The sequence below is a fragment of the Cydia pomonella genome, chromosome 1 (assembly GCF_033807575.1).
Source record: "Cydia pomonella isolate Wapato2018A chromosome 1, ilCydPomo1, whole genome shotgun sequence".
NCBI lineage: Eukaryota > Metazoa > Arthropoda > Insecta > Lepidoptera > Tortricidae > Cydia > Cydia pomonella.
In genome coordinates this window covers 36,472,232-36,575,066 of record NC_084703.1, presented here as the reverse complement: position 1 = coordinate 36,575,066, position 102,835 = coordinate 36,472,232, and the positions used below count along the sequence as shown (strand labels likewise).

Sequence of the window (102,835 nt, the reverse complement as noted above, 5' to 3'; positions counted from 1 at the left end):
TATAGCCAGCATTAGCTCCGATGTCGTTACTATTTTTAGCCAGAGCTCCGTGTCAACACTTGCGCGGCGGCACAGCGACGAGCGCACTGCCTCTCGTCCTCCTAATCCGACTACGTTGGATCCGATGATCCGGTCCACATATGTTCTTCTCAAAGAATTGTAAAAGCACTGGTTAGGACCCACCATAAATGAGGTGCCATTTTTTGACATATTTAATTTAATACCGAGAGTATCATATAATTTGGTAATACTACTTAAGTCATAAACTATAAATGTTACGAAAACTGTATGAAAACTGGGCCGTCTATCCCAGTGGGGAGAGTTGGAACACCATACGGCTTACCAGTTTTATTCTAAGGCTTATTACAGAGTCGAGGAACAGAAATATTAACGAAATTGATAAGAATTTAAATTATTGCACTATGTCTAGGAGACAGAGTAGTAGTATATGTAAAATAATTTATGTATTTCATATCAAGTTAGATTTAAATATGACTAAACTTTTACTTTTACTTTTGTTAATATTTTGCTTATTTAGTTAGTACCTATTGATTTGTTTTATTTATTCATATAATGTTTGATATGCTGTCTAGAAGAACTACGTGCTACCACGTCTCTTTAAAATTGTAAGTATTATTATTTGAAAAAATGAGACTCGGCGAATTTCTTACATCGGATTTTTTTCGGAGCTGTGTTGCAAGGTTAGAACGTGAAAATAAATAATCACAAATAACCAACCGTAGCTGGAATGGCGTAGAAGAGGCCTGATATGTCCGCCAATTATCCCAACACACCGCCCGCGTCGGAACCGATAACCGATTCGAAAACCAACTCGATAGGTGCTGCTTTAGGTTGAACAGTATTACATGCACGAAGAAAAACACATATACCCCGCACCTGCACCATGTAAGGAAAAACGGCATTTTAGTAGACCGGGAGAGATTAAACACCTACTTCTCGAATGCTACCGCAAAATCGAAACCGCGCATACTCTGGGTAGATTCACAGAACTATATCGAAATAGAAGGAAAGAGTGTATGTCCCTTGCGTGCAAAAAAGTCGCCGCCCGGCTCCTATGCTCGCCGCGAACATCAATCGGCTCCCGACCGTTTTCCGCGTGAAACGTCAGATTTCAAAATCAAAATGACGGTTTGTTCAATAATTAATTGTTCAAATACCACAAATAAAGTTGGAGCTGTTAATCCTCGTATTTCCTTTCATCGGCAAGTACTCTTTGTCCTAAAATAACTGTTATTATTTAATTAAAAACAGTTTATATTGTTTCCGTGAATTATTTTCATCATGGCAATTGCGTGTTTTCATTGCGGCTTGAATTTGCCCAGGCAGACTTACTGTGCGTTCAAAACCAGCGATGTATTTTTTTTTGTTTTTTTTTTTATACCACGACGGTGGCAAACAAGCATACGGCCCGCCTGATGGTAAGCAGTCACCGTAGCCTATGGACGCCTGCAACTCCAGAGGTGTTACATGCGCGTTGCCGACCCTTTAAAAACCTGTACACTCCTTTTTTGAAGAACCCCATACTGTAGACCCTCGGGAAAACCTCGGAAGTATAATAGTACATTACGATACAAGTGCGAAAAATAGGAAATTCGAAACGAGTGGCGATAAATTAAAACACGACCGAAGGGAGTGTTTTAAATCGACACGAGTTGCGAATTACCTATTCGCACATGTATCGTACAACGTTTTACAGTACATATGGCCCTTTAAATGTTCGACACAGTAACGTAATATGCTACTTCTCGCACTAGTGCTATAAAGTAGCCCCATATGTACTGTAAAGTCCATTTGTAATCTTTTTCTTTCATAAGTACGAATAGTGATGTACGCTGCAATTTTCTCACTGGATTTGGTATAATCGATTTTGAAATGAAAGGAAATAATAATATATTAGTTGATAAATAGTATTATTACATAAGTACCTACATCTTATACCTTTAAACGAGCAATTATTGTATATATATATATTTCTGTGAACTCGGAAACGGCTCTAACGATTTCGCTGAAATTTGGTATATGGGGGTTTTTGGGGGTATACAATCGATCTAGATTAGTCTAATGTTTGGGAAAACGCGTGTTTACGAGTTTTCATGCGTTTTTCTTTCGACGCAGAATATGGTCGCTAATTTCGTGATGTCGGCCACTGTCCGTCTAGTCCAGCGGGTTAAGACGCGGACGGCTAGAAACGAGTGTTACGGGTTCGAATCTCGCCCGGTGACTAACTTTTGTTTTTTTTTTTATATGTGTTCAAGTTTATATATAATATTTTAATTTTTATCGTTTTAGACAAGTTTAACTTAGTAAAAAAATGTAATTAAGATTATCACCTATACACCACCATATCACAATAAATAGTTAAGCAAAGCTCGGTCGCCCAGGTACTAATAATATACGCAGTGAAAAGCAATAGTATGTACATTGTATTAATAATTCTATAATTAATGGCGGTAAATAAGTTTTACGAACGGGTGGGAATTGAACAAACTAACAAACTTAATAGTCGCTTTTCGGTGAAGGAAAACATCGTGAGGAATCCAGAATAATCCCAATAAGTCCTAGTTTACCCTCTGGGTTGGAAGGTCAGATAGCAGTCGCTTTCGTAAAAACTAGTGCCTACGCCATTTCTTGGGATTAGTTGCCAAGCGGACCCCAGGCTCCCATGAACCGTGGCAAAAATGGCGGGACAACGCGAGGAAGAAGATAGAGTACATTTTGTTTACTCGAATCCCAAAATAAACATGGGCCTTGAACAAATCTGCGTCCTTATTAAATAAATAAAAAAGCGGCCAAGTGCGAGTCGGACTCGCCCATGAAGGGTTCCTTGCCATTTATGACGTATTAAAAAGAACTACTTACTAGATCTCGTTCAAACCAATTTTCGGTGGAAGTTTGCATGGTAATGTATATCATATATTTTTTTTAGATTTTTCATTCTGTTATTTTAGAAGTTATAGGGGGAGGGGGGGACACATTTTTTTCACTTTGGAAGTGTCTCTCGCGCAAACTATTCAGTTTAGAAAAAAATGATATTAGGAACCTAAATATCATTTTTGAAGACCTATCCAATATACCCCACACGTATGGGTTTGATGATAAAAATTTTTTTTTTAATTTTATGACGTATTAAAAAAAACTACTTACTAGATCTCGTTCAAACCAATTTTCGGTGGAAGTTTGCATGGTAATGTATATTATATATATTTTTTAGATTTTTCATTCTGTTATTTTAGAAGTTACGGGGGGGGGGGGACATATTTTACCACTTTGGAAGTGTCTCTCGCGCAAACTATTCAGTTTAGAAAAAAATGATATTAGAAACCTCAATATCATTTAAAGACCTATCCATAAATCTTAATGCGGTTCATAGAATACATCTACTTACCAAGTTTGAACAGTATAGCTCTTATAGTTTCGGAAAAAAGTGGCTGTGACATAATCGGACAGACAGACGGACATGACGAATCTATAATGGTTCCGTTTTTTGCCATTTGGCTACGGAACCCTAAAAATAATAATTATGATCGCGACATAATACAAAGACCAAAATAAATCCAAGAATCAATGATACTCGTAAAAAAAAATCTCAATCTTTAAAATAATCTTCGACCAGACAATTGTTAGCGGGGCCGAGAGGCTCATGACGTAAGTAAGGGTCATGACGTCCGCTGCTAAAGCTTGAGACGCTGGTTCAATTTAGGTGAAATCAAGCACAGGAGGGTACGAGGGCTGATCCGAAAGTTGTTAGTTGCTTCGGCTCTACTCATGCGATTAAAATTTTATTTATACTAGTGTGAGGGATTTTTCAGTACTTATTAAACTGGTGTAAATACATTTTTAGAAAACGCTTATTTTTGTTTTTATTTTATTTCTACTTCGACGCGTCAAAGCCTAACCATCAGTCATGAAAATCAGTAATTGAGACTCCATATGTGCTGTCATTTTATAGATAGTTTTTGTGAAAAAAAACAAAGGTGTTACTATTGACGAATCTCGGCCGTTCTTTTTCGTATAAATCGTTTTGATTGAGTAAATATTTTTATGATTTAATCGGTGTCAACAATGAGTCATTTCATTAAAAGTAAAAATTTCTGAAATTAAAAAAATATATATATGCATATAAGATTATTTATTGATTTATACATTGGAAATAGCGGAAGGATGATAATAATTAGTTCCGGGTAAATTTAAGTTCGATTTTCACAGATTTCAATACGAAATTCATTTAATTGGGCCCAAAATTGCCGTTTTTTCTAAGTAACTCGTAAATACATAAAAAACAGCTTTCAGTTAAAAATATATAATAAAAAAACTAATTGCATTAATTAAAAAAAAATTCTGGTCATAAGTAGCATAGAAATATCCCTCACAATCAAATATCCCTCATAAATGATTTTTTTATCGCATGAGTAGAGCCGAAGCAACTAACAACTTTCGGATCAGCCCTCGTATCTGGCCTCCCTTTTTTAGTATGTGTAATCTATTTTAAATATAATAAGCACACTCCAACTTAAATAAGACTTGTGGGGAGAAGAGGCCATTCCCCTTACTGATTGCATTAGCATGAAAACTAGGCAATCATTTTAATTTAATTTTCAATTTTATATTAAACTAGCATATGCCCGCAACATCGTCTGCGTGGAATTAGTAATTTTTATAGTCAAGTCAACTTATTTAGGAATACCTGATTCTTCAAAATAATAGACACCCGTACCGTATACAGGCTGGATATTTCTGAAGGGATTAGAAAATTATTTAATAAAATATACTGAAACATATCCAATAACCAGAATAAGGCGCAAAATTCAAATCCCCCTCACCTCACCTCACCTCGACCTCACCTCGTCGCGCCTTTTTTTTTAAATTTTGCGCCTTTTTTCACTAAGGAGGTAGCTGTGCCAAAGTATAGTAAATAAATTTCATTTGTCCTTCTGTTATACTACAGTATTCTCAAGCTTAATGCCAAATCCAATATGTATTTTGTATAAAAAAAATAAGCTTATTGAATCAAAAAGACTTTCATTTTTAAATTAATAAATAAAATAATAAATAATACCTTTTTTCCCTTGATCAAGTCAAAACGTAATGAATTAATTTATAACTTAGTTATGATATTGTCTCTAGTTACCGCGAGAGTCACACATATATTAAAATATGGAAATTGATTATATCGCGTATAATGAATTTAGAATACATCCCGACACGAGATAACGGGTAACTGTAGAGAAAGTATATATTTACCTCATTCAAAATTACAATGAGCAAAACTACCCACATGTAATGATTATACGCAGATAGAGTTAGACCAAGACAAGTCTGCAACGATTTTGATGGCACACACAGTGCAAGTGTTATTTTAAACGTCAAACCTCTATGAAATTATGACGTGTAAATATCACTTCCAATGCATGTACTGGCAAAATCGTTGCACTTATCTTGGTCTAATCCATTTTCATAGTTTTATTTCTAAAATTACTCATAACTTATATATTTCAGTCTGCTTATGTTCTTTAAAAACTTTATTAACAGGACTTCTATTCTTTCTTCGTCTTTATTTCATTACAAAGAATATTATAAAAATGCGAGTGTGTCGTGAAACACTCGACTTAAACGGAGTATATTATTATTGATAAAAGTAGTATATTATTAATTAACAAATACAAATTATCAAATCTGCTCACAAAATTTCACAAGTCAATTCAGAAATAGGACTTACAGGCAATGAGAATCACTAAACATATGAAAACATTTTTATACAAGCTGAAACTGATACGCTTAGCTCAAGCTTCACATTTGATGATAGTCAATCAAAAATATTAAATTCAAGTACAAAAAAATATAAAAAAAGTGATATCTGCATATACGTCCGGGGATCGAACCCGGATCGTCGTTGTTAACATCTGTTTTATAGCGGCTGTTTGCTAACTGCGCTGTATATGATATACGTAAGTCGGTGACATTAGGCTACTTATTCTCGAGAAATAATTTAAACAAAAGAGAGCCCCCACCAGCCAACCGTCCGATGAGGCACTTTGATCCAGAAACTTGAAACGAAGTATATAAAATTGTAGCAGCTGTACATAATAACAACTCTATAAATGTGGTTCGGAACTCAAAACAAAACTGAATCAAAATAAGAAATATCTACGAGTATGTTTAATTCAAATCGTAGCACTGTGTATTACCTACCTTACCTTATAATATATAGAAGCTAAAAAGCAAGCAAACAATCACCATAACATTTAAGCTCTGACGGACCTCTGAACGCCACGAGTCATTGCATGACTTGGGCTTGGCCAAATTTTTATTGTGTCTTATCATGTAAGTACTGAATACAATAAAATAAGTACCACATATAGTTATATGCCTACTGTGTAAAGTGTGCAAACACCCAATTGTTCTGTGTTTCATGTTACCCTTACGCAGTCAGACTAAAGATTAACAGATATAACAGATTGCATTGTAATGATAAAGCCACTTGTCATTACCTTGTTTTTATGTTGGGTAGTTTTCCTGTATTCGTTTAACTTTAAGTAACCTGGACAATAATAAAATAATTGTTACTTAGTTATACGGACCTCGAGCTTCACCGTGAACCACGAGGTCCGTTTGCAGTTTACCATAATTATCTATCAATAACAATATCATGAATAGCAAATACGTACGCAGCGCCTAGCCGTGTGTGGTGCTAGCTAAGACATACCTTGAAAACCTGGATTAGATTTTATTCCATTTTACACATGTTAAAAACCTACTAGGCCAAAACCACAAATTTCTAACATCGAGCTATTTAATTTAATTCTTCTTAACTAGGTAGGTATATAAAGAGGGAAGTATATAGCACATGATCATCCATACAAAAAGACAAGATGTTTTTCCACGTTTCAATATTTTCCATTCTCTATGATTTCCTCCTCTATGACAGAAAAATCAAAGTGATTTGTTAAGGTTTAGTTAGTGGAAACCGTTTTCTCCCGAAATGGAATTTCACAGATAAAGTGCCGTTATTTCGTTAGGATGGCAAAGTTATTCTTCCTTCTTAATGAGTTTGTCTTACGTCAGTCCAAAGAGTATTTATAATATTTAACACACGTATAGTAACTTCAGTCACAGAACAAGTATAGAATTTCAAACGGAATGTCCACGCCAAATGGGTTGGTATACAAACATGTCGTACCCACATAGCTACTAAAACGATATCCTTACTATATATACTGTTCTGTGAGGGAATAAGCGATGGAAACATATAGTTGTAGTTGAAATCGAACTCACGGAGCTTCAGGATACTTTTCAATTTGGAATAAATAATCCCTAGCGTTTTTCCTTAAGTATTAGCGGTTTCTTTAACAACAGCCGTCTTAGAAGCTAGGAAGCGGCTTTTTTTTTTTTTTTTTTATAACGATAGGCAAGCGTTTGACCACGATCTCACCTGACGGTAAGTGATGATGCAGTCTACGGTGGAGCACGCTTACCTATGAGATACCTATTTACCCTAGCCTTGAAGAGACCCAGATTGTACTCATGCGGAAACACAGACTCGGGCAGGGCATTCCACTCCTTGGCAGTTCGCATAAAAAATGTTGAAGCAAAACGCTTCGTGCGTATTTGTGGAATACCTACCATGAAGCGGTGCCGGAGTGCCGATTGTCTGGTAGTCCGATGGTGAAATGGGGACGGAGGAATAAGGTTGTGCAGTTCCTCGGCACACTCTCCGAAATGTATCCTGTAAAAGATCGTTAAGCTGGCAACCTTGCGACGATGCTCCAGACTTTGGAGTCGAGTATTCGTCAGATCGTCATCATTAATGATTCTCTTGGCTCTCCTCTCAACTGACTCGAGTGCCTCAAGCTGGTATTTTGCTGAACCATCCCACAGATGCGAACAGTATTCCACACACGATCGCACTTGTGCTAGGTAAAGGTCGAGCAGTTGCCTAGGTGTAAAATACTGCCTCACCTTGTTGAGGATGCCCAGCTTTTTTGCTGCTAACTGTGCTTTCGACTCGATGTGCGGGCCGAAGTTGAGTTTCGAAGTCAGCGAGATTCCGAGAAGCTCAAGATGGTCGGTTATCGGAAGGGATACATTTCGGAAAGTAGGAGTCAGATGGAATGGACTCCGTTTGGCGGAGATAAGACACGCCTGGGTCTTACTAGCATTGAACGAGACCAAATTGGCTTCACCCCAATCAGAGACTGCCTTTAGTGACACGTTCATGCGTTCGACCATTGCCTCCCTGAGCGACTGTATTTGGACTCCACTAGCTCGTGAATTGGGTATGTAGCTTTCAACAACCGTAGTGTCATCTGCATATCCGAACGTACCTGGTTTCAGCAGGTCGTTTATGTGGAGCAGGAAAAGGGTCGCTGAAAGCACGGACCCCTGAGGGACTCCGGCATTGATTGCCAATTGATCGGACAAGTAGCCATTAATGACCACACGAATCGATCGATCCCTCAGAAAGTCTGATACCCAGTCACAAAAACTAGGGGGAAAACCGAAGGACAGTAGCTTGCTAATAAGGCCCTCGTGCCAGACCCTGTCAAAAGCCTTCGATATATCTAGAGAGACGGCTAAAGCCTCTCCATTCTTTTCGATGGCCTCACTCCAGATGTGGGTGGCATACGCTAGAAGATCTCCAGTAGACCGGCCTCGGCGGAACCCGTACTGCCGGTCACTGAGCAGGTCGTTCGCTTCTAGGTATGCCAGGAGTCGGTTATTCAGTACACGTTCCATACTCTTACAGAGTATGGAAGTGACCGAAATCGGTCTATAGTTGGCAGGGTCAGCCCGGCTACCTTTTTTCGGTACTGGTTGCACATTAGCAAGCTTCCAAGATTTCGGAACCTGACCAGTAGTCATAGAGAGGCGGAAGAGGCGCGTCAATATGGGACATAGCTCAGGAGCACAGGTTTTAAGAACTATGGCTGAAATACCGTCAGGACCACTTGCTTTGTTCACGTCTAGGTTTTGCAGCACTTTGCGGACCTCCGTCTGACGTAATATCTTCTAATATTGATTTTAATATTTTCTGTTAAAGTTTAATGCTATTTTCTGTTAATCTTTAACAGAGTCACACAATGTTTTTCATCACACTTGCGAAGAAAAAACTAAATTTTAAGCGAAATAATTCTTAAATACGGTGACATATCAAACATTCGTCCGCCATTTTGTAATTTCTTGGCAGATGAAGCATCGAAGGCACAGACCCATTTATCATTCAGTAAAAATATTTTAATCGGCTGTTAAATTAATCAAATTAAATAATTTTAACTATAAACAAAAATATTTAATTATATTAATTATTAAATAATTTATAAACAAGAACACTGTTAATAATAAAATTATTAGAGTATGTTTAATTTTGTAGTCTAAACAGAAAAAATCAAAAACGCTCTCCTTCTTGATGCGTCTAGCAAATCATATTACTTTTCGGAAACCGGGTTCTTTAACCTAATTTGACCTCGCTGAATCCGAATTTGCCGGTTGCCCGATCGAGATCTTGACCGGAAGTGAGATATTCAAGATGGCGGCCAATATTACACTACATAGCGACCTTCATAAGTTCCTTGTATTTTTTTGATATGTTTTATTACAATAATTATTACAAGAAATAACAGTAATAATAACACGTATTTTTCTGAATGTTTGGAGTACCTACCTGGTTCAAAATATACATCCCTTTAAAGATATAAAAAATCGTCGTCTAAGTCGCACCGAAATACGAAATCCCAGTAATAAGGCATCGTTACAACACAAAATGCACTCGAAGAGCTTTAAGTAGTCTTTAATTTTTTAATATATATACTCATTTAATTATTTATTCAATATTTTAATCATTAAATACGCGTTTGGGACATTTAACCCATGTATGTACGCATACTTAGACTCTTTTTGTATAATAATGCGTCTAGTATGAGAACTATGAGAATTATATAATTAATGAATCAATCGTTACTTAATCAATTGATTGGAAGTGCAAGGTGTCAATGTCACTAAAAAATATTACATATTGTGAAATAAGCCCCAATTATAGTTCGTTAGATAGCTCTTATTATGCTGAATCCCCGCAATTGACACATAAAACCAAAATATATTCTTTATGTTACGGACGTTAAAGTGAGCATGATATTATTTTGAAGAACGATTATTTATTATGAAACTTAGCTGATAGATTGTAAGGAAAAATTTGGGGCTTTTGTAGGGTTCCGTATCTCAAAGGAAAAAACGTAACCTTTATAGGATCACTGGTGCGTCTGTCTATTTGCTCCGTAACTACTGAATCAATTAGTTTGAAATTTGGTACACATAATCTAAATCAGTGAAAAAAAAACCCATGTTTAAAATTCATTTATGTAGAACGGTCATAAATGAATTTTAAAATTTTTTTTTGGGGTAAATGAAAAAAAAATTGTTTTGCAATTTATATCGCGTTATATCAAATGAACGGGCATTGTGCGAATCTGATATAAATAATCACAATTGAAAGAGAATAGTTTAGAAGTTATTTAAGTAAATATTCAAAAAAATACACAGTTGGCTATTTAAATCGTGGTGTGACTGGTGTGGAGAGTTATTGCAAAGACCGAGTTCCGTGTAGGGCCGAAGACCCAAATAGAATGGGAGAGGCGTGCCTACACTTGAGACCCAAGGTCGAGCTTCGAGAGATTAGTGCTCAATCACGTCGGCCAAACAAGGTCGAAGACTAAGCTCCGCGTAGGGCCGAAGGACTCGAGCCTCCGACAGGTGCGTGCTTCCTACAAGTTCCACAAATATCTTAATTGCGAAAACCCATAGCCGAATCCTGCGTAATAAGGCCGAAGGTGCCAATACGAGCGGAAGCCAAGTTGCGGCAGGTTAGTATTTAAACATATTAGAGCATCAAGCGAGACCGAAGGCTTCCAACTAAGGACGTAAGCACTGTAACACGGAACAATGTAGGTAGGTACGCTTCCACAAGTAGATTGTGTAAGCCGAAGGCCGAGCTCCTCATAGTGCCGAACTCTGAAGGCCTAATTTGTCTAAGAAAGGCTCGCCTTTTTTGTTTAATCATAGAAGAATAGTATAAGTATCTCAATGCGAAGGCTGATCGTATGTGGTGTAATGTCGGTGCGACGCTGACGACGATTATTTTTTATCTTTAAGGGATGTATATTTTGAACCATTTTTATCTTTATCTTTTATCTTTATTTAAAAAATGTGAATATCCATACAAGGAACTCATTATAGTCATTATGTAGGGTAATAATGGCCGCCATCTTGAATATCTCACTTCCGGTCACGATTTCGATCGGGCAACCGGCAAATTCTAATTCAACGGAGTCAAATTAGGTAAAACACCCCGGTTGCTAAAACATGGATTGTTTCATAAATATGACATAACTATTTGTTGTCGATTATTGGAAAAAACTGTTGTTAGAATTTTCTTTTTTTTTATCTTTTGTTCTAATTAAAAAATATAAGCGTTAGAGCATTCCTGAGAACTAGCCCTACGTGGGATTTCATTGGCTAAAGACACACTGTATATGCAGAGTTAGCTTGGTCCGACTACTAGTAGTTATTCCAGAAAACTAATGATTTGCGTAAGCTATCGATCTCCTTTAGAATATTAAAATGTATAAAACGTAAAGATAAGCTCGACGCTTATTACATGCCTGATAATAGTATATTATATTATAGGATATAGGATATTATTACACAAATTGACTAAGTCCCACAGTAAGCTCAATAAGGCTTGTGTTGAGGGTACTTAGACAACGATATATATAATATATAAATAATTATAAATACTTAAATACATAGAAAACACCCATGACTCAGGAACAAATATCCATGCTCATCACACGAATAAATGCCCTTACCAGGATTTGAACCTGGGACCATCGGCTTCATAGGCAGGGTCACTACCCACTAGGCCAGACCGGTCGTCAAGTATATTATTGCAGAGGCCGGGAAAGGACAATTAAGCGGAGTCCGACAAAGAAGACGAATCCACGAATTGCTGTTCCTGCCGAGGCATATATAGTGCTTTTCTCCAAACATGCCAGGAAATCAGGTAAAATAATCATAATTTAAACATGAATCAGCACTCAAATCGACCCTTCACATCAAAAACGTCAAAAACAATTTCCCCCTTTATAGGTAATTATTTTTAAAAAGTTAAAGGCACAACTATTCTGCCATTCAGTACCATTCAATATTCGCTCATTCAATATAATTGTGCAATATAAGCTGTATTTGCAAACATGGGATCCTTAAAAAAATATAAAAGTTATAGTCTTTGATTTTATTAAGCAGTATTCGCACGATCATACTTCATCATAGATCATACACGTCGTTCTTACACGACTCTATCCTATAGCTTGAAACGATGCTGACCGGGTCGTGTAGACTGTTGTTGGCTGTTTGTGTTTTTCTTAGTGGATACATGTTTTTAAAAAGTAAAAAACAATACAGTAATAACTTTCCCGTCCGCTAAAACACGACAATAATGGTTTGAATTTTTTTAATTTGAGTTTGACCATAACGATGAACTTCCCGTACTATTTTTGCTACAATAAGGTGAACATTTCCGAGCATATTGGAGAAAATAAACCTTCCGGTATTGGTTTTTCCCAGAGTTCCAAGAGCTCTATAAAAATACGTACTTATCGTGCTAGATCGTACTATTATAGTTAAGATTCCAACAATAAATTATGCGTAACTGTGAGTACATACAATATTTATGAACTTAACTAGTATCTAACATAACAGGTTGAATTAATTATTGTTCCGAGGAAATACGTATATTTATTTAGTTATACATTGGTAATACTCATACTGATACTCATATTGACGTAAAATTATAAATTATTTGATTTTTAAATTTACCACCACTTTCTCCCACTATTTAAATACGAGGATGTGGTTGGATAGATATTGCAAGATTAGATATTAACTAAAGAAAAAAAAACTAATCTAACCAAAGTAAAATAAAGATGCTCTTATATAAAATCAGCGCATCAGCGGGTGTCTATGGGCGGCGGTAATCGCTTACCATCAGGTGATCCGTCTGCTCGTTTTCATAAAATAAAATATTGAAGCAAACTACTCAATCTGTCCAACTATTCACAGCCTAATTTACAATCCTTGAATAATTATTTGTGTGTACATCGAGTTCTAATTTGAAATCCCGATGAAGCTAAAGATTCTACAACAAATAACTAAAATTTAGTAACTTGAGCTCAAGGGAATCCAAAATAAAGGATTAAAATTTTTAAAACCCGTGAAACGTACACCAAAAATCCTGTAAAATAAGTATTCAACATCAGTTCTTAAACACTAGCAACATTTTATCACAAAAAAACCGGTCAAGTGCGAGACGAGCTCGCGCACGAAGGGTTCCGTACCATTACGCAAAAACGGCAAAAAATCACGTTTGTTGTATGGAAGCCCCATACATATTTATTTTATTCTATTGTTTAGTATTTGTTGTTATAGCGGCAACAGAAATATATCATGTGTGAAAATTTCAACTGTCTAACTATCACAGCTCATGAGATACAGCCTGGTGACAGACGGACGGACGGACGGACAGCAGAGTCTTAGTAATAGGATCCCGTTTTACCCTTTGGGTACGAAACCCTAACAAGTGCGAGTCGGACTCGCACAGGAAGGATTCCGTACCATTATCTATAAAAACGGTCACCCATCCAAGTACTGACCCCGCCCGACATTGCTTAACTTTGGTGATTGGATGAGAGAACCTCGAGATTGGCAAGAAATATTTATTTTATTCTGTTTTTAGTATTTGTAGTTATAGCGGCAACAGAAATACATAATTAACATAATCTGTAGAAATTTCCACTGGCTATCATCTATCACGGTTCATGAGATACAGCCTGGTGACAGACGGACGGACGGACAGCGGAGTCTCAGTAATAGGGTCCCTTTTGACCCTTTGGGTACGGAACCCTAAAATGGCTCCATACTGTTTCTACTTGAGAAAGGAAACAGTTTTAATTATTTTGGATTCAATTGCAGTACCTTCCATTAAAGACGTTTCATTAAATAAATGACAAATAGGACATTCAACAAACAGCAAGCAAAGCGGCAGAATTTTTACAAGTAAAGGGTGTGTATACATATTTTGGCATATTTTTTGTACCGATATTTTCAGACGTGACTGTACCTGAGGAAGTATCAAACGTACTATAAATATAAATGTTTCATTATTAGTATATATGTAGTACATAAGTTTTGCAATAGACAAATATGAAACAAAGAGGTGGCCTATCACTTTTTAAAACTAAATTTTACATATCCAATGTTAGGCGGGAAAATGTGTATTGTGTAATTTTTACATTTATTTTATATCAATACTTTTATTATTTTATTATTATAATTACTTATATTAACAAATGTGATATTTCATTCCTAGTCAGAAATATATCTTTTTACAAGGAAAGTAAATATTTTCCCGACAAACAATGTCTATGGAAATACAGTTTTAGAAGGTATATGTGATAAGTCACCCCCTTGTTTCATATTTGCCTATTGCAAAACTTATCTAGTGAACTTTATACACCGTGGGCTGATAAAACACGACAAATTTTAAAGGTGTATTCTTGACCACATTTAGAGACTAAAATGTGATACAAAGTTTCCTGAAATCGATCTTGTTTTAGAGATAATGTCAATTTTTGTAAAACTTAGTGAAAAACGCATTTTTGGCAGCGACACTGCCACTATGTGACTTGGTTTAGATATACCTGTTGGCAGACATAAAAGTTTTATAAGAAACTCGCAATTTTTAGTGTAAATAAAAAAAACTTTAGTTATTCGTTGTAACTGATTAGTTTTTTTTTTCGACAAGATGTAAGAAGAAATAACATGTTGTATGAAGAAAAAGCAAAAAAATATTTTTTTTGTCTGATAAAAAATTTTTTTTGCCGAATTTTCCCAAAACTTGTATAAATTTTTTTGCTCCTTATGACCTCAGGAATGCGTGGTTAAAATCTGTCGGGTTTTACCAGCCCACGGTGTATAGTACATACAACGCACTATGAACGCAGCACATCTGTATTAGAGGCAAAAATACAACCTGAAATATAAAAAAATTCACCTCTACAGCTCGAAAAAGGGAACTTTGCTGCGTTAGAACAGTGAGCAAACTGCGATTTTGTCACTCGTAATAATGACTTCATAAAAAAATTACACATACTTACTATATTTTACCTATTTTATTGTAAAAATAAAATCAATATATACTCTGGTAAACCCATTTTGCCAGTAGAATAAGGCGCGAAATTCAAATTTTCTATGGAAGAGGACAATCCTTCGCGCCTATCTTATACCTTTAAACGAGCAATTCTTGTATATATATATATATATATATATATATATATATTATCTTGTATATATATTAGTTGATAAATAGTATTATTACATAAGTACCTACATCTTATACCTTTAAACGAGCAATTCTTGTATATATATATATATATATATATTTCTGTGATCTCGGAAACGGCTCTAACGATTTCAATGAAATTTGGTATATGGGGGTTTTTGGGGGTATACAACCTATCTAGATTAGTCTTATGTTTGGGAAAACGCGTGTTTTCGAGTTTTTATGCGTTTTTCTTTCGACGCAGAATATGGTCGCTAATTTCGTGTTGCCGGCCACTGTCCGTCTGGTCCAGCGGGTTATGACGCGGACTGCTAAACGGGTGTTACGGGTTCGAATCTCGCCCGGTGATTAACTTTTGTTTTTTTTTATATGTTCAAGTTTATATATAATTGTTTTAAGTTTTATTGTTTTAGACAAGTTTAATTTAGTAAAAAAATAACCTATTTAATAAGAGAAATTGACAATAGATGGCGTTACTCTGTGACAAGTGCTGTAAGGTTAAAATCGATTGTTAATAATAATAATTGTCAGTTCACATTTTACTTTTTAAGTTTATGTAGATTATCACCTATACACCACCATATTACAATAAATAGTTATAACCGAGCAAAGCTCGGTCGCCCAGGTACTTTTTTTTTAATTTGTCACCTTTTTCTACTGATGGAAATGGCTTGCCAAACTGTGACTTTAAAATACAAAGAAATAATTCTACTTTTTACGATCAGTACCCCTAGTGTAAATTTAGTCGATAGCGAAACGTGACGTACGCGTTTGCGTTAAGTCTCATTTTGTATGGGTTTTTGAACAGCGCGCCAAGCGGGACGTTTTGGAAAGTCAAAAATCTCATACAAAATTACACTTAACGCAAACGCGTACGTCACGTTTCGCTGTCGAAAATATTTACACTAGGGGTACATTAGTGTAAATTTGATCGACATCATAACGTAACGAACGCGTTTGCGTTAAGTCTCATTTTGTATAGGATTTTGAGTTTCCAAAACGTCCCGCTTGGCGCGCTCTTTCTAAATCCAATACAAAATGAGACTAAACGCAAACGCGTACGTCACGTTTCGAAATCGAATTTATTTACACTAGGGGTACAGTAAGTAGTATCAGCAATACCGAACGCACACTAAAAAGTTTTTTTTTAAATCGCGATAGTGCAGTCAATTGATGTTCGTTTTTTTTATATTATATTATACAGTGTGTAAATCTAATACGGGCGAATCTCTTACCGGTGGTTAGGATAGGACATAAGAAATGTAATTAGATAAATTTTACTTAGAATTGCAATTAAAATTTTATCCATACAAATTAATTCGGCCCGCAATGTAATGCAAACACACTCGCGTTAAACGCTCGTTGACAGTTACTTTCAAAAGCTCATATTTGGTATGTAATGTCATTATTGTCATTAACTGCCATGAGTGGGTAAACAAAAACCAAATATGATGCTTTTTATCTGATAAACGTAATACCTAGTTTCAAAAATAAAGTTAGATACTCGTACACGTAAAAAAACTACAGACTTAAAACAGCAAATTAATAAAAGCACAGTTTAGTTTCGCCGGTTTCGCCACAGATATCTATTCTCCACGTGTCTTCCTTGTATTTCATAACAGATTTCGCAACGTCGTTTGACTAGCTCACTAACGTGGCGAAGATTGATGGTATCTCAGTTTCTGAAAATCTTCAGTTATCTTGTTTCTCAGTTCTTCTTCTACCTCCTTCCTCTACTGCTCCCAGGGTCAAGTGCAAAATGGCGGAGGATTCGGTCTTGTAATGGAACTGGTACTTCATGGTGAATAGCTGCTCCCTCCATCCTTTCAGTCACAGGCAAACCTTCGCGAACTCACTGTATCGCGTTTACAATTACTTGAGCGTTTTTTGGTACAATTCGATCAGGGAATCGCTCTCTGTACAGAGCTAACACTCGATTACCGTTTTGTAATGCTTCGCCGTAAATCAAAATCATGTCCATTAATTCAGGAGCAGTAAAAGTTGTTAAACGAGGCTTTTTTATAACTTACGATTACTTCTGTGTTGAATGACTCAAGAATGACTGACATTGTCAAATCAAAGTTGAAATAAAATAAAATAAAATAAACATTTAACTTTACAGTTTGTCAAACGTTTGAAACAATGTACCAAACTTTGTGGTGTTTAGACTGTTTAGTTAATTCTCGAAATAAATTTTGGTACTAATACAATTATCAGGCGGGCCGTATGCTTATTTCCCACCATGTGGTATAACAAATTCAGACAAATGTACTGATAAGAAATGCATTTTCAGAAAAGGTGCTATCAAAATATGTTATGCTCAGTATTAGGAAACATCACGTCAAGTACTGTTATCGTGACTGATTAAAATGACATTAAGTAGATGAAGTCAGTTCTTTGTTGATAAAAATGATCAATAAATAACATTTTATATCTTTAACATGCCTAGTAGCAGTCTGTCTACCAAAATAACCACAAAACAAAAACAAAGTGTAATAGTAACATGTGATTGTTCCTGGAGATATTAGGTAAGTTTTTAAATGCGTAGTAATCGTTTCGAATAGATATTCTGGTAACGCAACCATGTTTACAGTACATTGCTGCTGATAAAAAATTTAAAAATTAATTATGGGGTTACAGTTAAGTGTAACTTAAAAAAACATCTTACTTAATGATTACACTAATGAGATCTTTGTGTGGTTTAATTTATCGCCCGTATTACATTTACACACTGTATTTTTTTTTTCTTATAGGACATTATTACACAAATTGACCAAGTCCCACAGTAAGCTCAATAAGGCTTGTGTTGAGGGTACTTAGACAACGATAAATATAATATATAAATATTTTATAAATACTTAAATACAAAGAAAACACCCATGACTCAGGAACAAATATCCATGCTCATCACACGAATAAATGCCCTTACCAGGATTTGAACCCGGGACCATAGGCTTCCGGGGCTTCATAGGCAGGGTCACTACCTGCTAGGCCAGACCGGTCGTATTATAAGCCTATACGATGTCCCACTGCTGGGCAAAGGCTTCCCCCTTCAATTTCCACTCGTGTAGGTTTTGAGCAATCTCCGGCCATATTCCATATTATCTCACTGAAATTTTATTCGTTTTGTTTTTGTGGTTTATTGCGATAGTTAAATTTTACCTTTAGAATATTATAAGAAACAATTGGTAAAAAATGATCATATAAAAAAAAACAGGTTGTAATATGTTCTCATTATTGTGGTGAAAGGTCGTGTAAAGGTACGAGTACTCCACGAGATCAAAATAATTTAAATCTCGTGCGCTTTTGAGACCCTAACTACGCTATGCTAATATAGAATGTTTCACTTGCACGGAACTCAAAATAAGTACTCAAAGAAATCAACTTTGCTCTTGTTGTACAAATAACTATTTCTTCATTACTTTAAAATCAATTTCACAATAAAACACAAAAGTGAAAGAGATTTTAGCGAAATAATAATAGGTATATATATATGTTACTGTGAAAGCCCGAGGTACGGTAGATCCTAGGGTTTACCAACTGGTATCGGTAATAGATTCTCAGGGAGAAGGGATTTTCGGCTGCTTTTTTATTTCGTTACTACATGTTTTCGGCGTTCACAAGTAGTTTTTTCCAGCGATCGCTTTATCAATGGTGTGAAATAGCGGACAGCTGTAATGGGCGGATTTAGATTTCTCAGTGACGGATAACACGGCGGCAATGGGATACGCAGCACAAGGAGCTGCCGTTCTTCAACCATATTCGGGCTCATGAGTCGCAGGTGCAGTCAGGATTGGTTCGGGTCGCAAATTGTTTATCGGGTAAGTGGCGGGATGCCCAGCAGCAGATAGGGTGGTAACAGGTCGAATTCGAGTACGACGTCGTGTGCTCCTTCTCCTTCTTCCTTTATTCGGTATCCGCTTTTTCCTGTGGGCCAGATTTTATCGTATACAATCTTTAGTATTCAACATTTAGCGGTCGCTGCATTAAGACTATAAAATATCCGAGTCAACGTCCGTAAAAGTCCGAAATCCGAGGTTTTACCAATACAGGTTGGTGTATCGCAGGTTTTATCAGAAAAACCTAGCCTTTACCATCCTTCCAGCTTTTATAGTACATTATACAACATAAATCTATAAACGAAATATTTAATTGATTTTCAACTCAATAACGCAACCTACAGGCCTTTTTCACGTGGACGTTTCAGTAGACGTAAACAAACACATGCTCGGATTAAATAGTTGCGTCAGTACACGGCATAAAAAGGTCAAATACGGATTCCTCTGAACCAAAGGTTTTCTTTTGCGAAATGAGTCTTTTTGTTCCTAAGATGTAGTTAAGAAGTGGAGCCACCCAAATTTTTCATGAATGTGGGGATTTTCAGCCTCGGCGACGTCTGAGGTAATAATTATTACTAAGTCAAGTTTTTTATCATTTTCAACTAAATCAAAGATGTAGACCATAAAGGATTATTTCTAGGATAAAACTGTCCTATGTACTTTCCCAGAACTCAAATATGACTACTAAATTGGTTCTGCGGTTTAAGCATGATGCATTTTTTTTATCTCGGAACGGTGGCAATATTATACCATAAATGAATTCGTCATCCCCGATTTATACTAAATCGATACCAAACTTGGTCTAGGGTGACTGCTATAGTAATTGGCCACTTCTAACAAATCTGAAAGAAACAAGCCAATAGAAGCCATAATGTTAAGAGTGGCCAATTACTATGAAGTGGCCAATAATGATAGCAGGCACCCTAGTAGCTTAATTGATGTAGATATAAAGATGAAATTGATAAAAATTCACATCAAATATTTTGGTGGCTTCACTTTATAAATCCATCCTTGGGTCCTAAAGACTAATCCTGCTAAAGGAAATCTTTGGTTCACGAAACGCCATATTTCATATGGTACACCCGCCAATAAATTTTCGTGGACGAAAACTAGAAAAAACACTGCTTTTTTTAACTATCTATTTTTTATTAGCAAAAGACGTAAATATGATTTACATGTATGGTTACGTAATATTAACCAGTAACAGTATTTTAAGATATCCTTTTCACAGTGTTTTCACATTACATAGTTGGCAACTTCTATGTTTGAACGACACAACCAGCACAATGACGGACGCCACTTAAGTTTTTTATTACTTCTTTACGTTAGATGAAAAAGCATCACCTTTAACCTACCTATTTCATATATCAAAATATGGCCTACTTTCAAAAGTAATGAAAAATGCCTCTTTAACCTCACCTGTTTTTATTATCCATACTAAGTCGCGGACCCCCAAGTAGCAAATATTGTGTTAGTCAATTGATCACAGTTATCCATGTCACGAACAAATAAGCCTGCTTATTGGGGACAGTATTAAAATCCGTTATGAGAGGCAGTAAGAGTATGCTTGGAGCACTTGGTTTTTTCCAAACGCATTGAATAAACCTCACACACAAACATACCTATAAATGGTCGTCATGAACAGTAGGTATGATACTGCGCAACACTTGGCAGCGCGAAATGTACTCAAAAGTGTACACTTGAACTAACAAAATAAATTATGAAGGTCGCACGATAATGTGACATACGCTTACTTTTTTTATCATTCACATCGCGAATCGATGAAACAGAAAGCATACGAAACACGCCTAAAAATCAATGTGTCACGGTCGGGATGACTTCCTTTGTGGAACCGGAAAGTCTGCTCGGCCATCAAAGCTTTTTGGCAAACTTACTATGTAAAGCGAATAACCTATATTTTTGGCGACCAATAATAATGCCCCGCCTAATAAACTGATGGTCCCGTGTCCAAATCCAGGCAAGGGCGGCTATGCGCGATGAACACAAAGTATGCCTATTTGTTAATGAGTGAGTCATAAATATTCTGAAGTATTAAAGTGTTTGTCAAAGAAGTGGCTATGACCAACTAGTGTTTTTATTTGAATTCCGTTAACTTCGGGGCTAAGTACATTTAAGGAATCTAAATGGCATAGTTAACAGGAAAGAAGAAGACGTCCTAATTTTCCTCTCTGAATATCAACACTATAGAAAATTCTTATTCATATATGCATTTTTATGTACAGTCGCCATCAGATCTATCGGAGCGGATGAGGGTCTCAAAAATATTTGAACACGCACTCCAACAGCGCCTTGACAATAGAGAGTTGTTCAGCTATTTGTGAGCAACTTGGCCGCTCCGATATATCTGAAGGCGACTGTATATTGACCACAGCTAAGCTCCTTCGTTTGATTAGAATTGTATGGAATTTGACAGATATACTGATTTCTATTAAAGGTTTACAGAGGTACATATACTGAAGGTATAATTATAACAACTGCATAGTTTTAGTGCGGTACAATGAAAGATTTCATAGGTCCATCCGCCATCTTGACGTCAGGATGGCAGGTGGACTATAGGTGGACTTTTTTTGTTAAATATCTCGTGTTCGGGAGATGTACACTGGTTTATATTAAAGGTACACTGAGGTACACAGAAGGTACAATATATTTATAAATATTTCGTTGAAATTCGCTGTAGTCCACCCACCCTATCCTGACGCTCACAAATGTCATGCGTTGTAACATTATTGACAAATTATAAACCCTCTTGCTATCTTTTGCTACACAATGCTCTATACTCATGTAGACTATGTAGAGTATATGACAACCAATATACAAATTCTCGAGTACAAAGTCGTGGGCAATAACTAGTTATACATAAAGCAAGTAGATGAGATAGGTATGATGTGATATGATGGTTATTACACTGATACCGTCTCCGCAGGCTCCGCTGTCCCGTACTCCTATGATGAAACCGTTCATTCGCTTCGGTGTGACAACAGGCTAAAGGCCAACACACATACCCACAATACGAAGTCGTATCGTAGGTGTGTGTTGGCCCCGTAATACAACGCCGTAACGTTGCACGACGCCGCAACGTGAGACAACGTCGTATCGTGGGTATGTGTGTTGGCCCTAAGAGCTCTTTTATACTGCACAAAAAATAATATACAAACCAAAATATCAAAAACGTATAAAAAACTTCCAGTTAATATTCCAATAAGCTATGAGCATTCTCATAATATACATATCATATATGCTCTGACATACTTTGCCAGTCGTTTGCCATACGCAAAATTAAAATTGTCTATGGGAAGACAACAATTGAGCTTTTTTTTATTTGCTATTTTCTCTACTGATGGAAATGGCTTGCCAAACTTTACTATTAGCTGGTGCCCATGGCTTCGTGTGCGTGAATTTTTATATTGGTTGTTGTAATTCTACGTGACCTTTGTGCGTATAAATAAGCAGTTAAAAATCCGTGACAGTTTCAGCTCTCACAAATCTCTCTTCAATCTTCTGGATTGGACGATCAACCCTCTTACATGAGGAATTTCCCAAAAGTCACTCATAAAAATTTTCATTCTCGATACAACATCTCAACCCTTTAGTAGGGGATGAATTTTAAAAACTACTTTTAAATTTTAAAATTACTTTTCTTGCTTATAATATTGTGTCTTTCTACGAATTTCAAGTTCTTACCTAATACCTATAATTGTTTCCTAACTTTCAACTCCCTTAGAGGAAGACAGCTTTTAAAACATCTAAAATTAATTTTCTTATAATATTTTGTCTTCCTAAAACAATTAAGTCTTACGGCCCGATTCGAAGAATTAGATACAATAACGATAAGTCCTTGTTTAGATAAGTTCTCATTTAGATATCGTTTGTATGTCGCATAATTGACAGAAGCAGCTCTATTCGGGCAACCAATGTCACTTTGACGTTAGAAATATCGTAGATAGATCTTATTCTTACAGCGGAATCGAAATAAACATCAATTTTGCCATGTCGTTTAGTTATCGATTTTTTAAAGATCTTTTCATGATCTTAAACGTGTCTTAATCATTCTTCGAATCGGGCCGCTACACTCACAAAAAATCGTGCTTGGTACAAGCTTTCAACCCCATTTTCACAATTTGCCACCAGCTATGTGAACATAGTACCTACCTTATACAATAATATTATGTATCTCTGCATCTAGATATATTACGGAACTATGTTTCTGCGGGTTTACGTCCTAAAAGTTGTCAACATTTAAAAAACGGCGGTTAATTATTAAAGCTAAGGTTAATATTGCAATAAAGAGTGTTCTGGGACAATTTAAGGCGGTTCACAAATCACACACATACACCGCTGACACGGTTAACGGAGCGACATACCGATTATCCCGCGCGCCGTCGCGACGTCAGGTTTATTAACAGATTGTTGCACCTACTTGCATACATACATCGTTAATTTTTATGAGAATGATTTGTATGATCCAAACATCAAATTTACAAAAGCTATGGCTAAAAGGAAAGTAACCTCAAAATTTGCGAAAGGTAGATATAATAATATTAATATATATATATATATATATATATATATATATATATATATATATATATATATATAGCACCACGGAAACAGCGAGACTTGTCGATTTGAGTAATAATGTCGAATATAATTTTTTTATATTTAGTTATACAGCATAAGTTAATATCGTGTTAAAGTTCGGATATAACGTGTGTCATCATGAAAGATATCCCTAAACGAATGATGGCGTGGCGGGAGCCGTCACGCGGCTGTCAATAGCTGCTCATTGTGCTCACTGGACGAATTGTCACCGGCAATGCAACAATAGACATTCAATGCGGGGATCATGTATACCATGTCACCGGAACATCAACTTTGTTATCTATTCAATCAATCAAACGCCTCGTACCTATCGGTTTCTTATGGCATTATTCATAAACGCACTGCAAGCCTCAAATATCTAATTATCTTTTGTCCTAGTCTGTCATTTTGACTTATGTATTTGTAAGAAAGAGATAAAACATAAATGAACTAAAATACGCTTGTAATGTTTTCGATGGAGAACTATATCTGTTAGGCACAATTTATTTACCAATGAAGTGCTACGTTGTTATATTGCATTCTGGTTTTAAATTTGCTAATGCTCTGCTACTATGTAGCTGTTTTTGCGTTCTATACAGACCTAGGAATAAACGGGCTGGGTCTGAGACATTCTACAAAAGAACAGCAAGTGAATGATTCATCAGTTGTTATGAAATTTATTGTCGTCAGAAGATATGCTAACATATACTGCTACAAATTACTGACGTAGAGTAAAACGAATTGACCGGTTGGACCTTGGCGGCGTGGTCTGAGCCTTGATTAAGGTGCAGCTAAGTAGATGAGGGGTCGGTTTTGCAACCTGCAATTCAAGGATTTCTTGTCAGCTTTTCCATTCTAGAGTTATTTTACTGTATCCATTAGTATCTACGGGTACACCATAAACTATTTCGCCGTGATACAATTTAAAACAAGTGTATTTGTTGTACACTGATCTCCATTCCTGGGCATAAGTACGAGTAAAGATAACCTTTTAGTCGTGTCAGAATAACAGGTATCTGTACTTAAGTACCTAGGACATGTAGTGTGATTAGTGTATCATAACATGAGGAATGAGGAGGGTATAAAAAGGGAGCCTAAGCCCAGGGAGGGCCGTTGTTGTATGGAGAAAAAGAATTAAATATACTTTTAATCTTCTTCTTCCCAGCGTTGTCCCGGCATATTGCCACGGCTCATGAGAGCCTGGGGTCCGCTTGACAACTAATACCAAGATTTGGCGTAGGCACTAGTTTTTACGAAAGCGACTGCCATCTGACCTTCCAACCCAGAGGGTAAAACTAGGCCTTGTTGGAATTAGTCCTGTTTCCTCATAATGTTTTCCTTCACCGAAAAGCGACTGGTAAATATCAAATGTTATTTCGTACATAAGTTCCGAAAAACTCATTGGTACGAGCCAGGGTTTGGACCCGTGACCTTCGGATTCAAAGTCGCACGCTCTTACTGTTAGGCCACTAGTGATTCTTCTTTACTTCTTCTTCTCTCAATCTTATCTTCAACAAAGTAGGCAATTATTGAATAACACATTTTTCTGTGTGTCTTTTTCTTTATTGTAAATCAATTTTTTTTGTATTTTATGAAAAAATATTTCGCCTGGTGGATTTACTTATATATATATATATATACTTAACAATATCATGTCATAAAAGTAATAAATTTTAGAATATTGCTGAAAAACAACAAAAAATGTTTTTTTTTTGTTTGCAACGAAGAAGAAATTTCGAGAAAATTTACAAAAACAATTTCTTAGGTTATTGAAAAATAATTTTTAAGTTTTTTTTTCTAACTGTAATAGATTTTCTGTACCGAATAAAATTACACTAGGGGTACTGTACCCCTAGTGTAAATTTATTCGATAGCGAAACGTGACGTACGCGTTAACGTTAAGTCTCATTTTGTATGGGATTTAGAAACAGCGCGCCAAGCGGGCCGTTTTGGAAACCCAAATCCCGTACAAAATAACACTTAACGCAAACGCGTACGTCACGTTTCGCTATCGAATAAATTTACACTAGGGGCTCTGATCTGTTAGTGTCAAAACACAAAAGTTACGTTCATGGTTGAAGAAATGTTAATTACTAATACTGATAAATCAGTATCATATTGGAAACAGATCTAAGAACTAAAACTAGAACTGGCCTGTTAGAATGCAGCCTACACCATGCAGATCCTGCGCAGCTGGCAGCAGTGGCAGGCTGCGCGTGCACGCTCTTCGCTGTTCACACTTCAAGCACCAGATAATAGTACCTAGAGTATTTTTTCTCACTGGTAGGTAAAGGCCTCTCCCCTTGATCTCCACAACTCCCGATCTAGCGCATGTGGCAGACGTGACCGCCCAAGTCCCATTTTAAAGTTTGACAAGTTAGGGATTGTAGAATTAGAAGCTTGGCTCTACAAAAGATCTGATAACTTTTTGACAGTGCGCGCCTTAAGGTTTCGTCTTGGCAACATTTTACATGAAAATGTTTTTTGATGGGATCTAAATGTCCTAGCGTTTATGATGTGCTCAGATGAACAATACCATAGAAGTGACAACTTATGGACCTTTCAGTCGGAGTAGCAGAGAAAGCGGTATTAGTGTTTGTTTTTGTCATAGTCTCTCTTTTCATGTCTACTTACTTAAAAAAAGTCGTAAGTGTCACGTCAAAACGGTATTTCCTTACCAAAACTTGGTGCGCAATAATGAACTCGATGGACTAACCTCGTTTACCTGACAAATTCGAAGCATGAAATTGTCTTATTATTTATTTTGTGCTTATGTGTATAATATGTTATACACATCTTACTCAGTTAAATGTAACTTTGCTTTGAGGTTCCGTAGCAGACATTGGCAGTTAGTATCTAAGCAAGACATACCTACATATACACTTATCTAGCGGCCATAAACAAGTTTAGTGCAAAGACAATATGACTCCCTAGTAAAAGAACTCACGGTTTAGGTGAAGGCAAGTCTCGAGTCAATGCTATAAGGACGTTGACGACGGCAAAGCTCTTATTGCTGTATCTGCACGAATACATATTTTAGCCTGTATCAATGATATATATAACTATAGATAGGTTGTACTCATACATAAGGAGCACAAAAATACTTATAAATTGATTTCTATACCTACAAAGAAATCTGTTATTTTTTTATTGATTTTCGCATTCCATTCATTTCATCTTTGTCATACTCGTTGTTAAGAGGAATGGAGACGGCCGCTTTTCCTTAGACATTGACATTATATGTATATTTATATTTTTATACATAAATTGTGGTATATTAACCATAGCTAAGGGGCATAGCTTGCGATTGATTTTTTTTTTCGATTTTTTTTTATTATTGTGAAAATTAGGAGCAAAAAACAGATATCATACATTTTTTTAAAAGCTACCACCACTTATAATAATTAAATCGCAATCAATCACATCGATTTCAATCAATTAATCAGGCTGCCGCCTAAATTTTAGATGTTAATTTTAAAATCGGTTAATTTTGACAACCATGAAATGGACCAACTTTTTAATAAGGCCAATTGCAGTTAAATTAAGAATAAAATAAGCTATCATTTGATACGATATACGATTAAATAACAGATGAGGGGATATTAACACCTCTTACTCACCTATTTATACCTGGCAACCCCACAGTTGGGCAGAGAGGAAAGCAGGCAACCCTTACTTCAATTATGTTGGGTATATTCTCTTATACCTTTAAACGAGCAATATATATATATATATATTTCGGGGATCTCGGAAACGGCTTTAACGATTTCGATGAAATTTTCTATATGGATGTTTTCGGGGGCGAAAAATAGATCTAGCTAGGTCTCATCTCAGGGAAAACTCGCATTTCTGAGTTTTTATATGTTTTCCGAGCAAAGCTCGGTTTCCCAGATATTATACTCTTAACTAGTGTACGATTTATTTAAATAACAAATGAGGGAAGTAGAATAAAAAAATGAATACCTATTTATACTGTACTGTACGTACGCAATTTAACTAGACAAACAATTTGCAATGTATCAATGTCAATATTTCTTATCACTAATAAATAACAGATGAGAGTATATATCTTATAGCGTATCTTAAACTTGACTCATGGGACGGCTGCTGGTTTAAAAATAAAAAATTTCATACCTACTGACCCGTAAATGTAGAAATTTTGAGTAATTATGAAATTATGATAGATTTTCTTGCGAAATCACTAAATAAATTAAATCAAATCTTTTGTCATATAAAATTTTCGGTTTTTAAGTTTTAAGTATGTTAGCATACCTACTAATCAGTGATATAGTCATCATATTTCGGATTGTGTAAAAACTTTACTATGTTGCGTAATATTCTGACTTCAACTCTTCCTTTCGTTTTTCAAATAACCCACGTGACGGGCTGGTACCTTTAGATATTTGTACTACTGTGTACAATCAGCTACAGAGATAGTTGACCCCTTCTGAAAACAAATTTCTTTGCAGGGGTGTCATCTATCTCGGCAGCGGACTGTATATATATCATAATAACATTCATAAGTATTCGTCTCTTTGCCATTGTAGCCATTGTAAGCAGAGCCCTTTTCGGTTTTTCCTGGAAAATCAATTTTATCCTCCAACGGTGAGTTTTGTGAACTTGGAAGTTCTTTGAATTAAATCAGGACTCTAGGTATCCCTGGTTGATCGAATGGCAGGAAAGTGTGTTTTTCAATATATTTAATGGGCTTTAGCTTATATCTAGTTTAATGAAGGTAGCGAGCTGTCTGATAGGTCACTTGTGGCGCCACCGTGATCCACGGTACTTGTTATTGACATGATAGAGCACCTTAAGCTCTATCAGACGATAGAGACCGATCTCGAAGGAACCAAGAATTGTGCCTATGGCGGTGCCGTGCCGCGCGCCGCTGCAGACGCTCCGCTTCATATAAACCTGCCCGCGACGCGCGCCAGCCAGTAGAAGGGAGGTCAGCGCTCGCTCCGTGTTGATTGCTGCTCAAGCGCTCCGCGCACGCGCACCTCGGCCACAGCGCCAACGCCGCGCCGTGACAAACTATTTTCCCGACAAAAATGTTGGCTTTTATTTCGTATTGATATTGCGTTAACGACATTACGCGGACTAATAGATTTATTGATTCTATCATTTAGCTCCATTTATTTTTCGTTTGGTTATTAATATAATAAACATACAAAATGGTCAGTAGCAACAAAGACGCAAACGATCCCAAGAAAGTGCCGCCAAAGAATCGTGAAAAGAAAAGCAATAACTATGTACGGGCAAACTTCTTATCTCGAGCGTGGTTCGTGTGGATGATGCCGACCTTCTGGAGGGGCTACAAGCGGGACCTGTACGACGCCGACTTGACCAAGCCCAAAGACAACCACCTCTCCGACAAGCTGGGCGACCGCCTAGAGAAGTAAGTACCCAACCCAAGACTACTTTTCTTGCCCGTGCCCTACCAGAACATTAAGTGGAAAATGTAAACTGAATATGTAAACAAGAGTTTACAAACTGACCTTTACCTTTACGAGGTGATGTGCGAAAAAATATAAAAAAGAAACCTTCTTTAACTGCGTGCATGTGTAATGCAACTCGGCTTTGTTTCATCGGTCAGGGTCAAATGCACAACATTAAATGTTATAAAGGCAGGTATTTTTTGTACCCACATACTTCCTACATTCTTTACAGGCACTCTACCTGATTCACATTTTAAATTAATTCTCGGGTATATACCTATATAATCCATTATTTAATGTTGATATCGAAATTATTGCGAAATTGAATAAAAGGTTTACAGTTCCAGTACTTTCCTTATAAGCTTAAATATTTATAATCCATAGACGATATGCAGTTTCGTTAATATCCATTGTAGAAGGTTCGACGGTGATGATGCCGCTTGACACTGGCTGGTCTTTGATGGTATACTAATGTTAAACACACTTTATAATGAAACAAGGCCAAGGCTACTTTTACGATATACCCGATCAAAACATCGTTCTGTTATACGAATACCTCATGTCTAATGATATATTCTATTCGACAAGTTGCTAACTTCCTTTGTGATCGGTTTATTTGTACTCGACAGAATGAAATCTAGTACAAGCTAGTATTGTTGCAAGTCTCGATGTCACCAATAACTCCATAGAATGCGCTTGCTACTGCTTTTAATATTTCATATGATTTTTGTGTAATATGCTGAAGAGGCTCATGTGTCGCTCTTAAAATATGTTAACTCTATAAAATATATTAGATTTTTCTATCAATATGTATTTGTATATTTTATAATGCAAATGCCTTGTTCATTTACTATTTCAGTCGTAATTTTTATTAAATAAAATAACTAAATATTTCACATGACATCAAACTTGTCTTACTCGTATAGGGCCTATGCGATATTGACTTCGGCCTCACATACGCCTCCCAAAGGTCCGGTACCCCAGGGCCTCCTAGGACATACATTAGCTTGAAAAGAATTGCACCATATTACATAAAAAATATGACGTATTTTTTTTAATATCTCGAGTAGTTAAACAAGTACACAACTATTCTATATTTATGGTCCTAATATTTGAAGAGCTTACTGAATTGATAAGCAGAGCTTGGCTGTTATTACGAGTACACATGAATACTTATTTATGCATTGTGTAAGTACGTTTTGAAGTCATACTTATCTCATATTCCATCAAATTATTTTTTAGGATTTAGTTTTGCAGTTCCACTCGTGCTCTTAATTTACGTACATAGCATTCATCAAAATGTTCAAAGTTTTGATGAAATAGTGCCTGGCAAATATAACCAAATATATGTATGTTATGTCTGCTGTTATGGATCGATAACATCCGTGAATAATCCACAAATTATTAACTACATTAAATACATAACATACCTACATGAATGATTAAAAGTTAAGTCAAAAATGTTTTTAATGAATGAACACTGGAATAAGGTTCTAATCAAGTGTGCTTACTTAACTATGTACAAAGAAAGTAAGTACCTACATTCTTATAAGTGGTACATGATAAACATAACTTGTTTTTGCAGGTCATTGATCCATTTATTGAAAGCACAATGAAGAAACATATTTCGCCTTGTTACTAAGAAAATACAATAAAACAAAACACTTGGTTATAACATTGTCATCGACACTACAAGAATTGTTTGGACAAAGTAAATTAGTCGTGACAAGCAAAGAGATCAGTTGATCACGAAACGGCCATCTCCTGATTATGCGGAAACTATGTAGATTATTCTCAACTTTTAACCGACTTCAAATTTCCAAAATGAGGAGTTTCTCAATTCGGTTGTTGGTTTTTTTATGTTTGTTACCTCAGTTTACTTATAGAAAGTATACTTTTAGATAGGTCCCATTTTTGTCTAAATCTAGTTCTGATGATGGGGTTCATGAATAAACTAGGGAAATCGTCAAATCTTATATATAGTGCCTTGTATATTTTCATCAACTAATCAAGCATTTATATAAAATAGTGATATTTTATGAAGTAGAACTGCTGATGTTGGCCAGAACGACACGTATTTCATGTTGGCGACATGTCTTCTTCATTAAGGTGCCGTAGGTTCAGAGAGCGGACTTTTTGAAAAATCGTTACACTACATAATACGGTTTTACAAAAATTAAATAATCAATTTCGGGGATTTTCTCCAATGACATCATGGATTCGAACATTTTGATTTTCGCTCAATAGAAAAAAAACATGATCATAAGTTTAAAACGCATTTTAAAAATTTGTACCAATTTATGCACATAAGCTAAAACTATAAAACATTGAGATATAAATTGCTTTCTTTTGTTATAACATACAACAAATTAAAATTCAAAAACATGATGACCGCGGTCCCGGGCATGCACATCCATCTCGCTCACGCTTACGCTCAGTGAGAGTGAGAGAAGAACACGAACCTACAGGGCATTAAGTCTGTTCAGCAAGATAGGTTTCTAAGCAACATTTTTGTCAAAGTTGAGTTCTGATGATTCAGGGAACTCCGCAAATCTTATAAGCAAACTTATAGATATTGTTTTTTTTACAATTTTATCAAAAACTAAGCATTTACATTTAAACAGTGCTATTTGATAAAATAAATTGCTCATAAAGACCAAAATACCTGTGAGGGCTAATTGTAATTGTGATGCACTATGGTTGTAATTAAAATGGCGTTTCAAACTGTTTTATGAAGTCAGTTATTTCTATTAAAGATTATTTTTAACTCGTCACTTATGTGATACTTTTTCATCTACATATTTTGTATGAATAGTCGCAATACTAACTCTTCAATTAAATTAAGTCCCTCGAGATTCTGAATTTTCTTACTGAACTTTGTTTCTCCAACCCCAAACATTCCCAAATATTGGCATGGTGATTAACACTTTGTAATGAAAGCTGTCACAAGAACCTAACCAAATTACAGCGAACGCACACGAAGTAAATGTCTTAGCTACGGTAAATGTAAACTTGATCTTGTCCTAGCCTTTGGCACATTCTAATGAGCGTATTACATTAATCAATATTGCTTAGATCGGGGAAATAAAACAGGGAGTAAAGGAGAGGAAGATTCAGGTGCAGGCTAGTCTGATAAATCGAGCCAGAGTCATATACCTAAGAAGCGTAACGCAATACGTTTCTTAAAGCCGATACTTACCAATGCAAAAATTTTATTCGAGTTGAAATGTATAATGGCGCTACCTAATCATATAGCAATGCCACTGGTTCGGAACTTAAACTAGTGACATTGGCATATCGGCCTCGGCCCACCTCACCTTAAACAAGGCTCCTTCATCCTGTGAAATTCATGTAATAACTTACGTATTTGGACATATTTGAATACCTAACAAAAGTTTCTATACATATTATTTACAACTTTTTGAATACCGCTTAACATTATTACTGAAAATCCAGCAAATAATTTAAAAGGATACATTACTTTTGGTTTTATCCTAATCCAGTAAAATAGTAATTATTTGAACTTGGTTTTGGTATTGGTAGGTACGTAGAGGTATATATAAATATTCTATTCTCGCTAGCATTGTCAAAGATATTTAATTGTTTATTAATTGAATTTATATAACTCACCCAAAATACGATTAAACGAGCACGTGTCCGACTCCGGCCATTCTGTCGGGGCTATTAATACGCCCTGGCTAATGGATTGCAATATCAGCTTCATTTTCTCTAAGTCATTGTCATTGTTTATTTGCTAAGCACCTAAAGAGAAAACAATTTGGTTCAGCCACATATAATCAGCTTAAATGGTAACGGATGCAACTATGGGTGTAAAAAGTGGTTTTTATAAATAGTCAATCATGGGAACTGACATAATTATAATTTGTTAAAATTTTACAGACGAGATATTACATATTATGTGACAGGTATTATTATCGTATATTTTATATCTCTTTGTTAACATAAACATCCTGTAGCTCCTAAAGTATTGATCGAAGAGTAAAAATAACTTGACCAATTTTGTAGGAAATTTAATGTAGAACCTTTTGTTCGAATTAATTATAATATTCAGTATATTCAAGATATGACCAAAAATCGAAAAAGGTACCTACATCCTCAGCGCAATCCCCACCCTCGAGGACTTTTAATATGTTCATCTGGACACCACAATGTATAACTGTACCAATTTATAAAACCACACAAATTATTTCCCCTGATTGCCCATTCGGCTTAATTTTACGTGGCTAAAGTAACTCAACAATATGAATGAGATGGCAGATTTTTTTTCCGATTTCCGAGTTGGCCCCATAGCAAAAGTTGACCACCCCTCTGCGTATGGTCAAAGATAACAATATCACCTGTATATGCTTATAGGTATGTTGATATATATGCCGATTTAAAGTAGAACCATACCTATCATATTGTAACACTTAATAAGGTTATGATATTTTGACTGTTGGAGTATAATTACCCAGTGGGGAGCCAAGTAGCCACATTTACGATAGCTATTTTTAAAGTAAGACCCCAGAGCCGCCAGATCTTACTTATTTTCTAATCAATAAAATGTATGGGATAATGTAGTGTTAGTATGTACTTTTAATGTCTGCTTACTTGCTATATTGGCCCGAATGGTAAAAAACACTGATTTTTCTTAAATTCTCATGGCTGATTTTAATGTATTTTAGAAAATATTGTTAAAAATTGCTAATCTACATTGCCAGACAATTTCCGCCGGCGGTAACGTTTACCAGACGCTTTAAAGCTGACAAAAAAATATTGTAACTTATATTCTCACTCTTGATTTTTATATATGATACAAAACTTTTTGTAAGCAGCCAGACCAATTGGAGGGACGAAACCCACATAAAGTTTCGCTATGAATATGAGTACAATGGTGATAGTTAGCCGAAAATACAAAAGCTAGAAAGTTGAATTTTGCACATCAGTCTACGTTTATAATGTATACGAGATATAAGAAGCGATTTTGAAAAACTCGACCCCTAAGGAGACGAGAATATGAGTAAAGTTACAATATGTTTTTGGCAGCTTCAAAGCGTCTGGTAAATGTTACCACCGGCACAAATGATCTGGCAATGTTGATTATCAATTTTTAACAATATTTTCTAAAACATAAATTAAAATCTATTATTATTATTAAGCTAGTATCATTTTTACCTACCTTTAGCACCTTGTACCGGACAAATGGCCTTCGGACCTATATAACAAGTATGCAGACATTAAAAGTACAACTAACACTACATTATTCCATACATTTTATTAATGAGAAAATAACTAAGGTCTGGCGGCTCTGGGATCTTAGACCATTTATATTGTTGCTTAATCTTTACTTAACTCTTTACGGCGTGTCGCCGTCGCGTCGATACTCAAAGTATCTTTCTATACTTAACCCGAAAGTCATTCTAAATAAGAGCTCACTGATTGTACCTAATGGGTACTTATTAATTTTGCCGCTCATCAATGTTAATATTCGCATCGTACCGCAGCTACTGATAATTTATGCTATTTAATAAAACAAGGTGATCCCGATCCCATCGTATGTGCGTTCCTTTTCGCGTTCAACTAAGTGGAAAAGTGAGAGATATCTACGTGAGCTACGAATAATCTATGAATTCTCTAAAATTCAAGTTTACATTACCTGGCTAGTCTGGGTTCCGTACCCGAAGAGTGTGAGCTGTTAACCTACACTTAACCTCTGCACTGCAGAGTCTGCAACCTATCTCGAGCTAGACACCAGCCTACGTAACCCTCAGAACGCAAGTAGGTAAGTCTCTCATCACTTGGTTGGTTTTAGATTGGTTTTATATACCTATCCAACTCAAATAGTACATTACGATACAAGTGCGAAAAATAGGAAATTCGAAACGAGTGGCGATAAATTAAAACACGACCGAAGGGAGTGTTTTAAATCGACACGAGTTGCGAATTACCTATTCGCACATGTATCGTACAACGTTTTACAGTACATATGGCCCTTTAAATGTTCGACACAGTAACGTAATATGCTACTTCTCGCACTAGTGCTATAAAGTAGCCCCATATGTACTGTAAAAATCTATAAATTTATGAATAGAGGTACACATTTTTTGTTACAACTCATAAATCCAATGCTGTTTGAGTTCTGAACGTTCTGATTGGTAATTGGATTTACATTAGCAAAAACATTACGTCTAGTACATATATAAATTAAAAGGTCCTACATATTTAAAATAATTTCCAATTCGAAACTGTCGAGAAAATTATGCTTTAAAACGTTATTGCTGTTTTATACGAGCTAACGTATTCCTAGGTGTCTTCAAGTACATTTATGAACTCAAACATTTTATTAGTATTTCGTGTTGTAGGTACATGCATTTAATTCTCCGATACGATAACATTACCACTATGTGTCATGAAGCATAATGACTTGTCTTATAAATAATGTATTATTCTAAACACAATGCGCACATCGAGAAGTGGGCAAAAAACTGGATCGAATCGCCTTATCCCGCGTCTATTTATGAGACCTATCTACGGTTCTACGTACAGTTCCCAGAAGCCTAATAGTCAGATGTATTGCTGAAAAGTACCGGACATACGACCATCAATTGCTGAGCAGCAGTTTGCCAGCGCAGGGTACATTTACCCCGAGAGGCTTGTTTTTATACTATAAATTTTTATATCTTCCAAGCGATGAGCTATTTATAGGTGGCTCATTAGCTGGAACTAGTCTTTGAACTGGCCTGGCCTTTTTATTGGACCTAGCGAGCTTAGCGACAGATTTGTCTATAGGCTTTAAAATTACTACACACTCGTAGGTCCGGTCAGACAGAATGTTGAGCAAGTATCTACTAAAATTTCTTAACATTAAACTAAGTGTATAGTTATACACAATACTTACATATTTAGTCAAAGAGACTACCGGATAAATGCATTGAATGTATAAAAACTTGAATAATTCATAACATGTTTCATGAACTCTAGGGCCTCGTTAGGGGATGGCTGGCAACTGCCAGAGAGAATAAAATAGCGTAGCCGTGTTTTCATAGAAAAGCAGTCCTTCCACGAAATGTTTACAGTATTTTTTTATTAAGAGCCCCCATGACAAGTATTATTTCTTGTAAGTTTCAGCTTCCTATCTCTTTTATTTTCTGAGATGTGATCTTTGTAAACTTTTTATAAATAATAAAAAAAACTGGCTAATGCGATTGACTTAAACTTTTGGTACGGTAATCTCTACATAAATACTCATATATTCTTTAAATAATATTTTATGTTTATTTAAAAAATCTTGGATTAATGTGTCGCTCTTCTAGAAAGCAAGAAAAAAAAATACTGAAGTTTTAATTCCTATATTTATCCAAGATGTTTTAAAGATAAATAAAATATTATTTAAAGAATCAGAAAATAACAGAGATAGGAAGCTGATACTTACAGGAATAGTTATTTGTACAACAAGAGAGCAAAGTTTGATATTTCTTCGAGTGCTTGTTTTGAGTCCCGTGCAAGCGAAAGATTCTATAATAGATTCACGAGCGTAGCGAGTGACTCTAATTTAGAATCTTGAGCGTAGTAAGGGACTCAAAAGCGCACGAGATGTAAATAACTTTGATCTCGTGTAGTACACAAAATTTTTCACGTCAGTCAGCCATCAAAAAATACAACCTGAAAAAATGTAATCCGTCTTCATCACTATTTCACTCATGTTTTCTGAAGGTATTCTAACAATTAACTTTAATTACCGCAATAAAACAAAACGAAAGAAATTTCAATAAAATGATACGAAAATAATGAATTAACGAACATCAATTATTGACACTTCAATCGTCAACTTTTTTTTGTTAAAAAAAACTTTGTAAGATACGGTCCGAATTGCGGATACTACTATTTGTCAACTATAGTAGAGACCGTTAAAAGTCGTTGAGTAGAATTATTTACTGCGTAACAATTGCGTAAAGTATAAGTATATTGTTTTGATTGTACAATAAAATACGTAAAATATGGTATTTTTATTAAATTTTAAACTTTTATTTCATTAATTAATTATTACGAATGAAGACTCGTAGGGTGTCTTGGACCGATGCGGTCTGACTTATTTCGGGGGTCTATATATCGTTGAATTACGTATGCACTTTTTTGTCTCTTTCTTTTTGAAATGACGTGAAAGGGACAAAGACAATAGAATCCAAATACTTCGAACTTGTATTAGGCCCCGCACGTTGAAATGACATTCGAATATGAAGGTCACTTGAATGTTATTTTGTCTCACTCAGTGAGCAAAATGCGATTTTGCTCACTGTTTTTAAGCAGCAAATTACCCTTGTTCCAGCTGCTGACGTGAAAATAATACTTGTCATGAGGGCTTTTAATCAAAAAAAAATCCGTAAGGATTTCGTGGAAGGGCCGCTTTTCTATGAAAACACGGTTACGCTTTTTGTAAGTAAATGTACCTATCCCTCCCCCCTCCTCTTAACCAATGGGCCATATCTACTGAATGGTGATTATTCATTCAGTAGGTATGGCCAACCTCACGACAATATGCTATAATTTCCATCCAACATGCAATAATTAAACCTGTATAGAATTCTAAATCCCAAAAACTAAAGTTACCCTCCAGGGCCAATATAACCCGGCTTACGGTGCATACCTACTTTTAGTGCGGTATAATACAACATTTAATAGGTCCATCCGTCATCCTGACGGCAGAATGGCGGGTGGATTTTTTTTTGAAAAAGCTCGGTTCAGGGAAATGTACGCTGGTTTCTACTAAAGCTACACTGAGGTACACAGATGTTACAATATGTTTATAAATATTTCGTTGCAATTCGGTGAGGTCCAACCGCCATCCTGACACTCACTTGCAAGTCAATATAAACCCAATATCAGGTACCTCTCAAAAGTACCGAATATTTATTTATCATGAGATAATTAATCTTAACATCATCTTCGTGGTCTAATGTATAAAGATGTAGTAATTTCAATAGAATAAAAATAAATTGCTGGATAAGAATAGGAATGTCAATAATTTATAATAAATGACCTTATAAATACTTTGCACTATTTGCACCCTTTCACAATTTTAGAAAATTTTCCGTTATACAAGAAGCTAAAAAAAAATCCAAATAAATCAAGTTAAGTAAAAATCATTCAAGCAAAAATATGTAGGTAAACTCGTCACTTAGTAGAATTGCCTAAGACTATGGAGAACGCATTTTAAATCTACAACTTATTAACTACCCACAAAATCAATTTATAAGTAGGTATAGTATAGATAAGTAGACACTGTGCTCATACGCCTAAAATTTTAATAACTAACATATCACGCGAACGTATCACGTTTCATTTCATGAATCACTCAAGAAACATTTTAATCTCTAATAAAAAACATATTAATGTAATGTTTTCTTAACGCTTCACAATATCTGTTCTTAATTTGGAACGTGTTGCTTAATGAACTTATAAATTTGTTAATGAAAATACCTACATCACTTTTAAGAACCTGGTGCCGACCTCGTTTGATAAGAAAACCCCGGTTTACCACCGACCCGAGGTCGAGGATGAGGGCCTGACGACAACTACCTACTACGCAGCTCTTTTGTTTAATTAACTTGTATTAATACGACTTATTAGTGATTGGTGCAAGTGGCCGTTACTTAATTAAATATCACTTAGGGCTACTTGCACCAATCACTAACCCGGGGTTAACCGGTTAAATTGGTTACCGGTGCAATTTGACACAGGGTGAAGGTTTATCCGGTTAACCCCGGGTTAGTGAGATAATGTAATGTAAGTGGCCCGTAGGAACATAAGCCCACAACCATTTTGTGATAAACGTAATATTTTAGGAAATTATCGCTCTAAAAGAAATAAAAAAAAATCTTAAAAGTAAAGACTTTCAAGGAAAATTATAGCAAACCTGATCGATCTAGCTGTTTTTGTGACTATGGAATCATATTCTGAGAATGGCTCGACTTGCTCTTGGCTAGTTTTTTTTGTTATGTTTGTTCAGTAGGTAACTAGCTTGCTTATTTTAAACTAAAAGTTTTAGTTATGATAAACAATTACGAAAAACCGACGTTTTCATGAATCGTCTATTTTTTATTTCTTTGTTAACTTAAACACCCAGCTCCTAAAGTATTGATCGTAGAGTGAAAATAAACATCTTAACCAAATTTGTAGGAAATTTTATGTTAAAACTTTTGTCTGAAGTAATTATAATGCTATTCGAAGATATATTCGAGATATGAGCTAAATTCTGATAAAATGTTCCTTTAATCTATCTACACCCTCAGCACAACCCCCACCCTCGAGAACTTTTAGTATGTTCATCTGGAGACCCCAAGGTATTATACCAATTATACCAATTTACAAAACTACACGATTTTTTCCCCCCGATTGCCCATATTCGGGTTAATTTTCTTGAGCTAAACTTAGGTTTTTAGTTTCAAATAATCAATTATCGAATCGATAGCGAACATCTGCTAAAAGATTGTACTAAAACCTCCGATTAATCGATCTTTAGATTTTATTTCGATGAATCGATAGTATCGATTATTCGCCTTGCCATAAATGTATTATTATTATTGCTATTTTTAATTTATTAGTTGATCAGTTAATTTATTATTGTTAACCTAACACGCTACTCCTCGCTTCGCTCGTCGTGCACCTATCTTTTGACTCTGGCAGAACACCGTGAAAACTAGTGAAAACGCGTCCTTTTCTCTAGTCACCAATAGTTTTTGTTAAAATTAAATTTGAATAATTAGTGGAAATTAGTTGTCACTGAGGCCTTACGAAAAACTAGTGAAAAAGCGTGGTTTCACTGAGGCGAAACGGAAAACTAGTTTTAAGTTAAAACTTTTAACTAAGAAAAACTCTTATTAACTAACGACGCGTTTTCTATACAAAATTACTGTATTTCAGATACCTACTTGCGCATTGGAAATGGATGAAAAAAAAAACTCACGAAAGTGCCACAAAAATTGTGCAGATAATCAATTTAGTATGTTACAAGACTAATACGAGTAACTAAATAGGTATTAATTACTTTAGAATGGGCAGAATTGGATGAATAAAATTAGTTTGTTGCTATTTTTACACTAATTGCAGAGATTACAGAAATACCCATTTTCCACCACGCCCAATTAAAAATCTATTGCTTCGGAAGAGGTGCAATTTACCAGCTCCCGCAGTAAACCATAAATACTGTATCAATCACGTGATTAATGTACCAATACATCGTGGAAGCTATAAAAGTCGGAGACTTATTAATAAGCTGACCCTTTACATTAATAGTGTTCCTCTAACTATCTATTAAATAGTATGCTATGTCGTCGTCGTTCTAACTGACCGCTTAGCATGATTTACTTGTCACGCGCGATTCCATATGTCAAGCATGAATTCAAGTTACATCAGATATGCAGTGTCCATTTCTCTAGGGTAGTTGATGTTCCGTGATTTAACTATTAGTAAGTAAGTAAGTAAGTAAATATTCATTATTGCACCAACAATTATACATAATACATATATTAGAGTTTTTAATACCACATAGTATCGATATATCGTCTTGTTCGATACTATTGCAGCGGTCTGCATCAGACAAACCTGGAACTATGCAGCAAATTTGGTTCCACCGGCTAGCAGCATTGCTACACCTACACTTAAAGCGATCCGACAACATCACGGCATTTCACTGAAAGCTATACAAATTATTGCTACTACAATTCAACGACGACTCCTTTTTAGGATTCCGTACCAAAAAGGTACAAAAGGAACCCTTATGGTGCTACTCTATCCGTCCGTCCGTCCGTCTGTCTGTCTGTCTGTCACATCGCTAAATATCTCGAGAACCACTTGAGCTATCGATTTGAAATTTGGAATAGTTATGAACAACGCTAACCCAGACACATTGAAAGTATTATTTCTTTTATTTTATTTTTATTAATTATGGATATGAAGAAGAAGAAGCCCAAAGTCTAGTAACTAGGTCAAGGAAAATGTGATATAGTTTCGCCATGTCCGTCTGTCTGTCTGTCTGTCCGAGGCTTTGCTCCGTGGTCGTTAGTGCTAGAAAGCTGAAATTTGGCATGGATATATAAATCAATAAAGCCGACAAAGTCGTACAATAAAATCTAAAAATTTAATTTTTTTTAGGGTATCTCCCCTACACGTAAATGAATGGGGGGGTGAATTTTTTTTTTCGCTTTAACCCTAGAGTGTGGGGTATCGTTGGAAAGGTCTTTCAAAACAAATAGGGGTTTTCAAGAAACATTTTTTGATAAAGTGAATATATTCGGAGATAATCGCTCCGAAAGAAAAAAAAAATGTGTCCCCTCCCTCTAACTTTTGAACCATAGGTCCAAAAAATATGAAAAAAATCGTGGAAGTAGAGCTTAAGAAAGACATTAAATGAAAACTATAGCGGACATGATCAGTTTAGCTGTTTTTGAGTTATAGCAAAAAGTTTTCCCTTCATAGTAAAAAGACTTACTTTAATTAGGTACTGATTATGCAAATTTGCCTATTTGTTTAATTCGGGTGAAAGGTACCGTGTCATCCCTTGGTTAACAATTTACTATACTTTAAGCTCCAGTTTAGCTTATTGTGACGGAAGAGTAACTACGGAACCCTACACTGATCGTGGCCCGACATGCTCTTGGCCGGTTATTCAAATAAAAGATCAATTTTTGAAATTGGTTTTCATGATAGAGAATTATCCTCGAAAAACATCGCGCAAATTAGTTACACAATTTACTGATAGATGACGCTGTACACAAATATTCTTAGTATAGGTACTTCTTTCTGTTCAAAAGTTTTTCGCCTTTATAGTAACACGAGATAATTCAAAGTTTAACAGAACCCTCGGTGCGCGAGTAAAACGAACTCACACTTGACCGCTTTTTATTTTGTTTAACCGTGAGGTGCAGGTCGCGCAGCCCGCTAACAGACGGACAATCAGAAATTCCCTGTGAGGTGCTCAGTTGGCATTCAAAGAAAGAACTAATAATGGACTTAATGCCTCAACCAATCTACCCCTTAGGCTAAGTAGAAAAGTAGGAAGTGGATAATATTGTGATGTCGAAGACACAAAATACGAAAGACCCGAGAATCTCGGTGAAAACATTATATGATATTTTAGCTTCTAAATGTGGTCATGAATATACCATTGAATTATTACTAAATAGCGTTTTCTTCCTCAAGTTATAGAATACATACAAAGCTTTAGGTACTATAAAAACCTAACATACCTATTTAAATTTGTGCTGCTGGGAGCTGGTTGAAACTTAAACTCAAAAATAATAATTATTTGTAGGTTCTTTCATTTTTCTTAGGTCATACTTATTACCTACTAGACATTTAAAATTGATTTTTTTATCGTCCATGACAAACAAATAAAGCGAGATGACATTCACAGTGGACAATGGCCATACCTCACTTTTGGACGTAGTTTAAGGATATACCCGGATCCAATGCTAGAGCATTTAGAGGCATTTGCTATAATTTGATGATCAAATCAGTGTACATTTAATACATTACATTTTCCTCATAATAGGTAAGTAAATATAAATAAACCATCTCTTTCGAGGTTGTAATAAATTTGTTACAACGCATCTTTACTGCAGTTAAGGTCAAAGATATTGATAAAATGTGCACACGGCCTTAATATGTGACATTAAGGTCTTCATTTTTTTCCTTTGACCACTTTAATATGACACTCTGACTACTTTTATACGGTTAAAAGTTTAACACATTTCATGATGTAGGTAAATTAAATAATGAAATTGATAATCTACAAATCAAAAAGTTACGTATATTTTGAGATATACTTAGTGAGTTGGTTAATTATTATTAAATTTCAGCAATTATTTATACACAAGTTACTCATACATGGTTATACAACGACAATTTTTTCCACAATTTTGACACTAATTAGTATTTTTGTTATTTTATCTAAAAATCACAAGTTCACAGTATTCAGGTTCACAGTACACAATTCATACATATTAAATAACTAAAATATCACAAGAATATCAACATCAAAAATGCCAAATCACAAACTAAATCCGCCATCTTAATAATATTGATGTGCACTAGTCGATATCGTAATTTGATACAAACGCGGCGATTTGGTCCGAAACCACTGCCTACGTTATTCGTATAATACGTATAACAGAAAACTAAGTTAAATTATCATAAAAAACATACCTACGATGATCATTTGGTGAATAATATGCATAACACTACTCGCCGCCATATTGCCCGGTTTTTAACATTCCGGCAGGATGGGTGACGACAATTAGTCGCCACCAAAAAAACAGGATTTTCAATAACTAATAATATTTAATAAGTATTTTTTTACTATGCGTCCTGACTTACTTACTCAATTGTATTTTGCAACAGAAGGTTCACATTCGACTTTAAAAAATCTAAAATGCATCTATTCCCAAATCGACAATAGCCGCCATCCATACTGAGGACTAACTTTGCTAGTCACGACTCCGTTCGACACGAGTTAGCCCTTTACCTATGAGTCATAGGTAAAGGGCTAACTCATGCATGATCACTTGATCAGTTTTACTTCAAAACGTGTAATATTAAATCCTTAAATCCCGACATAATACTTTGCTTTACCCTGATGCGTATCGCTGAGCAATGAACCTAATTATTTTCATAGTAAATTCATTCTTATAATTTAACTGTCTGTTTTTTTAGTGTCATCTTTAGGGTTTCGGAGTCTACTAGGTACATAGCTTTTTAACTTTGTCCGTCTGCTGCGGCTTTGTCCGTCTGCTGCGGCTTTATTCCGATTTGGCAATCGATCACGCCGACAAAGTAGTAAAATAAATAGGGTACCTCCCCTAATGAAATTTTGGAGAGGTCTTTAAAAACGGATACTTAGTGGTCTTCCAAAACCATCTATTGATATGGTGAATATTTTCGGAAATAATTGCTTCGAAAGGAAAAAAGATGTCCCCCCCCCCTAACTTTGAAATAATGTGAAAAATGTGAAAGTAAAGCTAAGTAAAGATTTTCAATAAAAACTATAGCGAACATGTAATGATCGATTATGCAGTTATAAGTTTTCCCAAATGTTTTTCCTTAATAAAAAGACCTAAGTGCTGCGAAGGCCTTTTGCTGATTATGTACTGTACATGATAATCACTAATAACCCGTTCAAGGCAGTCTATTGTAACGGACCGGTAACTTCGGAACCCTACACTGAGCATGGTCAGACATGCGCTTGGCCGGTTTTTGTTGCATGGAAAATGTGTCACAGCCCATCATACTCGTATCCACTGGATTATATAAAGATATCGTATAATTTCCATTTTTCTTATCGCCTTAACAGAACCGTAATGTAAATACTTATTAAACACATTCTTTCCTCGACAACTAATGCAAATAAAACTACTTTGATGTCTCTCTACTTATACATGCTCTTGCATAATCATGCCAAACATGTACTGGTCTAACCTAGGCACGTGCAGGCAGGCGAAGGAGGCCCTCCCGACAATCGACCCCGGTTTGTCGAGGAGGCTGAGACAGCTGAAGAGGCCACAGCTCCGGCTTTTGACTGGGGCCATAACCGGCCACGCCCCACTAAACAAACACCTATTAACCCTACGTGTTACAGATAGCCCCCTCTGCAGAGCGTGCATGGAGGAGGAGGAGACAGCCGCCCACGTCATTCTTGAATGCCCAGGGGTGGCAGAACACCGGGCACAATACCTCGGTTCCCCAGGGTCTCTCCCAGAAGTCGTCGGCAACATCAAGGGTCTGCTAGGCTTCCTGGTAGAGTTGGGTTGGCAGGAGTAGTGCCGTCAACCCACCATCACGCAAAATAGGCGCGAATTGCGACGTCGAGTTGCGGAAACCCAGCCCGCGAATACGAATAACGAATAACGAATCATGCCAAACATTACATGACTTGAGAAAAAGTGCTACACTCTGCCAAATCGCTATATTTATTTTTTAATAATGGGAAGAGGATAACCGTTAAGAAGAATACGACATAAACAGCTATTTGATAGAGAATCACTGATTTTTCAAGCCAGGCAATGTTTGGCATGGTAGGCAATGTTGAAGCAGTTGACGGCATGTATGAGTAAATTCCGCGAAGTTCAGTAAATTTATTCACAAACTTTGTAAACTTCTTGACATTTGCCGCTAGCTGTTATTCATTCAAAATTATTATTTTCATTAGCACTTATGACAGAAACATCGAAATAAAGTTGACTGCGCTTATGCTATTATGACACTGAGATTCTCAGCATTCTTTGCGTCATTTTCTCTATATACTTACTACTACTTCTTTGGGCCGCTTCAAACATCGCTCTTGAATCATATTTTCGCTCCTTCAAGTTGTTTTAATATTTAAAGGTGGGGGGCTACCTTTAAATAATAAAACAACTTTTTGACCTACCGAGCTGTTCGGTTACTTATACAATACTTTGCCAGTCAAAGTATGCCTAAAATTAAAAGTATACTTACATACTTTTTTACTCAAAAATAATGATAAAATTACGAGTATTGGGTGCTTAAAATGAGCTGTTGATTTTATTACTTAGGAATAGTTTTATGAAGTGATAAATAGGCAAGTACGTCTAATCTAAGCCTAATAGTGCCTTGGTCGGTACCAAGTGCATGTCGGGCCATGCCCAGTGTAGAGTTCCGTAGATACGTCCATCAATCACGGGATATTAGTGGGTGTGTATACTGGGTATCATGAACAGTCAACCAATTTGAATCCTAGGCCACTATAGAACCTCGTCACTTTAACTAGTCTATACATGACATGCATCAGTCAATAAGCACTGTCGTAGAAGTCCTTATGACATGGTTCTATAGTGGCCTAGGAATCAAATTGGTTGACCGTACATAACAAGCAAAAGCGAGTAGGTACCTAGTACGTCTTTTTATTAAGTAGGCAAGGCTTTTAACGTTTAAAACTCAAAAACAGGTGTACCGATCATGTTCACTACAGTTTACGTTGAATTTACTTACTAAACTTTACTTTCATGTTTTTTTTTTATATTTGGGACCCGTGGTTAAAAAGTTAAAGCCTCCTTTAACTTTTGAAAACACACGCATTTGTTTTCGGAGCAATTGTATCCGAGAAGATTCAATTAATTAAAAAATGGTTCTTGAAGATTCGTTTTAAAATAAATATCCAATAAATCATCCATATCAATCATCAGAGGGGAGGTACTTAACCTAAAAAAGCCTTTTCCCCGCACCAGGTCGTAAAGGCTCTCTTTATTTTCTTTTAAACGAATGCATATTTTCTTAATGTAGGTTGTAGAATTTACTTTTAAGAGATGATTTTTAACGATCAACAACAACTTTACCCCCCTGTAAAACAAATAAAAATGTTTGCACAAAAACTAAAAATATGAAAATAACTTCTAAAAACCAAAGTGATTCCATAAGTGTTCCGTGAACAAAGTTTTGTACGGAACACTAAAAATGCGCTATTTTATTTTTGAATGAACTCTATGTTTACTTTTTTTGTTAAAGCTAACTAATAATAACAATTCAAAACAAAGATATGCACGATCCTGCGCACAAGCATCGTCTCGCTCACGCCCACGCTCAGTGAGAGTGAGAGAACCTGAACTTGTGGCGCCTTAAATATTTCTTTTTGGCTCGAATGCTTACGGCCCGATTCGAAGAATGAGATACGATAACGATAAGTTCTGGTTTAGATAAGTTCTCATTTAGATATCGTTTGTATGTCGTATAACTCGTGTAATTGACAAAAGCAGCTCGATTCGGGCAACCAATATCACTTTGACCTTAGAAATATCGTAGATAGATCTTATTGGGATCACAGCGGAATCGAAATAAGCGTCAATTTTGACATGTCGTTTAGTTATCGATCTTTTAAATATCTGTCCACGATTTTAAACGTGTCTTAATAATTCTTCGAATCAGGCCGTTATTCCATGTTAGCTGTGCTCTACATTTCACCTCCCGATAATTGCTTGAAATGTCGAAGCTGACTTGTTTACTAGGTGTATTAAAAATTAATATAGGCATATATAGACATATTTAAATAATAATTATGTGTGCATATTAGGTAACCTAAAGAATTAAGTAAATTAGGCATACTTACATGATGATCGAGCTCAAATAACACGAAATCAAGTGCTTGGTATTCATTAAAAGAGCGATTGGTTTATTTATTTAGATAAAGCTTATTAAAATCCAATTAGTTGACGGTTTCGCGCTGTTATTTGTTATTGTGTGAATGTGTACCTATATGTCTGTATTTGTTATTGTGTGAATGTGTATATGTCTGTATTTGACAGCGCGTTATTTGAGCGTCACGTTCGCGAGGTGTGACACCATGTTAGTGCGTCTATCCACGAGTTAGCACGGCTGTGCTACATTAGCCCTTGAACGTCACGTGTCGTCTTCATACCTACGACTTGTTTTTCCTACCACAATTAACTACAAACTTAACTTAAATCAATATTTTAATGTACTGATGAAACATCAACTATTTATGATATTTTTTGTTGTTGTTTTTATGTTATATTACAATAATGAAAAAATATCTGCGCAGCTTACCTATATATGTATTTAACTATACTATATACAGTATAGGTACATATATTATAAAAAGTAAATGTACAGTCAGTATAAATAGTAGCGGATAAAACAATGCGCCGAAAGCGTCTGCCACACTCTGGATCACTTTTCCAAATAGAGAAAAATCTCTAAGTATATAGTTTATGTTCAAAAGTATCTATAGTCTAATTGTTCTCCGCATATATTTTTGTTATGGTGTAAGAGAATGGTAGATACTTTTGACGCATATTTAGATCTTCTACTTTTGACGCTGACTGTACACAATTCCAATTGTATGTCGGCTACAGTTATTTAACTTAAAAATAATATATAGGTGTCTACTCATGCTTACTTCTTTTCTTAATTCTTATAAAGATAAAGATAGTTTATTATTCAAGTACGCATATTACAATGCGCTTATGAACGTCAAATAAAGCTACACCGGCACTAACTCTACACCTCTGACCCGAGAAGATTTAAATCCCCCGTCCATTGGAGGAGGGTATCCCAATGTGGACCGGCAAAAAAACTCTGCGGAAAAAACATCTTTTCAAAACATTACTTATATACTTTCGTATCTAACATGCGTAGGTATAAGTGGCCAGAGGTATAAGAGGTTTTAGGTTTATTGTTACCAGTAAACCACTCTACCGGTAAAATAAAATTTCTCAACTGGAAACGATAAAAGGAGCTTCATATTTTTTAATATAAATGTGCAAATTATAATGTCGACACAAGTTTTATAGAAGTTGGACAAAACATTTGACAAGTCCCTTATTAGGAACTGGCCAGCTCGCCAATGTCCTCCAGGCGTGAGCATCGCCACCTTTGCTAATAAGTTAACATGTCTTCGCATACCTACACTTGTGGCAAATAACGCTTTAATATTTCACACCATACACCTATATAACAACAAAATAAAATAAATGATATCATTCAAGATTTTCGTAGAATCATCCAACATAAATAATTTGGCCATTTCGAGGTATCTACACATATCAATCCGGTTTTTTACGTGAACGTAAAATAAACTTGCTAAGCATAAATGGCATAGTTGGGCATGTTTAAACAGAACATTACGAAACGCCTTGCGTGACGAACCTACAAATACATTATATTTACCATATTGACAACTGGCACACGTCATACTTTATTCAAGTGAATCTGGAAATGTTCTAATAATGGTAACAACTTAACACGGAAACTCCATATGGTCGCAAATTAAATAATACATACACTCAAAAGCAAATCACACGAATTTTTACTTGTATTTTCGTTACTATGAACTGTATTGTGTTTATATGCCCGTTTAATATTTTTAAGTTGTTTGATTAATATGAAAGTGAAATAAAAAGAAAGAAATATGTATAGAAGAAAAAATATAGTGCTTAAGTTGTTTAATTTAATATTTTTACCGTTTTCTAAAATAAAAATTAAATAGTTATTAGCATAGGTTTAGCATATTAATAAGTTACTGATATAATATAGTAATTTAATTCTGCAATAAATGATTATTTAATTTAAACGAACGGTTATTTTTTTCTCGATTTTGAAGATTTTATCGCGACCCAGTCTCAACTTTAGTTATTAGATTAAATTATGAAAAGTGTGAACTCCTTTCTTTGTTCTGCCTGTCTGCCTGCCTGCTTTTTTAGATCACAATACGGTTACCAAAAATTTTATTAGAAATATTGAGCAGTTTTTTTAGTGACTATCGGTTTGAAAGCTATTTTTAGGGTTCCATAGCCAAATGGCAAAAAACGGAACCCTTATAGATTCGTCATGTCCATCTGTCTGTCCAATTATGTCACAGCCACTTATTTAAATTTCGTTCGTTTGATAAAAATCACGAACATACTTCTAAAATGCTCTTTAAACATGTGTAACAATTTTATGCTTCTAAAACTGCGATTATTTAGGGAACTTATCTATCTATTATAGTTTTGTTAAAATTTACAAAAAAATAAATTTAAATAATATCATCAATAAAATTTAAATACATCTCGCTCACGCTTACGTTCAGTGAGAGTGACAGAAGAAAACGAACTTATGGGGCCTAAAAACATTTTCATCCCTTTTACATATAATAAAATCAAGTGAAACTACTGTATATATGAGAGATTATAATTAAATTTAAACAGTGACACATTTTGGTTTCCTGTTTAATTCAGTAATGTTCCGGGTAATGGTGATTACGGAGATGCCTTCTCATTGGTTAATGTGAGCACGACAGGCGGCCGATAACTGTCCCGTACGCAGGAACCGGACTCTCATTAACCAATTTAAGACGGTACTTTGGACCCATTTGAAACAACGCATTAAAACACAAATATGTCAAAAACTATTTTATTTACATATTTACTTAATAACGTCAGATGCTTTATTTAAGAAAGGCCAAGCAATAAGAAGGTATAAAGGGAAATGCTTTGAACACAATTTTTGACTTCGTTACTTGGTTTGAACTATTTAGGAGGTGAACATATCAAAAGTCCCCGGCCGTAGCCCTTGAGCCGGGGAGAGGGGAGTTTGAAGGTCCCATTTTTCGGTTTTTCGATTATATGTCAGAAACTATGCGCCTTAGCGACATAGCCACTTATACAAAATGAAAAGTTGATTATAAGTTTTATATAGTAATTTTTTTCGTTGTGTTCTTAGTTTCTTAGTTCGTAGTTATAGAGGGAAATGCTAGTCCCTCTATAACTTTTTTTGAGCATTTGTTGCCTGGCCTATAAGACGTAATATTGTAAAGCGCCTTTGTCTACTTACTGCTCCATTTATGTATGTCATATAACACGTAGGTACATAGTTATACGTTTGTATATTACTAGCTGTTACCCACGACTTCGTTCGCGTGGATATTGGGTGTTGTAATTCTACATAAACTTTAGTGCAGTAAAAGCAGTTGAAAACACGTGACATTTGTGTCACAATGTCTTCTTGCAAAGTATGGAAGGTAGAGGCAAGGAACAAAATCTCCATATACCAAAAAATGTCCGACAAAAAACCATAAATAGGTAGCGCTACAATACCTAGAATACTTGAGAAAAAAATCTAAGCATAGACAGTGCACTTCACTCCCTCAATAACGCCTAGGTTCAGCTAGAGTAGTGCCTCTCTCCAGTGTAGTGCCCTCTCCAGAGTAACGCTAGAGTAGCTAAGAAGCTACTCTAGCGCTACTCTGGAGAGATTTTGAACTATTATTTATAGCTGACAGCTGGACACTTGCAACAATTCTGCCTAAGGAGTTTCTGTTCCTGGCCTCTACCTTCCATATTCCAAAGTTTCAACTCCCTGGATCGAAAAAAAACTGTTCTTAACACAAACCGTCAATCTCTTCTCAATCCCCTTTCAGATTTTTTTTTTCAGTACTCACTCAATAACATTTTATTTTCTCTATACTAAGTTTCAAGACCTTTTAACAGTTTTGACCCCCCTTAGAAGATGAATTTTCAAAACACTGAAATTACTTCTCTTATTTTCTATACTAATAGACGAAGGTGCAGCTCATAAAGAATTACTTTGTCAAGATTGGTTATATAATTTAAGTTTGGTATCGTTTTCGTATAAATCGGGGATGCTGAATTATTTATGGTATCATATTGACACCATTCTAATGTAAAAACAAATAAAAATATACTTTTTTTAAATTCCTCTTTAAGTTAAAATCGCTGAACCATTTTAGTTGAAATTTGGTTTAATGATAGTTTGAGTCCCGGGGAAGAACATGGGATAGTTTTTATCTCAAAAATCATTCCTTAAGGGCGTGAAAAGGTAAGTGGAAAATTGTATGGGGAATCAACAACCACTGACCCGATTTTGATGGAATTTGGTATAGAGATAGTTAGCACACGTAGGCATAAGTCCTGGGGAAGAACAAACGGATAGTTTTTCTCTCAAAAAAAATTTCTTTAAACTGAAAAGGGAGGTATGGGCTTGTATGGAGAATCAACAACTGCTCAACAGATTTAGATGAAATTCACGTCTACATCTTTGATTCAGTTGAAAATGATACTGAGCTTAGAACCTAAGCTTAAACAATTGGTAACCTCAGAGACGCTGAAATCACTTCTTATTTCTTGTACACAAAATAGATTCCAGATATGCAAAATTCAACTTTCTAGTTTTTATAGTTTTGGCTCTGCGTTGATCAGTCAGTCAGACAGGAACACACTCATTTATATATACATATAGATTTCTGATTTTCATTATTTTTATGCATGCCCTACATTTATACTGGCCCGCGCTTGTGATGGGTAACTAGGCATAACTTCTATAACTTAAATCATTTAAATTGTTTTGGAATATTTAGTAATATTGTTTGTTCAGTTATACGTATATTTTCTAAGATATTGTCTTTTAAATCTTTAGTATACTTAACAGGCCTGATTAATAACACTCGATTACTGCCATTATAAATAGTTCGTGTCATCATATTACGACTCAAGGCACACGTCTTCGTGAACGACACGATCTACATATATAGGCATTTATTATATATATTCAAAAGATACATTCTCAATCTACTCTATGTTTGCGCCACAAAGGTGAATCAGTAATATTGAAATATTTATTTATAGGATAATTTACAAAGTGTACTATTGCTGATTAATTACATAGTTGGTTCATTGTGCAGGTATGCTGCAAGCCGTGCACTTGATTCCATTAGACCCGCTATAATGGGTATTGTTAACACGGCGACGTCTTGTTAACGCTTTACTTTGAGTAAATACGAAGCTTAGTCACTCACACTAAACGTCGTCTTATTTCCAATTTTCCTATTGAATCTAATTGAACAATTCATGACAGAACGATGACAACATTAAGATAAGTAAGCGAGTGCCAAGTTTCCTTGGGAATACTTTATTTGCGTAAGTATTATTATAAAAGCACTGCGAATTTCATTCCTGCTTTCAATTTTTATATGGTATTGCTTTGGTTGCTTCTATCTGCAACAACTAATTTATTATTATGGCCCACATATGCACCAGAAAAATCAGGGAACAGTAAAGTTTTACAGCTTATGTAACGATAGAATTTTTACAAATATTTGTTTGTTGTTGATGTATATATATGTCATTCGCATATTTAATGTTTTAACTCTTTATTGTACGGAACACATAAAGACACAAATATGGCACAGGATTGGCAGTACACAGGCGAACTTAACCCTGAGATCTCCTTCAGTTGACCTAATCTACAGATTAGATATGCGAATGAAAATAATATTATATTCACGAGTTAATAGTAATACTGCGAAATTAAATGTAATAACTATCCATATTCTTCATCCATACTAATCAAGGTTTACGCAAATCTGCCTATTATAACAAATTGAACCTTTATTTCCTCATGTATAGACGTCAAAGTAGGGTTATAACTAAAGTAATGTACGCCCAGGAAGTAAGTATGGAATCATCTGTTACTTCCGTATTGTCACTGTTGATCTATTGGCATTTATAGAAGGGTTTAATTAGTCATCAATGCAAGGTTATAAATCAGGTCATATATTATCCATATTTAAATCGCTCAAGTTTATTAATCATAATTAATAGTTCAAGTTCAAGCCATAGTTCAAACGGAATAAAATTATATTTTAGTTCATAAAAGATTTGAAAAAACCGGTAACCACATATGTATCTACCGCGAGACTTAACTTTAATATTGGCGATAAACGATTAATATAAGTGTTTATCAGAGGAAACGATTGTAAATGAAGTCCTATAAAGATTAATGAAAGTACATATAATATTTTCCGGGACGAACACAATCTCTTCTCGTGGTGTAACTGGCTAGTCGTTGACCTCCGACCGTGCGCCACCGCTACCTCCTGCATGTCGCTTGAAGTCCTCGCCGCTCAAACCATCGGCTCTCGATGCAAGCAACGCATTAAGTGCTTCATTCAGTTCATGAGGGAACTTGATCCTGACTTATATTGTAGTTACATTAAAGGATTCGATTTTGAAGGAGTATTCGTCAATGGAACTCTGACCCGCAATGGGACCCAAAATGAATATATTAACATATGAATAAGAGCAGAGAAGATGAAGTAAACTTTTTATTATATTTTATATAATATAATATGTTCATTTTTTTCCATGAATATATTGAGTATGATTTTTAAAATTGCAGCTAGTTTTATAAGGACCATATGCAATGAGTCGCTTTTATTCATCACTTCCTTCGTCCCATTACATTACAACCTTGAAATGCCGCCATGCGAATTCCTAAAATCTGTGACTGAGCCTCAGTAAAAAACGAACAATACATTGCACATATATGTTTTTATTTTATTTTGTGCGTTACAAAATATGTTTAATAATGTTTTAATACCTACTAAGTATCGGAGTAGGAGTATGTCCCAGCTCTGTTAAGTTGAGGCTTCTACAGACATGTGACAAACCGCATGCGATTTTAATACATTGAGGTTTTAATCGATCAATTGAATTGTTTGAACCTGGTTAGCCGGCTATGTACCTAAAATTGCATGCGTTTTGTTGCAAGATGAGTAGAAGGCTCTATAATTAAGGAATAAGACAAATAAATTTTAAAAAATACACATTTATAATACTTAATTTTATTAGCAATACCATATTGAAGTCTGACCACGCTGAGGTTTCATGCCAAGGGCTACGTCATATATGGAGCTTACAGGGATATGTGTGCGTTCTGCCAGGTTTGTGCATAGTTAGAGTGTTCAGAGTCTAACTAAAGCATCTTATGTATACAGTACCTCCTGAAGTGTTTCCACATTTGAAATTTATTATAGACAACGTTTACCGACACATTATTTACTTTTCTAAGGGCCACTTGCACCTATCACTAAACCGGGGTTAACCGGTTAACCCTGGAGCTACCATGGTGACCAGTACAATTTGACACTGGGTTAACGGTGTAACCGGTTAACCCCGGGTTAGTGGGATGGTGCAAGTACTTAGAGCCAAGAAGTTTTTTTGACTATCAACGTAAGTACTATTATTTATTTTTCAACACACCAATTGGTAAAGGCCCTCTTGATTGTACAAAAAGTAATGAGGAAGTTGCATTTTATACACATGCGGGGCAAAGTAATCAGATGCATAATATTTTGCGTTGTTAATATTCCTTATGTTAGCTGGTAGAATTGACTTTTAAATGATGATTTTGAATGATACATTTTTAATTACGTTCATTTGTATTTGAATTGTATTGATTTTTTTTTTTTTGGTATTGCATAGTTAATAGTATTTTGCTCGCGTTGGTGTGGTGGAAAATGTTGTGTTTTACTCGAAGGCAAAGTTTGTTTAACCCTCACATTGGTCAAGATTCCACTTCTCGAAACTTTTGGAATATTTCGCTTGCTCAATATTATCACAAGCTGATAAACAACAAATTTTAATAACTATTGTGGCTACACACATATCATTAACCCACTCTGATGCATTAAGATAAACTGTTTTGTTACATCAAATGTCTTATCTGTGAAAATGTCATTGTTTCGTAATAATAATATTGAAATCGATTTTATGATTACATTCAAATATCTCTCACTCACTTACGAACGAAGTGTCCTTAAACCCACACTCGTATTTTAATGCCTTTCATTATGTAGCAGTCACATAAATTACAAAAATGTAGTGAACGAAATTGAATTCTTTTGTAAAAAGCGGCCAAGTGCGAGTCGGACTCGCCCAAGAAGGGTTCCTTTATGACGTATTAAAAAAAAACTACTTAAACTACTAGATCTCGTTCAACATTTTACCACTTTGGACACACATTTTACCACTTTGGTAGTGTCTCTCGCGCAAACTATTCACTTTAGAAAAAAATTATATTAGGAACCTAAATATCATTTTTGAAGACCTATCCATAGATACCCCACACGTATGGGTCTGACGAAAAAAAAAAATTTTTTTTTAATTTTATGACGTATTAAAAAAAACTACTCACTAGATCTCGTTCAAACCAATTTTCGTTAGAAGTTTGCATCGTAATGTATATCATATATTTTTTTTAGATTTTTCATTCTGTTATTTTAGAAGTTACAGGGGGGGGGACACACTTTTTTTCACTTTGGGAGGTTCTCTCGCGCAAACTATTCAGTTTAGAAAAAAATGATATTAGAAACCTTAATATCATTTTTGAAGACCTATCCATAGATACCGCCACATGTATGGGTGTGTTGAAAAAAAAATTTTTTTTTTAATTTCATGACGTATTAAAAAAAACTACTTACTAGATCTCGTTCAAACCAATTTTCGGTGGAAGTTTACATGGCAATGTATATCATATATTTTTTTTAGATTTTTCATTCTGTTATTTTAGAAGTTACGGGGGGGGGGGGGGGACACATTTTACCACTTTGGAAGTGTCTCTCGCGCAAACTATTCAGTTTCGAAAAAAATGATATTAGAAACCTCAATATCATTTTTGAAGACCTATCCATAGATACCCCACACGTATGGGTTTGATGAAAAAAGTTTTTTTGAGTTTCAGTTCTAAGTATGGGGAACCCCCAAAATTTATTGTTTTTTTTCTATTTTTGTGTGAAAATCTTAATGCGGTTCATAGAATACATCCACTTACTAAGTTTGAACAGTACAGCTCTTATAGTTTCGGAAAAAAGTGGCTGTGACAGAATCGGACAGACAGACGGACATGACGAATCTATAAGGGTTCCGTTTTTTGCCATTTGGCTACGAAACCCTAAAAAACATTACATTCAAAAAGTCAACCTGGGTGAATAGGGATTATAACCGAGAATGATATTTACCAGACAATTTATTAAAAACTACGTACACAAATTGTATCATGAAAATCTACTACTATTTTCAATCGCATGATACAATTTGAGTGAATAAGATTATAAAAATCAGCTATCATTCCCGGTTTTATTCCTATTCACTCCGATTGACGGTATATTTCTTTTTTAATACAGTTGCTTTACGTAGCTGTTTAGCGTGCGGAAAGTCGGTTTTCGCGAACTAGTGCTTTTCAATTTCCATTTTTTTTTAATTTATACTTGTTCCAATTAATGACTACTTATTGATGAGTGTTAATGTTAGTTTTCTTTAAATGTCATAATGAACATAAAAACCTACTGTTAATATAAGAATAATAAAAATATACATATTTCATATTTTATTACTTACCTCTTCATATCGCGTTTTTTTTTTAAATATTGAATATTGAAAAACCGTCCTTAACAAGTTGTCTGAATGGAACGGAATAGCTGTCGAAACGCCTGTCAAAGAAGAGGCGTTTTTTCTTACTGCAAGCATGTTTTAAGTTTCCAAAGGCAACATTTTATATTGTTTTTATACAATTTAAATACACAAATAATCACAATATACTTACACAAATAATCCTAAATAACGATACTTAGGTAATAATAGTACAATGTTTTATGGTTTTATATTAACAATTGTTTCTGTCTTATAGAACATGCAAAAAAAAATTACTTGTTGTTTTTTTTATTTTTTCGCAACTGTATTAAAAAACGTCGTTCGATACACGTACGGAAATGTCATTCTTCACTCGTCCCGAGTCTTGTATCTATTGATATCTCGGTACCCGTGAAGTGATGAATGACATACTTTCGGCACTAGCATCGAAATGTACTACTTTCTGGCAATGCCAGCACATATTGCAACATATTTAGTTTTTGTTATTGACGCCCGACCTGTATTTATCTACACACGATGAATAAGAGCTCAAAAATCATCGATCAGACCGAATAAATCGTGTAGTTTTGGGAATTGGTATTAATCGAATTGTGGCAAAATTCAATAGGGTTCTGATATAATATAACTTTGGATACTTAAATATAAGTAAAAATTAGTGTAAAAATTAGTATTACGAGTTTTGATAATTACTTTCATAATAGCGTGTAGAAATTAAGGAAAACAGACAAAATAATTCGTGTAGTTTTATATCTGAGCAAGCGAAAGATTCCAACATTGGTCACGAGCGTAGCGAGTGGTTCAAAAAGTGGAATCTGGAGCTTTGCGGGATTTTCAAGACAGGACAGGGCTACACAAACTTTGCTACCCAGTGAAACACAAAAAATTTCACCACACCAACGTGATGAAAAATACTAAATGTATAACATTACAAAACAAATCCAAATGAACGCTATTAAATATTTATCATTCAAAATCATTATTTATAAGTCAATCCTACCAGCCAACATGAGGAAACAGCTCAAATGAACTCGCAGGTAATAAATACTAACCACTATGTAAACAGGCCTTTAAGGGCCTTATCAGATAAAAATAAATAAATTATTATCTTCAAAATGGGATTAATTATAATACTAGTATCTTTAAGAAATTAACTTATTTTGAGCTTAGGTATACATCCTCGAAATTACCGTAGTTAATAAACCCGTTGTATAAGAAACTGTCAAGGCTTCACTCATTTCTCATTTGCGACATAGTTTTAAGATGCACCCAACAGTGCATATGTAAATATGCATAAGTCAGTAGTGCACTGGTATATAACTACTTAATAACTCTTAAAAAATATATCTTAAAGGCTCCAGGAAAACCTTAGAACAAAGAAAAATCAGTATTCGTTGCGCAAAAATAATTATTGGCGTCTCTGACTGTCTACACTATAACGGTTGCATTATCCTGCAAGACAATAATATTGCATAATTCTTTGTTTTATCTCCTCAAGATAAATTGTATCATGATGTTGAGCTATGTGGACATTTATCATTCGCATTTTCGTATGTTAGCATTCGCCAATCAGTCTGTTTTGAGGGAACCCTAGTCAACTAGGAGTATATATAGCCTTAAGGTTGACTGGTAGAGAATGCCTCGTGGCATTAAGTCCGCCTTTTGTACTATAAGATTGTTTTTCTTTTGTGCAATAAAGATTAAATAAATAAATTAATATATGACTGTCCCTCCACGGGTATAGCTAATTTTGCGTTAATATCATTTATGCTGACATAATTAAAATTAAATTAATATATAATTTTATTACGTTCGTTCTAGAATTGACGAAGTTCTGAGGTACGTAACAAACAAATAAAAATTAACCGAATTGAGATCCTACTCCTTTAGAAATATCGTCGTAAGTCGTCGTAAAGTCGATTTAAAAAGAAAAAATAATCGTCGTAAAGTCGATTTAAAAAGAAAAAATAATTAAATAATCGTACAAATATCGTAGTAATCAGAACAGTTTACTCACAAAGTCACAAACATTAGTGTCGTTGACTGTCGCTGTGTATCTGGTGCATTATTTATAATATTCCAAAATAATTTCTTAGTTAATTAAATGTATTAATAAAAACAACAAACCAGCCAAGAGCAAGTCGGGCCATACTTAGTGTAGGATTTCGTAATTACCCGTCCGTCACTATTTTGTAAGGGGGCTATTAGTTGTTGTGACCTATGTACACAAAGGTACCTTCGCAGCGCTTCTACGTTTTATTTTTTTCAAAAAAGGGAAGACTTTTTGCAAAAATTCAAAAAACGCATTCTTACCGGTCATGTTCGCTATAGTTTTTGTTGAAAATTTTTATCTTTACTAAGCTTTACGAGTACTTTCATGATTTTGGAACCATGGCTCATTTTTTTAGGGCTCCGCAGACAAAACAGGCAGTCCTTCCGTAGTTATTTCACATGGCTGTACTGTAATTCATATAATTTAGTATCTCATATAAGGTATATTCAAATTCAATTTGGGTCAAAGTTTTATTTTATGAACCGCTACTAAGATAAGAAATTAAAATTAATAAATATGTATTTTAAGGGGGGGCCGGGGGGGCTCCCTACATGTAACTAATATTTAAAAAATCAGTAAATAGTAACCCAACAACAACATGTAACTCGACATGTAATCATTCGATAGATCTTATAAAGTAAATTAACGATCAATTTTTTTTTTAAAGAAGTGTGGCATAAAAATAGCTCTCTACAAGTCAAAAATAAGTAATGTGTCCCCTAAAATAAGGTGCCCCTCTATCTTTTGAGCCGGGCGTTTAAAAAACATGAAAATATAGGTAAATTAAGAATATTTTCCATGACAATTACTTGGACATGGCTTGTTATATCGTATGAAGGTACAGAACCTTCCATTATGCGTGGCCAGACAACCACTCAGCCGGGTCTTTTCCTTTCGGAGCGATTATTTCCGAAAATATTTCCTTACTCTAAAAATAGTACTGAAAGATTTTCTTCATTTTGAAACACACCATCCAACGACGACAGTTGAATACGGAACCCTAAAAAATCAATACAAATTACGTTGTTTTAAAATTTAGGTTTCAGTTAAACACGCAAAGGATGTAAAACGCGATGGTCCTTAACAATGAACAATTAGATAAACACGATTAGAATTAAGGACAAGGCAAGGTAGACATTATTGATTGCTCGTTGAATGGATTTTCTTGATTTTCTTACAAATTTATCACAGTGTATAGCCGTTATAGTTATAATATTATTCAAAGTTAAAGTACTTATAATCCCAACAAAAACATAAATGTGAAATGAGAGCCAAGTTCAATATTAAGAATATGTGTCGTTGTTGACTCGCCGATAAAATAATTGAGATCTATATGGGTGCCAATTTCTGTGCTGTTTAGAAAATCCTGAAATTATAAAGAATTTGGCTTGGCTAGTTTTTACGCATAGGCTATTATATTTGTCTAAAATTTGGTTTTTTGGTAAAAACTAGCCAAATCCTTTATAATTTCAGGATTTTCTAAACAGCACAGAAATTGGCACCCATATAGATCTCAATTATTTTGTCGGCGAGTCAACAACGACACATATTCTTAATATTGGACTTGGCTCTCATTTCACATTCATGTATTTGTTGGGATATCATTACTCTTTGTACAGAAGTTACTATACTATTAATCATGAAAATAGCAAGTTGAAAAGGAGATCATCGCTAACGCGTGGTCAATTGTAAAAAATGACAGTTTTCAGATTTTTGCCCTTGTATACGCCTAATAGTCTATCTTTATGCCAAATGTCAAGTTTCTAGGTCATCTAGAAGTGGGGTAGGTTTTTGGTCTATAAGTCTTAATTAATCTAATAATTATTAGATTAATTATGTACACCTAATAGCCAACCTTGTTGCCAAATGTCAAGTTTATAGGTCATCTGAAAGTGGGTTAGTTTTTTATATATAGCAATATATGTTCTTTTTTCAATCAAATTTTCAATAAAAAAAATTTTCAGACTTTTCCCTATGTACACCTAACAGCCTATCTTGGTTCCAAATTTTAAGTTTCTAGGTCATCTGGAGTGGGTTAGGTTTTTGACAGGTTTTTGATCTATAAGTCAGTCAGTCACAAAAATTGCGGGTATAAAACGTTAATTTATCAATAACCGATTGAGCTACGTTTATAATATTTTGTATTTTAGACAAGCTAAGGAGCATGAATAAATGTGCCTAATGTCATGTGTGGAAGTTACATAGATTTCAAGTTGTGAAGGGGTCAAAAGTAGATCGAAATGGTTCGTGTTATATTACACACGGTTGCTGCGTCGCTAGTTCCTTTTTATTTGAACTTGGCTGGACACGCTACCGACACGCACACTTTCGACGCAAATTGAAGTCTGTTATAAAAGGACCAATTGTATCAATAAGAGAATGACGAAAAAGTATGATTTACTTAGGTTACCCTTTGTTTAACGTTAAGGCCTTACGATACACGCAAGCATTGAATGGATGGTGTAAACAACGGCCTTACTGTTAACTGGTTAGGCTCGGGTTACCTAAGCAGGAAAATGACTTATTATACAAAATCCCTTCATTGGTAGCTAAATACGTTTATCTAAAAGTGAAACTAGTCTCAGCTGGTTACTTAATCAAGTAACGACTTAGGTATTTAACTCTTTTCGATGGAACTTTCACATAACTGTCGTAAGCAGGCTTCGGAGTTTTCATAGCACGGTAAAACTAAAGTGAGCTATGGAGTCGATATTAATATTAAAATTAAGTCATACCTACTCATCCTCATTCAGTAATTTTAACATATGCAATGATCTTGTGTAATTGGCGGCTCGCACAACGTATCAGCATTGCGATACAACGAGGAAATGCCGTCAGTATCCTATTTTAGATTTAAGCTGGTTATTAATTTAGTTTAGTATTTGTACAATTACTGTAATACCTCTGTATATATCTATTATGTAAATAAAGCAATTATATCTTATAGACTCTGCTTGATACCTACAGATAGGCAAATATTTACTGATATAGTATGTTTGACTAGGTAATAAAGGTGAAATATAGCAATAACTACGAAAGGTAACCCGAAAATTTTTGAGTGCTTAACTCCATGAGGTATGCAGGACATGAAGATACGGAACCCACTAGTATGCGTATTTATCCGCGTTTACAAGCTTTTAACTTGGAATTTTTGAATGCAATTATGTGGGTAAGAAGGAATGTAATTTGACATCAAAAACTGCGAACTATTTTTTGATTACTTATTGGTATCTGATCGAGTTGTGGCATAATTATGTGAGCACTGTAATAATGGAATAATACGATGCTTAACCTGATCGTTACGGTTTGATCTAGTTACCTATGTGGTAGCCAATTATGAACCTTGTTGTTCCGTTAGCTATCGGTTCTAAAAGTAATGTACAATAAGCCCCCCACTGCCGTCTCTTAAACTTGGCAGCTCTCTGGGCCAAGTCGACAACCTCTGTTCTCCTGCGGATGTCCTCGTTTCTAAGTTGATTTTGCAGGGAAAGTCCGAACATAGCTCGCTCCATTGCATTATGAATGTCCTACTGTAAAGGTGCAATATGGCATGGGAGACATATCAATCACGCCAACAAAAATGGAAAAATAAATCTTAGGGTTCCTCCCTTACACATAAAGTAGGAAAGCTCCACTGAGGATGAATTGATTTCGCTTCTGCCCTCTGTCCCTTAAATTTGGTGTGGATTGTCGTTGGATAAGTTTTTGAAAAATAAGGTCTTGCATAACCTTTATCGACAAAGTAAATATTTTCGGAAAATAACTCGAACATTTAAAAAAAAATGTGTTAGAGGAGGCAGAGGGGCTATATCGTGGGCCCTAAAACTATGAACCTACGAATATCTAATAAAATAATTTTCACCACAGCAGCTCGCAATGACTTTTTTTTTTTGTTCGATATTACTGATGAGAAAGTTGCATCTTATCCACAAGTCCCTCATGTTGACTGGTAGAATTTACTTATAAATGATGATTTTGATTGATAAATATTTAATAGCGTTCATTTGGATTAGATTTATAATCTTTTGCATTTAATATATTCGTCGAGTTGGTGTGGAGGAATTTTTTGTCATGCACTCTGTAGCAAATTTTGTTTAACCCTCATGCCTCAAGATTCCACTTATCGAACTACTCGCTACGCTCGTGTTTCAATTTGGCATCTTTCGCTTGCTCGGGTTGACAGTATTAGCACGAGAGATTAAACAACAACTTTGCGCCCTTGTAAAACAATTGTACATTTTGATGCTAGTGCGAAAAGTATGAGTACCGAGATATCTCGCCTACGGCTCGTGGCAAGACTCGGGACGAGTGAAGAATGACATTTCCGGACGTGTATCGAACGACGTTTTTTAATACAGTTGCAAAAAAATAAGAAAAACAACAAGTACTTTTTATGCATGTTCTATAAGACAGAAACAATAGTAAATATAAAATATTATACTATTATTACCTAAGTATCGTCATTTACGATTATTTGTGTATCGTATATTTAAATTATATGAAAACAATATCGAATGTTGCTTAACATTCTTGCAGTAAGAATAAACGGCTGTGCTTTGACAGGCGTTTCGGTAGCTATTCCGTTCCATTCAGACAACTTATTAAGAACGGTTTTCCAATATTCAATATTAAAAAATAAACGTGTTATAATGATGAAGAGGTAAGTAATCAAATATGGAATATGCTTACATTTATTATTTTTTACATTAACATTAGGTTTTTATGTTGATTACGGCTTTTAAAGGAAACTAATATTAACACTCATCAATAAGTAGTCATGAAGGAACAAGTGAAAAAGTACAAAACCGGCCAAGTGCAAGTCGGACTCGCACAGGAAGGGTTCCGTACGTATCTATAAAAACGGTCACCCATCCAACTACTGACCCCGCCCGACGTTGCTTAACTTCGGTGATTGGATGAGAGCCTTGAGATTGAAAAGAAATATTTTTTTTATTCTGTTTTTAGTATTTATTGTTATAGCAGCAACAGAAATACATAATCTGTAGAAATTTCAACTGGCTAACTACGAGTATCACGGTTCATGAGATACAGCCTGGTGACAGACGGACGGACTGACGGACAGCGGAGTCTCAGTAATAGGGTCCCGTTTGAACCTTTGGGTACGGAACCCTAAAAAGCACTTTTCGCACGCTAAGCAGCTACGTAAAGTAGCACTTTTTGAGCAACTGTATTAAAAATAACTTTTTCATCACACTTACTCGAAAAAGATCTTATTTCATGCAGGTGTACTGAAGAACAAAGGCCTATTTTGTTCCCGCGGGAGTTATGGATTGTGAAAAAAAAGCTATAACTCCCTAGGGAGTTACATGTCTTTTTAAATAACGTCACTTATTCATACAAACCAAGTAGCATATATGAGTTTAACTTTTAAAATACTGACGAATATAATTTAATATTTTTGTTTATGTTTAGAACGGCTGTTAAATAATTTGATTAATTTAACAGCCGTTTAAAATATTTTTACATAATTTTCAATCGTGGCTGAATGCCGAATAGGTCTGTGCCCTCGATGCTAACCTGTCAAGAAATTACAAAATGGCGGACGAATGTTTGATACCTATGTCACCGTATTTAAGAATTATTTCGTTTAAAATTTAGTTTTTTCTTCGCAAGTGTGATGAAAACATTGTGTGTAACTCCGGGGGGTAAGAATTTTGCAAACTCGGGTCTTTAATTCCCTCCAGTCTACGGCTGTCGGGAATTACCATCCTCGTATCCAGAATTTCACTTACCCCCCTCGTTGCACAATGTACTATTTCTCTATAGTATGTACATTATGTACCGACCATAACCTACCGAAGTTTTACATTTCTCATCTACCAGACAATAGGAATATTGTTATAGGTACTCCTACTTATATATGTATGTAGTAATATATATCTCATTTAGTATTACAAGATACTGTCTAGAGTAAAATCGTGATATTTAGTTTTATCGCCGGTTTTTAAATACTCGATGTGTGTATTAGTACTTTATTACTCTTCTATTAATCTTTAATAATTGTTTTTTTTTTTATATTCAATCTGTTTATTAGTAGAAATTTATTCTGATTCCGACAATAAAGTAAAATATCATCCCGTTTTATATGCGCTAGCAACTGATATGTTTGAAGTCGGTACCAAGCTAAATCTTAAAAGCTTTAACAACCCGTCAACCAGAATGCCAACCCTGCTGTAGTTCGATGAGACCGACTTCTTACCCCGACGCCGACCATCACCGGCACCGACTTCAAACGTATCAGTACCCCTAGTGTAAATTTATTCGATAGCGAGACGTGACTTACGCGTTTGCGTTAAGTCTCATTTTGTATGGGATTTTGAGTTTCCAAAAGGTCCCGCATGGCGCGCTTTTTCTACATCCCATACTAAATGAGACTTAACGCAAACGCGAACATCACGTCACGCTATCGAATAAATTTACACTAGGGGTTCAGTTTTTAGCGCATATGAAACATGGTGATATTTTATTTTATCCTTGTTGAAGTCGGGTTTACTTTTTTTGAAGCATAATTTTATTTTTCCATTTTTAGTTTTTCTTACGAGCCATGCATCATTCTGCAAGACTCGTTTCTGTCTGGCGAAACTGTCATATGATGAAAACATGTTTGCGCTTTGGGTACGTTTCTAGTTTTAAGGTCTGGATCTGAAGCCATCAATATTTGAGGAGTTGGACCTCATAGAACCCATCATCAGATCAACACCTTTTGTAAAACAAATGTTCCTTCAGAATTTACTTGCTTAACAAACATGACGAAGAGGACAACTCGCCAAACGTGAAATATGCGTTGTTAAAGAGTCCCGTTCTGGTCATCATCAGCAGTTCAACTTCATCAAATGACATTGCTGAAAATACTAAAATCGTTATATGTATGCCTATAATATTTGAGGAGATCCCTGGATTCCTCATGGATCCCATTTTGATAAAAAGAGGATCAACTAGGGACTATATTCATTCAAACAAAAAAAATATTTTCCAAATCGGTTCAGAAATGACGCAGTTCTGGGTACGAGTAACATACGTACAAAAAAATACGGTCAAATTGATAACCTCCTCCTTTTTTGAAGTCGAAGAAAAGCAATCATAACAGTTAAAAAAACCCTTTGGCGCGACACAGATTCCAAACAGTTTGGCGAGTGAACCGGTTCGCATATCTTTTGATATTGACATTCCTGGCTTGCTTCCTCTCGTATTGACCGGTCAGGTCTTAACGTAAGGCAACATGCAGCTAACCCTGTCGGCGGCGCCGGCGCCGGGGTAACGGGCTCTCTCGTAAATTTACCGTAAGACGTCCTGCGCCAGAGCTATCACGCTATCTTATCACATTTAATTAAGCCTGTCATTCACTTGGACGGAAGAACATGTAACAAATCCCTTTGTTTACCACCTTAACGTTACAGAAGCATCAGAGCAATTATTAACCAAAACGTGTATTTACTGAATAAATCTCACCTATAGAGTAGAAGATAAATTAAATCCAGAGAGATAAAATGAATAAGTCTAGGCACGTGACATATACATATGTAAACTTAAATTCATAGGTTTACGAACATTAATGAATAAAATTACATATTCAAAAGTATGGGAGTACAGTTGTAGTTAATCTACTTATGTTGTTCATGCGCTCTGGAAGGGCTTCAGAATTTTTCTATAATACTTCAAAACGAATAAAAAAACAACGGTCTAATTTTATTTTATTTACAGAAGTATTTGACCCAGGTGGTGTTAGTATGTCATTAGTGCCATGGAATGTATTGCATACGTATATACCGGTTATTCTTTTATTCACGAGTACCTACCACAGCCACTCGAGGCGCTTTCACTCACACTTTATTTGCATATCAACTTGAAGTTAGTTTTGTCCATCGATGGCTTTTTATATATATGCACTGGGCAACTGAGCTGGTCTGGTTCATTGGCAGTCATACTGTGGCAGAATTACATGTCTATGGGAACATTGTAGACTAGTAAGTGATATTTTAAGCACGACCGAATAGATAAATACATAGGTACCTACACTACCTACTATCTACCTAAGACGAATATCTGCCAAATATGTACACATTTATTTACAAGCAGAATAAAATCTTTTCATGCAACTACTCGTAGTGACATCAAAACTTGTCAAGATAAATCGTAAATTCAATGTATGGTTTCTTACTTGTTATTAAATGCATACCTATTTAATGTATAAAGTAATTGGTTACGCTAGCGCTAGATTTATTAATCTTCCGGCTTTAGAGCTTGTTCTGAACGAGTAGGTCGGTAGAGTATTTGATTTGTTTAACTCAAAGATTTTTGATAGATGTAAATAATAAGTATATCTTCATGTGCCATTTACTTTTAACGTCGTGTGAACTAACTTAAGTGATTCCGGCGTTATTCAGAGTCGAGTAAAATACGCAGAATCAAACACTGCCAAGTAAATACTCAAGCATTCTACAAGCGCACTCTGAATAAATGGCTAAAATTATGCAGATTACTATTTAACCAATACTGCGAGCACGTAATATAAATGCTAGCCATGAATTAACTGACTGCTAATAGAACACAACTGGTTTAATAGCGCCGGCCGGCGAGTTACCAGAGATTGGACAATCTACGGCAATGCTTAACCCTGCCTGGGTTACGTTACGATTTCGTTTGAACATTGTATTTTAGATGCAATGCCAAACTAATTACTGATGCAGTGCAGGAGGTATATAACTTTGGTAATAACTTCGAGAGGGAACTCATTCGAATTGTCGAATCTACCTCGTCAGGTGAGCGTTACAATACTCGTATTATATATACCATGATAGACTTTATACCATTTAGACGTGTTGTTGAAACATTGTTGGACATTGTTGGAACATCTAGTTTACGACGAGCAGAGCGTCTGTTTAACGTCCACCGAAATGCTGTACATTCGGTCTTGAAACGGGAAAAATGGCACCCTTTTAAGGTTTGTAAGGTGCAAGCACTCCTGCCTCGCAATAAACCAGTAAGGTTTGAGTATTATCGATGGCTGCAGGGAAAAACCGTGGCAACTCCTGGATTTCTTAATGATGTGTTTTGGACGGATGAAAGCACATTTACACGAAATGGCATGTAGAACCGTCACAATTACCACCATGGGAGTTTACGAAACCTTAAAATTGATTCTTGTCACATGGCAGGTGTCAACACAGACACACACATACGAGTACAAACACATTGCGTTGCCAGTGCAACAGTGACACATCATATCAGGACGTAATGCTGATGTGTCACACACTAATACACTATTGTCAAAAACACTGGCAATGATTAATACAGTATGTTTATTTTCGTTGTCGATTATTGAAAATAACTTTGGTATGTTTTTTTTCTTTAGTTCTAATTAAAAAAATATTAACCTTAGAGCATTCCTGAGAAGTAACCCTAGGTGGGATTTCAGGGTTTGTCCAATGGCTAAAGTCACCCTGTATATTAAATGGTTGATATTTTTTTCTATTTGGTGCTCTTTACTCGACTAGTACCTCACTCGTACCTACTCGTGACAATACGGTTACATCACTAGTCTATCAGAAACGTCAAATGCTACCTAAATTCCACGAGGCCTCGATATGTAGCTCTCATTCTTGAGGGTTTGGTACGAAACTCTTGATTCCACAGAATCTAAAAATGGATGTTCATAATGTAGTCTCTTTATGAACATCCTAACCATCCTCCTTTTTAACCTAAAATCAACGAAATATCCGGCTCTGATACCGCCTGGCTTGTAGACTTAATTCCCGAGCATATTTAAATAAGGCGTTCTTATTCTTTGGGGCTCTATGACGCTCGGCGGCCCTCTCCCCTAGGTATCTGTAACATATTGATATTGACGAAATGCTAGTGCATTCTTAAGTATTGTCAAAGTAACATTCTATCGATGGAAAAACAAGTTACTAATATCGTGTTTTTTTAATAATTTATTACACACTGAATTCTAGACTATCGTGTAATACCTCTTTACACAACTTTTGCTTTAGTTTTGATGACATAGAAAATAGCAAGCTAAATTAAAAACAAAGTTATCGGATGTTTTAATATCATACTTACGAGTATAAAGCAATTTGTTACCTACATCACGCCTGACAGTGCAGCTTTTGGTAAGAAGAATGTTGTACAAGTAGGTACACATAATTAGCGTTGTTAGGCTTTGGTTAATATGCCTTCAATGTGTCTCATTACCCATTGATACCTCATTATAATTACTTACACAGTATACAAGATGTAACAAAAATAGTGGGGATCCGTTTAAGGACATATTAGGAAAAAGTAGAAGAAAACATTTTTTGACGCAATTTTTTTTTTGTCTCTGATATGGAGGATTGGCTGGCTTGGACGACTTGCCTAATAGAATTTTTATTTTATTTTTTGCGCCAAACTTTTTTGGTTTTAGTTTTTTCGAATCAGAACACTATACCAAATAAACCCTTAAACGGATCCCCACTATTTTTGTTACAACCTGTATATTCATGCCGATATTTAGAATAGCACGAGTTTTCGTGACTACAGCCATATAGATTTCTCTCCATAAGTGTGAAAGTGTGCGTAAATATACGTCATTGAAAAGAGCGTTATCGAGGTTCTGTCTACAAGATTATTAGCCGATCGCATGCATATTGCATATCACAAGTATCACAACCTGCCTAAGGCTATACAGCGTGCACACAGCAGGAATCAGCAAATCGGCAGATAAGATTATTTGCAGCAGAACTGGCAACTTTGGGATAATTGTGAAACATTATGATTAATTAAGTACGTACCTACGTACGTTGCGAGCGTATCGAGTCGTGTTGTAGTTGTAGCGTGCTGTCCTATTAGTAGGCGTCGCGTCGGATGAACTGCCATCGCCTCTTACACTCACGGCATAGGGTAAGGTTGCGATTATTGGACCTCTTCCGTAAAAACTTGCAATGTGCGGATTTCAAGCAAAGGGTAATTAGTAACTACCTCTTGATCGGTGGTGAATAAACCGATAATGTTATGGTATCAACCTACGCGATACCGTAGATCAATAACTAGAAAGGTCACACATCCCCTTTCCTAGTTAACAGAGCGTTAGAAGAAATAGTCTTAGTAGACTATTTCTTCTAAATCTAGTGATCTACTGATTAATCTATTGATTGAACACAGCACGGAAGGCATTTTTGAAAATGTATGGCAAATAGCTAAACTCCTTCAAGTCTATCCGATAAAAAGTAATTTTAAACCCAAGATTCAAGGAACTGATTGAATAAAATAACCACTATGAAAGATTTGCGTTTATAATTAACAGATGACCATATGTGTAGGTATGCAATGTATAGATGATATTTAAAGAATTGCCTGACTCTAGATGACGTAAGAGCATTTAATAATGGGAATTTACGGGAATATTCTCGAGAAATGTTCCGGGAAATAAAATAATCTCGTTGTAACAATATTCCAGTATTGCACTATAGAAAAAGGCAGCGGTATTTAACAGTTTTAATCCAAGTCCCAACTAGAAACGTTGACATGTTTATTTAGCATTGCATATCATACAATACCATTGTTTATGTGATAACTACTATTTTAACTAACTGGTAATAAAATAACAAAATGATCAGCCACTTAAATCGATTAATTTTACTATCGGTAGTTTAATTTTATTTTCACAGAGAACCTAATAGTTGCAACTTTACCCTACGTACGTTCCAATACCAGTTCTAACTTTGATGGACCTCGATATGATAATTACTTGTTTCACGATATAGCTATTAAAGGCAGATAAAAGCGCTTATGAATTCAAGCAAGGTAGGAAGCGCTACTTCGTAATGTTTGTCGTGAGTTGGTCGTGTCCCTATAGTAATCTGAATAAAAAACATGACATCACCCGGTGTTGATTTATTTTGAGAAGCACGTACTTAAGATTTCAATAAAAACATTTTTTTTTAAATATATTTGAGAATAATTTGAATTTAATTTGTTGAGGAGTTACATGACGCTCTAATACATTTAATTACTTACGTGGCAGTGCGATTCTAACCAATACGTTTTTTAGCCATTAGTCCATTCGAGAAACAGACCCAAGACTCAAAAGAGTCGTCCATCACAGAATGGATTACGACCGGGTCACGATCACATGACACTTGTTATGGAGGCCCGAGGCCGCGCTGAGAGCTCATAGTTGGCCGCCACGCCACCAACTGGCCCGGACCGTGCCTGACAATAGTTTGTGACATTAACTTGTTTTAATTATACGGGATTTTGACTCTTAGAGACTACATCTCTAAGGATAATTTGATAAAAATCATTTAGTTCTGACATTTAGAGATATTTACACCTCTAAATAATTTTAGATTTTTTTTGTATCATTTGTGTTTTTTATTATTATATTTTTAGTTATTTTTTTTGTGTAATTCGACATTTAGTGACTTAATACATCTCTAAGTAATAATAATATTGTACTTACTTTTTCTTTAAACAATAATACTTTAGTTTGCATTAATATTTTCAATGAATTGTCTTTTATAATTGTTGATGTGCTTGTTTTTGCTTGTAGGTATGTAAATTTTATGTTGACGTGTAAAAGTGCCCTTGTGGCCTTTTTATTGAATAAATGTTGAAGTTGAAGAAGTTGAAGTTGATTTGCTACTCGTTAACAGTGACCTCTTTATTTGCAGGAAATGGCTAGAGGAGATTGCATTAGCCAGCAAACATGGACGAAAACCCTCGCTCCTGCGTGCTATGACCAAGACCTTTTGGATGAGTTTTGCCCCATCCGGAGTCATGTTCCTTATACAGGCCCTCTTCCTAAAGTAAGTATACCTGACGCGCACAAAAATTGTAACACCCGTCATATGCACGCGATAGACACATTTAGGTAAGTAACAACGACGTTTTAGCTATTTAGCTAACGTGACGAGTCACCCGCTTATGATTCAATACTCAGTGACTGCCACAAAAAATATTTCCCTGCAGTGACTGTAAAATGATTTAAACCAGTAGGATGTTGCTAATTTAACGTAGAGTATTTTATAAGCGTGCATGAATGGGTTCAGGAAAACGCATTATAGACGGGACATACATGGAATGAGTATGACTAACTAAATTAATAAAAATAACTAAAGGAGCCTTTTACATCCTATTTGATTCTGGTATTATTATTACATATTTTCGAAAGCAAAGATGATGATTTTATTTTTATTAAGATAATCATTAATACAAAATATTGACTTTACAACACAGTTTTAAATTCCATTAAAATTATTTACAATCATACTTAGAGCATACTAAAAATAATTACAATTAGCCCCAAGACGTAAAATATTTGAAGAGGAAGAGTTCAATTGTGGCCCAAATAAAAAAAACTGCTTTAAGTAGGTACGCTTATAAGATTTCAGGAGTTTTTCCAATTCCTCGTGGAGCTCATCATCAGACCTTGACAAAAATGTTGTTTAAAAACCTAATCTAAAAATACGCGTCGTTAAAAAACCTACAACCGAATTGAGAACCTCCTTTTAGAATTTTAAAGTCGGTAATGTAATAAAGGACGCCTGACACAATTATTTTTTGAAATTAACAAATCATTAACAAATATTCATTTAAACCACCTAAATAAGCCGTTCTATGATCTACTACTAAATTGTTAAACCAATTCTATTCATTGTTCTTTTTTTGTTGTTAAGCATACTTACTGTCTAGGTGTACGAGTATACCTATGAAATATTTGACTTATTTTCACCAGACCTTTCCAACCCGTGGCGCTGTCTATGCTGCTGGCGTACTGGGAGCCGGGCTCGGACATGACGTACGAGCAGGCCGTCTATTGCGCCAGCTCCGTCATCCTCATGTCGCTGCTTATCGCCTTCCTCAACCATCACGGCGCCTACTCCACCCAGCAGTTCGGCATGAAAGTGCGCATCGCCGCTTGCTCCCTCATTTACAGAAAGGTTGGATCATTTGAGCGATTTCATTGGGTATACCTACATAGTGCGTATGTTACACACTGATATATTAATACTATCTTATACCTTTAAACGAGCAATTCTTGTATATATATATATTTCCGGGATCTCGGAAACGGCTCTAACGATTTTGCTGAAATTTGGTATATGGGGGTTTTTGGGGGTAAACAATCGATCTAGATTAGTCTTATGTTTGGGAAAACGCGTGTTTTCGAGTTTTCATGCGTTATTCTTTCGTCGCAGAATATGGTCGCTAATTTCGATTGTCCGGTCATTGTCCGTCTGGTCCAGCGGGTTAAGACGCGGACGGCTAGAAACGAGTGTTACGGGTTCGAATCTCGCCCGGTGACTAACTTTTGTTTTTTTTTTTATATGTTCAAGTTTATATATAATTTTTTAATTTTTATTGTTTTAGAAAAGTTTAATTTAGTAAAAAAATGACCTATGGAATAAGAGAAATTGACAATAGATGGCGTTACTCTGTGACAAGAGCTGTAAGGTTAAAATCGATTGTAAATAATAATAATTGTCAGTTCACATTTTACTTTTTAAGTTTATGTAGATTATCACCTATACACCACCATATTACAATAAATAGTTATAACCGAGCAAAGCTCGGTCGCCCAGGTACTTATTTATTATGTGCCCATGATTTGAAGTAAGAATATGGCCTTTCATTCAGTTTTATCATGTGCTGCTACATCAAAAAAACTTGAGATACTTCAGCGGATTAAAATAAAGTTCAATGAAATTAATATTTAGAGGGCTAACCGCAAAAACAAAAATTGTGATTTTGTTGCCTACCTGTCTATGCGATCACTCTTGCATATTCGAGCGATAAGTAGGAGATAAAGAAATTTTGATTTTCGTTTTTCACACTAAAGCTCAGTAATCCTGTACAGATTATTTTGTTGAAGGCCCTTTTAGCGTTCGAACTTTAAAATTTTGCTTTAGAACCGCATTTTTTCCAGTAAATGGTAATATTTTAAAGTAAAAGATGAAAGTAAAAATAAAAATACTGCAGGTTCCTTATTGAGGACGGTTAACATACACAGACTTTGAAAAAAATAGGTATAGTCAGTCATAAAAGTCAGATATGAGAAATTATATTCTTTGCAGATTATCAAAAACACAACTTATTTACATTATTTTCCATATATTTCGTCCAGACCTATCTGTCTTCATACAATGTTATCTTCCTCAAACCTAATAGTATCGATTGGCGTAAAAAAGGACATACATAATATTTTTTTTACATTATAAATTTATGACGACGTTTATCTTTTATTTCTGTCTTTTATTGTATTTTTATGTCTCTAACCTAATAGGGGTTATTTATAGTCTCTAAGAAGCTGAAGCAAATGAAACCAATTGACATTGTTTTCCAAAATCTATTCATGTCAATCGTCTATAATTAAAAAGTTAGGGAAGGTCTCCTCAGACCATTACAATACGAAAAAAACATACAAATCGAATGGAGAACCTACTTTTGGAATTTTAAAGTCTTTAAAAAAATACATACTGTAGGATATTTGTATTTATTAGGACGCACTCAGTAAAGAAGTAAGAAGTAAAACTTTATCAGGTTTAAAGTAATTCTCTTCCAAATTAACCTTATCTTTAAGGATATGAAATATTATTCAAGAAAAGCCTAGTGTGCATCTCGAATTGAGCAGCGTATTTATTGTAATCGCGGACCCCACAGGTGATGCGCATGAGCTCAGGCGCGCTGGCGCAGACGACGGCCGGTCAGGTGGTGAACCTACTCTCCAACGACGTGAACCGCTTCGACTACGCATTCATCTACTCACACTTCATCTGGCTGCTGCCGCTGCAGGTTGTGCTGGTCTGCTACCTCATCTACATCAAGATCGGGTACGCTGCCATCGTTGGAGTCATCGGCATCGTGCTGCAAACCATACCGGTGCAATGTACGTTCAATTATCTTTACCTCGATTTTTCAAGTGTTTTTATGATCTGTGTAACAACAGAATATGTCATATGATGTGAAACCGTAAAAACAGTTTATTATTCTTGCAGCTTATATGAGCAAATTGGCTGCTAGGTTACGAATGAAGACGGCACACAGAACCGATGAACGTGTCCGAATTATGGATGAAATTATTAACGGCATGCAGGTAAACTCGTCATATTAAAATTAACACCTGACCTGTTAGTGTGTACCTAACCTAACCTGGTTAGGTACACCTAACCTTACCTAACAGTAACTGTAGATAATGGGTATCTTTTTTGAAACTAAAATTATATACAATGCGAGTTCTATTTCGTTAGGCATGGGTACGTACCCATACGTTTAAATAGACAAGTATTTTTATTATTTATATTACATGCAACGATACATTATGAGCCTGAAACAGCAGTTAACGTAGCCTGACGTTTGATAAATATACACACAGAGAATATTATCATATTACTTTTATGGATAAGTATATTTAAAAAATATGAAATGTAGGTGTATAAAATATACGAACATATTATATGATCATATTTCGGCATCATTATGGTTTGGCGTATACTGTTCTAACTATGATGTTTCGATGATTTTATGTTCGACGAAGATGTAAGGGTTATATAATTAATTAATTACGTACAATTAGGAGTTTTAGCAAAGTTTATAAGTATACGTATATTTAAGTCATCAAAGCCCCTAGTGTAAATTTATTCGATAGCGAAACGTGAAGTACGCGTTTGCGTTAAATCTCATTTTGCATGGTATTTAGAAACGGCGCGCCAAGCGGGACGTTTTGGAAACTCAAAATTCCATACAAAATGAGACAACGCAAATGCGTACGTCAAGTTTCCCTATCGAATAAATTTACACTAGGGGTACAGATCATTCAAAATAGGTATACCAACGAGATAAAGTCAATTCCCAATTCGAACTTTAAGATACATCAAATATTACGATATAATATCTAGAATACGATAAAATATCGTATCTACTACCTAATATTTGACGTATTTTAAAGTTCGAATCGGACCATAAGAACGGTCACAAATGGTTAATTTTTGCGGCGGTACAGTCAGCGTGTTATAGAATAAGCGACAGTGACAGCCAAATAGGGCAAATACATTGCAACACACTTTTGTTACCGTAGGGATGAGGATTGCGATATATTTTGTTGCCACTGTCTATTTGATACTCACCGTACCTCTGCTAATGCACGTTTCACGGACAAGCATTTGTATCGATTGATCCACGCTATTGTATCGGCGCAATCACTCTTAAAACAATGAAAACTTGCAATTTTTTCGATGTTGATTCGTAAGTACCTGCTCGTTGTACCTAGAGTAGGTACCTACATAAAGTAGTCGATTGTAATATCATATGAAAGCCGCTATTGAAGCGTATACTTTGCTGATCTAATTCACATAAAATGTACTTTTTAAAGATAGGTATGAGCTTCAACCCACACTTGTCTGGTTTTTTATTGTATTTAATGTTTATTCTGTTTAGCCCATCCTAACGTATGTTATACTACCTATGGAGTAAACCTACGTACAAAGACAGTAGATAAATCATCATCAGAGAAACAGCTGTTTCTTGTACCTACTTACAAGGGGCTAGTTTCATTTAAATCAAAATTTTCAGGTGATAAAAATGTACGCATGGGAAAAACCATTTGAGCAAGTGGTGGCGCTAGCCCGTCGCAACGAGATCAAGTGCATCACTCAGGCGTCGTACCTGCGCGGCGTGTATCTCAGCTTCATGGTATTCACGGAGCGCCTCACACTCTACATCACCCTACTCTCTTACTCGCTCTTCGGCTTCCAAGTCACGGCCGATATCGTAAGTACTTATGAAACACAATAATATTTATATCGTGTAAACTAATAACCCCTGAGGCAATAATTGATAACATTTCAATTTATTACCAAGAATTTTACCAAGCCAAAAAACCTACACTTTAAGTGTAAAATTTTTTTAGGTACATTGCGATTTACATTGTGCGATTGTTTACGTAAGGTACTCGTATGTTGGCATAAGTGCGAAACTGATCGCATACATTTTAAGCGACGGGTTGTTCGTAAAAGTTCAATATTTAGATACATTTTTTTACGAGTTATCCTGAGATCCGCACTTCTCCCGAGTAGTTTATTACCAAAGTCAAAGCTAGTTCAGCCGTGATTTTACAAACAGAAGTAAATTTAATATTAATTGATTAATGTTGGGCGCCATGTATGTATATGAAACACTGACCATCGTGCCTAATTAATTAATTTCCCAATTAACATGCTACGAAATCTTGATATCTTCTAAGAACAGTTTGAGAATCATGTACATTGCTTTACCTTAACACGTTAGAGTGCGGGCGTACTAGAGCTTTTTAAGAAGGAAATGGTTTTTTTTGTTAATTTCTTGAATTTTCAAGAAAATCAGTAAAAACGTAAAACGTTAAGAAAAATCGGCATCTTGTATGATCCAATAAAAATATGTTTGGAAAGTTAACTTCGTAATTATTAATAACGTGCATTAACTTTTTGAAAAAATCGCACAAGAAGGAAGCAAAATAAACCATGAAGGCTTGCGAACTTGTTTAAAAATAGTCCGCACTTAATCTAACATCGGAACTTTACCTATAAGTACAAAATTTATTTATATGAAAATTACATGACAAGGATACAAGGAACAATAGTCCACAATACACTTGTATTACGTCAATAGATAATTATGTCATTCATTATAAATTAAGCTTAAGCACAACGTTGTACTAAACACAATAAGTACATGGTAATTTTTTTCGAAGGCAAATACGAGTATAGCCTAACTAATAATGTTTTAGTTAATTGAGAGACTACCTACTTACTACTTCATTGAGCAGACCCAACTGCGCTAAGCTATTCCAGACCGAGTATCTCAGTGACATTGTTATCTTATTTAAATGTTTGTGCAGCGCATGAGTCGAAAATTTGTATCGGTAACTTATTGTCCGAGTATTGTGTAAACTACCTACTTCTTGTTTTCTTAACGCTTATTACTAAGTAATTAATTTATGTTCTCATAATAAGTGAATTGTAAAATTCTTAATGGGAATAAATGATCTTTAAACCTAAAACCTTAATTGAGAGACGGAAGGAATATTTAAAAATATGCTTAGTTATAACATATAAGTTATTTAAAATACTTATAATGTTCATATACTTATATGACGACTGTTACAAATTATGGCATTTTAGTAAATTTGCAATGTTGTCAATTTAACAATTTTCAGGTGTTCCCTTTGGCGCAATTCTACAACACCCTCCAAGGCACCCTATCTATTATAATGTCTAACGCGGTGTCGTTTTTGGCGGAAGCGCTGATCTCAGTTCAGCGCCTCGAGGCGTTCATGCTGTTTGGTACGTGGGGCTCAGCGCCCCCGCATGCTGCACTTGCAAACTGCATGACTATACGTTTTACAAATGCTGCATAACCTACTTCATACGAGTCCAAATTATAACTATGACTCGATGTTTTATTTACAGAATTTTGGTACATGGTTTCAACAAGAATACGTAGTTATTTTTATTTTCTCGTTTGTCTACTCGTTGTATTTAGTAGCCAATCAATCTGCCGAGTGACATAAAAATGCCTTCGGATTTGATTCACTATGATATGCACTAATTAAGTGATAACAATAGTTTGACCTACAAAGGATAGATCGTGTCGGTATTTTTGTGAAGTAAATTATTTAATTTATAGTATTGGGAAGTTGTGCTCTGTAATGAATAACATTTAAGGATGCTAGATTGTCGACAAAAATCAAGAAATAAGCCGAGGACGCACAGACGAATAGACGGACATGGCGAAGCTATAAGGATTCCTAGTTGACTGCAGAACCCTGCAAATTTCAGGGCCTGAATTATACATAACTAGGCTCTATTTAATCTTATGATCGGAAGTTAGAGATTAAAACTTTGCTTTGACATAATTATTCAACACGCATCATCTCGCGATTGGTTCAACTTGTATGTATATATTACTCGAACTCATTAACTTCACAAATATGTGCATAGCACCTGTTTTAGGCAGTGGATTGGTTTGGTGCAGCTCTTGAAACCACTGTTTTCGCAATTTTCGGAAAGTGTACTTATATATGTGTACTTACTTACGAGGTGGTATCTAGAGGTTGCATGGCATGCCGTTTTAACATTACAGCTTGCACGTTCTGGTTTCCACAGGTTTTCCCGTTGGCACAAATGTTCAACACGCTCCAAGCGACATTTGCCATTACGATGCCGAACTCTCTTGCTCAGTTAATGGAAGCGCATGCCTCCATTCTTCGCATACAAGCTATTTTACTACTGGGTATGAGACGTTATTAGTCTGGCCAACTAAATGAGGCAGTGAAAAATGACGGCCACCAACCTGATACGAGTATGTCTGTCGTTGCCAGTTCGTAGATTTTTCCATTTAATGATCTGATCTGAAATTTTCTTAAACGGTATCAAAGGCAGGAATTCAATTAATATTATCTGGCTACGATATACAAACAACCATCCAATGACAACCGTATCTCATGAGTAACTCATAAAAACAAGGAAATGTGATGTTGACTGTGGCTCGATCACAATTTTGGTTTAAATTATTCGCGCACCTAACATACGTGAACAACAAATAACCTATGATACATATATGACTTCGCTCTCATTTAAATCATATGTGACAGCTTTGATGTTCCATCTAAATCTATATTTCCACTTTTTAAAATATTTTCATCTTCCCTTAGTAACTATTTCTTCTTACGTTCTTCCATTACCTAGTTCTTGCAGATTTCCAGAATTTAATTTACTTACTGTAATATCACTGCCACTTGAAGTTGGCCAGACCGTAGATGTCTACTGTAGTATTGTTATTTAAAAAAGTGCTGTATACCCGGGTAAGATCGGATGGAGGATAAGATCATATGATCGCAATTGCTACCAAAATAGCAGTTATTTTACATCACTAGCAATACAATGTTCTCGTTGCAATTAGTCCGAACTTAGTCCAGGTTTTTCGGTTTGGTGTCTTAAGGGGGTCCCTAACGCCAATGATCTTCGATCTGAATCCCTTAGTTTTCTAATGTATTTTTTTAGCTTACCATATTAACGGCTAAAGTGTCACATATTTACTTCAAAGTTTACTGTCTTCGAGTTATTTGGCATCAAAGTTGAACAATTTTAGGCCAAAAAACTGGTTTACTGGCCATAACATTTGTGTTAATTAGTTTAAAATTAAAATCTCTGACCCAAATGTGTAGATTTCGTACATGTAAAATCCTTCACAGCAATCGAATAACGAAAACAGGGTTTTTTATGTTTAAAAAATATATAAAAAATAAGTGTTCAATTCTCTCAAAATCCGGCAGACCAGAATGCGGATAAAAGATCAAAGAATCGTTAGCCGTTTGTTTTATAATTCTATCCATAGTGCAAATGTAGGAGTAACGACTCAAAATTAGTCAAAAAATTATGTAAACTACGGGGAGCCCATTAAAAAAATATAATTCAATTTTAAGTGTAGAATAGTCCCGAACTATTTTATTAAGAGGCATTAAGTGCATTAATAATAAAAGCTGGTTTTCTTCTTTATCATTTGCATTTGGTAAAAGTTAGTGAGAAATAAGTTAGGTATAATTTTTTTGTGTCACCTTTCTAACTCGCCGAAAAATTGTCCGGTCTTAGCCGGGTATACCTTACAAGTATACCTATACGTGTCAATCCTGTACTTGTATCAACTTAAGGCTAACTTATTAATATATATTTAAACTGGCTCTAACTGTCTGTTATTTGTTGGTACGGGTTTGTGAAGCCTATAATATTTGTTTTAACTAATACGACTGATCGTCTTATTTATATTTACTTTTTTTCGTGGCTGATTTCCGTTTAATGTATTGTAATGTAAATATGTTTAATGTAATACTTTGATATTGGTCTTTGTGTGCTACAACAATGTAACATGTGTGTTTTTTGATAGATGAACGCGAAGATCTTCGTAGTGTGCCTGACGTAGACATAGCCAAACTTGTACAAAGCGTGGAGAACAAGAGAAACAATCTAAGCGAAGTGGACCTACGACCCAACACTTTCAAAAGGATAGACGAAGAGGGAATATTTAATCCAGGTAATAATTCGTTAATCTTCTTTTTAGTTTTTATTGCGTCCGTTTTCTATGCTGCTTTGACGGTGGCCGAATGCTAAGCACTCGGAAGTGTCAAGCTAATCTTATAGACCGGTGTAAGACCGTAGCAGTTTATCTTTTATTTTATAGTTAAAATCCTTCGTAGTAGTGTGACGGCAATGAGTCGAGAGCTTAGAGCATCCATACCATCCATGAATGGTCTAAGAAAAAAATGTATGAAGTCTCATAAACAGAATTATGAACACCTAAAAATGTTAATGTACGCAGGATTCGTGTGCAACGAGAAGAACCTGATGAGCGTGATGCCGGCGGCCCCAGTGAGCCCCGACGTTGGCGTACTAATCCAGGACGTGTCCGCCAACTGGATCGAGGACGGGCCGGTCACGCTGCGCGGACTTAACTTCACAGTGCCCAAGGGGAAACTTTGTGCCATCATTGGATCCGTCGGCTCAGGGAAGGTTTGTCTCTATACTTTATTATGATGAGCTATACTTTACTAGGGGTGATCGTGCTAACCCGGGAGTATAGCTGTCCCCATCGTTTGATCTTTTTCGATTTTTTATTTACTAATGTTAGATTATTAAAATTTGTTTCGTTGTTTTTCTCTACTAATAATCAAATATGGATAAAAATCAAATGAACCCCTTCGTTTTATACCTCGAGCCAGGAACAGAATTCCATGACCAATCGCATCCCGGGCGATAACTCGAATATTGGTTAACGGCTATGTATGATGAACCCTCGCGGACGTCAGCTGCCGCTCCGATGATGGGTTGAGCAATGACAACCACCGAAACACGTAAAAAAAATGTTCATCGCCTCTCGTTTGATACTTTGTCAGATGACAGTTTAGATGCTATTGTGAATTAAAGAAATCGTCAGCCATTGTATCGCCGTGGAAAAAACGTCAGCTGGTCTCATGAACATCTAAAAAGTAAGCGCTTTACCTTATTATGATAATGATAGCAAAATAATGAAACTTTGCATGTAGCATTCCATCAGGCGTTTCATTAAACAGATATACGCATTACGGATACTTTGCGGACATAAGTGGGAAGGCGCGTATTTTTTTACTTGTCATGCGACCAGCTGACAGTCGTCTTTTTGTCATCTTTTTTAAATTTATGATAGCATCTAAACTATAATCCATTTAAGACCCGGGTACGTCCTTAAACTACGTCCACAAGAGAGGTATGGGCATTGTGAATGTCATCTCGCTTTGTGTGGTAGGGCACAGCACAGCGGATGTCATTCCAGATCAGAGCAGAGGCCAACTGGGGAAGTACCTCCACTGTACAGAAAACCGCAGCCAAATAACACTAGACCCTACTCACATTGTTGTGTTCCTGCTGGTGAGTAAGGTTGCCAGAGCTCAACGAGGGGAGGGAGGGTTGTTAGGGTGGGCAACGCGCATGTAACTCCTCTGGAGTTGCAGGCTTACATAGGCTACGGAGACTGCTTATCTATCCATCCATCCATCAGGCGGGCCGTATGCTTGATTGCCACCGACGTAGTATTAAAAAAAAACATCTTACAGAGTATCAGCCGGGAGGTGATGACTGAAGATTTATGTTCCTGGCCCGCGATCTATTTATACACCGTGTTTTTTTTTCGTTAATTTCAAGGGTTCATTCCTGAGCTTAAATTAAGTAACTTTCTCAAAGACACCGGTATTATAACTAACTCCATTTCGGAGATAATCAATAATTTCTTTATAGCTTATAAGGCCCTCACGAGCGTATACACTTGCCTTAGGGCCTGTTTACATATTGTTTAGTGTTTACTGTTTAGTACGAGTGTATACATTTGGTACTAAACGCAAGTACTATCTCGGACGATTGATGTTCGAAATGACATTGATATGTCACAGTTTTCAATTATTTGGTTGAATTAAATGCCTGTGTTAAAACAACGCTATATGCAACATTTAAATACCTTTTATTTAAAAAAAATGAACTATACCTTGTAGTTTCCTTAAACGTACTTATCCATACCCCGGAGTTAACGGAATTCAATAAAAACACGGTGTATATTCATAGCTATTATTAATATAGGTATATCAAATTTTGTAAACATATTTTCCATAATGTCAATATGCGGTAGGGGCATTGATATTTTTACCACCACATTGCTAGGTTGAAGAAATACTTGGCTGACATCCTTTCTCCTCTTCTCTCACTGACCGATGACATCAGCTTTGACTTAGGTTTGTCTCATTTGCGATGTTAAATCTTAATAATGTAAAGTTTATTACTCTGTTTTAAGTTTATATTGTGATGTTTGGATAGTTATTTGTTCACTGATATTTTTCACTTTAGCTATGGTTTTAGTGTTAAATTAATTTGTCTTCTTCTTCTCGTGTCGATGGATACGTATTTGTCGTCATATATATATTATATGGTTTTATATAAAGCGGGACCAGAAGGTAGCGACGCTTAACGCCCTGTCTGTTGCGTCCCGTAGATCTTGTTCGGAACATGTGTGTGGGTTTGCTGGGCAGGACAGCATGTGTATCATCGTTTGGGGAGCCGTGCCACATGTGCATTGAGTATCTGAGCCGCGTAGGCCACCCCACCTTACCAAATTGTCTTTGCTGCGGCCAACTTGGGAACGCAGTCTATTTAAAGCTTTCCAGATCGGTCATGGTTGTTTATGCCCAGCCGGGAGCGTTTCGGCGGGACGAACGTAGTCATCAGGAGGGGCGCGAGTACTTTGCCATTGTGCCAGCCGGTTCTCGGGTGGTGAGACACTGATAGCGGTAGTGCACCGCATAAAGCTCTTTCGGCTCTTTAGACGCGGCGGTGGTAGCTTGTGGCCGTGGAGAGGGTGTCTTGGATCTTGCTCTTGCTTGAGTTTTTCGACAGCGCAGGCCACCTCCCTTCGGGTCTCCGGGGGCGCTATACCCGCCAAAGGGTAGAGCTTACTGAGTGGAGTGGGTTTCAGACAGCCGGTGATAATGCGGCAGGTGTCGTTGAGTGCTGAAGAAACTTGTCCTGCATGGGGTGAGCGGTGCCACACCGGGCATGCGTATTCACCCGCCGAATAGCAGAGTGCCAGGCCGGTTGTGCGAGTGTGTGTGCGGAAGCACCCCAGTGCGTTGAGGTAAGTTTCCTCAGCAGGTTATTTCGGGTTGTGACCTTTTGGCGTGTTATTAGGCAGTGGTTCTTAAAAGACAGAGTTCTATCGAGGGAAATTCCCAGGTACCTCGGGTTCGGACAATGCTCAATGTCAACGCCGTCCCAGGTTATGTTGAGCGGTCTATTTGCGTCCCGATTTCGCAGGTGGAATGCGCACGACTGTGTTTTTGTAGGGTTCTGTTTTAGGTAGTTGGCTTTGTAGTACCTCGATTGACCGTCTAAGGCCGTTGACAGAGCTATCTCAGTATCCTCGAAGTTGTTGCTTTGAACCGCAATTGCCAGGTCATCCGCGTACGCGAACCGGCGAGTTCTGGGCGTGACTGGCTGATCGTTAGTGTATATATTGAACAGGATCGGGGCCAGCACACTTCCTTGAGGGAGACCGTTTTTTTGTGGACGCCAGCGACTTTTTTCCGACTGCAGGTGAACTTGGAATCGGCGATTGTGGAGCAGCTCGCGAAGAATGTTTATGAAACCCACGTCCTCAGTCATACATCCAACCTTAGAAAGTAGTCGTTGTATGTTCACCGTGTCATAGGCAGCCGTTAGGTCCACAAAGACAACGCCCGTCACCAAACCGAGTTCGAAACCATCTTCAATGTGTTGTGTCAGTTTCAGGGTTTGGCTGGTACAAGACTTTCCCGGCCGGAAACCAGCTTGTTCTGGAATTAGGAGCGGGTCGATAATGGGAGCAAGGCGATTTAAGAGCAAGCGTTCGAACAGCTTATAGGTGTGGCACAACAGGGAAATGGGACGGTAACTTTTTGCATCCGATGGATCCTTTCCAGGCTTGAGAAGAGCGATGACTTTGGACTTGCGCCATGCCTTTGGTATCTTGATTGTCAACAGGCAGTTGTTATATAAGTCCAGGAGCCAATTTGTGGCTTTCGGCCCAAAGTGTTTTATTTGTTCTACAGTCAGGTCGTCGACGCCTGCAGCTTTCCCATTTTTTAAGGTTTTCATTGCAGTCTCGAGCTCTTGGTGAGTAAAAGGCTTACTAAGATCGGTGCGGTTCTGCTGCTCTGCGACTATTGGAGTCAGTTTTGGCATCCGATCAGTAGATTTGCCGTTGAGCAAGAGTTGGGTTGCTACTTGATTAGCTGTGACTTGGCCTGGGTTCGTTGGTGGTGGTGGTTCACCTGTAAGCTTTCGCAAGTTTGACCACGCTTTCTTGCTGTTATGAGTCATGTCTGTGTTGATTATTTTTTCGCACCATCTTGCCCTTCGGCCTGTCGCTATTTCCCGCATCAGGTGCTCCCCAGCCAGTATAGTGTCCTCCGAGAACGGGTCGTTGCAGTACAGGGATTCGTATGTCTTGAGGAGTTCAACGGAGATCTGATTGAGTCCTGGAATGTGACGGGTGCGACATCCTCTTGGTATAAACCGGCATGATACGTTCCTGACAATCTTGATGAAATTGTCGTATTCTGACGCCACTGGTGGCAGGCCATCCAGGTTCTCATCCAGACAGCTAGTGTACTTATTCCAGTCAGCCTTTAGGAAGTTAAAACGACGGCGGAACGGGACTATAACGGGTTGCACAACCGCTTGGATTCGACACATTAGGGGTCTGTGTTGCGTTCTCGTAATCGGTTTACAGACCGTTTTAATGCACTGTGAGCTTATCCCTTCACTCGTGAAAATTAAATCAGGGTTGTAGCCCCGCTTCCAGCGCCCGCTGTTGAAAGAGGAAGGTAGTTTGGGGTTATGCAGGAGTATCAGCCCATTCGCTTCTGCCCATGCCTCCACTTTTTCGCCATCTGGGTTTGAGTCTCGGTAGCCCCACGTACCACGTAGTACTGTGACTGTTAAAGTCGCCCATGATAATTATCGGCCATTGGTCGCCTAGTGGGGACACATCCCACGGCTGGAAAGTCTGTGGAGGCGGCTTGTAGACTGAAGTAATCGTACATTGACCAATGTCTAGGGTTATAAGCTCCATAGTTTCCCGCAGGACACAATAAGAAGAAACAATCCGGGTGTCCGGTCTTGTAAAGATCGCGCTGCCATGCTTTGCATGTGGAATTTCAGCTGTGAGTATCAGTCCGGGTATATGCGGCCGTTGATGGCCTGTGTCACGGTGGGTTTCTTGAATGCATAAATCGTGGCACTGTGTCTCGCGGCACATTTCGGACAGAAGTTGTGCTTTGTCATCCGAGAAGCCCTCTATGTTTATAGAGACGACAGTCAGGGCTGGCGCTGAAAAGTGCCTTTTTTGATCGCATGTATATTTCGCATTAGAACTTGTTGAAACCATCGTGGAGGAAGGATTTGCCGGTCAGCACAAGTGTTGACCGTTGCCCAGGGTGCGCCAGACGCTTAGGTGTATCGTAGAAACACATCAATTGCTCGTATTGCGTCTTGCGGGGCGGCTCGTTCCATGCACCCCATTTATTTGTAGCATTTGCGCTTACTTGTAAAGCATTCTGTGTACACTTGTTTTGGATCTCGTGCAAATTTTTAAGCCATGATATGCAATATAAATATAATATCCATAGAGTAAAACGGGGACTACGATTGTATGGAAAAGCAGTCGTCCCCTTTCCTTTTAAAGTTGTAACATTGGGCGCCAGTTCGCTTAGAGGCCCTGCGGCTTCACAGATCTCTCAATCCAGGCCATCATTTATGGATAGCCATAACCTAGGTTCACACGGCGTTAATTTTTCCCGTATACCGTATATGGGATTTTATCGAATAGGTACCGTAGTAGCAGGAAAATTTGTTTGGCAACTTACAAAATCGTTCAGACGGTTTTCCCGCATAGACGCCTTTTGAACGATTTTGAACGCCGTGTGAACCTAGCTTAGGGTATCGGTGAGATGGGTTGGGTGCTCTCCAATGCACGGAACGGGTGCGAATGGGAGGCGCTGAGGTTGATATGATATTGCTAACGGTCAGTTGATATCTGTGCCCCAACCCCCCAACACTTACAATTAGCAACCGTAGGTACATATGTGGTATTAGAAAACCAATTTGATCTTGCAGCCCGCGAATACGGTAATAGTAGTTTATGTGACTGCTACATAATAAAAGGCGTTAAAATACACGAGTGTGGGTTTAAGAAACGAACGAAGTGAATTTTTTAAATACATCACACGAGTGTTTTAATGTCTAATTATGTACAGTTACATACACTATTTTATCTACACACATATTATAAACTTTCTATGTAATATTCACTAACCCAAATTACAGCCTCCGTTTGGGCATCGTTGCCAAATCGTTGCTCTCTTGACGGAACTCGCGGATATGTGGTGACGTCACCGAAATATTTTTATCGCTTATTTTACACGAAACTTTTGCTATATAGTTACCTTAAAAACAACAAAACATATTCATTTTATACTTAAAACTAATTAAAAGATAAACTGTCAAATGGCGGTAAATGAAAACTTTTTTCACGCATGTAGTTTTTTTTTTATTCAGAGACAAACTAGAGTCGGGGGCCTATTTCCGTATTCGATACAAACTAACATGCGAGATATGTCAAAAATGCAATTGACATTTCATTTCGAACAAATAGGCATCTCGACTGATATTAGACGAGAGGTCAAATCGAATTTCCTTTTTTTTCAGAGATGTTCCAAATTTGAATGCATAACCAAATCGATTTTGATGTAGTTATGAAGTCACAGATAAGAAATTTGTTGTAACAAAACAGTTTATCGTAATGTTGGCCATTATTTACGTATTTTGAAGGTATTATAGAGGGTTTATGATATGTGATGAGTTTTCGACTGTAACACAGGGTTGTTGTTGTTATTGCGTTGCTACTACCAGAGCTGTTATGAAGTGTATAGGTAAGGTTTAAATAAAATTTCGTAGATCACTGCCATGTCAGTAATTTTTTTTAGAGTTCCGTGTTGCAATTGCTGCTGAGCGAGCTCCGATCGACGAGCGGCCGCATCCATCTGTCCGGGCCGCTTTCGTACGCGAGCCAGGAGCCGTGGCTATTTGTGGCCACTGTCCGACAGAACATCCTCTTTGGACTGCCTTATAATTCCAAAAAATATAAAGAAGTAAGTATTATTTTTTATCGATACTGCGAAGTCAATATGAAAGGTTATCATATTAACAGTCTGTAGTATGTAATGAGGGGTACCTACCTGAATCGTATTGTCTCTATGACTCTGGTATTAATGTAGTATTAAACGTATTTTATTTAATTATAGATCACAACTCGATTTGATTTAGTCCTTTTAAAAGGAATTTGTGATTTATTTATTCATGAAATATTAGAAAAAAATATTATAACATGCCGTATAACGACTTCAGCTAGTGATTTTCTTTTTAAATGTGAACCAACATCTACTTAATCTACATAATATTCAGGTTCCATCCGCTTAACAAAAGTGGAAAACTGCAAAATAAGTATGAATCGGCTCCCGACAGGTACCAAACCTGCTATTATGGAAGGTAGAGGCAAGGAACAAAATCTGCATATACCATAAAGTGTCCGACGAAAAACCATAAATAGGTGGCGCTAAAATACCTAGAATACTTGAGAAAATTCCAAATCTACTCATAGACAGGGCACTTCACTCCGTCAATAACGCCTAGGTTCTTAGCTACTCTAGCGCTACTTTGGAGAGATTTGGAACTATTATTTATAGCTGACAGCTGGACAGTTTTGTAACAAGTCTGCTTAAGGAGTTTCTGTTCCTTTCCTTTACCTTCCATACCTGCTATGTAACCTAGTCCCAAAGCTTTCCATTATTATTAGTAAAAAATCGACCAAGAGCATTTCGGGCCATGCTCATTGTAAGGTTCCGTAGTTTTATTGAAGACTTTTGCAAAAACTCAAAAACTCCTAGAACGATCGTGTTCGCTATAGTTTTAATTGAAAGTATTTATTAAGCTTTTGTTGTACGATTTTTTTATATTTTTTTACGCAATTTTTTTTTCTTTCGGAGCGATTATTTCCAAAAATACTCACTTTATCAAAAAATGGTTGTTGGACACTTTTATTCATTTGGAAAGACCTATCCAACGAAACCATACCTTTGCGTTAAAGAGAAAAAAATATATATTTTGTATGGGAGAAACCTTAAAAAAAATGTAGTTTTTATTTTACCGTTCTATCGCCATGTATGATTTATGTATCCATACATGCCAAATTGCTGCTATCTAGCACTAATGATCACGGAGCAACGCCGCGGACGGACAGACAGACGGACATGGCGAAACTGTAAGGGTTCCTAGTTGACTACGAAACCCTAAAAACGATAGCCCGGTACGGCCGAGCCGAGACACCGCCGCCAATGTTCCATTTCAATTTGCAAAGGTGTTGCTAAATAAATATAAATCGAATTCATTAGTACTTATTCGCACATGTCTTCCTTTATTATTCATTGGTAAATTGCTACACGAATATTTGATTACTTACTACAAATTATTACTATGCTTGGGCCCGAGAGATAATTAAATCATGTCTTCAGGTGAAGTGAAGTTTTAATTAAATGTGTCTTCTATTATACTCCTTGTTTTTGTACCATAATTTTTCATGGCATAAATATTATTTCAACCCTTTTTTTATAATTAAGGTGGTGAGAGTATGCGCTCTACAAAAAGATTTTCAACAATTCCCTCATGGAGACCAAACATTGGTCGGTGAAAGAGGCGCTTCACTTTCTGGCGGACAGCGGGCGCGAATTAACCTTGCAAGAGCGGTTTATAGACAGGTGAGTGACAGCTAAAGGTTTCAAATAACTTTTTCACGTCAGCAGCTTGAAAAAGGGTAATTTGCTGCTTAAAAACTGAGCAAAATCGCATTTTGCTCACCGAGTGAGACAAAATAACATTCAAGTGACCTTTAGATTCGAATGTCATTTCAACGTGCGCCCCTAATTCTAATACAAGTTCGAAATATTTGGATTCTATTGTCTTTATCCATTTCACGTCATTAGCAAAAAGAAAGAGACAAAAAAAGTGCATACGTAATTCAACGGTATATTGACGGTTTATAATAGACCCCCGAAATAAGTCAGACCGCATCGTTCCAAAACACCCTACGAGTCTTCATTCGTAATAATTAATTAATGAAATAAAAGTTTAAAAATTAATAAAATCACCATATTTTACGTAATTTATTATACAATCAAAACAATGAACTTATACAAATTTACCCAATTGTTACGTAGTAAATAATTCTACTTAACTACTTTTAACGATCTCTACTATAGTTGACAAATAGTAGTATCCGCAATTCGGACCGGATCCCACAAAGTTTTTTTTTTTACAAAAAAAAAATTGTCGATTGAACTGTCAATTGATGTTCGTTAATTCATTATTTGTTAGAATACCTTCAGAAAACATGAGTGAAATAGTGATCCGTCCGTCTGAATTATATTTTTTCAGGTTGTATTTTTTGATGGCTGACTGACGTGAAAAATTTTGTGTACTACACGAGATCAAAGTTATTTACATCTCGTGCGCTTTTGAGTCCCTTACTGCGCTCAAGATTCTAAATTAGATTATCTATTATAGAATCTTTCGCTTGCGCGGGACTCAAAACAAGCACTCGAAGAAATATCAAACTTTGCTCTCTTGTTGTACAAATAACTATTTCATTTCTCATGCTCTGAAAGTGGATTATTTTTGTTCTATGAAGTGTACAGAAAGTGATACGTTTCTGCTCTAGAGCACTTTTTTTACGATAAGCAATCAAAGTTCTGTTCAAAATGGATTTATTGTACAATTTCTGACACTTCATTCCATAATTAACTTTCTCGTATTCGAAATTATAAGTAAGGTAGAAGTACTAGTGCTCGACGCTGCACTATTACTCGACATGGGCACTTTATGTCAAAGTGACAAGGATTAAGTTCGAATACAGAAAAATCTTCGTTGTTCAAATTTAACCTATATTTTTATGACATAAAGTGCCCATGTCGGTAACTAGTGCAGCGTCGAGCACTAGTACTTCTACCTTACAGTATTTACTCGGGAGAAAGGCATCATTTCAGCCTCGGACTATTGGCTGGAAACTGCCTCAACTGAAATGAATGCCTTTCATCCCTTGGTTTACAATCTACTATTGTTGTTACAAAAACCTCATTGCGACTCGTGGGTTAGTTGCGTTGCGCTATATTTCGCGAGCGGCAAAACCCAATAGGAATTATGGTGTAATTGTAAATGAACGGATATGCGGAGTGATTGAATTTGCGACGCCGGTTACAGGCGGACATCTACCTGCTGGACGACCCGCTGTCGGCGGTGGACGCGCACGTGGGCCGGCAACTATTCGACGAGTGCATCTGCGGCTACCTACGCCACGCCACGCGCGTGCTAGTCACGCACCAGCTGCACTACCTCAAGGATGCTGATTACATCGTTATTATGAGCAATGTACGCCTGAATAATTTACACACAGACTGCTTTATCGTTTTTCATTCATCAAATAAGTAAAGACTGATGTTGATATGTTAAGAAAAAATAAGGAAAGTCAATTTACATAGAAAGTTACTCTTTTTCGATGACGCAAGTATATATATTAATATATTTACTTCGTGTAAATTAGAATGAGTTTTGTTAATTTCATTTACCATGAGATTAGGTATACAACACATTATGTTGTTACTCCAGAGATGTAAACAAAAATTGATATTTTTCCCAATCCCATTATAGGAGCTGTAAAACTGCATACCTCCTATGATATGACAATCTTATACAATGATGCTTGCCATGCCGTAATTTCATGTTTTAAGAATACATACGTAAAATGTAGTTAACAAACATGTCAACTATTTTAAAATTTCACGTCTGTGACAGTATGGTATGATAGTCAGCAGCATTATTGCAACGCGACATTACTGCTGGCCTCATTTCTGAAGCAGCAATGCAGTCGGCAGTCATGTCGCGCTGCAATACTGCTGCAGTAATGCTGGTGCAGTCTGAATACGAACTGTACCCTAAGGTCTTATTTAGACGGCGCGCAAACCCGCATGGGATTTTAGCTACATTGCGGACTATTGAGGATAAAGTACATTGAATTCTGACGACCGATCAAATACCGCAATGTAATGAATCTCGTATGCGACTTCTCTCATAATCCAAATTTGCCCTAATACATATATTGAATTGTAGAATATCGGGTGCGGAATTAATATCGTTGTCCCTATTCTCATTCTAATATTTCAGATCGCTAGGGTCATGTACTCATGTCCCATTAAATGGGACCCATCACTGGTTCCTTTCCATTACCGGAGGTCCATCACTGGAGCTTTGTGGTCCATGACTGGAGATAAAAAACATAGATTTAATTTGTGATTATGTGGAAACGAATTGCAGTATCTTTTGTACAATACGCCTGAAACATAAAAGACAGATAGGACATTCAACTTTTAACACGCTAGGAGTAGAATTTTTACATGTATCAGGGAAATGTCACAATGCTCCAATTTTGCTCTTAAATGTCCCATGACTGGTGCCGTTACCATATTATTTTATTATACCCATCGATCGGCGCAATATTTTCAATCGACTTTTCCAATAAGTAGGTATATCATAGTTTTTTAAAATAAAAACACCTGACTTTTTCTTAGGGCGCTGTAGAAGCAAAAGGAACTTACGCGGAACTTATAAATTACGGAAAGGACTTCGCTAAACTTTTGAGTGCTACTCAAGATGATGATGAAAAAGTTGAAGAGAAGCCGAAACCAATATCAAGACGAACATCAGCCAGAGTAAGTTCCAAAAGACCGAAAATAATCTGCTATCCGTACCAAGGCATGCAAAATGTTAAAATATGTGTCAATTTTTCTGTTTTGGTAGTTGTCGACAGCACGCCGTCCATCATTGGCGGAGTCCACCGGGGGCGAAGTGCCGGCTCAGGAGATGGAGGAGGAGGAGCGAGAGTCGGGCTCGATGGGCTGGCACGTGTACGGCGCCTACCTGAGCGCCGGCGGCCGTGCGCCGCGCATACTATTCATGGTGGTGCTGCTGATCGTCGGACAGCTCGCGGCCACACTCTGCGACTACTGGGTCACCTTCTGGTATGACTATGCTACCAATTCCGGCTAATATATTCCTATTTTATGTATTATTGCTATTGCTATCTAATATTTTACTCTTATTCTCAGGACTAATGAAGTTACTTTAAAAAAAGAAAGACAATCAAACAGCACTATTAAGGAATACGATCGCAATTTGGAAGCGCCGGCCAACACAACGTATTCTCTTGCCAGCTACTTTTCTGGCATTGAGCAACAGTCAGGTTAGATTTTGCTTCTATTTAATAAGTATTTTGATATCTGTGTTAGTAAAGTCATGTTATGTTAAATAACAAATGATACCGGGGATCAAAAAATTAGATTCAAAATAACCACGAAAAATTACTATATGTGGAAGACATACCGACGTGTAATTAGCTTCGCAACATATTATACCGCCTGTGGAAAGGAGCTTTAAAACATCCAAACATTAAACGTTTTATTCCATCTTCGAGTTCCGCATTCCTTATAAACAGAGGGTATTATATCATTAGATTAATAAGCAGCATTTGTTCGTCACACGTTTCAGATTTAGACATCCACGCGTACATCGGACCGCTGGACACTGCACAGTATCTGTACGTTTACTCGGCTCTTATTGTGTGCTGCATCTTCTTCATCACAGCGCGCGCTTTTATGTTCTTCAAGGTGTGCATGGCGGCCTCGCGCAACCTGCACAACGACATGTTCCACTCCATGCTGCGTGGAGTTATGCGCTTCTTCGATACCAACTCATCAGGTATTTTCCACCATAACTGCCTATTAAGGGACATGATCACATTCCACAGGTCTAAAAGATTCCAAATTGAATTGAAATTGAATGTATGCATTGAAAGCTTGACAAATTACCCAATCAGGGGACCTCCTAGCATCCTGCGCTACGTTCCAACCCTCAAAATTACGGCCTATTTCAGTTGACTTCAGCGCCCCTTTTTAGGGTTCCGTAGCCAAATGGCAAAAAACGGAACCCTTATAGATTCGTCATGTCCGTCTGTCTGTCCGATTCTGTCACAGCCACTTTTTCATTATATTACAGCACATATCTATTTTATGCATTATTATAGGTAATTTGCAACTCGTGTTAATTTATCGACTTGTTGCAAATTTCCTACTTTTCTCACTTGTACCTGTGCTTGTACGTTAATGTACTATTTTCTTACTACTTTGATTTTATTTCAGGTCGCATTTTGAACAGATTTTCGAAAGACATCGGTTCCTTAGATGAACTGCTGCCTCGGTTTCTCTTGGAATGTATTCAGATCTACTTGGTGATGTTCAGTATCCTGGCTCTCAATGCAGCGGCGCTCGTTTGGACTCTACTGCCTACTACAATTATTTTGCTCCTGTTTTACATTATTCTTCAGATTTATCTGAAATCTGCGCAGTCCATTAAACGTCTAGAAGGAACTAGTAAGTGTTCTGTAATATTTTTGGTTCTCTGAAGATCAATTTGATATTACTAATACTAGCAGTATTGCCATAGATCATGAAACTTCGTTCATCCCTGTCGTTGTGTTCTGAGATATTTTTTTTTATATTTCAGCGCGCAGTCCCGTGTTTTCGCATATGGCTGCTACATTGAACGGCATCAGCACTATACGTTCAGCAGGAGCACAGGAACGGCTAATAAAAGAATTCGATCGGTTCCAGGTAAAGCATATACTTACTACTTATCCCTATCCACTACGTAACAGGAATTAAAATGGTAATGTGTAAGAGTATATTCCAATAACACCAACTTTGTTTCAGGACATTCACACTTCAACGTGGAGCAGCTACCTAGCTAGTGGAGTCACTCTTGGTTTTTGGCTAGACTTCATTTGCGTAATATATTTGGCAATCGTTATCATCGCTTTCCTTGTTATTGATAGCAGTAAGTATCTAACTAAAAGATGATTACTTATGGGGTACTAATTTTCAAAGAGAAAATCATGTTGCTACAATGCAATTTTACTAAATTATGAGTCCAGAAAACTCGGCTACTGTAATTATTCTCGGTATTTTATTTTTTGTTACTAAACACTGTTTATAAGCGTATACATAACTAAACACAAAACAAAAACAATATGAAAGGTAATCACGGTTTATATCCCGGTCAAATTAAGTCTAGGGTATACCTACCTATTTTTTATTTCCGTGTTGAATGTTGCTTTGTTTGTGTTTAGAAACCATATTCTCCGGCAACGTGGGTTTGGCCATATCGCAGACACTGATTCTAACCGGAATGCTGCAGTTCGGTGTGCGTCAGACGGCCGAAGTTATTTCGCAAATGACGAGCGTTGAGAGAATATTGCAATACACGCACATAGAACGCGAGTCGCAGTGGGAAAAAGGCGGTAGGTAGTCGCTGGTTTTGATATTATATTAGGTATGTATTCTAGAGACAAGTGGACTAGAGGCAAGGGACTAACAATTATACCTGCTACGATCATATTGTACTTATTGCCTTCTTTTTAATGTACCTAATAGTTTAGGTCCGTAAGTATATCTTTATATTTACTGGTTCTCTTCAGCTAAGAGGAATAAGTAGAATGGTTCTTTAATCAAACCGTAATCCATAAAATATAATTCCTCGTGTTAAGCGTCCGTTCTTTAGAAAGAACCATAAGTTGTTAAGACAAGTTATTTTAAGTCCCTAAGCGTTCACAAACAGACATATTTTACGTAAACATGTTTTGTTCTGTCTCTCCTTTTTCACTCTATCTTCCCTCTCTCTCTCTCTCTCTCTCTCTCTCTCTCTCTCTCTCTCTCTCTCTCTCTCTCTCTCTCTCTCTCTCTCTTTCTCTTTCTCTCTCTACTATGTTTTGTTTTTATACTTAATATTATAGTACCTGGGCGACCGAGCTTTCGGTTATAACTATTTATTGTAATATGGTGGTGTGTAGGTGACAATCTTAACTAAATTTTTTTACTAAATTAAACTTGTCTAAAACAATAAAAATTAAAAAATTATATATAAACTTGACCATATAAAAAAAAAAAATTAAACACCGAGCGAGATTCGAACCCGTAACACTCGTTTCTAGCCGTCCGCGTCTTAAGGGCCTTATCACACTTGCGATTTGCGATTTTCTTAGGTCATGTTGGATCACTTGTAACAATTCGTAAAATGTAAGTCTTGACATTCGCAGGTAGGAACGAAATTTTTTGGGATTATTTTTTATTCGTTTGCAAAACAGAACATAGAAGTCACTCTCTTGCAGTCGATTAATTATAAATGGATCCTCCCAAAACCGTCTCTTCTGTCTTTTTTTTTGTTTCTTACGTCTCCGAAGTAATAAAGCTAACAGAAGTGTTTCCTCGTCGGAATCCATTTTGTAACTGACTGTCCAAGACTCAGATCACTATCAGCGATTTTCCCGCGAGTACGCTGCGAATTCGTTGCACGCTCGCGGCGAAATCGTCACGCACTCGCGGCGAACTCGTAACGTGCTCGCGGCGAAGTCGCTGCGTGCTCGCCTCGCTTTCAACTCGTTCGCATATCGCAAGTGTGATAAGGCCCTAACCCGCTGGACCAGACGGACAGTGGCCGGCAACACGAAATTAGCGACCATATTCTGCATCGAAAGAAAAACGTATGAAAACTCGAAAACACGCGTTTTCCCAAACATAAGACTAATCTAGATCGATTGTATACCCCCAAAAACCCCCATATACCAAATTTCAGCGAAATCGTTAGAGCCGTTTCCGAGATCACAGAAATATATATACAAGAATTACTCGTTTAAAGGTATAACTATAAAATAAGATTAATTTGAAATTCACTTCCGTTACAGCGAAGGCAACTCCAAACGGTTGGCCGTGGCGTGGCCGTGTCGAGTTCCGCAATGTCTTCATGAAGTACAATACAGAAGATCTGCCAATCCTTAAAAACCTCAATGTAGTCATAGAAAATGGATGGAAGGTAAACACTATTTAATGTTTCATCATTTATTTAGTGCATACATATATTATAAACACATCGACGTCTTTAGATACGAACATCATCGATCGCAATGATAATTTTCGAAAGCAATACTACTTCAGAAGAAGTCTAAATAAATACTATTACAGTAGCCGAATAATTGTAATTGGAAAGTTCGGGTATTAAAACAACAAGATAGGTTAAATCGTCTGTTACTGACCACCTTTCAGTAACCGGATCCCTTTTACTAAAAAATATTATGTAATTACAAAATCCATGTAAATATTCAGAACGAATGTTACTTGGTTTACTTGAATATTGTGAATAGATCAATATATTTATAATTTTAGCCATGTGTCCGTAAATGGTAGGTAGCCAGTAATAGACGATTTACCCTGTTACATAAGTAACTATAAAAAATTACAACAGCGTAATTTAAGTAAGGAAGCTTAATATTTTCGAAGTGTATAATTATTCTCAATGAAGTTAAAATGCGCGTGATTCAGGTCGGAGTTGTGGGGCGCACGGGGGCGGGCAAGTCCTCGCTCATCAGCTCGCTGTTCCGACTCGCCATCGTCGAGGGCGAAGTGCTTATCGACGATGTGGACACGGCTCAGTTGGCTTTACAGGCAAGTTTCACTACATTCGCCCACCAATAGACTCGTAATACTGTTTCTCATTTATAGATATAATCAAATATTAACGTCTGTCACAAACTAAATATTACATTATACATTTATTTATTCCTGCAGGATTTACGATCCAAGATCTCCATCATACCTCAAGAACCAGTTCTCTTTTCTGCAACAGTAAGATACAATCTAGATCCATTCAACAGTTACGATGATGAGCAACTATGGAGGGCACTCGAAGCAGTAAGGCTCATTTATATTTACTAGTTAAAAGATTCCTGTAGCACGTTCTTATTTTACAATATTTTTTATTCTCAGGTTGATTTGAAGTCGGCTATACACTCTTTGGACTTCAAAGTGTCAGAGGGCGGGTCGAACTTCTCGCTCGGTCAGAGACAGCTGGTGTGCCTCGCTCGGGCGATTCTGCGCGGCAACCGCATCTTGGTGCTCGATGAGGCCACCGCTAATGTTGATCCTAAGTGAGTACGCATTGATTGTATTGGGCTCGTTTGTATACAGTTAAACTCCTGCACGAAAAATAAAGAACAGTACTAATTAAGCAAACACGCGAAACTACAGTAACAATTATAACCAAATAATGAATCCACCTACTCTAGGTCATATATGTTTATAAAAAAGAAGTAGATGCTTTGGTGCGGTTACCCTACATTTTAAATATATATAGACATTTAAGATCTAATTAGAGTTATTGTTAGCTTATATCAATTCTATCCATTGTTATTTGTAGGTATAAACTAATAGGCATTAAATTTCTTATACTTAGTAAAACTTTAGTATTTAAGTCTAAGACATCATTGCTCTACCCTGTCAGGGTTCACGTTCACATATAGGTATGTTACCTGGTTTATAACCAGCAAGGCTTATAATGTTCATGAAAGCCATGATTGAATAGTGCGCGGTGGATAAACGTGTCCCTGCTGCTTCTACCTTCCTATTTTTATAACCACATGATCCCCATGGCTGCGTTTCTTACTCATACTCATTTATTCATAAAGTTAGTTTACATGTCAAAATAAAACTAGATTAAAGTTAAAACTAACTTAAAAATAAAATTACAATAAAAATTAAAACAAAGCCTATTTACATTTAAAATTAGATTCAGAAATTAGACTCAGTATCAAAATATACATTAAAATCAATTAGTAACAGGATAATCAATAAGTAAAATTAAAAACAAAGCCAATTTATATGTCAAAAAAATAAATAAAGTAATATAAAATTAGAATTACAATTATAATAAATTAAAATTGGGATAAGAAATTCAAATAACATTAGAATCAAAAATATAAATAAAAATAAAAAATATAAATAAAATTTAATTTTAAAAATAGGTGAAACATACATTATACATTAAGTTTCTTATTTAAAAGTCTGTTCGGATAGGTACTGACCCTGTATGCATTATGAACTCCTCGTAGGTGTAGAACGGGTGTTCAACGAGCCAGTTTTTTAGTCTATGCTTAAAGTTGCACACACTTGATGCGTCAATAATGTTTTGTGGCAGATTATTATAAACAGTAGGTCCCATTACATGAGTTAATTTATTAGATTTTTTTAATTTCCTACTAAGTCCTACTAGTTTCCTAGCATTACGCGTATTGTAATTAGACCCCATCTCTTTCGTTTTAAATAAGTTCAAGTTTCCTCTCACGTATATAGCTACCTGCATGATTACTATTGCAGGCAGTGTAAGAATGCGTTTGTGCCAGCTATTCAACTATATCTTAATTGTATGAAAGTAAAAGTTATAATATCTGTAGTTTAATTAACTACAAAGGTATTTGAGCAATTCGCAGCCTTTGCTTTAATGCGTCACAATCAGAATCAGAATAAGAATTTTATTTGTTCGTCATACATGATATTTGTAAAAAGATTAATAGGTACTTAAAATATTTTCATTTTATTCTATTGAGGACTTGAATTCTCACGTCTCATGAATTCTCATTGTTCGTGTAATATTTTCAGGACGGATGAGTTTATTCAGCGAACCATTCGAAAGCGCTTCGCGGACTGCACCGTACTGACAGTGGCGCACCGGCTCAACACAATCATGGACTCCGACCGCGTCATGGTGATGGACGCGGGCCGCCTGGTCGAGTTCGACCACCCTTACAAACTCCTCAGCAATCCCGAAGGCCACTTCACAAAGATGGTCAAAGAAACCAGTGACAAAATGTCAGAACAGCTATTCCAGATTGCAAAGACCACTTTCCTCGACAGTGGCGGAGTTATAGAATAATAAGCGTGCCAGGCGTGATAAGTTGTTAAGTTTTTAATTATTTTTTAAAGTACCAACGTAATATTCGAACTAAGTGATAGAAAGGTAAGAAGTGGTATAGATAAATATAATAGGATCAGATTTACCAAAAGTTATCATCCACTTAATTATCAAATGGAATTGAAGCGATCATATGTGGTTCAAGATATTGTTGCCTCGCTATAACTACGTTGCGAAGGTTGCAAATCAGTACATAGCGGAGCGAAAAATCCTTCGACCTCAGCATTGTTAAGGGAGCCCTACTACTTAGTTCACTATTCAGGGTTCCGTACTTTAAATCATTTAATACATATTACGTCGGTGTCTGCTAGTATGTTAGGAGATTCCCCGGTGATGCCTCTGCGTATAACGTCACATATGTATTACAACTTGACGCTAGGTATAGGTAATTAGGCTTACGGAATCAAACAGACCAGGAAGCCTCAAGTGTGAGCATTTATTGCAAATTAACTTATATGGGAACACTTAGTCGGGCTATAAGTTTTGTCACAAATATTTCCAATACCTACTTATAAACCAAGCTATTTTACATTAGTTTAACTCTTTCATGCAAAGTTCATATTAATAAACATATTATAATGTGCACTCGTATAGCTGAAGTGATTTTTTTAGTTCTCAATGAATTAATTAGTATCGGTACTTTCCGTACGTGAATACTGCAAACTAGTAAAAATGTAACTAATTGACATTATGACGGTTAAAACAACTCTTTTAAACGAATAATGGGGATAGACTCCTACCACGCTGTTATCACATGCATTTCCCATAGGATCAGACACAATCCCTAACGTGGTACAGTCAACATCAATAGTAGCGGATGAAACAACGCGTCAAAAGTATCTGACATCCCGGATAACTATTCCAAATTTTTACAGTCTTAGTTGTTCTATATTATAGTCATCACGTTTTGTTAAGCTATTATAGAATGGTAGATACTTATGAAACGTTATTTGATCCGCTACTTTGATGCTGACTGTACTTAGCAAGAAACCTTAGCAGTGATTGGACACTAACGCATAACGAAGGTAACGTTGATATGTTGTTAAAATTATAAATAATAATGTTGGTAAATTCCTAGTAAGAATTCCACGATTTATTGTAATAATTATTTTCTGCTACCTTTTTTTACTGAACTGTTTACATAATTATATTATCATGTTATCACACAATTTATATCTTTGTTTGAGGTTGCATAAGTGGGGTTGCCGTGATAACCTTACTTAATTCAGTCATCCTAATTAATGTAAAAAAAACGTATTTCTAGTTAGATAGTTACTTTTTAAAATGCTTACGTGCTGAACGCGTTTACTAAGTCATTTAGGATACCTACTGAATTAAGTAAGTTGTAAAAAGGCCTTAAAGCAGGAGCGTAAAATAAGAACGTTGTAACAGTGCGCTCACTGAAAACGACTACCGGTGTCGGGTAATGTATATCATTTATATACAAAAATACATTCCTTTCATCAGAGCTTATGGACCGACTAAGGAAATTATAGGGGTAGGTACGTCAAGCCTGTCGTGGGCGTCATTTACACATTCCCGCAGGAAGCGTCTGTCATGTTACAATTCAGAACGTGTTGCTAATTAGATAGGTGTTTGTATAAGTGTGTATCCGTCTACCTACCTACGGAACCCTCTCAGAACGAGAATCAACACGCGCAACATCTGACCTACTTTATTTAAGGTTTTTGCATGCATATTGAGACCATGAATTATTTATTATACCTACCTGTACCTATTTCATGACTTAGGTAGGTATAATTTAAAAATATGTTTGGTTAAGATTGCCTTAACTTTTTATTTTATTTGTATTGCCAGTATCTAAGTATAAATGTAGGAACGTCACTGTGTTATTTATTTTAGAATAGAATGTATTATAAATTATCGGTTTAAGATTTTTCTAAAAAAATATTCATTTATTTAGTTTGTTTCAACTGAAAACCGACCATTGTGAATGCCATAGAGGATTTCCTCGAACAAATATTAAATAAGCTCTACCCATCGCCAGTCGTTTTTTTTACCAATTTCCTACCAATCTATACAATGTGTTTGTGCACGTATAGTGGAGCCGTTAACCACGTGCATGAATTTTATCGACAAATCTATGGAAGGTAGAGGCAAGGAACAAAATCTCCATATACCAAAAAGTGTCCGACGAAAAACCATAAATAGGTGGCGCTACAATACCTAGAATACTTGAGAAAATTCCACATCTACTCATAGACAGGGCACTTCACTCCGTCAATAACGCCTAGGTTCTTAGCTACTCTAGCGTTACTTTGGAGAGATTTGGAACTATTATTTATAGCTGACAGCTGGACAGTTTTGCAACAATTCTGCTTAAGGAGTTTCTGTTCCTTTCCTTTACCTTCCATAGACAAATCATTATCTGTCCATTTAACTGTCGCATATTTAAAAAAAAAATCATTTGGTAGCTTATGAACAGTGATTATAATGCTCTTTGCTTATGAATTAGGGGCATAATTTTCAAGCATAAATATTACACAATCAGTCACACGGAGAATTTTACACAATAACTCGAGAAATAATAACAAAGAAAATCAGCCAAGTGTTCCGTACCATTATCTATAAAAACGGTCACCCATCCAAGTACTGACTTCGCCCGACGTTGCTTAACTTCGGTGATTGGATGAGAATCTCGAGATTGGAAATAATATTTATTTTATTCAGTTTTTAGTATTTGTTGTTATAGCGGCAACAGAA

The 102,835-nt window shown here is 36.2% G+C and overlaps 1 protein-coding gene across 1 annotated transcript; it reads left to right on the top strand.

Annotated features, from left to right (window-relative positions):
• Positions 1-28,777: 28,777 nt before the first annotated feature.
• Positions 28,778-102,114, top strand: LOC133521762 (ATP-binding cassette sub-family C member 4-like). Its single transcript, XM_061856833.1, has 25 exons — positions 28,778-29,245; positions 71,741-71,875; positions 72,805-73,009; positions 74,730-74,955; positions 75,065-75,162; positions 76,638-76,835; positions 78,259-78,385; positions 80,985-81,131; positions 81,417-81,607; positions 88,141-88,305; positions 89,830-89,967; positions 91,466-91,633; positions 92,830-92,970; positions 93,059-93,279; positions 93,367-93,500; positions 93,806-94,015; positions 94,456-94,686; positions 94,820-94,926; positions 95,026-95,149; positions 95,442-95,612; positions 97,053-97,180; positions 97,687-97,809; positions 97,933-98,055; positions 98,131-98,291; positions 99,799-102,114. Exons 1-25 carry the CDS (start codon positions 29,022-29,024, stop codon positions 100,070-100,072), a joined length of 4,170 nt encoding a protein of 1,389 aa, XP_061712817.1. The 5' UTR covers positions 28,778-29,021; the 3' UTR covers positions 100,073-102,114.
• Positions 102,115-102,835: the final 721 nt, after the last annotated feature.

Coding starts and splice junctions, on each gene's coding strand:
- LOC133521762 (XM_061856833.1), top strand. CDS start 29,022: ATGGTCAGTAGCAACAAAGACGCAAACGATCCCAAGAAAGTGCCGCCA. Junction 29,246..71,740: donor CTGGGCGACCGCCTAGAGAA/GTAAGTACCCAA, acceptor CTTTATTTGCAG/GAAATGGCTAGAGGAGATTG. Junction 81,132..81,416: donor AGAGGGAATATTTAATCCAG/GTAATAATTCGT, acceptor TAATGTACGCAG/GATTCGTGTGCAACGAGAAG.